At 38.0% G+C, this 124,695-nt stretch overlaps 6 protein-coding genes across 29 annotated transcripts; 3 read left to right on the plus strand and 3 right to left on the minus strand.

Moving 5' to 3' along the window:
- Positions 1-12,000: 12,000 nt before the first annotated feature.
- On the minus strand, positions 12,001-48,359 carry LOC127442317 (apoptotic chromatin condensation inducer in the nucleus-like). Of its 2 annotated transcripts, XM_051700242.1 has the most exons (19): positions 48,192-48,359; positions 47,124-47,189; positions 45,866-45,977; positions 40,016-40,077; positions 38,287-39,782; positions 36,549-38,130; positions 34,070-34,228; positions 33,742-33,833; positions 28,673-28,733; positions 25,114-25,159; positions 24,823-24,971; positions 24,249-24,389; positions 23,939-24,122; positions 23,380-23,525; positions 23,144-23,251; positions 22,878-22,985; positions 22,280-22,595; positions 22,087-22,187; positions 12,002-13,082 (listed from the first exon to the last, which is right to left on the minus strand). In XM_051700242.1, the coding sequence occupies exons 1-19, from the start codon at positions 48,327-48,329 to the stop codon at positions 12,780-12,782; spliced, it is 5,370 nt and encodes a 1,789-aa protein (XP_051556202.1). In that variant the 5' UTR covers positions 48,330-48,359; the 3' UTR covers positions 12,002-12,779. The 2 variants fall into 2 exon arrangements, with proteins under 2 accessions (XP_051556201.1, XP_051556202.1); XM_051700241.1 differs by having other exon boundaries at positions 12,001-13,082; positions 36,549-39,782.
- Positions 48,360-48,575: 216 nt separating this feature from the next.
- On the plus strand, positions 48,576-52,720 carry c6h14orf119 (chromosome 6 C14orf119 homolog). Its single transcript, XM_051700293.1, has 3 exons — positions 48,576-49,076; positions 49,453-49,871; positions 52,344-52,720. Exons 2-3 carry the CDS (start codon positions 49,455-49,457, stop codon positions 52,515-52,517), a joined length of 591 nt encoding a protein of 196 aa, XP_051556253.1. The 5' UTR covers positions 48,576-49,076; positions 49,453-49,454; the 3' UTR covers positions 52,518-52,720.
- Positions 52,721-53,460: 740 nt separating this feature from the next.
- si:ch211-14a17.10 (putative leucine-rich repeat-containing protein DDB_G0290503) lies at positions 53,461-84,557 on the minus strand. 3 transcript variants are annotated; one of them, XM_051700248.1, is made up of 41 exons: positions 84,391-84,548; positions 84,249-84,314; positions 83,431-83,514; positions 83,254-83,343; positions 81,097-81,153; positions 80,510-80,575; positions 80,259-80,345; positions 80,009-80,098; positions 79,751-79,837; positions 79,573-79,650; positions 79,356-79,445; positions 79,170-79,232; positions 71,418-71,480; positions 71,173-71,232; positions 69,388-69,465; positions 69,152-69,238; positions 68,971-69,048; positions 68,770-68,832; positions 68,018-68,107; positions 67,782-67,871; positions 67,474-67,563; positions 67,210-67,299; positions 66,940-67,029; positions 65,694-65,756; positions 65,517-65,576; positions 65,359-65,418; positions 65,040-65,117; positions 64,440-64,526; positions 64,266-64,346; positions 64,097-64,165; positions 63,848-63,937; positions 62,624-62,701; positions 61,779-61,868; positions 61,419-61,508; positions 61,181-61,270; positions 57,139-57,228; positions 56,897-56,986; positions 55,910-56,056; positions 55,121-55,192; positions 54,995-55,030; positions 53,461-54,178 (listed from the first exon to the last, which is right to left on the minus strand). In XM_051700248.1, exons 1-41 carry the CDS (start codon positions 84,524-84,526, stop codon positions 53,625-53,627), a joined length of 3,798 nt encoding a protein of 1,265 aa, XP_051556208.1. In that variant the 5' UTR covers positions 84,527-84,548; the 3' UTR covers positions 53,461-53,624. The 3 variants fall into 3 exon arrangements, 2 of the variants coding, with proteins under 2 accessions (XP_051556208.1, XP_051556206.1); XM_051700246.1 differs by having other exon boundaries at positions 69,152-69,241; XR_007897471.1 differs by lacking the exons at positions 53,461-54,178; positions 54,995-55,030; positions 55,121-55,192; positions 55,910-56,056 and adding an exon at positions 57,428-57,474 and having other exon boundaries at positions 56,901-56,986; positions 69,152-69,241; positions 84,391-84,557.
- Positions 84,558-93,534: 8,977 nt separating this feature from the next.
- dhrs1 (dehydrogenase/reductase (SDR family) member 1) lies at positions 93,535-102,033 on the plus strand. Of its 4 annotated transcripts, none has more exons than XM_051700259.1 (9): positions 93,535-93,681; positions 94,442-94,585; positions 94,754-94,897; positions 97,922-98,001; positions 99,167-99,299; positions 100,141-100,284; positions 100,401-100,470; positions 101,218-101,298; positions 101,416-102,033. In XM_051700259.1, the coding sequence occupies exons 2-9, from the start codon at positions 94,442-94,444 to the stop codon at positions 101,550-101,552; spliced, it is 933 nt and encodes a 310-aa protein (XP_051556219.1). In that variant the 5' UTR covers positions 93,535-93,681; the 3' UTR covers positions 101,553-102,033. The 4 variants fall into 4 exon arrangements, with proteins under 4 accessions (XP_051556219.1, XP_051556220.1, XP_051556221.1 ...); XM_051700260.1 differs by having other exon boundaries at positions 93,602-93,727; XM_051700261.1 differs by lacking the exon at positions 93,535-93,681 and adding an exon at positions 93,885-94,030 and having other exon boundaries at positions 94,754-94,870.
- A 1,819-nt stretch (positions 102,034-103,852) lies between these two features.
- LOC127442324 (zinc fingers and homeoboxes protein 1-like) lies at positions 103,853-111,864 on the plus strand. The gene is made up of 2 exons (XM_051700253.1): positions 103,853-104,059; positions 108,634-111,864. The coding sequence occupies exon 2, from the start codon at positions 108,663-108,665 to the stop codon at positions 110,619-110,621; it is 1,959 nt and encodes a 652-aa protein (XP_051556213.1). The 5' UTR covers positions 103,853-104,059; positions 108,634-108,662; the 3' UTR covers positions 110,622-111,864.
- A 5,122-nt stretch (positions 111,865-116,986) lies between these two features.
- On the minus strand, positions 116,987-123,177 carry LOC127442330 (zona pellucida sperm-binding protein 3-like). 18 transcript variants are annotated; one of them, XM_051700279.1, is made up of 11 exons: positions 122,659-123,177; positions 122,297-122,542; positions 121,820-122,211; positions 121,653-121,741; positions 118,602-121,539; positions 118,427-118,518; positions 117,957-118,137; positions 117,773-117,878; positions 117,615-117,703; positions 117,451-117,542; positions 117,004-117,264 (listed from the first exon to the last, which is right to left on the minus strand). In XM_051700279.1, the coding sequence occupies exons 5-11, from the start codon at positions 118,691-118,693 to the stop codon at positions 117,212-117,214; spliced, it is 705 nt and encodes a 234-aa protein (XP_051556239.1). In that variant the 5' UTR covers positions 118,694-121,539; positions 121,653-121,741; positions 121,820-122,211; positions 122,297-122,542; positions 122,659-123,177; the 3' UTR covers positions 117,004-117,211. The 18 variants fall into 18 exon arrangements, with proteins under 18 accessions (XP_051556225.1, XP_051556239.1, XP_051556224.1 ...); XM_051700264.1 differs by having other exon boundaries at positions 117,451-118,137; positions 118,602-121,136; positions 121,241-121,310; positions 121,448-121,539; XM_051700268.1 differs by having other exon boundaries at positions 117,451-118,137; positions 118,602-121,136; positions 121,241-121,357; positions 121,448-121,539.
- Between the last annotated feature and the right edge of the window lie 1,518 nt (positions 123,178-124,695).

Raw genomic sequence — 124,695 nt, forward strand, 5'->3', positions numbered from 1 at the left:
TAAGAATCAGAACTCACATTAGGGGATCTCATCCAATGTCACAAATAATGACCACACAATAAGACAAACTTCCTGCAAGACAGCCTCTTCATATGCTTATTTCTTTTGCATAGACATGCATTTCTCTCTTGTGCTTTTTGTCCATGCTTTCTCTTCCCTCTTGCTGGCACTTGGAAACACTTGGCCATATAAGTGGGATGGAAAATGCAGGCTAGGTCCAAGGATTAAGTGAAACCAGGAATGATTATATTTCTGCAAACCCTTTGGCACAGTTCGTAAGGAAACATATCTCAGTTGTAATGCGTGTGTCCTTGAGAATAATTACACTTCCAGATACTGATTTGAAGCACAATCATTCTCAATTCTATTTGTGAGTTGGTATTTACTCAAATGAAGATAGATGCGGTATTAGGAATGTATTCTGCAAAAAAAATCTCTTGTTAATCTTGTTTTCATGTTTCAATTGATCATGGTATAAATATTGGGGGGGGGGGGTGCTCTTCCTTCCTCCCCACCCCCCATATTAAATCTATGTATGTTAAAAACAGGAAAAAAACAATTTGGCAATGAGGTAAAATGAGACAAAGCTTATCTTTTTGCAGTGAATTTGCTGTTTGGAAAAAGAGTCTTTGCTTAATAGTTAATGTTTTGGCTCTCAGGGGCGAGTCCCAAGGCTTTGGGGAAGCAGGGGGGATGGACATATGGAGGCCAACGATGAAGGAGAATTCCATTAACAACATCTGGAATCCAAACTGCTTCAATAGCAGCACACTGTAGGCCAGAGAAAGGCAAACAGGGCTTATTTGGGTGCACGCTGTTAATGTAATATTAATGAAAGTTCCTAAATTGCATTGGCACTGGATGCTCTGCAAAAACACTGTTCTTTTCAGATTAACAATATAAAACTTTTTCTGATCAGACATCTGTTGAAACGTATGTGAAGTGTGATCTAACAAGATATCCAAGAACCTGAACAGACCTTCAATGTGGCTTAAAGTGATAGTTAAGCCAAATATAAAAATTCTGTCATAATTTACTCACTCTTGTGTTGTTCCAAACCTGTATAACTTTCTTCCATGGAACACAAAAGGAGAATGTTAGTACAGTCCCCATTTATTGTATATGCATTTACAGGAGTTTCTTTAAAACATCACCTTTTGGGTTACAGAAAGTCATACAGGTTTGGAACATCATGAGGGTGAGTAAATGATGACAATTTCTATTTTTGGGTGAAATGTCCATTTACATATCAGCCATTTGGGATTTGTAGCTCCTAAAGGCTATGCTTAGTATATTTTTCAGTCCAACCATATCCCCCTACACAAGTATTTCATATTTTTCACCCTGTGCATGTTTTAAGCAAGTTTAAACTTTTCCCAGCTGATTCTGCAGTATGAAAAACAAACTCAGCACTTTCTGTGCTGCCCAAAATTCCCTCAATTTCTCTCCCTCTCACTTCTCCAGGCAAGTAGATTTAAGTTTACTCAGTTTTTGCACAGTGACTTTAACTCACTTAACTGAAAACATTAATCAGCACCACAAACATTTCAAGTCTCTCTCTCAAAACACATCTTGCCCCATTTCATCTCTTTTTTGAAGTATATGAAGAGACTTGCATGCTTTTTGTTATCCATTTTACCTCCACTGCTGTGCTTGCTTGGGTTAAGTCAGTCTCATGCTATTTAACACCTACTTTACAAAGGTTCCACATATTTAATCAGCAAGACAATACCTGTCTTTCCCAGACCAAAGAGGAAAAGAACAGGCTTTAAAGTGTCAAATAAAGAGATTCAAGGAATGTTTGAAAGAAAAGCCACCTTTAAAGGATTTCCTGCCAATTACTTTTGTTTGCTAGCTAGCAATAAGCACGAGCATGCTAGCATTGTGCTAATCAAAATCTTTTCCTTCAGTGGATTAAGGCTCAGAAAACATAAAACTTTTCATGAAGTTGTTAAAATAAGCACGATGCATCATAAAATCTAATTTAGACCACAATGTAACTGATGATCATTTTTAGCCATTTAGCTAACCATTTTGAGGAATTAGCTGGTCAACAGTAAACTAACTATAAACCAGATATTGTACATTTCTAAATTAAGAGAAAGGATTATATGTATAAATAGAAATTAGAAATGTTTTGAAAAGAAAATTGTGGTAGTGACTTCGTTATAATCATTTCTTTAACACAAGATAATCGAGATTTCATAGCAAATTTGCCAAAATGAGCTTTGCGGCAAATTGTCCATTGTTGCCAAAGGTTTGCCAAAGGTTCACCACTACTGGCGAAGAGCTGCAAACTTCTGGCAAACATTTGTGGTGAATCAAAAGTTCATTTGCATGTGAAAATAACAAATGGCAAATTTGCTGCATATTTCCGGCAAGTTTGCACTAGTTTCGATATTTTTATAAGGGAGTACATGCACACATGACACACCTAAATGGAAACATAGTTTTTCTATGATCAGGCCTATACAGGATGCAATTCCAAATCACTGATGCAAAGTCAAACTTAAGTCTTAATGTGGGTTACACATAGTTTTAGTTTCAAGCCACAAATCTACCAACAGATCAGACTCCGAAAATTTCTAACACCCACTAAACAGCTAGCTACAATGTGAGCAAACAATTCATGCTCTCTAGTGTATATACATTTCCGAAAAAATGTAAACGATAGACGATGAACAGATACTTCAAACTTTGTAAACATTTTGCATTTGCTTTAGTATGTGCACAATGTGTAACTACAGTTGTGTTTTTGTGAAGGCTATATTGTTCCAATTTCCTCAGAACACACACAAAAAAAAAAACATTTGATAATTCCAGCTTACACATCATATAGTGAGTGTGTGCCCTTAATAATCAAAGACATACATTAAGGGGTATGTAAACCTTTACATGAGACTATGCACATTCTGTTACATGCTGGTATAGGATAAATCTATGTAGGAAATGCTGAATATGCTGGAAATGCACATAAACTAGAGGCACCTGCACAAATGTGTTGAGCTATGGGAAACATACCATCTACATTTAAGACAGCTGGGTGTGGTATGAGCAGAAGTGTGTTTTTTTTCCACAATGCCAGATTAGGCATTGTGAAAAAACACAGGTTGAAGGGAGTAAAACAATCAACAAGTCTAAACTCATAGCTTTGGTTCTTTTCCCTCCTTTTTAAAGGTAAACATTTCCAAAGTGCGCAGGAAAGGGCTCCCCACCAGGAGCTGCTGAATCAGTATTTTAACCTCCTCCCTCTGCCTCATCAAAACCAGCTACCCTCACTCTGACCCAGTCACATCCTCCAGGAAATGACCCTGCTTCAAATCGGGCCTGCAATAAGTCACTGCACTTTTTCTACACCTTATAACTGTAATGAATATACTGCCACAACAAAAGCATGAGATATAGGTTCCCCTGGTCTCAGTCTTGAATATTTCCTTTTCCCAGTGGTCCCTCTGTTCTCGTGAATTTGTGTTGCATTAGATTCTTTCACCCCTCCTCCAACTTACAACACTAAACCTCATATGGTTCTCATATATAAATCCATGTCATCATCACAAAGTCTAACTCCAAGTAAAAAAAAAACCCATGGAAAACAATTGAAAACAAAATGGTGCACAAGAACAAATACTACATATTTTTTTTTAACCAAAGCTTTCATAAAATGTCTAACTATCAGGAATCTAATCACATATTCTGGGGGATTCAAACTGGGGGAACTTTATGTAAAATTTTAATAACTGGTCATTGAAAAATCCCTAGTGATCAACCTTTATTCTGAATTCTGTTTGTTTTAATGTCTGTGGTGGTAATGGCCTTGCTAAAAGGCAGTGGTTTACAGCTTTTGTGTGATAAAAAAGAACAGCCAGATGTAACTCTTTGCATGAAGAATCAAAGTTTTTACAGCTTGAACTAAGTGGGTTTGGGGTAGCAAGAGAAAAAATGGGGTTAGAGTTCTGAGAAGCCACATCAGAGGTGGGCTTTGAAAAAGGAGCTGGGAGTCTTGTGGTCAGTTTCTCTGACTGCTGGACACAAAAGGCAATGTGGTGGGATGGAGGAGGGAAGGGCTTGTCTGTTGAAGATTGCTTACTGGGGTCAAAATCGGTTTACATTGCTCATTCATCAGCAGTTATCACACAGAACTGACAGGATGTGGTATGGTAGCCTGATCTGAGGGCAGGGGGAGTATGATGATCTTACACTTCTGAATTCCACATGTACAAGTGGTTTTATTTGTTCTGTAGGTCTCTCACTGCACCCTTAAAGGAATATTCCAAGTCCAAAAACAAGTTAAAGGAATAGTTCAACCAAAAATGAAAATGCTCTTATCATTTACTCACCTTCATTCCATCCCAGATGTGTATGACTTTTTTTCTTCTACAGAACACAAAGATTTTTAGAAGAATATTTCAGCTCTGTAGGTCCATACAATGCAAATTAATGGGTACCAAAATTGATAAAGGCATATAAATTCATAAAGGCAGCATAACAGTAATCCACAAGACTCCAGTGGTTTAATCAATTTCTTCAGAAGCGATATAATAGATGTGGGTGAAACAGATCAACATTTAAGTCTTTTTTTTACCATTAAATTCTCCTCCCTGCCCAGTAGGTGGTGATATGCACATGTATATATGCGAATGTGAAATCGCAAAAAACAAGAACACCTATCATATCACTTCTAAAGATATGGATTTATCTACTTATGGATTACTTTTATGCTCCCTTTATGTAAAATTTGAGCTTCAAAATGTTGGTATTCATTTACTTGCATTGTATTGACCTACAGAGCTGAAATATTCTTCTAAAAATTTGCGTTTATGTTCAGCAGAAGAAAGTCATACATATCTGGGAAGGAATGAGGGTAAGTAAATAATGAGAGAAATTTCATGTTTGGGAGAACTATCCCTCAATTGACAACATCTAGGGCATGCTGTAAATTACCACAGACAAAAATTTGCACTCAATTCCTAAGTTTGAAAAGACTTACAAAATATGTTCTCACTAGAGCTCTGCATGGACACCCATAACCCGAACCCTACCTGAGACCGTGTGACCTGACCTGATCGGTACAGTCAAATCTGAATCCTGATCCAAAATCACTCTCACTCTCTTTATAAAGTTTTTGTTACTTTTGTCTGTTTGTCATGTTCTTTGTCACTCTTTCCCAATCAGTTTCACCAGGGATGAACTGCTGAATATTCGGCAGAGCATACCTGATAATTTCTTGCCGGTGTTTGATTATTCAGATGTTTTATTAGACATTTTATTTGGAGGTGCAGCGGTGCTCTACAAGCGATCCAAAAGACGCACGCGAGGGAAGCGAGCTGGCGCGCTTGTGAAGCTTAGTCAACGCCGCTTTAGGATTCTGCTGCAGTATTCATCTGCCGAATGTCCGCTCCCTCGCCAACAAAATAGACAAACTACTTCTGGTCACTCAAACAAATAATGACTTTAACTCCACTGCTCTGTGTTTCATGGAAACCTTGCTGAGGGAAGCCATTCCGGACAGTGTGCTGCATCTGCCAGGCTTCCAGCTGTTCAGAGCAGATCGCATCGTGGAGTTATCAGGGAAAACATGAGGCGGTGGAACATGCTTTTACATCAACGAACGTTGGTGTACAGATGTAACAATGTTGAAGATGTGCTGTCCTAATTTAGAGGCCCTCTTCCTCAACTGTAAGCCTTTCTACTGGCCACGGGAATTTTCCTCGTTCATTCTGCTGAGTGTTTACATCCCGCCACAAGCATGCGTGAATGCAGCGTTGCAACAGCTGTCTGATCACATCACAGACATGGAGCAACAACACCCGGACTCTCATCATTATTCTGGGAGATTTTAATAAAGCAAACCTCACCATTGAACTGCCAAAATATAAACACCACATCACATGCCCCACCAGAGAAAGAAATATATTGGACCACTGCTACACCACTGTAAAGCAGTGTTTCCCAACCTTTTTTCTGCCATGGAACACTTTATATGACTAAAAAATTCTACGGCATGCCACTATCCCACATAGGCTAACCATCATCAGTATTTTTCCTTTTCAAGAACTTGTCCATGTTTTCTGGCCGTCTTAGTACCGTGTTTACTTGTAATGTTTGAAATTCGGCTTATAAAAAGAAAAAAAAAATATCACATAGGTAGGCTACGCTGTGTGAGGTCACAGGTGGCAAAGGCGCTAAATGGGTAATGAAAAAACCAATTTGCTTTTCTAATTTGCAGATTTGTTCTTGCAATGCTACAACAAATTACAGGGATGCAAACTCATGAGGGGTGAAAAAGGTAAGACAATCACTGGACCACGAAAAATGTTTCTGGGGATATTTTGTTTTTAAAGAATAAGCTAAAAGCACCAGTTCCAGCTATTTTAGTGATTCAAGTTTACAATTGTGCAGAATTAACTGCAAAATAAAGAGTATTTTGGTGAAGCTTGCTTCTGTTTTACAAATTTGTTCAATTTTATTAACTGATTAGTTCAGTGAACCCTTCTGAAAATGTCACTAGGTGGTGACAAATGAGCGTCTTATGTGCTATGAGTGAGTCAGTGAATCATTTTGAGTCGTTCATAACCAAAATCTACCAAGAGACTTTACAGTGTTTAAGCATTAAAAGAACAATGCAGATCTATAGTCTTCCTTCAGTCTGAGCATTATTTTTCATCCAAAAAGGCAACAATAACAGTCTAATAATAGTGAGTTTCAATAACATCCTTACCTTCTCCTTTATTAAAACTTGCATGGCTACAAATCTACTGACTTCAGTATAAGAATTATAAACACAAATCAGATCTACGGTATCATTTTCCTACAGTAGCCTATTTAAACTGCTGAGCATGGCTTTTATCAGAAAAGACCACAATAATAATTTTGAGTTTCAATAATGTTCTTTTGTCATTGTAAAGCACATTTCACGAGTTGAGTCGAGGCGTCAACGCTCCGTTCAATGCCAGCGTCAAGCGCCGCATTGCCCTCCATATGACAAGAGTTGCAGAAAGTGTCACAGAGGGACGATTTTACGAGTTTACCATGTAAAAAAGCAGGAGGTGTGCACAATAAACATTGAAAACATGTATTTGGAAGAGAGAAAAAAAAGCTTGCAGTTGCTTTGAAAGCAGAAAGTAATAAAAGGACTCGTTTATGTTTAGGTCTAAGCGTTTTCTTGGTGAATTTAAATTAGTTCAATAACTGGGGTCTCTGATATTCGTAAAAAATAAGTTCATATTTCATTAAAAGGAATTATGAGACATTCAATGTCTCTTCACAAATTTGGACAGTTTTTAAATATTTCTTGTTGCTTAGTACTCTCAAAGACATTATTGGTGAAGCAAAAAACGTGTGCGTGAAAAACACTTTGGTGTAAAGTGGCGTCACTTCATAGACCAGTGTATTCTGCAGTGCTGACACGAGTCATGTGAAAGACCCTTAACGTGTATAAATATCAGTCACTTTTGCACATCAATCATTGCTCTTCATAAATCACAAAAGTGGCAGATTATGGTTTCAAAACGGCAAATTTCTCCAAAAGGTGAGGAGTTTGGATCCCTGAATTTTTTTTCCATGCATTTATTAATTTTTTGGAATTTGATCATTTTCCACGGCACACCTGACAATCTTTCCGTGGCACAGTGGTTGGGAAACACTGCTGTAAAGGATGCATATCGCTCTGTCCCACATGCAGCTTTAGGACTCTCTGATCACTGTCTGGTTCATCTTCTCCCGACCTACAAGCAGAAACTATAATCAGCTAAGCATGTAGTAAGGACTGTAAAGTGATGGACCAATGAAGCAGAGCTGGAACTACAAGCCTGCTTTGACTGTACTGATTGGAGAGTTTGAGGCTGCGGCCACAGACCTAAACAAGCTCACAGATACCATGACATCATATAGCAGTTTCTGTGAGTATATGTGCATCCCTACTAGGACATTTATATAATTAATACAACTCAGATAGCTTAGTCATGCCAAAGAGAATGCTTACAGAAGTGGGGATAAAACATTGTACAACCAGGCTAGGAACACACTAAGGAAATCAGAGTGGCTAAAAGAAGCTACTCTTAAAAGCTGAAAAACCCGTTTTCAGCCAACGATCCTGCATCTGTGTGGAAAGGTCTAAAAAGCATCACCAAGTACAAGACACCTCTCCCTCGCTCTGTAGAGAGTCAACTAATGGCTGATGAACTGAATGTGTTTTACTGCAGATTTGAAAAGCCCAGTCTTACAGCCCTCCCCCGCTCTGATCTTCACTTCACACACACACCAACACCTCCTGGAACCCCCCTCCTGCTACTCAGTCTGCACTTATGATCTGTGAGGAAGATGTGTGCCAGGTCTTTCAGAAACAGAAGTCTAGGAAAGCTTCAGGCCCAGACGGTGTTTCACCTGCCTGCCTGAATTTCTGTGCTGACCAACTGGACACCATCTTCACACAGATCTTCAATAGATCTCTGGACCTGTGTGAAGTTCCCTGCTGCAAACGCTCCACCATCATTCCGGTCCCCAAAAAAACCCAAAATCACAGAACTTAATGACTACAGACCTGTCGCTCTCACGTCTGTGGTCATGAAGTCGTTTGAGAGGCTGGTTTTGGCCTACCTGAAGGACATCTGTCAAAATTCATAGCAGTATAGTAACAGTAAACATGTTTTAAGAAGACACCACAACACCTCAGCACACAAGAACAATAGGAACAAATCCTGGCTTACTGTTTATTGTTAACTGTTACCCGTCAAGCACTGAATCTTTGCTGGGTGAAGAATAATTTGGAATCAATTGTAACAGTTGCTGTAAAATCAGGATTAGAATAGACTGACGAGAAAGTGTCCAATCATGAGTTGCCACGTCACTATAGCCATTCCATCAGAACAGGTCTCTCACCTGAACGGTTAGCTAACCATGCTACATTTACACATTTTGGCAGACTTTTATCCAGAGTGACTTAGTGCATTTAAGGTATAAACTGTATCAGTTTGTGTGCTCCTTAGTAATCAAACCCATGATCTTGCCGTTGCTAGCGCCATGCTCCACCAGTTGAGCTACAGGAACTCTTAAAGAAATCCAGGCCGGGAACTGTGCTGAAATGGGAATGCTACTGGAATAGTTACTGACCGTGCTCAGAATCATTTGGCCCGATGGTGAAAAAAAGTTTTCTTGTTGACACATGCACTAAAAAAAGATAAAAGCAACACAGTGAATGAAACAGGTGTCTCAAGATGCGTTTTTAAAAACTGATGTAATTTTTTATTTGACACGTCAAAAAATTTGCAGTGATCCTTTGCGAGATGCTGAAAAAACAGTGAGACGCAGCGCAACGGTCAAAAATGTCCATCCAGCGTGTGCTTGCACAGAAAATTTTTTTAAAAACAGTGCAGATGCATGCAAAAACACATTTGGTGTGAACATCATTTAAGTCATCTGTTTGTGCATGCGAGCATAATTATAGTAAACAATAAAAATTATTTACAAATCCATCCGGAAGTTATACTTGAAAAACTGACACAAACAGCCCGAATCTCAACATATTTCGGGTCCATTCGGGGTCAGGTCAAGTAGCAGACCTCTAGTTTACAATAATGTACTAACAATGGAAGTCAATAGAGCAAGGCATTCTGGAGGGTTTAAAATCAGAAAAGAGCAGCTTGTAATTTTGTTAAAGCATCTATATTAATTCCATACAAAAATGTGTATTATTTGAGCTGCAAAACGGTCTACCTTTTACCATGAAAACAGCCTGTAAACTGTCCACTCCTGGTATATCCTTGCACATATAATGCAAACGTTTAAGGGTTTACAGGTTTTACATGTTCATGACAATTGAAAAATGATAACATTTTGCACGTTACCAAGCAATTTTATCACACTGGTTTCATGTAGGCCTGTAACATGGATAGTATGTAAATCTTATGGCTATACTTCTGAAATGGTATATTAACTGCAGTTTATCCCAGTACAATTCCTTGTCCAATAGACTTTCATTGTATACTCATTACTGTTAACGATTTTTGCTTATTTTCACATTGAAAGGTTAGCGCCTGTAATTTTCTGCTGTAATCGACAGCATTCCACAGGTGTGGTCAACAGAGCTTAACTTTTATTGAACCTGGAAGATTCCTTTAGGACTGTATCCCACATGCGCTATACACGGTCCGACTGCCATGTGGTTTGTGGATATACCATTTAGTGCTGCGCTGCCAACTAAACCAACATCTAAAGTACCCTTATGTCGGCCTAAAAAGCAACTCTGATTCTGAACTTCCGAAAAGAATGATGCAACATGTGCTCCCTAATCCCTGAGTCTCCAAACTGTCTGACACACACACCCCTATGAACTCTCTTCAAAAATCAACTCTGGGTAATGGATTGTAAGTTGGGTACTTAAACAGTTAGAAAGAAAGAGTGATTTTTCACCAAGTACTGTAACAAATGCAACAGACTGCTAACTCAAGACAAGCAATGCTTTGGAATGAATCCAGTGAGTGAGCTTCCAGGAAGAAACTGTGGGTCATATGATCAGTGCTGGGCTGTGTGGGCATAGAACAGTTGACCCAGTTCAGCTGCCCTACACATAGTGTTGCATCAGGCCAGAAAAATGCTCCCCTCAGCCACCAGGGCGCTAATTACAGAGGACCTCTGCTAAGCTGGACAGGAAGGACGTCAAAGCCCGAATATGGTGATGAAGGGAAAGAGGCAAGAGAGAAGGGAGTATGGGTGATAATGTAGAGAGGAAATGGTCATTTAGCAGCCAACAATGCATAAAAATAGAAGACATGTGGGAGTGAGATGCAGACAGGGTGTGAACATTTTCTGGGGCATTATATTTACCTGCTTGTGTGCAATACGTAACCAGACAACAATAGTTTTGAGATAATTGAGTCTGGAGCTGTAACAAATTACCTACCTCTTCACACAACCAATCATGAACTGCAGGAGGTTAACAGCGTGGAATGCAATCAGCCTATAAAGAAAGGCAAAAAAAGACATCAGCAAGGTTTTACTGCTTGAAATTTGATGAGGCAAAGTTTTTGAGCTTTTTGAACCTTCATATGAACTGAAAAAGCAGGTCTGGGAAAAAGAGAAGCATGTCATTAGACTTAAAAACGTAGGTTTGTGGAAAGTCTGCCTCCTTGCGGTATAAGAATAATTATCCTCAATTTGACTGCCTTGTAGTGCTCAAATCAATTGCATTAATAGTTCATGCTCTTCATGCGCAGAATATAACCCACTGCTGTTCTGCCTGCAGTAGTAAGTGTATAAAAACAAAAAATATTATTTACATATTAAGAAAATGTTGCAATAAAACGAGGACTTGGTTACATCTGAAACCTGTTGGGAGTCTTTAAGACCCTAAATCATTAAAGCTGGACTGGAAGCAACAAAGCTGCACATCTCACTATGTTCACTAACAACAGACCAAACTGCATTAATCTCAAGTCTAGACCTCAGCAACTACTGAATTTATGGTTTTTCAGTGGAAATACTGTATATTGGTATAAAAACTGACTTTGTATTGGCTATTTTAGAATATCAAAACAATTAATGCAATTTTACTACCTATACATGTTGTTAGAAACAAAACATGATTTAAATTAGCAGGCCAAAAGGCCAGAAATCTTTAAAATGGGAGAATTTATTGTTTTAGGTTTTCAACAGAAATGGTAAAAACTGACTTTGAATCGGCTATTTTTGAATTGCAAAATTTTATACACCATTTTGCAGCAGTGCATACGTCGTTAGAAACAAAATGTGGTTTAAATTAGCATGCCAGAGGCTAAAAATATCATGAAGAGACTTTCTTTGAAGAGAATTTTTACGGGCTATTTTGGAATAACAAAATTGTATACATAATTTTACAACGCAACAAATGCTTAGAAACCAGAAAAATTACAAACAGGCTTTGATGTAACAGAAGTTTTTTTTAAATATAGAGGTCTTACAAATAGCTCACACTTCCCTCCCCCCAATCTTCAACTCAAGAATGATCTGTCTCTCCTATCACCGACCTCCAACAAGAACTGAGAAAGAACCCTTGTTTTCAGTTCTTAGATGTAACTTTATTATTTGTACATTCAGCACTTACAGGAGTAAAAATAAAAAAACAACAAAACATGTCAGCTTTTATGCTAAAACAATAAAAAAAAAAAAAACAACAACATTAAAATCAACGTGAAAAGGTTAAATATGCATCCCACTCTCCATGGCAACGGCAAAGGGGTGGTAAAAGGCAGACAATATGGAATCAAAAAAAGGATACAAAGGAATGTGAGGGCAACAAAAGGGAAAAATCATGATAAGGTCAAGATCTAGACAAGAGCCACACCAAAGCCTTCAGAGCATCTCTTTTTAGAAGTCAGCTTCACTCTTCCATGTGTTAACACTACACTGAAGGAGAAAGAGGACTTCACCAAACCTGCCTCAAAAAAACATGACAGAAGGCAGAGGCTTTGGGATAGGGCTCTGAAACAGATCTCAGAGGAACAAGGAGCCCTGCCTACCATCAGCTGGTGAAGTTTCAAAGGAGACAACGTCTTGCCGTCCGGCTCACTTCTACCAGAAGTCCATTAACACTGAGAAGGGAAAATGAACACCAGGAGTCTTAAAGCCCAGTCAAGAGACAACGAGACAAGAGTCTACATGGAGACACAGCACCACTGTGGTCCCAATGTATATTGAGTGTTTGTGTGTTTTTATAGAGTCTGAGTTCATCCTCAGAAAGGTAGGCATAGAGCTGTTACAGCACATACAAGAAAAGAACAGTCGCAAACTGGACAGTTCCAAACTCTTTAGCGTCGTCGGTCTCTGGGTGGAGGGTCACTGCGGCTGTGCGATCTCCTGCTCCCACTTGCACTGTTTCCAACAGGCCTGCGATAAGTCTCCTTTCGTTTACCTCCCTCTCGTTCCCTCTCTCTACCTCTGTCTCGTTCTCTGTCTCGCTCCCTCTCATTCTCTCCTCCGGCACCACCACTGGTCTTCATTCGCTCCCTGCGTTCCTCTTCACGTTTCTTATCCTCCTCTTCCTCCATCTCCTTCCTCCTTTTCTCACGTTCTCTCATGCGCTCGGCACGAGCTGCTACTCTCTGTGCAGCCTGCAATACAAAGTACAGTGGGTATTGAGTACCGTTGGCATATCATCATAAATATAAAGGAATATTCTGGGTTCAATACAAGTTAAGCTCAATTGACAGCATTTGTGGCATAATGTTGATTACCACAAAAAATCATTTTGAACCCTCCCTGCTTTTCTTTAAGAAAATCAAAGTTACACTGAGGCACTTACAATGGAAGTAAATGGCGCCCTTTGGAGGGTTTAAAAAGCAAAAGTGAAGCTTTTAATTTTATAAAAGAAATTGCATTCATTCTTCTATTAAAAAATGTCAACGGTTGTGTTAGGGTTTATGGCATTACATCCGCATGGCAACAAAGTTGTAAAATTGGATATAAATTACACAAAAGTTTACGAAGCTATTTTATTACACTAAAATCATGTTAACATGCATATTGTTTATGTCTTGTGGCTCCACTGACTTCCATTGCAAGGCTCCAGACTAAAAAAATAACTTAGGAACCACTGGCTTCTAAACTGAAACATTAAGGAGCCAAATGGCTGTTTTTAGTCGCCAAATCACAGAATTGCTCAATTTAGATTGCTGTTCAGAAACAAGATAGAAAGCAGAAGAAAAGACAGCTGATAACCCATTAATCGGAGGTTTAATAGTATACAGCATATAGTTGAGAACATAAGTTTGCATTTCCTTTGTCTCATAAATGTTCACACCCCTTTCATAATTTATACAAAGAGAAAATATTTTATTTAATACTACTCTTCGCAATCTACATTACAGATATTTACATATAGTGCATATAGTAGTTTTTTTGTCTCCTTGAGCATCAATGAACATTTGTACCTTGTGTAATAGTTGTGAACAAGTCAATTATCCTAAGTGTCAAAAGCTTGATCTCAAATATATATACAGTTGTGCTCAAAAGTTTGCATACCCTTGGAGAATTGGTAATATATGTACCACTTTTAAAGAAAACATGAGTGAGCAGGCAAAACATTTCTTTTATTTCTTATGGGATTCATATTTAACTGTAGGTTATAACAGAATGGCACAATCATAAAACAAAACATGGCAACAATGAAAAAAATGAAATGACCCCTGTTCAAAAGTCTGCATACCCTTAGTTCTTAATACTGTGTATTGCCCACTTTAGCATCAATGACAGTGTGCAGTCTTTTGTAATAGTTGTCTATGAGGCCCCAAATTCTTGCAGATGGTATAGCTGCCCATTCGTCTTGGCAAAATGCCTCCAGGTCATGCAAAGTCTTTGGTCATTTTGCATGAACCACACGTTTGAGATCTCCCCAGAGTGGCTCGATGATATTAAGGTCAGGAGACTGTGATGGCCACTCCAGAACCTTCACCTTTTTCTGCTGTAACCACTGGAGGGACAACTTGGCCTTGTGCTTAGGGTCATTGTCATGCTGGAATGTCCAAGAGCGTCCCATTCGCAGCTTTCGTGCAGAAGAATGCAAATTGTTTGCCAGTATTTTCTGATAACATGTTGCATTCATCTCATCAATTTTCACAAGATTCCCTGTGCCTTTAGAGCTCACACCCCCCCAAAACATCAGTAAGCCACCACCATGCTTCACAGTGGGGATGGTATTCTTTTCACTACAGGCCTTGTTGACCCCTCTCCAAACATAGCGCTTATGGTTGTGACCATAAAGCTCTATTTTGGTCTCGTCAGTCCAAATTACAGTGTGCCAGAAGCTGTGAGGCGTGTCAAGGTGTTGTCAGGCATATTGTAACCGGGCGTTTTTGTGGCATTGATGCAGTAAAGACTTCTTTCTGGCAACTCGACCATGCAGCTCTTTTTTGTTCAAGTATTGTCGTACTGTGCTCCTTGAAACAACCACACCATCTTTTTCCAGAGCAGCCTGTATTTCTCCTGAGGTTACCTGTGGGTTTTTCTTTGTATCCCGAACAATTCTTCTGGCAGTTGTGGCTGAAATCTTTCTTGGTCTACCTGACCTTGGCTTGGGATCAAGAGATCCCCGAATTTTCCACTTCTTAATAAGTGATTGAACAGTACTGACTGGCATTTTCAAGGCTTTGGATATGTTTTTATATCCTTTTCCATCTTTATAAAGTCCCATTACCTTGTTACGCAGGTCTTTTGACAGTTCTTTTCTGCTCCCCATGGCTCAGTATCTAGCCTGCTCAGTGCATCCACGTGAGAGCTAACAAACTCATTGACTACTTCGACACTAATTGCAAATTAAAAAGCCACAGGTGTGGGAAATGAACCTTTAATTGCCATTTAAACCTGTGTGTGTCACCTTGTGTGTCTGTAACCAGGCCAAACATTCAAGGGTATGTAAACTTTTGATCAGGGCCATTTCTGTTATTATGATTTAAAAAAGGAGCCAAACAACTATGTGATAATAAATGGCTTCATATGATCACTATCCTTAAATAAAAGACAGTTTTTCTGCATGATCAGTCATATTTTCAAAATCAATGCTAAAATTTCTGCCAGGGTATGCAAACTTTTGAGCACAATATATTATATTATTGTTTTACAATATATACCTTATTCACGCTAGCGCCATCTTTGATTATTTAATTGGAATGACGAGGCTGTGAGGGATAGACCTACCATCTCTTCAATGGGCTGTACTGCAGTTTATAGTGTCTTTGGATCATTCTGAGGACAAAACATTGATAAAATATCTGTCAAAGAACATTCTGTATTGTTGACAATCTGAGTTGTGGAAAATCAGATGTGATCTAGGAGCTTCACACAGCTCGTGCCATTGACTGCAAGTCTGTCCTTTACAGCCTCGTTGTCATTCCCATTAAAAATCAAAGATGGCGCTAGCATGAATAAGGCCTATTGCCTTAATCTTTTACCAGATGGCCCAGACACAGAGACTCCAAAAGTGCAAATTGAACAAAATCCTAGATGCAGTTTATTGTGCTACTCCAATCCCAATTAATAATTACCAGGAGAAAAAAAGTGGTACACAATAAAGAAGCCTGAAATACACATGGGACTCTTATTTTGAAATGTCTGCACTCCCAGTTGTGAGGACACTGATGGCTGATTCGCTAAGAAAGTGAATCTAATTCAAACTGCTAACCTGAGCTCCTGAGTTTAAACCCTCAGTTCTTTTCGGGTGATTCATGAAAAAGATCCGGTTCAAAAGAATCATTTAGTCACGACTTTCTCGCACTGGGTTTGTTGTTGTGTGCGGTGCAGCAAGCTTGAATCGACTATAAAACACGAAATTTCACAATTTGACATATTTGGGATAAAATTAATGATTAAAACATAAAAGGCTGAGATTTCATTAAACAAATATATGGTTTGCATGAGCTGTAATTCAACAGTAAGCAGGGTTTCTCTTGCATAGAGAATTATGAGGCGGCCACCTCCTTCAAATTTCGTGCACCATCCGACTGTGGATGAAACTCAAGCAGGCAGTTACGTGCAGATAGAGACCCCAAGTGGTGCTGTGACTTTTTCCCTGATAACAGCAGAAAGAAATACTAAATTTTTGGTCATACAGATAAGAGACATCATTTGAAACTATAAAGGGTTTACTTTTATTTGTGTACACCAGAGCATGTGAGCGGCGCGGTGATAATTTCACCTGAGCGGAGAGCGCCTTTTTGAATATTCCGCTCTGCTCGCTCAGGCTGCTCTTTCAACCCAGAATGCACTTTGTGATATGCTGGTTTTGGAATCTGCGAAAGGAAGTAATAGGCCTGAGGTTATGGAGCTCTAACATTGTTTTAGTGAAGTTGCAAACCTTATAGCCTAAATAAATGCAAAGTATAAATCAAAGTTAAGAACGAGGAAATCGAAAGGGAGTGTGGAGAGACCGTGAGAATTAGCAAATATTCCTTAATCTTACACTTTACATTTCTAGAGAGCACGAGGATGTGCTACGTAAACATGGTAGTGCAGCAAAAGGCGAGCTAGTAGGCTACACTACTATTTGATAATAAATAGATAGATAAGTAATGTACACTATATGGCCAAATGTTTGTGGACACCATATGTGCTTGATGAACATTTGATTTCAAAACCTTAGGCATCAATTTCCCCCTTTGCTGTAATAACAGCTTCCACTCTTTGGGGAAGGATTTCCACTATACTGTATGTCGTAACATGGCTGCAAGGATTTGCTCTCATTCAGACACAAGGCTATCAGTGAGGTCAGGAACTGATGTTGGTCGATGGGGCCTGACTTGGTTGTTGTTCCAGTTCACCCCAAAAGTGATCAGTGGGGTACAGGACTGGGCTATGTGCAGGCCAGTCAATTTCTTCCACACCAGACATAGTAAACCATTTCTTTATGGACCTCACTTTGTTCACAGGGGCATTGTCATGCTGGAACAGAAAAGGGCTATCCCCAAACAGTTGCCACAAATTTGGAAGCACACAAAGCCCAAGCCATTACATAAAGAAACATTAAGATTTTTCTTTACTGGATTTAATGGAGTAACGAATTTCGTTAATTAGAAGGGGGTGTCCACAAACTTTTGGCCATATAGTGTATCTTGTTTTGAAATCATGTCAGTGCAGCTGCCAGCTAGATGCAAGCCCAGTTCTGCAGGGTTGCAAACGTTAGAGTACCCTCAACTGAATATGTAAGCTTAATAATACTGTATATTGGCAAAGCATGTTTCCTTGAAACCCAGCGAACACACACAGAAAAAGCCCTGCATCAAAACTAATAAACATGTATGATCTTGCAGATCAGTGTGTACTAATTTGCAGGTGGAGCATTCTGCTTTCATGGCTCTATTGTACAATTGAACATTTGATTGGTAAAGATTTCCGCTCTCGCATAGAGAATTTCATAGCGGAATTCTCTAACTTAATCGACCTTCTGTTACTTTCAATTTCTGCTTTGGGATAAAGAGGCACATAACTGCTGGTCAGTTTCCCAAAGCCAAATCCACACCTTAACGATAAGTGAAACGTAAATTCAATTTTTTTTCGTAAATTCAAAATTAGAAAAAAAAAACTTATCTTGGGGGCCTGGGTAGCTCAGTGGTAAAATACGCTGGCTACCAACCCTGAAGTTCACTAGCTCACTAGTTCAAATCCCAGGTCGTGCTGAGTGACTCCAGCCAGGTCTCCTAAGCAACCAAACTGGCCCGGTTGCTAAGGAGGGTAGAATCACATGGGTAAACTCCTCATGGTCACTATAATGTGGTTCGTTCTCGGTGGGGGCACGTAGTGAGTCGAGCATGGTTGCCAGGTGATAAGATGCGCGGGTTGATGGTCTCAGACCCGGAGGCAATTGGGATTTGTCCTCCGCCACCCGGACTGAGGCGAATCACTACGCGACCACGAGGACTTAAAAAGCACATTGGGTATTGGGCATTCCAAATTAAAAAACAAAAAAAAAACAGAAACTTCTTAAATGAAGGCAGTGTAATTTGTGAATAATTTTTATTTGCTTTAGGATCATTAAACATGATTTCATCTAATATATATTTGGACAAGATCTCACTTAATGCAAGACAAATATTTTTTTATTTGTTAAATCCATGGTTAAACCTTGCTGTACATATAAACTGCATACACAAGACATGATCGTTTGATGCATATAAAGTACAGATTTACTTTATAATGCTTTAAATATATTGAGGAAAAACAGTGGGGGCACATGCTATCTACTAATATAATAATTATTATATAAATAACCACAGTCCTTTAGATTGCATATGATTCGTACTTATAAAATTGTAGGGAATATTAATAAAGCAACAACAATGAAAGAGAAAAACAATCACTGCTCTTTTCTGGTTAACTTAATAAAACCTTTAAACCTGAACACAATTAGGATGATAAATTGCTCATTTTAATTTACAGACCCAAAGTCTGATAGCATTAAATCAGAAACCTATTAATGTATCAAATCTACAGTATAATCATTCCATGGAGACAACTGAAGAACAATTATGAATTTCACTTTTACCTGCAATATTTTTCCTGGTACCAGTCCATGTTCTCATTATTGCCACAAACGACTCGAACAAACTTTAAAGATAAAAAGATTGTGTTTTTCTGGGTTGGTTGTGTCTCTCAGGTCCAGTTTACACTGAAAAGCGCAAATTTGCGCGTATGAGAGTTTCCGTGCCAATGCACATATGTTTTATCACTTACAGAGGCGTGTTTGATGACTTGTTTAAAGTAAATAAAGGTAATTTAGAACTGAAATTTTTTAAGGCAATATTTGAAGATGTTCAATGACATGTGAGAGAGAAATATTTGACTGATTACAAATGATAAGGAAGGTCTGGTAGACCCAATTATCTAACAGCTGTTGTAAACCAGTCCAAAATAAACAGTGAGATTTTATATACTAAGACACAATACAATCACATAATTTCAGATGTGTACATTACTAATCATTTGATAATTTAATAAATGTTAGCCTAGAGTCTATATTTCACCCAGAGGGGACCTCAGCCCTTGTGGGCAAAAGGGCAGTTGCTTGGGGCACAGAAGCTACCCCGTGTACGTGCTTGGAACCAAGTATACTACAGAGAAATTTAAAGTCGGACCGGGATTTGAGCGAATGCTTTTTTACCGGTGAGCGTGAGCGGTACCTGAGCGGAGCGTCCGCTTGGGCCGCGAGCAGCTGAGCGGAGTGCACACGCATGGAGCGGAGGGTCTTCATTTGTAAATGCCACAATAAACCAGAAACATAATTACATAGAATAAGTAACAAATATTAAGATCCAGCACTGTTTCAGTTGTGTGTATGGTAAATCAAGACCTGGCAATCTAAGCAATCAGTCCAATCCAACCTGTAAATCAGTGGCCGATTGGTCTCTACACATCGTGCCTTCCCACCATACCCACCCACATACCTGAGATCTGAGATGATCTTATTATCGGTTTAAGAGGTTAATCAAGTTTGCTGTTTGTTAACTATAAATGAACACATTAGCTGTTATGTTGTAATTTAATGTTGAACAGGTTAACTTTTTTAATTAAATATGCTACAAGTTGATAACTGTCATTTTCTTCAATCATCTAATTATTAGAACACCTAAAATATGTTGCTTGTAAATGTTTGCTTCAGCCAGTGGAAGGCATGGTACAAGTGTATGTGCACATGATCAGGATGGTACCACCTCTGCCTCATTTTGAGCCAGGAAAAACCCTGGTAAGTGAATGTGTGAAGTCATTGCTTAAACACCAACCACATCATTAACATCGTGCAATCTGTGTGTATAAATGACAAAGATGTCACTTTATTCACTGTGACACGCAACACATCAGGGTTCCCACTCTTTTCAAGGCACATTTCCCAGGACATTTTATGCGCCCAGCAAGTGTAATATTTAAGCAAAAAAACATGTGTCCATTTAAATTGAGCTTTTATTTTGGCGTTTCTGTTTGTTTTTGACTGTAGTTTCTCACCTCCCAATAAGCAGTTTGCTCCATGGCCCAGCGTGATTATTAATCCCCGTAAAGCTGTGATTCAGTTTAATAAATACACAGTCTGCATGTGCCATGCACTTCAGAGTACTCTGTCTCTGTCATCTAACACACAAACGAGTGCACATGATGATCATGTTGAGGTGTTTCACTGAATGAGCAGACAGCTCTACACATTCATTCTGAAGCACGCAACACTTGCAGATTATTTATTCAATTAAATCAGAGACTATTTTGGTTTAATTATCACACTAGGACATATCACAATTTTAATTTGATTCATTGTACATTCAAACATTAATTTTCCTCCAAATATGTCATATTCTACAACATTCTGCGTTTTATTGCTAATGCCATTTATATGACTAGATATACACTACATGTGGTGACCGCAGTATAAGCGGACTCCGATCGTTGAATTACTGAAAATTAATTCACATCCCTGGGGACTAGTTTTCCCTGAGGAGGTCAGGGAAATTCATTCTTCACAGATGTACTTTGTGATTTTAATCACGTCTGAATCTGACAAGTCTGTGTTTTTCTCTCACAACCTCTGTAAAAATTAGAGCAAATTGACTACTGTTTTTCAGCTAACTCACGGGTCCTCTGAGAAACCTAATCCCATCCGAATGCGAATGTCTGTTATTGCTGATATTGAATTCTCAATGCATCTCCTCATGTATTTTGACCTGCATGAAATCACAGACGTCATTTGATAATAACTAAAACATTGTTTAGAAAACTAGTCGCGTCCGAATACAGGGCTTTTGACTCCTATTCCGAGTCCCGATCATTATTTGTACATGTTGCTAGCAACACAGTCAAACAGTTTTATTCTACTAAAATATTATCCAGGACAAATAATTATTTTCCAGGACATTTAGGTATTTTTCTAATTTTCCATGACTGGAAAACTGCATTGCAAAATTGTTGAAATGTATGTTGAAAAGTAATTTTTCTATGAATTAATTTGATTTGATGAATTTGTCTTCTTTAATCATAAAATGTAATAAAACGGAAAACACGGAATTTGGGAATAAATAAAATAAAACTGATTTCATAGGGCCTTATGTAAGTAACAGTAACAATTTTAGTTGTAATGTGGTAATTAATGTCACAAATGCTGTCAGGTGTTGTTAACTTGTATTAAACATGGAACATTCTGTAGTAGTAGTAGTAAGGCTGTCAATCGATTAATCATTTTAATAGAACAAATAACAGGACATGCTTATTAATAAATCACAATTAATTGCTCGTCAATATTTGTTTAGAGTTCCCAAAATGAAGATAATTTCAGATATTTGAAAAGGCTATTCAGGCAGACAAGTAAACCATTAAGTAGCCATTACAAAAAGTGTATTTAGAGGTCAATAATTGTTTTTTTGCATATTAATGAACATGACCCTATTAAAAGGCCTACAGCCCACAGCACTCCTTTTTGCAATTGAGATGTTAATCTTTCCAAGGTAGACCTGGGCTGTTCATATGGATGCTGTTCTTACATTCTTTCTGCGCTATTTTTAATGCATTTTTTAAATATTAATAATTATACTAAATTAATGAGTTAAATTGACAGCCTAAATAATAAATACTACATAAAAATAAATGTACCTGTTCCTCAGTTAGGGGGAGCCAGTATATGCATGGTGCCGCTTTAGTTTTGCGGAACAGGTCATCCAGCAATTTAGCAGGTGGCTCTTCAGGTCCTTTTTCTATAAAGAAATATATATATTTTTTAAATTCTAGGTAAATCCAACAAATAAAGAGTTATTGAAGACTTGAGAACACTTCTAATTTTTCTCACCCTTCTTGTCAGGCTTTCTCTCTTTGCTCTTCCCTCTGTCCTTGCGTCGCCTCTCACGATCTCGGGAACGTGATCGTCTGGCCCCAGCCTCCCGTTCCTCTCCAGGTTTACTGAAATCTCTCACCTTATCCCGGTCCCATTCCCTTTCTGCCCGTGCTCTCTCCCTCCTTTCCATTTCCCTTTCACGTTCTGCCCACTGATCACGCTCTGGAAGAAGAGGCGGGGGGACCGCACGCCCAGGTCCAGCGGCTGCTGCCCCACGGACCTCCTCTACTGGCTTTTCTCCTGCTGGACCCAGACCCCTGTGGAAGTCCAACTTAGGGGACACAACCAAGAATAAAAGGGGATTAGTTTCATTCAAAGACAAGAATTGAAAAAATGTCTAGAAACAGTTGGGAGGTAGCAGCTGGTAAAATGCTTGTTTGTTTGTTTTAATGCAATGCCAGCTTTATGGCGAAACCCTTTTTTAAATATAAAAATAGGTAAAAATTACTATATTATGTTTAAGATTCATTTTTAATATAAACTCAAACTGATTCTGGACCAATTGGTAAAAAGTAACCACTGAGACCAAGTGTATAACATCCAAATGCATTACCTCCTCTTGTGTGCAGAAGTCAACACTGAGGAACTTAGGGTTACTCTGAGGCCATTTAACTCCATGCAGAGCTGTCCGTGTGGCCATCGCCTCCTCTGCGCTGGAGTACTGAGAGGAGAAGCATAGAAAATAAACAGAGGAAGCAAGTGAAGAGAGGGTTAAGAACAAGCTGATCAAATCTTCACTTCAGCACCAAAGCAGGTCAGTATGTCTCTGCAAATTCATAAAGACAGAAGCAGTGATGCAGGGAAACGGAGGAGACTTACTGTGACGTAGCAATGAGATTTAATCTTGTCGATCCAGAAACTTTCATCTACTACAGTCCCTGTGCGGTTCAGTAGCTCCTTCAACTGCCCCAGGGTAAATGGTCTCACCTTCAAATACATCACATAACACATCTGATGTTCTCTTCCAAAAACAAAAAGTATTTTCACCAGGTGAACTTACAATACCTATGTGTGGCATTTTTGGTTTATTAGAACATTTCCTAAATGATGCTTACTAGGTTGCAGACATGGATAATGTTAGACAGCTTGCTGCGAGGTGGAGAGGGTTGCTTGGCTGTGCGGACAGGGTCATCAATGGTGATACTCACTCCAGACTTCTGCTGGCTGATGGAACGCCGGATCAGTGTGTCACTAGGAGTCACTTTAGTTAGGAAAAAAAAGGAAGAGAAAAGGATGAGAAAAGGTCGATATTTCAGAGTGTCCCAAGCAGATTGCCAATATCTTTTGACCAATCCACGACTACTTTTGTCATCTGTAATAGACAAGGATTTTAAAAATTATATACATAGTTTACACAGAGTACAATTATTAATGCAATCAGAGAACACAGAATATTTTAGAACTGAGCATAACTAGAAAAATCTATTCACTTCAGAAATTTCTTTCACTTTATGATTTTTTCAATTTCCATGACTTTACCAGGCTTTCACATGACCGAGGGTACCCTGTCTAGGGAGGAAATTTTTTGTTTTTTAGATTTTCCCCATCCATGACTTCCATTCATTTCACAATATAACATAAATAATCTGATTTTGTTCCTATCAGAACTTTCACCTGTCTTCATATCAACATCATGCCCTGGGGAGGATGGCTCTGTCTCCATGGAAATCTGAATGGAGCCTTCCATTTTTTCCTCCTGGCCAAGTCGATCCCGCCCTTCACTTCTTTCCGCCTCATCCTCAGGTTCACTTCTTTTTGATTCTTTCTGTCCATTCTCTTGCGTATCAGAAGGAACAACCTGTTAAGGGGGGGAAAAAAAGTTTATTCCAACACGTTAACAAACACCATAGTTTACTATTGTTAAGCAGCAAAATTTCACTATACTTTCAGGCAAACTTAGTTTCTCAAATAAAGAAACATGCACCTGTGTCACTGTCCGCCTGATTTTCAGGTCTTGGTCACCCCTCTCTCCTCCTCCCTCTTCCCCAGAGAGATGCATCTCTTCTGGGTGCAGGTCTAGCACTGCCTCCTGGCCCAAGCTAGGCTTGATGTCTGGAATTAAAGACTGCACAGAGCAAGGGATGAATTACAATACTGTTCATTAAAGTAAGACAGCAATGGACTTTACAGAAACATTTCTTGTGGCCAATCCCACACAACTGATAACTAAAAACTCGTAACACAATTTAAAAAAAGGAATAGTGCACCCAAAACTGAAAATTCAATCATCATTTATGCTCCCTCATGTTGTTAAACCTGACTTTCTTTCAGACTATGTCTTTCTGCTCTCATACACACAAAAACAGCAGAATGACGGCCTCAGTCCCCTTTCACTTTCATTGAGTGAAAAAAAAAAAAAAAAAAGAGAGACAATGAAAGTGAATGGTGACTGAAACTGACATGCCCAACAATCATGTGGGTTTGGAACAAAATGAGTAAATGATCATTTTTGAGTGAACTATCCCTTTAACTAATCTTTCACTTTACATTTCTCTGACCTTCAAAGAGTCTGTGGTGATACTGATGGAGGGTTTCTTGGCAGTGACAGCTGTACTAGCGCCCCATCTCCTCTTCCTGCCAGCACCAGCACCACCTGCATTCTCTGCTTCACCCTCCAAACCAACCACTCCGGGAGATGATTTGCTGCCTGAAGATAGAGGATGACCATGAAGAGACTTTTGATTGAAAAGTTGTTATAAGGCAGTGCATGTAAAAATGCTGTAAAAGCATTTACAATGATAGATCTGTCAATTAATCATAATAAAAAGGGAAGAAGTGATGACACTTACTGCCGAGCAAGATTTTTCGGGCAGAGAAGACCTTTGGCGTGGTGCTCTGAAAGATAACAAACACACCCAAGCCAGGGGGGGAAAGTGAGATTGGTAAATAAAGCAAGCAGCACAGGGTTAACACAGTGGGGACAAAAGTGTGTGTGCATGTATGAGGGAGAGAATAAAAACTGGAAGACAAACAGATACACAGAGAAAGATTATCTATTAGGAAAGACCACCTCTTCAGGGTACTAATTAGTTTATGCATATACTGTGCATGTTAATGTGGCTCATTGCTCTGGCATAACAATTTTACCCATTTTATTATCTGGAATCAAATGTCATCTTCCCTGAAAATGCGGTCTGTCCTCTTCTAAATAAATATAATTTCTTAAAGGCCATACTGCAGTCCTAATAACTCACACTTAGGATTCTCTCAGGTGGAAATACCCTTTGAGAGCAGTTACTGTAATGAGGAATTCAAGAGACAGTAGTGTAAAACTGAAAGGGAGAAATGCTTAACTTTTTTACTTCACAACTGCATTGGCCTTATGGATAAACATACATTTATTCTTTATCATGTAGTCCAAATCTCCATTTTAGGGTTACCAGGGGCACTTGGCAAAACATTTGCATTGTCTAGGTAAAACTTGTAAAGTAGAAAATGGAGAGTGACTACTTATTCCCCGGTACCATTGACACATGTTCTTCACTGGGTTGGGAATGGACCAATCGCACGTCTGCATGTACTGTATCTAGGCAACAGTTCAATCAAAAGCTGGGAAGTTTGGGTAGAGATCTGACAGCAGGTTGGCGGAAGAGCTCTTATGTGGAACAAAGTGGGTGGCGTTTGAGAGGCCTTGAGTGTCATTTTTTTAAATGTCCATCGTATTGACATGCAACTGAAAGGTGGAAGGAGTCTTTCAGCAAATTAATTTTATCTTTCAGAAGACATCATCCACTTAGTATTGAATGAGTCAATTCACTCACATGTCTGCTTTATTTGTAAAGATTTCCATGTTGAGAGCAAAATCTTTTCGATCATCAGGAAGTCTGAAACAACTCAACTGAGAAGTCACAATGCAGCACGAGGGACAAAACTGAAAGTCCATTTTCCAGAGCATCAGCCAAAATCTGAATTGGGTTTGATGGCAATAATCCACAGAAAGTGAGAAACTTGCTCAAATGTCAAATCCATTAAGTCCACTAATCATGGCTCAAAATGTCCTTCAGGATCAATATACAAGAACACCCATCATAATATTTTTGCAGGAAGCAGGTGATGCAGCCATAGCTCAGGAGAATCAGAAGTCCCTTGATTTTGAGCAACTGGAACAATCGCTGGAAAACACACTCAAGGACCCCTCTCCAAATTTCCATAAGGGTTGTTCAGGTGATTTTTTTTTTTTTTTTTTAAAGCAGTACTGAGTGTTCTTTTATATGCAACAGGTTTCTGACAATCTTCTCCTCCACCCTGCTGTCTCAATCAAAATTGATTGAGACTGCTTTCTCAAAGTCACCTTTGGTGATAGACTTCACCCGTATTACAGACTTTCGTTATCAGTCCAATCGTCCAATCAACAGGTGCTCCTAGACAACTCCACTGTGGCCATTGTTGCATGGTGTGTTCCACTGCAGAGCAGAGTCAAGGGCCTATCAGGGATAGCCATGGCGCTTGAGGATAGTGGTACAGACGCTGCAGTAGAGGTAGTAGTAGCGGTATGCAGGTACCAATAAGGGCAATGGAAGAGGCATGAGCACCTTTACAACAAAGCAATCAAGGGGGTTTTAAACATCATCCAAAGTGAGAGAGTGCCCCCTGCTGCTTCTGTCTAGGACAGTATCTATTCTAAATGACCAAATCAAGCAGCTGAGCTTGTGATAATTAGGCTTTAACTACAAGCAATTTAATATGACTAATAATAGAACCATAGAGAACTAAAGTTAAAGGAATATTCTGGGTTCATCTCAAGTTAAGCTCAGTTGACAGCATTTGTGGCATGATGTAAATAAAAAAAATAAAAAAAATGTAAATTATAATTGACATCCCTCTTTTAAAAAAAAAAACTAAGGTGGAAATAAATCAAGCAAGAGAGTGCTTTGCCACTCTCAGACAGAAAAATCACGTCAGGACATGTTAAAATTATTCAAATTAAAACTCATGCACAGTATCAAATACATAATACTGTATATGATAGTCCTAACTGTAGAGAGCACATCAATATGAAGACAAAGACAAATCCCGGACCAAGACAGAGGTCATTGTATTTGGCAACAAAGGCAAAATGTCCAAGTTGAACACATACCTTGATTCCAGGGGTCTAAAGACAAAAAATCAAGTCAGGAATCTTGGTGCCAATTTGAAGTCAGATCTTAGTTTCAGTAGTCACATCAATGCAGTAACTAAATCAGCCTACTATCACCTCAAAAATATAGTGAGAATGAGATGTTTAGTATCCAGTCAAGACTTAGAGAAACTTGTACATGCATTCATCACCAGTGGGGTGTATTACTACAATGAACTTCTCACCACCCTTCCCAAAAAGACCATTAGACACCTGCAGCTCATTCAGAATGCTGCTGCCAGGATTCTCACCAGAACCAAAAAATCTAAGCATATTACTCCAGTCCTCATGTCTTTACATTGGCTTCCAGTTACAATGAGAATTGATTTTAAAGTACTATTACTCATTTATAAATCACTCAATGGCTTAGGACCTAAATACACTGCAGATATTCTTGTTGAATATAAACCAGTCAGACCTCTCAAATCATTAGGATCATGTCAGATCATGTGAGGGTTCACTCAAAACAAGGTGAGACTGCGTTTAACTATTATGCCACCCGAGGCTGGAACCAGCTTCCAGAAGAGGTCAGGTGTGCTCCAACAGTAGTCACATTCAAGTCTAGACTGAAAACACATCTGTTTAGCGGTGCATTTATTCACTGAGCTGCACTATTGATTGTTCCGTGTCATTTTATTTCTGTATTCTTTTTTTTTCTTTTTCTTTATTCATTGTATTTTTATTTTTTCTTATTTTATATTCTTAATTTGTTTTTACATTTATACATTTTTATGCATCTTATATTTTCTTTATCATTTTTATGTAAAGCACTTTGAATTGCCATTGTGTATGAAATGTGCTATATAAATAAACTTGCCTTGCCTCACCCAGATTTATTTTTTTATAGAAAAGGAGGGAAAGTCTAAATACATTTTTGTGGTAAACAACATTATGCCACAAATGCTGTCAATTAAGCTTAACTTGTATTGAACCCAAAATATCCCTTTAAACTTATCAAGTTGGTATGCCTGCATGTGCCTATAATATCTCTAGACTGACAGAGCAAACCTGGAAAAAGAGAGGACTTAATGAGCTTGACGAAATGTAAATAAATGTAAGCTAAATATTAATTTCTTTGAAACTGCTATGCTTTGAGAGAGATCAAAAAGTCAGTAGGGGATGAGTGACATCCATTTGTAAATAAGGTGCCTCTTTATGTGGAGGATGCCTACAGCCCCCTTTCCTGGAGAACGGTAGATTTGGGTTGTCCCAGCACTTCTCTGTGCTCTTACCTCCTCACTGCTCTCTGGAACCTTCTCAGGCTCGGCCATGACAGCTTCCTTCACCTCAGTACTAAGAAACATGAAAAAGACAGGAGAAAAGAAGAGAGGGGAGTATGTAAAAATTATCAGTCATATTTGCTATAACAACAGTAAAAAGCTGGTTTAGCACCAACAGATTTTGTTAAATGATGGACAAATATACAGTATATTAAGACAAAATTATATGTGGAACTGAACTCAATATTATGCATCTTAGTGGAAAACTAATCTGGTAAAGTCAGATTCATGGTGAACTCTAGATGGCAGGGGCAGAATAGACCATGATCCTTAATTTATGAACCAAAAAATGTGTTTGGTTAATAGCTCTGAAATTCAAAACAGACTTATCAATCTATATCTGATCTATACCAGCAACATTACCTGCCAATTTCTACACAAGTATCATACAAAAACAAACACCAGTTTAAGCAGTATTAAACACAAACACATCTATGCAATATCTATAACCTTGCGACTGCAGTTTCACATTAACCTCCAAATTAATGCTCCAGGCTACACGCGGAATAAATGATGCACTGATCATCCCTCAGAGTTCAGTGACACGCGAGGCGTTCTTTCATCTCCTTTCACAGCGTTCAAGTGACGGCTAAAACGAGCAAAAACAGGCATCGATTCAAATAAAGTGCGCAATGATTCTAACATATCGTTACCACAAAAAGAGACGCAAGACAAAACACGCTACGCCGCATTGTTGGATGTGAATAAAGAGGCGCTGAGCAGTATCTCTGTTCTCCTCCCTCACCCGCACGCAGCATGATGCACAGTGCGATCACGCATCAATCAGAGCCTCTCTAATGACTGGAAACGAACGGGATTTCGCTTATTCATTTAACACATTTCGTTTAAAACTAATCGGCCACCTTGAGACCCGGGTTATTGGCCAAATGAACCGCGCAGCACTGCCATGTTTGGATGAGAGAAAGGGAGGTACGCGATACTTACAGCAAGAGGACCCCATTATCACCGGCTGAGAGGCAGCCGCACTCATTGCCTGTCCGTAAATCTTCCGCGCTCTTATAATTAACTGCAAAATTGTTATTTGTTACAAGACGTATTTAACTGACACCATGGTTCCCATGGTCATAAAATGACGGGGGAATTGTGATTTTCAGGCTTGGTAAAGTCATGAAAATGACTAAAATCTCTTTTTTTCCCCTAAAGTGAATATTTTTAATAATTATAAAAAATAATTATTAAAATCATTAACAGAACACAATGCATGATGACAAATAGCAATTCTTATAATATATAATTATAATATTTTAATATTAAATGACTATATAATAATATATATTAGTATTATATAGTATTATAGTTAATATATAAAAATATAGAATTTTTTTTTCTACCCAATTTGGAACGCCCAATTCCCAGTGCGCTCTAAGTCCTCGTGGTGGCGTAGTGATTCGCCTCAATCCGGGTGGCGGAGGACGGATCTCAGTTGCCTCCACATCTGAGACCGTCAACCCAGGCATCTCATCACGTGGCTTGTTGAGCCTGTTACCAGAGACGTAGCACATGTGGAGGCCCACACTATTCTCCAGGGCATCCACGCATAACTCACCACGCGCCCCACTGAGAGCATTATAGCAACCATGAGGAGGTTACCCCAAGTGACTCTACCCTCCCTAGCAACTGGGCCAATTTGGTTGCTTAGGAGACTTGGCTGGATTCACTCAGCATGCCCTGTATTCGAACTTGCGACTCCGGGGTTGGTAGTAAAAATATATTATAATTAACTAATTTTATCAATATATATTTAATATATTTAAATTTCTCTAGTCAATATATATTTTTTTCTAGTTATGCTCAGCTCTAAAATATTTCATCATTTAGAAACTGCTTTTTAATATATTTAAATTTCTCTAGTCAATATATATTTTTTCTAGTTATGCTCAGCTCTAAAATATTTCATCAGATAGAAACTGCTTTTTGCAAGTGCAATTTCGATAAAATTATATATATATATTATATATATATATAAAAATAAAAAATTCAATAAGTACAAAAAACTGGAAAAGTCAAGGAAATTCATTGGACAAAAGGTGTGGGAACACTAACACTTGGATGGTGAAATTTTGGCATGAATTATTGCAACTGGACAAGGAAAATGTGATTTTGGTTTGAACGGACCTTTCAGTGAATGAAAACTTCACTGAAACTTCACAAATCGATTTTTGCATGCATATTTTATTGTGAAATGCATGATCATTTGTATTCGTCAAGAAACTGCATTCTGTATACTACTAAAAACACAGACTTCCATTGCAAAAACACTCGCATAGAAAGACATGGCTTTTCAAATGCATTTACATTTTAAACTGGGACACATTTTCCTCTACTGAGCAAATGAGATTTGGGAGGATCCCCACTACTATTGCAATTATGCTATTAAACAATCTTTAGTTTCTTTATTTACCCCCAAAAGCATGCAGTTCATATGATGAATTTCAGCTATATGCTGCTTGTGGTTCGCTCTTGTTGAGGCGCGTGGTGAGTTGTGCGTGGATGCCGCGGTGGATGGCGTGAAGCCTCCACACTTGCTATGTCTCCGCGGTAACGCGCTCAACAAGCCATGTGATGAGCGGATTGACGGTCTCAGATGCGGAGGCAACTGAGATTCGTCCTCAGCCACCCGGATTGAGGCGAGTCACTATGCCACCACGAGGACTTAGAGCGCATTGGGAATTGGGCATTCCAAATTGGGGCGAAAAAGGGGAGAAAAAAAAAACAAAAAAAACTTCACAACCAAGAAAAACAGTTTGTCAATATAAATGTAACAAACACCTCTGTTGCCTTTCATATATTTATTTTATGATTAGCATCCTGCTGAACAAACTTCAAATTGGTTTTAGAATGAAAGCATATGCTTTAGGTATATGAAGACAAAACTGTCCTTTACTTATTGATTCTTCCCTTCCACTCAAACATAGACTAAAGAATGTGAAAGATGTATTAGTCATTACATCAAGGTTATGTTTCGAATTTAATTTAGTTTTTATTTCTACTTCATTTTCAATTTGTCAATTTAATTTAAAATTATCCCTATCTAAAAAAATGAAAGTCTATACTGAGATTTCTTTCTGAATAATTTTTTTCTATCTGCCGATTGATTTGTGAAAATACAGTACATACAAATTAGTCAACACAGTAGTAATTAGCACTCGCTAAGAAGCTACATCTCACGATTTGACTGAAAATGCTACATCCAAAAACACTGGAAAAGCCCACAAATAATATAAGGGTCATGTCATCAAGGACATTATTTTCTAGTTAATTTGCGGGAAACCGCACAATTCAGGGCTGTTCTGTGTGCTGCTCGTGTACCTAAATCCCTGATGTGTCTGTGTGCATCTCGCAGCAGCTGCCACAGAAGATAAATAAAAATAAAATAATAAATGATATTTGCTTGAGCAGCCACCGCGTTGGTCTGCAATCAGTCTGAAATCTTTAAATACCAACCAAAGAATTTAACTGAGCTCTTCTTTAACCACAAAACATGGAGAATAATAATGTTGAGTCATAAATTTAACAGAATTGTCCTTCAAAAGTGTCAGATGTAGGCTAAAAAAAGAGGTGCATAAGATACCCGGTGGTTTACAATAAAAATAAAATAAACATTTCAAATAAAACATCATAACCAAATAAATTAATCTCGTAACATGAAGTTTAGCTTCATACATTATAATTAACTGCCCAAAATATCCTAATATTTTATTGTGCATGGTTGAATATTGTGAATGGTGGACAAATGCTGTAAAATAATGTATTTTAAGCAGCTCGTCGGTGCTTTGAAAATAGTCAATCAATAATAAACAGGTTAGTTTACTTTATATCCAATATTAATACTATTTTTATTTCAATATGCTGTTTTTAGTCAACTTTGAAAGACATGATGTGGGTGACTTGAAGTTCTTGATTTTAAGTTTTTATCCACAATAAAACCGCAATGCAAGCACCGTCTTGGCTGCACAAACACCACACGCAATTTTACCAGTTGTCAGGTCCCGTGTTGTGTGAAACTGCCTTGTTTAGTTTGTATTACATTGGATACATACCAGTCTTTATGTTTTCGTCATGCCAGCCACCTCGGTAGTCTATGTTATACATTAGTCTCTGTAGTAACATACAAGCGTATTGGTTGACTAATGAGTGTGCCTGTGCACGTGCGTATGTGTGTGTGAGTCCGAGTCCAAACTCGAGTTCCACAACTCTAAAATCCTCTTTATATTTTTGTGGGTGTTTGGCACAAACGTCCGCAGATGGTGCATGTATTATACAGCGCTTTTTTTGTGTGTGTTTCCAGCAGGCTACTTTTTCGGTACAATGTTACTCCAAGTAGTGCAGATTTAATCGCTGATCTGCTCCTGAACAGTCACTTCCAAACAATGTCAGTTTAGCACTGACATGGCTCAATGAGAAACCAAAATATTTCACCAGCCTCACATAGTATATCATGAACACAACTGAAATACACTATATGGCCAAAAGTTTGTGGACACCTGACCATCAACATTCATATGTGCTTTCTGAACATTTAATTTCAAAACAATAGGGATTAATCCCACTCTTTGATGCTATAACATCTTCCACTCTTCAGGAAAGGCTTTCCACTTGATGTTGGAATACAGCTGCATGGATTTGCTCCGATTTAGACACAGGAGCATCACTGAGGTCAGACACTGATATTTGGTGATGGACCCTGGCTCGCAGTTGGCACATAATTCTTTAGAATGCCACTGTATGTTGTGGCATTAAGATTAGTCTGGAATCAATGAAAAAGCCAAACATGTTAATTAAAAGGGGGTCTCCACAAAATTTTGGCCATGTAGTCTACCTCACTCTTATCCAACCTCAAAATGATCATAAAATATTTTTATCTCTGCCAATAGCTGGATATCTCTCCACTGTAAACTGCCATAGTAATGCAAGTTAATTAAAAAAAAAAGTTATTCATGCACTCCTTCATTGCTGGTGCATCGGAGCAGACCGTGATAAAGAAGTAGCCCAAGACAGACCTCATAGTGTCTTTGTTAGTGTCATCTTCCTCAATATCTTCTTTTCTTCCTCTCTTTTCTTTCTTCCCATCCTGTAGTTCAAGGCAGGGCTCCTGAAGTTGTAAAGGGAAAGTGCAGTGTATAAATATAGTTATGAATAAAGTTTGGTTATCGTGTTAAAGCAAAAGCAAGTTCCACAGACACAGACTGAGTCTAGTAGAGGATGCTAAAAAAAACATCCGTTCTCTGTTCCAAATCTGGTTATCTGCCTACTGAGGCACAATTTTAAGGAATAGTCTCAATGCGAAGGCTGTTCCAAAAGATAGGCAAAAGTTGGTTGATAACTGACCTTGGTTTGGATGGCATCCTCATTGTTAATTTCTTTTTCCTCCTGCTCCGTGAAGCCTAGTTTTTTGCGCTGGGATATAGCAGATTTTCCAGTCACAACCACAGTTTGGCCAACTTTTTCAGTGCGCTGAGACGAGTTATCCTTCTGGATTTCTTTAGACTGAGGAAGATGGAAAGTAAACTTTTAAGCTCTTCTTTGTTTGTATGAGCATGCATGTGAGTTTTCTTTTTTGTTTTTCATTCAATTTGTAGTTAGACCAACCCACAAGAAATTAGGGTGTCATGCAATTCAAACTGAAAAAGAGTTAAACAATTTAGATTTAGTATGATCAATGATGATTATAATCAACAATAGCTGAAATGCTATCGTCTATTTAAAATACAGTGCATCCAGAAAGTATTCACAGCATTCACTGTTTCCACATTTTATGTTACAGCCTTATTCCAAAATGGATTAAATTAATTCTTTTCCTCAGAATTCTACAAACAATACCCCATAATGACAATGTGAAAGAAGTTTGTTTGAAATTTTTGCAAATGTATTAAAAAAATAAATAAATAAATAAATTAAATAAAAAATCACATGTACTTAAGTATTCACAGCCTTTGCCATGACACTCAAAATTGAGCTCAGGTGCATCCTGTTTCCATTGATCATCCTTGAGATGTTTCTACAATTGATTGGAGTCCACCTGTGGTAAATTCGGTTGATTGGACATGATTTGGAAAGGCACACACCTGTCTATATAAGGTCCCACAGTTAACAGTGCATGTCAGAGCACAAACCAAGCCATGAAGTCCAAGGAATTGTCTGTAGACCTCCGAGACAGGACTGTATGGAGGCACAGATCTGGGGAAGGGTACAGAAAAATTTCTGATACATTGAAGGTCCCAATGAGCACATTGGCCTCCATCATCTGTAAATGGAAGAAGTTTGGAACCACCAGGAATCTTCCTAGAGCTGGCCGCCTAGCCAAACTGAGCGATTGGGGGAGAAGGGCCTTAGTCAGGGAGGTGACCAAGAACCCGATGGTCACTCTGACAGAGCTCCAGCATTTCTCTGTGGAGAGAGGAGAACCTTCCAGAAGAACAACCATCTCTGCAGCACTCCACCAATCAGGCCTGTATGGTAGAGTGGCCAGACGGAAGCCACTCCTCAGTAAAAGGCACATGACTGCCCGCCTGGAGGACTCTCAGACCATGAGAAACAAAATTCTCTGGTCTGATGAAACAAAGATTGAACTCTTTGGCCTGAATGGCAAGCATCATGTCTGGAGGAAACCAGGCACCGCTCATCACCTGGCCATTACCATCCCTACAGCAAAGCATGGTGGTGGCAGCATCATGCTGTGGGAATCTTTTTCAGCAGCAGGAACTGGGAGACTAGTCAGGATCGAGGGAAAGATGAATGCAGCAATGTACAGAGACATCCTTGATGAAAACCTGCTCCAGAGCGCTCTGGACCTCAGACTGGGGCGAAGGTTCATCTTCCAACAGGACAACGACCCTAAGCACACAGCCAAGATAACAAAGGAGTGGCTACGGGACAACTCTGTGAATGTCCTTGAGTGGCCCAGCCAGAGCCCAGATTTGAACCCAATTGAACATCTCTGGAGAGATCTGAAAATGGCTGTGCACCGACGCTCCCCATCCAACCTGATGGAGCTTGAGAAGTCCTGCAAAGAAGAATGGCAGAAACTGCCCAAAAATAGGTGTGCCAAGCTTGTAGCATCATACTCAAAGACTTAAGGCTGTAATTGGTGCCAAAGGCGCTTCAACAAAGTACTGAGCAAAGGCTGTGAATACTTATGTACATGTGATTTTTTTTATTTATTTTTAATAAATTTGCAAAGATTTCAAACAAACTTCTTTCACGTTGTCATTATGGGGTATTGTTTGTAGAATTTTGAGGAAAATAATGAATTTAATCCATTTTGGAATAAGGCTGTAACATAACAAAATGTGGAAAAAGTGAAGCGCTGTGAATACTTTCCTGATGCACTGTAGTGAAAATGGCGCATGCTTAAGAAGTTTCCAGTGAAATGATAGGAGGAAAAAAATCTCATTCATCATACTTCTTGAATTTAGTTTTTTACCCACTATTGTAGTACATTGGGCCAACATACAGATGAATGTAAATAAACATGCAGAAGTAAAAAAAAAAAAAAAAGGAAAAACTCTGAAGAGCCAAAGACACCAAAGTTTATTCAGCTCTTTGCCAGCTCTCTAATACTCATTTGTGTTTGAGAGTTTTCCAATTTGCTCAACTTCTGCCACTTTTATTTAAACACAAAGCTTACTTTATTTTTTATTTTATTTTTTTATGAGGAGCACTCAAATATAGATTTAGGCCTTTCCCAATTGATGCCTGATGGTTTCGATGCTCATACAGTTATGTGCAATGTTTCAGAAGTGTTTGAAGAGCAAAAGAGAGAGCGCGAGTGAGACATGAAAAGACGAGGAACCTTTGAACCACTCACCCTCCTACCACCTGAAGTGGAACAGGTTTTCTCCTGAGAGGAAGATGATGAACTGGAGGATCGTGAGGAGGATGAAGACCCAGAGTCCGAGTCAGAGGAGGAGGAATCACTGGAGGAGGATGATGATTTTCTTCCTCTCTTCTCTACCTCCTTATCCCTTTCTCTTTTCTTCTCCTTTGGTGGGAATGAAGGAGGTTTACCCTGATCCTCAACTCTTCTGAGCGTCTGACATTTAGTGTCTTGGCTTGCCGCATTATACTTTGGAACTTTGCAAGACTCTGAAACCACTGTCTTCTCTTCCTCTTGATCTTGGGCAGCCAACTTTGGAGTCTTGCTCTCTAGCTCTTGGGGTGCTGAAACAAGAACTCCTTGCCTCACAGTCGGTGGTGATTTTTGAGGGGCCTGAGCAATATCATCTTTCACTGGTTTCCCAGGCTTAGATGCTAATGTAATGGAAGGGCCTTGTGAAGTGGGGCTGTCTGAGAAGATACAAGGTCTCTTCAGCACAGAAGTTGGAGAGGATGGGAGAGGAGTATCTCTGAGGAACCGGGACTTCTTGGAGGATGATTGAGGGGATAATAGCATTGGTGGCTTTTGTGGGACAGGCTCTGTAGATCGAGCATCTTTGCTGACACTTTGCGATTCCTCTGCCTTATTCTCATTAGGTTTCTCTGATGATGGACTCTCGAGAGGATGGGCAATTGAATGGGAGAGACCACGCTTCCATGGAGGAAGACGGCTCTCCCTTTCTTTCTCTCGTTCCTCCTCTTTGTCATGTTTCAAAGCCTTTTCTTTTTCCTCCTGCACTCTTTGTTGTTCCAAAAGTCTTTTCTTCTCCCCAAGGGCTCTCTGCTTCTCTTCTATCAAAGCCTTCTCTTTCTCTTCTCTCTCTTTTTCCAACACTCGTTTCTTCTCCTCTTCTGCTTTCTTTTGGGCTTCTCTCTCATGCTCTTGAGCTTGTTCTCTCTGCAACCTCTCTTGTTCTAAAGCTTTCTCCTTCTCAAGTCTGTCGCTCTCCTGCCTCTCCTTCTCCTGTCTCTCACGTTTTAGAGCAATTTCTCTTTCTTGTCTTTCCTTTTCCAAAGCCTTTTCTCTTTCCAGCCTCTCTTGTTCCTTGGCCTTCTCCATTTCTTGTCGTTTTCGCTCCAAAGCAGCTTCCCTCTCCAGTCTCTCCTTCTCTAAAGCTTGCTCTCTTTCTTGCCTTTCTTTCTCCAATCTTTCTCTCTCCAAAGCTTGCTCTCTTTCCTGCCTTTCTTTCTCCAGTCTTTCTCTCTCCAAAGCTTGCTCTCTTTCTTGCCTTTCTTTCTCCAATCTTTCTCTCTCCAATACGTGCTCTCTTTCCTTCTTTTCTTTCTCTAATCTTTCTCTCTCCAAAGCTTGCTCTCTTTCCTTTTCTTTCTCCAATCTTTCTCTCTCCAAAGCGTGCTCTCTTTCTTGCTTTTCTTTCTCCAAAGCTTTCTCTCTTTCTTGCCTTTCTTTTTCCAATCTTTCTTCCTCCAAAGCTTTCTCTCTTTCTTGCCTTTCTTTTTCCAATCTTTCTTTCTCCAAAGCTTCCTCTCTTTCTAGTCTTTCTTTCTCCTGCCTTTCCCTCTCTAAAGCTTGCTCTCTTTCTAGCCTTTCTTTCTCTTGCCTCTCTCTCTCCAGTCTTTCTTTCTCCTGCCTTTCCCTCTCTAAAGCTTGCTCTCTTTCTAGCCTTTCTTTCTCTTGCCTCTCTCTCTCCAGTCTTTCTTTCTCCTGCCTTTCCCTCTCTAAAGCTTGCTCTCTTTCTAGCCTTTCTTTCTCTTGCCTCTCTCTCTCCAGTCTTTCTTTCTCTAAAGCTTGCTCTCTTTCTAGCCTTTCTTTCTCTTGCCTCTCTCTCTCCAGTCTTTCTCTCTCTAAAGCTTGCTCTCTTTCTTTTTCCAGTCTCTCTCTCTCTAAAGCTTGCTCTCTTTCTAGTCTGTCTTTCTCCAGCCTCTCTTTTTCCAGTCTCTCTCTCTCTAAAGCTTGCTCTCTTTCTAGTCTTTCTTTCTCCTGCCTCTCTTTCTCCAATCTCTCCCTCTCCAAAGCTTGCTCTCTTTCTTGCCTCTCTCTCTCCAATCTCTCCTTGTCTTGCCTTTCTCGTTCCAGAGCTTGTTCTCTCTCCAGTCTTTCTCGCTCTAATTCTCTCTCCCTTTCCAAAGCTTTTTCTCTCTCCAGTCTCTCTTGTTCCAAAGCCTTCTCCCTTTCTTCCCTTTCTCGCTGCAAAGCCCTCTCTCTCTCTTCTCTCTCCCTCTCCAGAGCTTCTTCGCTTTCCCGTCTTTCCTGTACTTGTGCTTTTTGTTCTTCCAAAGCCTTCTCTCTTTCCTTTCTCTCCTTTTCAAGGGCTTTCAGCCTCTCTTGCTCCCTTTGTCTTTCCCTCTTTTCTTGCTCCTGCTTCGTGGCATCACTCTCCTCCATCACTGCTGTCCTGACAACACTAACAGGAGCCTGACAGTGTGGAAAAGCACCCTTAATGCCCTGTTTGGAGATTACAGAGCCAGGGTAGGTCATAACTGTTGCTACATTAGCTGTGTGGGTAACTGCAGAAACACTTGCCTCTTGGTGGCCTCTCCCTGCTTGTCCATCTACTCCCTCCCTTTCACGCTTGACTGTCCCAGAAAATGCTCCTTCAGACTCCATTTTTCGTGCCAGTAAGGTTAGAGGGCCTGGCTTGCGTCCTGTGGAATCACCAGCTGGTTCAGGGCTACTGCTACGACTGTCACTACTCGAACTACCAGAGCTGGAAGAGCTAGACATGCGCTGCCTAGATGGGGGCTCACCCGGACTTGGAGGGCTCTGTTTAGGGGTGTCTGGGAGGGGGAAAGAGAGTTCAGGTGGAGGGGATGGGGGAGGAGTGGGCTGTCTGAGCTGCTGTGATAGTAAGGGTATGTGTTGGGGGGGTGGCTGCTGCTGTTGCTGTGAGCCACCAGATCTTTCCCTCACCGGTTGGCTTTTTAGCAGTTCTGCATGGCAACTCCGTGCATTCATGTTCCACTCCTCATCCTCGTCATCATTGTCGTCCACGCCATCACTGTCATCATCACTATCGACTGGTACATGGCTTGAGGTTGGCCCTCTTTCACCAACAACCCTCACTGACAAAGATGCTATTCCGGCAGGCGGGGCAGGTGCAGAGTGGGATGGCTGCCCTAGCATCTCTTTCTCTTTTCTAAGCTCATCACCCTCACTTGCTGTAGTGAGATGTTTGTGTTGGTCAACTAAGGAAGGTTCAGCATCCTAGAAGTGAGAAAAATGTGTTAGACTAGGAAGGTAAAATTAAGGCCCAAAAAAGTTACACAATCCTAAGCATGCAACAAATGACGCTAACTAAAATAATTAAGGCTTAAGAAGTAACACTTTGCCTTACCCTGTGCAGGTACAAACAAGATACATATCTTCCAACCACTCATGGTTTACCCGAAATCTGTACAAAACTATGTAAGCAAAGGATTAGTACTTATGTTTCTAACCTGGTTAGGGGCAGGAGAGATTGTGCTGTCATTCGCCTCTGTATGGTCCTCCTGATCTGTTCCTAAGAAAGGCAAAAGTAGCCAAAATAATCACAAAATACAATCTTAACCATTTATGGTCTAAATGGGACCTATTGTACAAATTACAAGCAGACCAACTTTATTTAATGCTTAAATTGGTGGTATAATGAACAATTACATAATTAACTATAACATTACATAATTAACTAAAAACATTATTTCACTCAAATGAACTAGAATTTATCTTGCAAAAAAAATACAAATACATAAATATATACACACACACACATATATATATATATATATATATATATATATATATATATATATATATATATATATATATATATATATATATATATATATATATACACACACACACACACGGAAATTTTAATGTAGGCTTATTTTTAACCAACTGATGTTTCAAGGAAATATAAATGTGCATTTAATTTTATTTGCTTAAATCTCTTGTTCTTATGCAAAAACTCTTTCTACAATAAATAAATAAGCGTTAACACATTAACAAAGGTTCCCATATGTACATGTCATTTTGAATGTCCATGGGTTACCTAGCTTTAGAGTTGGAGAACTAACTACTATTTTTGGTAATGAAGAGTTTTTAGTTTATCCAAGATAAATCATCTGTTGATTAAATCTCATTTGAAAATCACTTCGGTATAAAACACACAAAAAAACAAAACAAAAAAAAAACACTTGAAAATCACTTTCCTGTAAAAAAAAAAAAACACACTAGTAGTGTGATTGTTTTTTTAATACGTTTTTTAGTAAGTGGTTTCAGCTAGTTGGTGAAGGGGATCAAGTCGTGGCATTTGGAAAATGCTAATCTAAGATGCCCAAACAGACCACAATTTCACCTGGTATTAAGATTTTTTTTGGTGATCCTATCACAAGTGGTCAGCACTAAATATAGGTGGAAATGGGGTCTAAAACATTTTGTGATCGAATCACTGAAACCAAAAACGGAGGTAGTCAAAAAAGAATGTGACCACATCGCATTTGAGATCAGTCCTGAATTAATTCTGGAAAGCAGCAAAGCACCACCCTACATCTGTCAATCAACCGCTGCGCTAAAAACAAGAGTTTAAACTTTGCCGGTTATGTGCGGCTTTAAAAGGAAAAAACCGTCCAATTAGAAAACTTGAAAAAGCGAATACATTTACAAGTACGAGAATTTCACAGAAATTTTTCAGTGTCTGATTTCGACATGCAGAGACACAGATAAAAAGCACACACATCTGAGGTTGCAAAAGGTTGCGTTTGTGCTTAAATCAAATTTCAGTTGCAACTGGGAGAAAAAGTGTGCCATTTTTTCATGCTTTCTTTGTCTTTGACACTTTTTTGCAGTTTATTATGATGCAGAAACACAGTGACATTGATGATAGATGTACAGTATATCGGCATGAAATCAGAGACCTCCCCTCGAAATTACAGGAGATGCATTTGTGACGCATGGTAATACCAGATAGAAACAGGAATGCATTTCGGATGAACACACGTGATCGATTCACCGAAAACACATCTTAATACCTGGTGGAAACTAGGGGTGGGAAAAAAAAATATTGATTTTGTTATAAATCCAAATTCAAAATATTGGAGAGTTGTCTGCCCCGCCCCAGACTCTAAGCTCATTCGGGTTGCCAGAATGTTGACATGCAAATTAGCCAACTCAGCATCTGTTTTAATTTCTGGGCTTTAAGCTGTCTCCATCTTCCAAAGGCATCTCCAATATTTATCCTTGTTTTACTACACCTCTGGTCATGGTGGTATTTAGATGTATGGCGAGGCTTTTTTGGTCAGGTGGAATCCGTTATCTCTGATCCAGTTCGTTTGCTGGCTTCCATGGTTACAGCACGCAGTGTTGTTTACCTGCAAACTTGTTCAAATATGGCAACCCGGCGGTGGGCGGGATCACACAGGCCAAAACATAAACAGAAATTTCGGCCCGGAATGGAAACTTCAAGTAGAATACACTGGCTGTAGCACTGTTATGAGAGAAGCCAGTATTTCAACTTAGCATGTTTCCCAATTCTCTAATGACATATTATGGTAATTTTATGATTTAGTACAGTAAAAATATTACATATAACACCTTTAAGGAAAAAATACATATTTAGCTTAAAATGCTAACTCAGTGATAGAGGAATTTGAGCCAAGTTCTTCTTGAACAGGTTTTCTCTCCGAGAAGTTCCGCCTCTTCACATTTTAACGTTAAGTCCTTTAATTCACTGCTGCTACAGCCATCAAAGCACTTTTTGTTCACTGTCTGACATCAAATCCTCTGCTGTGGGTAATGTTCCTGTTATTATGCATAAGCCATAGGTTTATTTGTAAGGTGCTGTGGAGAGTATTTTTCAGGAGTCATTCTGCATATTAAGTCTGATACTGCCTTCTTTCCCATTTTAACCCTGTTACAGATAGTTTTGTGCAATAAAGAAGTTATAGTTATTTTGCCTATTTATTTGTTGAATATCCATCAGTTCCATTGTTAAAGGGCTGAGCTTAGGGCTGTCACGATTAACAAATTTGGCTGACGATTAGTTGTCAAACAAATAATTGCGATAATGATGATTAATTGTCAGTTTTAGGGCTCTCACGATTATGATGATTAATTGTCAGTTTTAGGGCTTTCACGATTATGACCATTAATTGTCATACAAATTGCCACGCTTTTGTCATAGGTGTATGTGTGCTTCATAAACCTTGAGAAGTCATTCATTCATATTTAACTTTTACATAATTTCCTTTAAGGCTTTACATATCAAATCAAAATATTTCAAAATACTGAAAATATCTGTTCTCTACTTGGTCAATTTACAATGGTACATTTTGCATTTATACTGTTGTTATTGGAACCCAGCCAACCTGAATAGCTGTTATATTATTTTACAGTGCATTCAGAAAGTATTCAGACCCCTTCACATTCACAAAAATGCTTTAAATTATTTTTTTCACATCAATCTACACTCCATACCCCATAATGACAGCAAAAACCAGATGTTTTATAACTTTGCAAATTTATTAAAAAGAAAAAAACTTAAATATCCCACTGACATAAGTATTCAGACCCTTAACTCAGTACTTATGGGGATTTTCCACTGCACGGTATGGCTGGACTCGACTCTGCTCGCTTTTTGGGGGTTTTCCACTGTGGATAGTACCTGGGACTTTTTTTTAAGTACCACCTCGGTCCAGGTTCCAAGCGAGCCAAGCCGATACTAAATGTGACATCAAAACCCTGCAGCTCACTGACTGGTCAGAGAGAAGAGTCACTACCAGTGTCACTGGATTTGCAACACGGGACATCAACCCGCTAGTTTTAAATTTAGCAACAGCGGTAGCAGTATCATTTGTTCACGCGACTTTCGAATCGTAAAAAGAAATGGCTGTGTGCAAAACAATGCCGTGGTCAATAAACGAGGTGCAGACGTTCCTCTGGTTAGTAGCCGAGGTGAGGATCCAACGAGAGCTGGATGGGGCGACGCAAAGAGGCGGCGCAACTATGACGATCAGCCTATAATCCCACCCACGTTGAGGCTGCACTAAACTGCAGTGGAAAAGCAAGCTCAGAAAAGTAAAATGAGTCGAGTCGAACCATAACGTGCAGTGGAAATGTGCCAATTAGTTGAAGCACCTTTGGCAGCGATTACAATCTTTTTGGGTATGATGCGACAAGCTTTGCACACCTGGATTTGGGGATTTTCTGCCATTCTTCTCTGCAGATCCTCTCAAGCTCTGTCAGGTTGGATGGGGACTGTTGGTGGACAGCCATTTTCAGGTCTCTTCAGAGATGTTCGATTGGATTTGAGTCCGGCTCTGGCTGGGCCACTCAAGGATATTCACAGAGTTGTCCCTTAGCCACTCTAGCATTGTCTTGGCTGTGTGCTTGGGATCATTGTCCTGTTGGAAGGTGAACATTCAACCCTGACCAGTCCCCCAATTCCTGCTGCTGAAAAACATCCCCACAGCATGATGCTACCACCACCATGACTCACCGCTGGTACGGTATTGCGCAAGTGATGGGCGGTGCCTGGTTTCCTCCAGACATGACTTTTGAAACTAAGGCCAAACAGTTCAATCTTCTTTTCATCAGACCAGAGAATCTTGTTTCTCACAGTCTGAGAGTCCTTTAGGTGCTTTTTTGCAACAAGGCGAGGCTTCCATCTGGACACTCTGCCATAAAGCCCAGATTGGTGGAGTGTTGCAGTGATGGTTGTCCTTCTGCAAGTTTCTCCCATCTCTAAACATGATCTCTGGAGCTCAACCAAGGCCCTTCTGTCCCGATTGCTCAGTTTGGCCTGGCGGCCAGCTCTAGGAAGAGTCCTGGTTGTTCCAAACTTCTTCCATTTAAGAATTACGGAGGCCACTGTGCTGTTGGGAACCTTCAATGCAGGCAGTTCCTTTGAACTTGGTTTTTGCTCTGATATGCATTTTCAGCTGTGAGACCTTATATAGACAGGTGTGTGCCTTTCCAAATCATGTCCAATAAATTGAATTTGCCACAGGTGGACTCCAATCAAGGTGTAGCAACTTCTCAAAGATGATCCAGAGAAATGGGATGCACCTGAGCTAAATTTCAAGCGTCATAGCAAAGGGTCTGAATACTTATGTCAATGTGATATTTCAGTTTTTTTTATGAAATTTGCAAAGTTATCAAAAAACTGGTTTTTGCTTTGTCATTATGGGGTATGGAGTGTAGATTGATGTGGGAAAAAAATCATAATTTAAAGCATTTTAGCATAAGGCTGCAACATAAAAATGTGAAAAGAATTAAGGGGTCTGAATACTTTCTGAATGCACTGTATATTAAAGTATGCAATAGTAAAATATTCATATCCAAAATTCTTCACTTTAATGCATTACTTTAGGGCTCTCTGATTAAACCCACAAGCCCTTAAATCACATGAAGAAAGACCTTTGAGATTGTGTTGCTTCATTCTATCATCTCAGGCATGACACAGGGCTGCTCTGTGTTCCTGCATGTCATTAACTCTCCGTTTATGAACCCACAACGACAAATAACATTTGCCATTACACAATTGTTAAATGAAAGTGAAACCAGAGCGCTTTGCTTTCACTAAAATCCTTGTTTATGTTTTCGCAGAAATCTGGAGCAAACCTCCGCAGATGGTGCACACATCACAGCGCTTCAAGTCTGGTTCAGAAGCGGTTAATCTTCACTTGTTCTTAAGGTGTGATGGTTGAGTTCAATTGAATGACACACTGAAACACGTAGTTCCTTCCTTTATTTGGACAGTAAAATGGGACTGGAACTTAGTGCAAAATAATTGCGGTTATCTCAAATAACTGCAGTTCTCTCACATAACTGCGGTTAGATCAAATAACCGCGATCAGACGATTAATTAATAATTGCAACAAGCCTAGCTGAGCTAAATGTCTATATATCCTTTTGAAACGTGTCTTTTAGGGGTCACATGGACTGCAGCCTAATTTTAGATGGATTTTTACATTTTACAGTTTTAACACGACTAGTCAACTAATAGATCAAACAAGGCATCGACTAGTCGATTATGAAAATTGGTAGTTTTGCACATGCCAAACTTTTACCTGCAAATTCTGCATTACAGAGTGAAAGAAATGTCAAGTCAGACAACTGTTTTCAGTAAACATTAGATTTCTAAGAAAAAAGGTGTTAACAGCTAAATACTGTAGATTGTAACATCAAATCACAATACAGAATCGCAATGTAGTATTGAATCGGCTATTAAATATTGATGTAATATCGAATCGGGAGGTCTGTGGCAATTCCCAGACCTAGTGGAAACAGGTCCATACTTCTGTACTCACCATCAGTTTCTGCAGCCTCTCGTGCTTCTCTCTCCAAGCGTTGCCTGAGAAGCTCTTGCTGTTTGGCCAGGTACTGTTTAATAAAGCTGTTCTGACTCATCTCCTCCCCAATCTAAACAAGTACACATGCAAGGCAAAATGGTATGGTTGTTTTAGTGCAGGAAAGCTATGCTTATAAGTAGTGTTGTCACAGTCCCAGCGACAGTACCGACGGTACCGTCAGTAGTCGGTACCGATACCAGTGAAGTTTCACAGTTCTCGATACCACAGCAAAAATATGCTAATATGATAATATGCTATTGTAATATTTCCAGAACATTTTTTAAAGTTTAATTTAATTTCATCATCAAAATGGTGTCTAATCAATAAATATTTTAAACTTTTAACATGTGAAAATAGAACTTTACAACATGTCATTGTATTTTTTATTTTTTTTGCCAAACTTTTATTTGTATTATGTCTTGCTTGTGATATTTTGATTAACTATTATTATTATTACTACAGTGAACATTACATTTTACTATACAGTTGTAATATATTTGTATTCAATTTTCAGGCACGTAGATTTGTGCTTTTATTATGACGTGTGTTTTTTTGCCAGAAGCTTCACTTTTCCTGGAAAATAGTTCGGGTCACGGCGCAGTGTGATCATTGAAGACTTTTAAGTCACGTCTTTACACTGGCCTTTGAGTCTGACAAATAAAATGTAGGACACAGTTTTGAAGTGTTTGTATGTTTTACATTTTATTACTGTTAAGCACATTTAAAGCACAGATGCAGTGATTTTAATTATATGAATATTGCTTGGTTCACAATGGATAAGTGCTCTGCTCTGTCATCAGATACGTGAATGATTCTCAATGTCTGTGGAGTTTTTAGTGGATGAGCGGTCAGATTTATTTAAAGTACGCAGCTCTTCCACAGTGCGATTGCAGCCTTCAGCGGTTTAATAAATCACAGTGGGACATGTCACAATTTTAATTTGATTGTCCATTTCAGTGTACAAAGAGTAACAGAGCACACATTCAGAATAAGCCTGTGAGCATTTTAAAGCTGTCATGTGTCAGGCATACATACAGCTGGTACCTGATAGAGTCGGTGCTCGCTACTACCGGTACTGCGGAAACACTGGTATCGTTACAACTTTTTTATTTTAGTATCGACTTAGTACCGAAGTACCGGTATTTTGACAACACTACTCACAAGAACAAATAGTAGCATGCTAACTTCTACTATAAAACTTTACGATTCAGCTCACCCGGGAGTTAGGTTGCAGGCCAATGTGAGGTGTGGAGGTTCTCTGAAGGTTCTCCAACATGAGAGCCTATTGCACATGCAAAATGAAAGACACATTTCATTAACTGTACTAAATGTTGCACTTACATTTACTCATTTAGCACTTGCTTTTATCCAAAGCAGATGAGAGTAACACACTTTAGCAAAGGATTGCCACTGAAACATGTCAAAACCTCTAAGTCTTGAACTGGATAACATGCGCAGTGTTGCATTATATGCAGTAAGCTGCGAGCTCTTCAACATGACTTTAAGTTGTTTAATTAGAGGCAACGAGAGAAAGCAACAAGAGACGAGAGATGTTTTCATTCATGAATATTTCAGATAGAGTAACTGCAAAATAAATAATGTTCTTTCTACATCTGTTTAAATAACTCCATTTAAGTATGTGTAACAAATAGTAGCGTGACGACCCTAATCAGAAAAGTGAGACAGACAGACAGTTGTTTACATCTGCTCGGCAAAAGTAACTAGGTAGCGGCGGCGCCCAAACACATCAATCAATCAAATCCTCCCACCGAAGCAAAGCGACTTCAGTGTTTATTTTAAAAAGCACTAGACATTCAAGAGACCAGTTTCGACAACATGTATATAATCTCTCTCTCAAAAACAAACAAACAAACAAAAAAAACTATTATTTAAAAGACTTGTTGGTAAGCGCGTCCCCGTCTCATGACCCCCACCCCCAAGCACCTTATGCACTAACAAAGCGCGACCCCGCCGACAACTTAAAAAAACCTCACAGTTCATAGCCATCCTGAGACATGTAAACACAACCACATCATCCCGAATCCGCTGCGACGCTAGTCCCCACACAGAACACAGGTAAAACAAAGATGCACAGAAATTAAATGGAGCTTTTGCACGTATCTAACACATACAGAGACAAGTCATAGCGGGGGTACACGATGACACATTACAAACTGCACGAGAACCCCAGCTAGTGCGCGCTAGCGCGAGACCACCAACGCTCGGCCTCCGAATCACGGCCCTCCGACTCCGCGCGGCCGAGAAATCACCAGCTCCCACTTACCCCCTTGAGCCTCTTGATGAGAGCATTCTTCTGGCCGCTTTTCGGAAGCCCTCTCTCTTCCAGCGCCGCTTTCAAATCCGCCACCCGGAGCGAATGGAGCGGCCTCCCGTCCAGCGTAACGTCCTCGAGGTCCGCCATCTTGATTCCCCTCGCTCGTTCTGTAGCTCGCGCGGACCGCAACGCCTTCGCCAATGACGTCAGCGCGCCACACTCGATTCCGGAAGAGGCGGAGTCGATGCAGAGAACAGAAGTTGTTTGATGTTTTTCGAAGTAAAAGGCCAATAAACATATGTTATATGTCTAAAGCATCTTGCTCATAATGTTGGTGTTCAGATTTGGATTGCTTCCTGTAATTTGACAACATTAAACCAATACATAGGCAAACAAGTACGCTTTTAAGCCAGTTTAATATTCAAACTGTAGGCTAATACTATCCGCGTACACTATTGTTTTGATAAATAAGATACATATTGTGTTATTTTGTTTTTTTAAAGTAATGGCAAATTGACTGAAATCTCTTGCCCTTCAATCATGTCGTAGGTTCAGTCTTATTATATGAGAAATCGTTTGCCGCAATTTACACAATCTTAGACGAATCATTAAATTAACAGATTATTAATAAGAATAAATGGAATTTCGGATTTTATAATATTTTGGGTTTGCCACGGGTCCAGGGCATAGCCTTGTATAATCTATTCAAGCAACATATACAAAGCCCCCCCACTGTCAGACAGCAGATGCAATCGGTTTAATGAACAGCGAGTAGCTCCGTTTGCATTTCCCTGCTTAGCTCAGTCGATATCCATTTCCCCACCTGTTTACCGACGCTGAAACTAACAACATGCTTTTTTTCGACGGAAGGTGACAAATCTAACTGCGACGAGGGTAACATTTTATTTCTGGTCATATTCTGATGCATGTAACCTATAAAAGGGAGGTTGCCCGTTGTGTTTTGGTCAGCTAGCAATCTAACGTTAGCGAGCCCATTGTAAGGAAGTGTTGCGCAAGGGAATACAACCATGCAGTTCAATTACAAGTGTTAAGATGGAAAAACGGCATCATTTTATTAAGTCTTTTTACAGGTGTAATGATATGTGTCAATATGTATAAAATGTGGCTTGCTGGATGTCATACGATGTTTAGTTTACGTATAAAGTTTTGTATAGTAAACAAAAATTCAACAAGTCTCTTTAAAGATTATAGATGTGATTATTATCAGCATGAAATTGTCGGCTAAATGTTCCTTTTCTGTCTTTATTAGAAATGGCTTGGTTCCATCAGGCTTTCCAAGGCTCAAGCCAACCAGATGCCTCAATGATGCCCCAAATGGCGGAAGATCCATCCCAAACACAAGTCTCCAACTACACAGCTACACAGTTAGGAATGTCTGATAGACATGGTTGGTCAAACCTTCCTCCAGTCCCCATCACAAACTTTCCCTCTGCCTCAGGGGGCATGGTCCCCCAACGTTTGGACGAACTGTCCTGCACATCCCTCAACATGGGGGCAAGAGTAGACCCCATGCCATTGTCGTATGTGACACTTCAGGAGCAGCGATGTGCACTCAGTTGGTTTTTGGGATGGAATCCTGCTCAGAAGGAGCGCTTTCTTGAAGATTTGATCTCAAAGGCTGTGCCTGGAAAGGTCTCCAGTTTATTGGATCAGCTCAACACATTACAGGTGACTTTGACAAAAGATGCTTTGCAGGTCGATCTGTATGTCAAGGGTCTTATGAAGTGGAGTTTTGTGAGTATAAGTGTGCTTGAATAATTCTAAATGTGGACTACAGTTAACCTTTCGGAGATATACACATTTAAAATGTATGGGAAAACGAAGCAAAGATATTCATTTGAGTATCTAACATTGACCCTTCCCCCAACACCTGCCATCAGCTAGCAATGGCAAGTAGCAAATCATGGTTCAAGCCTGTGACTTAAAGGAATATTCCGGGTTCAGTACAAGTTAAGCACAATCAACAGCATTTGTGGCTTAATATTGATTACCACAAAAATAAATGTTGACCTGTCCCTTCCTTTTCTTAAAGGTGCATTCAGTAATTTTTGTCCTCATTAAAAAAAGTTTTAACTCCTAAACACATTAATTGTATTTTTGCAATATATGTAGGAAATCATGAATACTTACATTGTAATGAAGACTCCAGTCATATCACTAACCTTGTATAAGGTGTTTTATTCTACATGGAGGGGGTCCGCACATGGGGCTGACATTTTAGAATCACATGACCAGCCGAATACTACTCGCTTAATCTCAGTAACCGTCATGTTATTTGACATTTTCACTCATTGATTAAAGTAATCATGGCTGACTGTGAATACTACATTTCTGCAGTGGCATCTGAAACTGAAAACTGTTGATTTTGACACGAAGACAAAAGTTACCGAGTGCACCTTTAAAAAAAATAGCACAAATCTGGGTTACAGTAAGGCATTTACAATGGAAGTGAATGCGGCCAATCCATAAATGATACTGTTTCAAAAATAAAACCACGAGACATAAACAAAATGCGTGTGTTAACATGATTGTAGTGTGATTAAAAATCACTTACTAAACTTTTCTGTATTATTCTGATAGCAGAGATTATTTAGCAAAGATGGGTCACTTCTATTTAAACAGTCCACAGATGTAGAGAGGAAGTCCCGCCTTAAAATTAAAAGAGCCAATCACCTTTTAAATACAGACATCACCTGTCAAACAACTCTAGAACACGCTCATTAGCTATACAAGCCAGGGATTTTTTTTTTTAGCATAATATGAGGTAAAGAATCTCAATTTATGATATTGTCAGATTTTATTGCTGATTTAAAATATGTCCTCTGATCGTAATCTTGACCAACCATTTTTGAGATTTTGGTCTTTCTCCATTGAAGTAGACTGGAGCTGCACTGTCATGACAGGAATAGCCTCCCGAGAGCGTTCCAAAGATGGCCAACAGTGGACTGACTTGCTAGAAAGACTTTGGTTATAGACAATTTAACAACTTCATTGCCATGATGATGTAATTTCAACAGGCCCTTAATGACTGTAAAAATTACAATATAAGCAACTTTACAGCTCGAATAATATATGAGTTTTACCAGAGGAATTAATGTAAGTGCTTTTATAAAATTATAAACTTCACATTTATGTCTTTAAACCCTAAAAACATTAGCCCCATTCACTTCCATAGTGCCTCACTGTAACCTCGATTTGTGCTTTTTTTTAAAGAAAAGGAGGGACAAGTCAAAATTAATTTTTGTGGTAATCAACATTATGCCACAAATGCTGTCGACTGAGCTTAACTTGTATTGAACCCGGAATATTCCTTTACACCAAAGCCTATTGGCTATGTTTATATGCTCTTTTATATGTCCTGCCCCAACGTCCTGTTGCAAGTTTCACTTATGTCAACACAGAAAACTTCACTCATCAAGCATTTCATGGAGTCTTTAACATGGGCTCCATTGATTTGTTAATGAAGTCTGTAAATGTAATTTATTTTTGTCTGTTTGTAATGGAATAAATTAAAGGAATATTCCGGTTTCAATACAAGTTTAGCTCAATCGACAGCATTTGTGGCATAATGTTGATTACCACAAAAAACAAAAACAAAAAAAAAACATTTTGACTCGTTTTCTTTGCTTTTCTTAAAAAAAAAAAAAAAAAAAAAAAAGTCAAAATCAAGGTTAAAGTGAGTCACGTACAATGGAAGTGTACTTTTTTTTTTCTTTTAAAACTTATTTGAGCTATTGTTTAAATCATTGTTTTTATGTTATTTTAGGGTTTACAGCATTAAATGGCAGCTAAGTTGTAAAATTGGAATTAACTTTATACAGAAATCATGAAATCAATAAAATGTTACCACGTTTATTGTTTACATCTTGTGGCTATACTTTCGAAACATTTTATTTTAACTGTTTTTATTGGACCCATTCACTTTCATAGTAAGTGCCTCACTGTAACCTTGAATTTTGCTGCTGCTTTTTTTTTTTTTTTTTTTTAAGTCAAAAAAATTATTTAGTAATCTACATTTTGCCACAAATGCTGTCGATTGGACTTAACTTGTCTTGAACCTGGAATATTACTTTAAGTATTGTAGGTAATCTTTCCTCACACACTATCACAACTTTTACTCATATTTTCTCTCTGCTTAAGGTGAATGATCGCCCACCTAACATTTTTGAATGCCAGTTAAGGCTGTGGACACAGTGGTTCGAGTCATGGAGTGAAGAGGAAAGAAATGCCTTTTTAAACAGCTTAGAGGAGAAGGACCCTGTCTTTGTTGCTTACTTCTATAGTCGGGTTGCTGGAACAGCAGGCAGAGATTAGAAAAGGGCCACTCTTCAGAATTAATTGAAACCCAGTCTTCTATGGGCTGTTATACTGGTGTAGGCTGTAGGCTATTTGAAAATCTATGCACCCTAAGACTTTCTTCTTTAGTTCAAGGAGGAAATGTTGACACTTCAAGGAATATTCAGGGTCCAATATAAGTTATGATCAATCGACAGCATTTGTGGCATAACGTTGATTACTTGACTTGTCCCTGCTTTTCTTTAAAAAAAAAAAAAAAAGCAAAAATCTGGGATACAGTGAACAAATCACAAAAGTGAATGGGGACAATCCATAAAGGTTAAAATACTTACTGTTTCAGAAGTATAGTCACAAGACAAACAAAATTAGTTAACACGATTGTAGTGTAATAAAATCACTTACTAACCTTTTCTGTGTAAAGTCATAGCCAATTTTACAACATCGTTGCCATGACAACATAACAATATAAACCCTAAAATGACCATATTAACGACGATTTAAAAAAACTTTACAGCTCAAATAATACATGAGTGTTAACAAAAGAATTAAAGAAAGTGCTTTTATTAAATTATAAGTTTAACATTTCTGCCTTTAAACCCTCCAAAAAATTGGCCCCATTCGCTTCCATTGTAAGTGCCTCACTGTAACCTCGATTTTTGCTTATAAAGAAAAGAAGGGACAAGTAGAAAGTATTGTTTGTGGTATTTAACATTATGCCACAAATGCTTTCAATTGAGCTTAACTTGTGTTAAACCCTGAATATTATAATATCTAAATTGAAAGCAAATTCTTAAACTCTTGTCATTGGAGAAAAAAAATTTGGAGAGTATTTTTGTGTTCTAAGATGAAAATAAAAATGTAAATGTTTTCCACTCTTTATTTGTGGTTTCTTCTCTTGGATTTACCAGTTGAAGTTGACTAATATGAATTTTGAAAAAGACACAAAAAGTTAAAATAAATGTTGATGTTAATCAAATATGGCTGCTTTATTAAAATAAAAGAGTCAAAGACATTCAAGCATACAATGAGGAGTAGTCACTCAAGCCAATTATCAAAGAAGATAATTTTGTCCCCTTTTTTTGTTTGTTTTGCATATTACAACAACAGACTCTTAATACATGGAAATCATTCCTGGAGCCACTTGGTGGATTGGACTTCTTTAAAGATCAAAGGAGGGTCATTAATATTAGAGTCACTGCACGTCTCAATAAATGGATGGAGTTTTCCCTGAAACTCATTACCACTGAACTTATAGATTACCTGCCTCCTTTCCGCATCATAAAAGGTTATCACTTTCCTGTTAAAATCCACCAAGACCCCAATAACAGATGTATCCGGTAAATTAAGTACAACTGGATTATCAGCAATAGCAATATGTTGTCCATCTCTTCTCCTGAGAAGAACCCAATACCCAGCTCGAGGGCCATATGTTAGAATGCCCTTTCTTTGAGCTGATTCTTTGGCCACTCCCACAACATAACAGTTTCTTCCAGCCACCCTTATTTCCCAGTACTGCTTTCCAGAGTCATATCCATTTTTTCCCAGAGCTGCAATGGCTATGTCATACCGCTCAGGGTTGTTGGGTACATTCTGAGGAAGTACAGAGGTTCGTGCCTCTCTATCATCTTGAGACAGGATGAGTCTGCGGTGTGCTGTGTTTTGGTCTAGCCTGGGCCAATCTGACAAAGTGAAAAGACATATCAGTTAAGTTGCCATTTTTTTACAGGCCATACTGCCATAAAAATGTAAAACGCAGTAGCTACTACACAGCAGAACTGTAACTGAGGAATAAAAAAATAGTTTCATTGTTACTTTGCTTTAGTGTGGGTTGTTTAGAGCGTATGTTACACCACTCCTTGTCTCTCTTCACTGGCTGCCGGTTGATGCACGTATCAAATTCAAGGCTCTGATGCTGGCATACAGAACAGTCACTGGGTCTGCTCCAGCATACCTAAAATCAATTCTGTAGAGCTACGTGCCCACTAGAAACCTGTGGTCGGCTAAGGAACGTCGCCTTGTTGTACCAACACAAAGAGGCACCAAAACACTTTCCCAGACTTTCGGCTTCATCATACCACGTTGGTGGAATGACCTTCCCAACTCCATCCGTGAAGCTGACTCACTTTCTGACTTCAAAAAACAGCTAAAAACACATCTTTTCCATGGGGGCTTAACCAGTCACTGGTTGAATGCTACTATTCTGATGCTAGTGAAACATTGTAATGTGGCACTTTTCGTACCACTGTCTCCTTAAGATGATTTGCTTATGTTTTCCTCTTTATGCCAAATGAATAAATGTAAATGTATAAATGTTCTCACACTCCATTTCCTCTGAATCAGAGGATAGTTGAGCCAAACCCCACCTGTCACAGGTCTCATTATAGTCTAAGAGACCGATTTCAGTCATAATTTTGAAATAATGTGTAGTTACTTTGTGTTGCTTATGCTTTTTGTTTGCTCTGTGAATTATAATCAGATTGAGATCACTAACTTACCAGTCTTGGGAGTTTCATTTATTTGTTTTATTTGTTCTGAAAGAGAGAAAAAAAAAAAAAGGTTAATGAACAGAAAATATTATTGGCAAACAATTATTTTTATCTTAGATAAAACAAATATCTCACCTTCAAGAATCTTCACCTTTTCAGTAGCTTCTTTCACTTGTTGATCAAGTTTCTTATTCTCATTGATTACATCTATAAATATTGTGCAAATATTAAAATATGTCAGTTTAAAATGGGCAAAAAAGGAGTCCTTCTACACTGCAAACACTAATGTTCAAAATAGGAGAGTAAATGTTAAAATTAAGTGTTATGTCATGCGTCTTTGTGCAAGATGAATTTAAAGGGGGACTTGTTAGTGTTTAATGTTTTGTTGTGTTATTTAGAAGATATTCTATGTTGGAGTTTTGGGGGTTACCATTACGGTGAATAGTGGAGTTTGAGCTTACATTGAAGACAGGTACAAGTTAAGAATGTTGTATTTTGCTTTACTCATTGAACAATTGCTATGCTAATCAAAGCATAGTGTCCAATCAGCATGCATTCAGCATGCTAGCATTAATTGTACTAATATATTCTAGCTAGTACTAGCTAGGTTTCCTCTAAGTAATTATGTTGAGATTACTTGTTAATTTTAAGTTTAGCCATTTTAAATTTAGAGTTAAATTTAAAGTTAAGTGCCATCAAAATGTATGAGTTAACTTACTCAATATTTCAAGTTAAGAGAAATTAACATACATGTGTAGTACAAAATTAAAATCGGAAAGTTTTATTAACTTAAAAAATGTATGTAACTGATTGGTTCAAATTTTTTGAGTTCTGCTAACTTATTAGGGTTTACAGTGCAGAGACCATGTATGAGTTATGTGCATCGTTCATTGACTGTACCATAGATTTTTGCAACCCACTGACCTTTGTATTTATTTTTCTCTTTTTCAAGCTCAGCCTTTGTCTTATCACTTTCTTTTTCCAATGCAGAAATGGCTTCATCCTTCTCCTTGAGTTTGCGGTCCTGGTTCGCAAGCTCTTGTTTTTGTTTTTCAAACTTCTCCTTTAAGTCTGAAAAAGCGGACAAAAACAATCAGTTGAAAGACTCAATGTATTGTGAGGCATAGAACATTTTCAAATAAACAGATTAAAAAAAAAAAAAAGTAGTCAAACTGATTCTACCACATTATAATGGGCTAAATGTGATGGTTAAAACTACAAAACTCATCAAGACTAGCTGATTGGGCAATTAAAATGTTTTATTTTATGGTTTTGGAAAAAGCACATGTCTTTAATTTTCTCATCGTTTACCCAGATGTGTATGAAGATTTTTAGAAGAATATCTCAGCTTTGTAGGTCCATAAAATGCAAGTGAATGGTGACCAGAACTCCAAAAGCTCCAAAAAGGAGATAAAGTTATCATAAACGTAATCCACAAGGCTTCAGTGGTTTAATCAATGTAACCTGAAGCGATCCAGTTGGTTTTGGGTGAGAACAGACCAAAATATAAATCCTTTTTCACTGTCCATCTTGACAGCAGTCTTCTTGATGATCATGATTTCAAGCACGTCCAATAGCGCCATCTAGCACTCTGCGTATGCATCAAGCACTAGGAAGTGTAATTGAGCTTGAAATCATGATCTTGCCTAGAGACTGCAATGACAAGATGTAAAGTGAAAAATTAGTTATATTTTGGTCTGTTCTCACCCAAAACCAGCTGGATCACTTCAGAGTCATATGGATTACTTTTATGCTGACTGTATCTCCTTTTTGGAGTTCTGGTCACCATATACTTGCATTGTAAAGACCTACAGAGCTGAGATATTCTTCTAAAAATCTTTGTCTGGGTCTAGCAGATGAAAAAGTTTTTGGGTGAACTATCTCTTTAATTTTTTGACAGTATGATCATACCGGAGATTTCTTTCTGTGTTTTCTCCTGCAAATTATTTTTCTCCTCTGTGATTTTCTTCAGGTCTTCGTTCAGTTTATTCTGCTTGTTGACTAAAGTAAAAGGGCAAACAATTACTAATTACTAATTACTGATAATGCATAGGTGACTATTAAACCAAACATTTTAAAGTATGAATTTTTGTGTTAGATTATCTGGCAAAAAAGGGGAAGTTATCTCCATTTATAACTTGATATTTCCTTACTCAAGGCATTATTTTCATCATTTTTCTCCTTTAGTTGTGCTTCCTTGTTGACAAGTTGCTGGTCCTTTGTTTTCAGTTGTGTCTCTAGTTCTGAGGCAAAAAAAATAAAAAAATTACAAGATAACAACATGAATCTCATCAAGTGCAAAAACTGCAGCAAGATAAAAAAAAATTCATGTGTATAGATTGACAGTTCAGTATTGAAACAATTCATCTGAACAGAAGCCCTTTGTGTCAAGTACATTATATTGTTTACTGACTGTACAAAAGGGTTTTCCTTCCTACTGACCATTGCTTTTTTCATATGCTTGTTTCAAACTTGACACTTCTATCAATCTAGTCAGACAATGAGAATAAGATAAGACTGAATAAGACATAGGAAATCTAAAAGATACTTTATGGTCAGGCCTATTTACCATTACTAGATTTCTGGCCTATGAATTTGAAAGATATCGCACAAAAATCATTTTTATATTCATAGAAATACTGTACATGTAGTTAAAAAAAAATAAAAATAAAAATAAAAATACTATAGACATTTCCATTACTTTTCAGAATTTGACATTTCCAGTCCTGGGGCCTCATGTATAAATGTTGCATACGCACAAAAATGTCCGTACGCCGCTTCTCACGCTCACGATGAGATTTATAAAAAAGTAAACTTGACGTGAAAATGTGCGCACCGCCACGCAATTGTGTAAATTGGCAACTCTAGCTGGACAAATAATGAACTGAAAAGACTGATTATAACTGTATTTTTTTTAGAATAAAAAAGTATGTAGTTAAGCACTTGAATCAGAAGTAATCGTTGTCAAGCCAATGGTAGGCTATTTTAATTTTATGTAAGTCATTGAAAAGGCATTCAAATATAAGCTGTAAAAATCAAATATTGGTTTTGGATCCACTGCGTTTGGAGGACTTTCCCATGTCATCATTGAGAAGGAACATGCAGTAACTTAAAATGACAGTGAAGATTTCTTAGTTTGTGATATTTTCTGTTCCCAAAGGCAACAGTGTTGGCCAAAAATATTGGCACCCGTGGTAAATATGAGCAAAGAAGGCTGTGAAAAAAAAATCAGCGTTGTTTATCCTTTTGATCTTTCATTTAAAAAAATCACAAAAATCGAACCTTTAATTGAAGTAAAACAATTAAAACAGAGGAAATATCTCATTATTAAATACATATTTTTCTCCAAAACGCATTGGCCATAATTGTTGGCACCCTTTTATTCAATACTTTTTGCAACCTCCCTTTGCCAAAATAACAGCTCTGAGTCATCTCTTATAATGCCTAATGAGGTTGGAGAACACCTAGCAAGTGATCTGAGACCATTCCTCCACACAGAATCTCTCCAGATCCTTCAAATTCAGAGGTCCACACTGGTGGTCTCTCCTCTTCAGATCACCCCACAGGTTTTCTATGGGGTTCAGGCCAGGGGACTGGGATGGCCATGGCAGAACCTTGATTTTGTGGCCATGGCAGAACCTTGATTTTGTGGTCAGTGAACCATTTTTGTGTTGATATTTTGTGTGTTTTGGATCATTGTCCTGTTGGAAGATCCAGCCAGGGCCCATTGTAAGCTTTCTGGCAGAGGCAGCCAGGGTTTTATTTTTTATCTGTTGGTATTTGATAGAGTCAGTGATGCCTTGTATCCGAACAAGATGTCCAGGACCTCTGGCAGAAAAACAGCCCCACAGCATTAACGATCCAGCACCACATTAACCGTGGGCATTGGGTACTACTTCATCTCTGTGTGTATCAAACCCATCTCTGGTGTTTGCTGCCAAAAAGCTCTTTTTTTTTGTGGGTTTCATCTGACCATAGAACCTGGTCGCATTTGAAGTTCCAGTAGCATCTGGCAAACTGAAGATGCTTGAGTTTGTTGTTGGATGAGAGCAGATTCCTACAATTCTCCAGCTGTGATACTTGGAGATTCTTTGGCCACTTGAACCATCCTCCTCACTGTGCGTGGAGACAATATAGACGCACGTCCTTTTCCAGACCGATTCTTAAGATCTCCAGTTGAGGGGGCCTGGGTAGCTCAGCGAGTAAATACGCTGACTACCACCCCTGGAGTTCGAGTCCAGGGCGTGCTGAGTGACTCCAGCCAGGTCTCCTAAGCAACCAAATTGGCCCGATTGATAGGGAGGGTAGAGTCACATGGGGTAACCTCCTCATGGTCGCCATAATGTGGTTTGCTCTCGGTGGGGTGCATGGTGAGTTGTACGTGGATGCCGCGGAGAATAGCGTGAACCCTCCACATGCGCTATGTCTCCGTGGTAACGTGCTTAGAGCGCATTGGGAATTGGGCATTCCAAATTGGGGAGAAAAGGGGAGGAAAAAAATCACAACAACAAAAAAAGGTCTCCAGTTGATTGGAACTTGTTAATTACTGCCCTGATGTTGGAAATGGGCATTTTCAATGCTTTGGCTATTTTCTTATAGCCACTTCCCATTTTGTGAAGCTCAACAACCTTTTGCCGCACATCAGAACTATATTGTTTAGTCTAACCCACTGTGATTGATGATTATGGGAATTTGGCCTGTGTGTTACCTCATATTTATACCCCTGTGAAACAGGAAGTCATGGCTGAACAATTTCATTTTCCAAGTCACCCAGGAGCACTAAAAATTTAAAATATGAATGGGAATATACTTCAGATATATTGTACTCATAAGAATTTCTAGGGGTGCCAATAATTGTGGCCAACATGTTTTGGAGAAAAATATTTATATAAAAATGAGATATTTCTCCTCTTTCAATTCTTTTACTTCAATGAAAGGTTAGATTATTTTGAATTTTTTTGAATGAAAGATCAAAAGGATAAACAATGCAGATTTTTTCACAGCCTTCTTTGCTCATATTTACCAAGGGTGCCAATATTTTTGGCCACAACTGTATACCAGAAATCATGTACTGAGATAAGAACAGCATTTGAATAAAAATGATCTGTGATGCACACTTGACTCTGACTGACGTGAAATGGCTTGGTAAAACAGACAGTATAAGACAGGCACTGCTGGCCACATTTAGTAGTCGAACAGACCATTGGAGAGGCGTGTATTGTACAGCTGCAAACAGGTACAACAATGCATGTAAAATGCGCATCAAATGTGTTGCTTGCTCCACTTCATCCCGACCCTCATCACAATGAAACCCCTGTTCTAGTCTAATAAAAACATCGTGAAAAATACATTTGCCGTTCAGCTGTTTAAAAAAATAAATAAAAAATACCAGTCAAATATAAAATCGTAGTAATCCAATGATATCAGACAATGCTGCAAAGACTTTTAATAAATTTTGTTTTGTTTCCAGTATTAAATATTTAACTTCTCAATAAAAACACCCTTAAAACGGTTTCTGAGATGCAAAATTGCTTAGGTTAGATTTATGTTTGCAACAATAAAAACATTTTGCCAAGGGATATTCAACATACATTCTCTAAAAACAAGTTTATATCTTATTAAATAATGTTTTTCCATGGTGCAGCATCTAACCTTTGGGCATATGTGACATTTACAGACTATATTATCTCTTATAATACAGTTTCTCGTACCGTTAAATGCAGTAATCACGTGTATGGATGGTGAAATGCATATGGTAATTGTATGCAGATGAGGAAATGCATAGTAAAAACAGGCGTTGTACACTCCATATATGGTTATTTTGGGGAGGAGATGGGTGGAGAATGAATCACGTGCATGTACGCACAATCTTCCACTAGCTGGGATTTATTAAGGGAACTATGCGCAGGTTCTGGCATATGTACGGTTTTATAAATCTGAATTTGTTTTGTGCGTATACGCAAAATCTGACTTTTGTGTTTACGCACACTTTTAGGAAGAAATCTAAGCAGAATTTTATACATGAGGCCCCTGGAAATTATAATAATAATAATAATAATAAAAATCCCTGATATTTCCAGGTTTTCCATGACCATGGGAATACTGCCTGGAAATGTCAACTGGATTATGAACTTGATCATAGACAGTGAATTCAAGCAAACAACAGTGTTTGGTGTTTTGACAGTGTGGTCTTACCAGAGATTTTTTCCTGTGCTTTGTTTAGTGACTGATTTTTCTCCTCTGTTATTTTTTTAAGGTCATCACTTAGATCATTCAGCTTCTTGACTAAAACAAATGACATAAAACTGAAATTCTTGGAATGCATAAGAAACTATACAATATTAAATCAAACATAAATGGTTGGTTTATTTTGCAATGTTTATGTTGGATTTTCTGTCAGTTGTCTCCATTCATAACTAGATGTTTTTCTTACTCAAGGCAGCATTTTCAGCATTTGTCTCCTGCAGTTCATCTTGAGTGTTAGCAAGTTGCTTGTTCTTCAGTTTAAGCTGTTTCTCTAGAGCTGAGAAAAAAAGGCAAAATAAGATCTATTAGCATCAATCTATCATTAAATCTATGCATCAAGTGTGTAATGTGATCATAATTTTTTTTTTTTAATGTGCAATAAATATGATTGACAATTAGAATTTTCGCCCAGTTTTAAGTCCTCCGTGATGATATGTGAACAGAATGGCCTTTCACAGGCAGCAGCATTTGCAATTCTAGGGCAAACAAAAAACTTACATAGACAACTCAATTACTGGTTAAAAGCACATCGGGAGTTAAAACTTACATTCAATCGTACTGTCTGATTCTTGTTGCAGCTTTGTCAATTTTTGTTTGATTTCTATAGCCTCCTTCTCTAGTTGTTTTATCTTTTCCTCTGTCAATGAATAAAGAAAGAGCATATTCAGAAGATGCAACTCAAAGACTAACTGAGGACAAAATGTAAATGTCTGTGCATAGTACATATAAAAATATATTTTAGCCTATTTTTAAGATGTTTTACATTTCAATTTTATAACAAATTTCCGTCAAATTGAATTGTATAATCTTTAAACATTATAACAGAATAAACAGAATAAAACATTATTTAATTTTGTGAAAGATTATTTAATTCAATTTGATGGAAATTTGCTATGAAAGTGAAATGCGTAAATCTTAAAATATTTTTTTAGTGTAATTAAATCTTGTGCTGAATTAATAAAATATGGCATTCAGGATTCAATGCAATACAAGTGTAAAATTACTTTCACAAAATAAACTTTCACTTTCTATTTACTGAATTTTGACTGAATTTTAAAATGCAACTGTAAATTCTGTGCCATTAGCGTCACAAAATGGAATTGTAAGACGTTTCCAGAACACTCCCCCTGTTTTCCATTGGTTGGCCAAACAGATAGTCCCGCCCCAAACTCACACAATTGGTTGAGCCAATGTTGCTGTGTCGGGCCGTTTGGGATGCTCAAACAAACAGAGCAATGTTTTGAAAGTGCCACAGAGCGTATACATCTCTTTTGGGGGAGATCAAGCAACCAATGACTTAGTTATAGTAGTCTCGGCATATCAAGCTTGGATAGAAGAAAGTAATTTAATATCACAAAATGACACACTTCACTTTTAAGCAATGCTACTTACGCAGCTGAGCTGACTGTTCACAGTTAGCCTTCAAAACCAAAATCTCATTTTGCTTCTTCCCTATTTCCTTCTTTAGACCTGACAAAAAATTTGATAAAAATCATGTGTAAAAAATCATCTTTGTACTTTTAATCAACTGAATAATCAGCATTCTTCAGATTGTTCAGAGACACAATTAAAAGGATAGTTCATCCCAGATCTGTATGACTTTCTTTCTACTGCTGAAGATTTTTAGAAAAAAATTTCAGCTCTGTTGGGCCTTACAATGCAAGTAAATGGTGATCAGACCTTTATAGCTCCAAAAATCACATAAAGGAATTATATAAGTAATCCATTCGACTCCAGTGGTTAAATCCATATATTCAGAAGCGATATGATGGGAGTGGGTGAGAAACAGATAAATATTTAAGTCCTTTTTTACTCTAAATCATCTTTCAGATGTAAAAGTGAAACTAAACAGGCACCACATGTGACTTTCAGATGTAAAAGTAAAAGTGAAGATTTAAGGGGCAGTCACGCTAGGCTTTGAGCACGCACATTTTTTTCGTACAACCAGGACCAGGATATGATGTCATGCGGGAGGACTTATGGTGTAAGTAAATAATAGATAAAAAAAACCAAATAATATTATATTAAAAATGTTAAAATATATTGTCAACTCACTTTCCTGCAACAATAAAACATGCAGCTTTAAAATATGTATTCTTTGTATTGAGCCAAGAGGTCAGTGTGTGACGTTTCCATCTTTTATAGGTCATGCATCCTCTCGTCGTCCAAATTCACGATTCAGAGTTCACCAAGCTTGAACTTTGGTTCACCATGTTGTAAGAAATTTCTTCGTACAAGCTTATATTTCCGGTCTCCCATGTTCAGATGCGTTTGAATGGAAGTGTGACTGCCCCTTTAGAGTAAAAGGACTTAAATTTTGATCTGCTTTTCACCAACACCTATTATATCACTTCTAAAGATATGGATTTAACAACTGGAGTTATAAGGATTATTTTTATGTTTTTTTAAAGTAATTTTTGGAGCTACAAATGTCTGGTCACCATTCACTTGCATTGTAGGACCAACAGAGCTGAAATATTCTTCTAAATATCTTTGTTTGTGTTCTGCAGAAGAAAAAAGTCATACACATCTGGGATGGCATGAGGGTGAGTAAATGATGAGAGAATTTTCATTTTTGGGTGAACTATCCCTTTAATAAATTTAAGACTGACACACCATTGATTTCTAAAGCGTATTCCTCTTGCATTTTCACTTGTGCTTTTTTTAGTCTGGCCATTGATTCCTTTATAGAGATCATCTTCAAGGCTGTAAAAATTCACAAGAAAAAGAGATGACAGATAAGATAACACACAACTAACTTTCTCTGTTAGTAAACCTTGATCAATTTGAAATAAGGTTTTATTTTTATTTTTTTTCAGTACTTTCGTGTGCGCAGGTTCTTTGAATGGTCAAATGGAAACTCACTTAGTTCAAGTCCCTGCTCTCCAGAGTTTTTCAGCTCAGTCAATAAATTATTCAATTCTACTTCCAGTACTAAAAGAAGAGTAGAATGTCATCAATTGTGAACCAATGGATATGATGTTTGTGTAAAGGAGGACACTAAGAGAGTACATATGGATAAGTTTAAACTCACTGAGAATCTTTGCTAAATTCTTTTCCGTTGGATCATCTTGTAGTTTCCATATCTCAGTTAGCAATTTAAATACATCCAGAACTGTAACAAATCAAAGTGAAGGTGAGCAACAGTCTCTCTTTGCAATAATACAGAAGAAGGAAAATGGTTTCAGCAAAATGGTGCTGCACTCACTTTTGGCTGAAACTGATCCCTCAGCTTTCAATTTCTTGTTTGCCTCCTCCAGTTCTTGTTTCTTTTTTTCTAGTTCTTTCCTTAGTTCTGAGAAGCAGATAAACAGGAATGGACAAAAGCATCCAAAAATGTTTACTACTTGATCATCGTTTACTACTTGCATTGTTTCCTCCCTTGGATTAAACTCTTTTGATGGTGTTATTCTCAGTTGTAAGAGACTTTATCATCAATAAAGTAAAAAGCAAATATGTGGATGTATATCACTACAAATTTTTGAGATATTATGAATACCATACAGTCAACTGTTGGTGGGGGACTGAAAATTCTATTTCTGAATAACATTTTCTTTTCGTTTTGAGATATTTACGGTTGCATTCACAAAAATTATAATTATGGAAAGCCTTACCCCTGCAGCTTTATGTGCCCTTTTCAATATGTGGTTTACTCAATAAAATAACTGTGTTTGTTCAAATTTGATTTAAGTCAAATGTCATGTCATATGATAATATCAGCTCCAGTATACAGCCCAATTACAAATCACCCACTATGGTACTCTCAGAAAAAAGTCACGACTCAGTGTCAGAATTAATAGACATGCACCTTCACTATTTGATTCTCCTGTTGAAATTTGCTTGTCCAGGGCCTCCACTTCATCAATTAGAGTTTTAATGATAAAAACTGGAGAGAGAAAAAAACACATTAGAAAGAAAGAATACTTGACAATAAAAAGTGAAAAACTTACCAGGTTTAATACGAGATTGTTTTAGAGAAAGATGTTTTTCATTATATTTTCATGGTGTTAATTATATTGATTTCTATTTTCTGTAAAGCTGCTTTGAATGATGTGTAACAAAATTGACTTGACTTGATTTTGATTAATGTTGTCATTAATTCAGTTACAAACCAACATCTCACTCACCTTTCTGAAGGATGTTACTGCTCAGTTTAGAAACTGTATTGTTATATTCAGCCTTCATGTCTGTAACACACAGCCAGCAAATATCCTGTTTACACAGGCGTCCTGATGTTAGGAGTAAAGACTTCTATGAGGAGAATAATCTCCTTTTAATAACTTACTATCATATTTCTGCTGGAGTTCAGTGCATTTTGAAGTTTCTATGAGATCTTGCTTCAACTCTAGAGAGTAAAACAGAGGGGCATACAATTACAGATAGGAAATTGTTCTTTAGAGTGATGACTTAAAATGCTCTTAATTGCTGAAGTTCACATGTTGTATAACTAAATGTTTTTTACTTCTGTTCTCGTCCCGAATTTTGGCATTTTCCTCCTCCTTCTTCATGAGGTTGTCATGAAGTTCTAGAAAGAACCACTGCATTTTAGTTTTATTCAGCATATTAGATGGATGGATGTATCAGATAGATGAATGAATGGATCAGATAGATGGATTGATAAGATTTATGTATGTATAGATGGATGGATGAATGAATGATGGATGGATGGGTGGGAGGATGGATGGATGGATGGATCAGATGGATGGATGATGAATGAATGGATCAGATGATGGATGGATGGATTGGTGGGAGGATGGATGTATGTATGGATGGATCAGATGGATGGATGAATTAATTGAACAGAAGGATGGATCAGATGGATGGATGAATGGGATGGATGTATCAGATGGATGGATGGATGGATGAATGAATGGACAGATGGATGGGGAGGATGGGTGAATGGATGGATTGGATGGATAAGATGTATAGGTGGGAGGATGAATGAATGGATGGATGAGATGGATGATGGATGGATGGATGGATGGATGGATGGATTTATTAGATGGATGGGTGGGAGGATGGATGGATGGATGGATTTATTAGATGGATGGGTGGGAGGATGGATGGATGGATGGATAAGATGGATGGAAGGAAAAGATGTATGGGTGGGAAGATGTATGTATGGATCAATGGATCAGATGCATGGATGCATGAATTAATGGATGGATGGATGGATCAAATGGATGGATGTATGGATGGATCAGATGGATGGATGGATTATGGATCAGATGAATGGATGGATGGATGGATGAATAAAATAGATAGATCAGATGGATGGGTGGGAGGATAGATGGTTGTATGGATGGATGAGCGGATGGATGAGATGGATATATGGATGGATCAGATGGATGGATGAGTGGATGGATGAATGGATGGATCATATGGATGGATCAAATTGATGGATGGATGAATGGATCAGAGGGATGGATCGATGGATGGATAAGATGAATAGATCAGATGGATAGGTGGGAGGATGGATGGATGGGTGGGAGGATGGATAGATGGATGAGTGGATGGATTAAATGGATGATGGATGAGTAGTGGATGGATGAATGGTGGATCATATTGATGGATGGTTGGATCATATGGATGGTTAAGATTGATGGATGGATGGATGAATGGAGAGATGGATCAGACAGATGAATGAATGAATGAATGAATGAGTGGATAGATGGATCAAAGGGATGAATGGATGGAATTAAACTCACGAGCTATTCTGGCATTTACAAGCGCTTCGTTTTCTTGGATCTGCTGTTTCATGACTCTAATCTCGTCTATGAGATTGTTAATCTTCATAACTATGGGGACATCAGATTAGAGTGTTATACAGCAATGATATAAAGTTCTGAGTCATTGAGAGAAAAATCCAAAAATGCATGTTTTATCCTCTTATATTTATCATTTTAAGCAACCAGACATCATCCTCAGTTTTCTGACTGGGTAAATGTATTTAAATATCTCAGAACTTCTCTACTCACGTTGTGATGCTATTTTGGCATCCTTCTCATTTAGTTCTTTAGTTGCGTCATTAAATGCCTGATTACTTTTTTTTAGTTGTTCTTCAAGATCTGTGACAGAGAAAAAAATGCACTGTTTAAATGAATAATTCAGCAAGAGGTAAAAATAAATACATTGACTATATGACTCAAAAAACCCTGGAGACTGAAAATGTTTCAAAATAATTACAGTAGACAAATTCTCTCAGGTGCTTATGTAATAGATAATACAAATGTGTGTGGAACCTTTAATGTTCTGTTTTGCAGTCTCTTGAACTTTGTCTATTTGCATTTTCAGCGCTGACAATTCTTTCTTCAGAACAGCAATCTCTGTCTCTGCAGTCAAAGCAATTTTTGAACAGTTTAGATTCCCACTGAATTGCTGTTATGCGCTCATTAGTTATAACTATTTTAAAGTGCAGTCATGAATTTTTTCCATCATTAAAATGGTTTTCCCCTAAAAAAATGAATAGTACTTTTGAAAAATATGTTTACAATTTCATGAATGAGGCATTAAAAACGAAAAGATGATTGAAGAAAACATTGTCACTCACGAAGTTGACTGACGTCACTGGTTGCAGCTGCCAGCTCTTTGTTTTTTTCACGCAACATATCCTCCTTGTTGCTTAGTTTCTTTTGAAGCTCTGTCAGAAATCAGTGTTATTATAGCAAAGATCCAGCCCGAATGGTTACAATCTCTTCATGTGTAACACTCGTATTTATTAGATAAAACGAATATTAAGAAATGTTTGGCCACTGTTTTAAGCTCTTAAATGTAATTTATACCAACCAATTTTCTGCAGCTCAGCCTGGTCGGACACAGTTTTCAGCATTTGCCTTATCCAGGTTACATCAGATTGGAGGGCCATGAATTTTAGCACTGAGAAAAGAGGACAACATGAAACATAGAATGTAATAAAAATAATTTATAAATAAATAAAAAACTTTGTGTAGCACCTCTCATACTTCAAATACTGCTCAAAGTGACACTGATATTATAGATATCAAAATACACTATTAGAGATATTGAAAAATATCAGATCCATCAAAGACAGTGACTGTGGCTAAATAATATCTCTTGTTCTGCCTATATTAAAAATAAATAAGTATGTGAACAAATGATTTATTTATTTAGTTAGTGTTGTTCTCGTATTGTATTTTACAGGGGTGCAAACTCATGAGAGGTGAAAAAGGTGAGAAAGTCATAGCAGGTATTCTAGATATATATTTTCAGTTGATTTTTTAGTTGTTTTTAAAGCAGCTTTTTTTGTTGCATTTAAAGCTTTTAAAGTGTTTAAGCTTAAAGTAACCATTTCGAGTGACTTTAACAAGGAAAATATAGAAAATGTTACCAAAAATTTAGGCAAATTAGATGAAAAAAAGTGACTTTTGCTTAAAGGTGAGTGGTTTGCATCACATGTTTTAAATGGCTATTAAAAAAAAACTGTGCAAAAAGGAGTAAAAATTGTATGGTATGAAGGTGAATACAACTGCAGATAAGATCAGCCTTGTGTCCAAAAAGCACCATATTTCTCCACTCACTCAATTTTGCAGGATTATTGTCATTTAATTTTGTAATCAAGTCCAGCAAATTCTTCTGCAGATCTGAACAAAAACAAAAACAAAAAACAATCAGAAGCAGGTTTCAACATCAGTGTAGAAAGTGAACTGAAATCTTACTGTACCATCTTTGTCCCCATTTGTATAACTAAATGCTGCATGTCTCATGTAATAACTACTCACCCATGATTTGATTTAAGTTATTAGGATCATCACTCTGTAGCTTCCAAATGTTCTCTATTTGTGATATTACCTGTAAAGCTGACAAGCAAAGACAAAGACAAAGACATGCATGCTTAGTTGTGGGTTAATAGACTAACCTTACGGCATAGATATTAAAACTAAGAAAGTAAACTGGTCATACTTTTTTCAGAGTTAGCATCACTTTTTTTAAGCTCCTCCTTTTTAACCTTCAGGTCCTTGAGTTTGTCATCCAGTGCTCGCTTCAAATCTACTATAAATGCATTAAAATAATATAGTTCATAACATAATTCATGAAAACCAAAAGAAAACTTTAACTCATTTTGTTATCCGAAGACCTCTGTTGATGCTGATTACTGGTCACATTGTGTAAATTAATAAAAGGTCAGAAACACTCACAGTCATTATTAGATGAAGATGCTTCAATTTGTTTCGTTATTTTGTCTATTTCAAAGCCCAGCACAATAATCTGGAGAACTGTGAAAAAAAGAAAAAAAAATTGACGTAGAATAAAGTATATCAATTTGTGCTGAAACTAATGGATGTAAATATACAGGTGCATCTCAATAAATTAGAATGTCGTGGAAAAGTTCATTTATTTCAGTAATTCAACTCAAATTGTGAAACTCGTGTATTAAATAAATTCAATGCACACAGACTGAAGTAGTTTAAGTCTTTGGTTCTTTTAATTGTGATGATTTTGGCTCACATTTAACAAAAACCCACCAATTCACAATCTCAAAAAATTAGAATACATCATAAGACCAATAAAAAAAACATTTTTAGTGAATTGTTGGCCTTCTGGAAAGTATGTTCATTTACTGTATATGTACTCAATACTTGGTAGGGGCTCCTTTTGCTTTAATTACTGCCTCATTTCAGCGTGGCATGGAGGTGATCAGTTTGTGGCACTGCTGAGGTGGTATGGAAGCCCAGGTTTCTTTGACAGTGGCCTTCAGCTCATCTGCATTTTTTGGTCTCTTGTTTCTCATTTTCCTCTTGACAATACCCCATAGATTCTCTATGGGGTTCAGGTCTGGTGAGTTTGCTGGCCAGTCAAGCACACCAACACCATGGTCATTTAACCAACTTTTGGTGCTTTTGGCAGTGTGGGCAGGTGCCAAATCCTGCTGGAAAATGAAATCAGCATCTTTAAAAAGCTGGTCAGCAGAAGGAAGCATGAAGTGCTCCAAAATTTCTTGGTAAACGGGTGCAGTGACTTTGGTTTTCAAAAAACACAATGGACCAACACCAGCAAATGACATTGCACCCCAAATCATCACAGACTGTGGAAACTTAACAATGTACTTCAAGCAACTTGGGCTATGAGCTTCTCCACCCTTCCTCCAGACTCTAGGACCTTGGTTTCCAAATGAAATACAAAACTTGCTCTCATCTGAAAAGAGGACTTTGGACCACTGGGCAACAGTCCAGTTCTTCTTCTCCTTAGCCCAGGTAAGACACCTCTGATGTTGTCTGTGGTTCAGGAGTGGCTTAACAAGAGGAATACGACAACTGTAGCCATATTCCTTGACATGTCTGTGTGTGGTGGCTCTTGATGCCTTGACCCCAGCCTCAGTCCATTCCATGTGAAGTTCACCCAAATTCTTGAATCGATTTTGCTGGACAATCATAAGGCTGTGGTTCTCTTGGCTGGTTGTGCATCTTTTTCTTCCACACTTTTTCCTTCCACTCAACTTTCTGTTAACATGCTTGGATACAGCACTCTGTGAACAGCCAGCTTCTTTGGCAATGAATGTTTGTGGCTTACCCTCCTTGTGAAGGGTGTCAATGATTGTCTTCTGGACAACTGTCAGATCAGCAGTCTTCCCCATGATTGTGTAGCCTAGTGAACCAAACTGAGAGACCATTTTGAAGGCTCAGGAAACCTTTGCAGGTGTTTTGAGTTGATTAGCTGATTGGCATGTCACCATATTCTAATTTTTTGAGATAGTGAATTGGTGGGTTTTTGTTAAATGTGAGCCAAAATCATCACAATTAAAAGAACCAAAGACTTAAACTACTTCAGTCTGTGTGCACTGAATTTATTTAATACACGAGTTTCACAATTTGAGTTGAATTACTGAAATAAATGAACTTTTCCATGACATTCTAATTTATTGAGATGCACCTGTATATATTAGATACATGCAGAATTTTGTGTATTATTTAACTTCAATTCACCTTTCTTTGAGTTTGAACCTGACAGTTCATTTATTTGATTCTTCAGTTCAGCTTCTGTGTCTGCAAAACAAACAAACAAACAAAAAAATTATTTTACAGATGTATCTGCCCATAATATATAATAACTCCATTCAAATCTCTCCTGATGCATTCAGGTCATGTAAACAAAATATTCATATGGCTACTGCAAAACAGTTGATCAGGTTCATCCCTCGCTTGAAAATAAGGAGAGCAAAATTTCTCACGTATGTAGGTGTTCATCATGTCTTCACATTCTTCTTTTCGGTCAGCCAGTTGTATGCTTAAATCTGGGTGTAGAAAAGAGTACATATCACGCAGAAGCTCCACTATAAATAAGATACTTAATCCGGTTATCAGATCCTTCTACAGATTTGTGCTAAAGTTTTTTAAGATTTTTTACTGATAAAGTTGCTCTCATAAGATATAGTATCTCACCATCAGGGAGTGCTGTAGTTGAATTTAAAACCACTTCACATTGTTTTAGTTGTTTTGAGCCAGTATCTCTAATACATTTAAAATACATTATTTTACAGTTGAAAAAGACGTCTCCTTGCGATGTTCTCCCGTTGCAACTTTTTAAAGAGGTTGTGGACACTATTTGTCCTAGTATTTTATCTATTATAAATAGTAGTCTAGCATATGCCGCTGTTCCAGTAGTTTTTAAACATGCAGTTGTTGAGCCTGTTTTAAAAAAACCTAGTTTGGATCCACGGAATTTTCAGAATTTCAGGCCCATTTCAAAATTACCTTTTATAAATAAAATCTTAGGGAAGGTAGTTAACATTCAGCTAGTTTCTTTTTTGACTAAATAAAATATATGATATATTGATCCATTTCAGTCTGGTTTCAGGGCTAAACACAGTACAGAGTCGGCTCTTTTAAGAGTTACAAATTATATCTTGTTAAGTACTGATTCAGGAGAATGTGTGGCACTAATGTTATTGGATTTGAGTGCAGCCTTTGACACTATAGACCATACTATTTTGATAAAACGTCTTAGGGATTATGTAGGTATTAAGGGCTTGACCCTTAAGTGGTTTTCTTCATACTTGCAGGATAGAACTTATTCGGTCAGGATTGGGAACTGTTCTTCATCATCTGTCACTAGTTCTTGCGGGGTTCCACAAGGTTCAATCCTTGGTCCAATTTTATTCTCATCATATATGTTGCCTCTGGGGTTAATTAAAAAAAAAAAAAATGGAATCTTTTATCATTTGTTTATGCTGATGACCTACAACTGTACCTACCCTTAAAACATGATGATTATTCTTCTATTACTCTTTTTTTATAATTGTTTGGCTGAGGTCAAAGTTTGATTGGTGAATAAGTTTTTCCAATTAAATGAGGATAAGACAGAGTTGATTGCTTTTTGGTCAAAATCAACATGATAAGAATACAACAGACAGCTTTGGTTAACTGTCTGGTAACATGCACTCTCATTTGAAGAATCTAGGAGTTATTTTTGACTCTGAGCTTTGATTTGATCATCAGATAAATGCTGTTGTGAAAACCAGTTTTTTTTTTCAGTTAAGATGTATTTCTTAGCTAAAATCTATCCTCTCTGTCAGAGATTTGGAAAAAGTTATGCATGCTTTTATTTCTACCCATTTGGACTATTATTTCTCGCCTCCAGCTTGTGCAGAATGCTGCAGCAAGGCTTTTTTTGCGATTAACATTTTTTATTGATTCAACTATTAAATATAAATAGCAGAACACACATATACAGAATCAATATACAACCCCCACCACCCCAATACCCCACCCGACCCCCAACAACACCCCAGTGGTCACACAACCTTAGACACACAACTAAAATAAATCAATCAATCAAAAATAATTAAATAAATAAAACAATCACACACATAAAACCCCTACACCTCTCTCTCTCCACTGTCCCTCCCCTAGAGCCCTCCAAAATGACAGATATCTGCCCCACTTCTTCACAAACATGTCCAGACTCCCCAGTCTTCTGGATACCCCCTCCTCAAGAGCTGCCACTCTGGCCACCTCTGAACATCACTCCTGAAACGGGGGTGCTCCATCCGACTTCCAACTCCTCAAAGTGATCTGTCTGGCGATCATAACACTAGTTACTCTCCAAATTAATGACTGCCCCATCTCCCAAGATACAGAGTCTGGGGCAAAATAAAACTTGAGAGGCCAAAACCTTGCACATAAAACTCTGAATCCTCATCCAAAATTCTTGCATCTTAACACATTCCCAAAAGACATGGTTTGTGTCTCCATCTTCTGATTGACATCGCCAGCAGGTGGGTGTGTCTTTAAGACCAAGCCTATGCAATCTAGAGGGGGTCCAATAGACTCTATGTAAAATCTTAAATTGCATGAGGCGAACCCTTGCGTCTCTGGATGCAGATTTGACATTTTTTAGAATCCCAGCCCACTGTCCCTCCTCCAATATCAAATTTAGATCTTTCTCCCATAATCTCTTAAGAGAAGTTGAAGTTCCAACTCCCAGACTCTGAATTAGTAGGAAGTAATACACCGATGCCTCATGACCTTTTCCAAAAGCAGTAATCACCACTCCCAGAGTATCTGCCGATTTAGGAGGGTGTAAATCATTCACAAAAATAGTACAGAGCAGGTGGTGCAGCTGTAAATACTTATAGAACTGAGATCTAGGAATCCCAAAAAGTTTAACCAAATTTTGAAAGGAACACTCCATTCTCATATAGGTCACCAAGTGTAGTAACCCCCCTCCCAATCCACTCTGACCAGCAAAAAGGGGACTTGTTGATGCATAGTTTGGGGTTCAGCCATATGCTTGAGGCAACATTTAAAAAAATGGTCTGGACACCTTTGTTCATACCGAGTTCAAGTGTGAGATAATGGGATGTAACTTAGCTTCTCTGATTAATTTGATAGAAAGGCTCTGCAGTGGCAGGAATAGGGGCAAGAACTTCCTGTTCTATACAGAACCAGGGAGGGGCTCTCTCAGGTGGAAGCGACCAATGAGCCAAATGTCTGAGACCGAATGCATAATAATAAAATAAAATCTTGGGTAGGCCTAGCCCACCTTTGTCAATTGGCCTATGTAACTTATTGAAATGTAATTTGGGACACTTACCATTCCAAATGAAAGACTTTGCTATGCTATCAAATTGCTTGAAATAAGAGATGGGGACATCTACAGGGAAAGACTGCAGTAAGTAATTGAATTTTGGAATACAATTCATTTTAATAACATTAACCTTCACAATCATAGATAAATGTAATGAAGCCCACCTGCCCACATCGCTCGAAAACCGTTTTATTAAGGGGTAAAAATTAACTCTAACTAAATCACACAAATTTGCTGGAAATAAAATACCCAAATACTTAATGCCCTGTTTGGGCCACTGGAAAGCACCCAGCTGGAAAGCGTTTCTGGGCAGTACACTGTCAGAGCCAAAGCTTCGGATTTAGACCAATTGACTCTATATCCTGAAAACTTAGAAAAGGAATGAATAATTCTGTGGAGGCAAAGCATAGATCTACTGGGGTCAGAGACAAATAATAAAATATCATCTGCGTAAAGCAAGAGTTTATGCACCATACCTCCCGCCACCACCCCTGGAAAATCCTCCTCCTTTCTTATCGCTGTTGCTAATGGTTCCAGGGCAAGACAGAACAATAATGGGGAAAGAGGGCAACCCTGCCAGGTGCCCCTATTCAAAGTAAAATAATCTAAAATTAATCCATTTGTTTGTACTGCCACTACTAGGTGTCTATAAAATAACTTAATCCATCCAATAAACGTACTCCCGGACCCATATATTTCCAAAACCATAAAAAGATAATCCCATTCTACCATCTCAAATGCCTTTTCGGCGTCAAGTGAGATGGCAGCGACCAGAGATTATTCATTCGCTACTGACCACATGATATTGATGAGACACCTAATGTTATCAGAAGAGCTGCAGCACCCCACCTGATCTATATGTATAAGAGATTTCATAACTTTACTTAATCGATTAGCCAGAATTTTTGAAATTTTTTTTTACATCTAACTGGATCAGGGAAATTGGACGGTAACTTTTACACTCGCTTGGATCTTTGTCCTTTTTAAGAATCAGACTGATCCGGACTTGTGTCATGGTTGACGGAAGCTTTCCATTCTTTAATGATTCAGTATAAACTTCTAGCAAAAGTGGAGCCAGTTCTGTAGCATAAGATTTGAAAAACTCAGCAGTAAAACCGTCAGGCCCCGGAGACTTGCCTGTAGGTAAGGCCTTAATAACCTCGCCAAGCTCCTCCAAGGTTATCTCAGAATCAAGAGAATTGTTTTGCTCAGTCATCAGTTTAGGGAGATCTAATGGTTCCACAAAGTTTTGAATATCTTCATCAGTAGACGAAGACATGGAACTATAGAGATCAAAGTAGAATTCTTTAAAAGCATTATTAATATCAATGGCCGTGGTAAATATTTCACCACCAGCAGATTTCACTGAGGGAATGGTAGAAAAAGACTCTCTTTGCATTATATATCTAGCCAAACGTTTTCCTGCTTTGTCACCCGACTCAAAGTATGACTGTCTTGCCCTGAATAACCAAAACTCCACTTTATGCGACAAAATAGTATTATATCTGTATTTCAATCAAGTCAATTCTCTGAGGCCATCGGATGACATACAGCGTTTCAGCTCTGCCTCTGCATTTTTAATATTTCCTTCCAACTCCACGAGTTCTCGTGCTTTGGATTTTTTGATGAATGAGGCATACTGTATGATCCGACCCCTAAGAACCACCTTAAGTGCCTCCCAAGCCACGCCCACAGTGGATACTGAGGACCTACTGGTCTCCATATAAACATTGATTTCAGTCTTTAACATTAGTTGGAATTCAGGATTTTGCAAAAGGGACACATTAAGGTGCCAACTATATGATTTCTTTTTATATGGGGCACCACCTCTAAACACACCAGGGTATAATCTTAGACTAAGATATTTCCAATTGAGCAATCCACAACAGATGAAATGAGGGACTTGGATATAAAAAAAAAATAAATCTATTCTAGAATAATTCTTATGGACTGATGAAAAAAATGTATAATCTCTACCAGATGGGTTCAAAAGTCTCCAAATATCTGTAAGACCAAGATTTTTACACATCCTGTGAAGTGTCAATGTTGCTCTAGGGGGTTTACACACTTCACTGTGATCAAGGACTGAATCCATCAAAAGATTAAAGTCTCCTCCCAATATTATATCATGAGGGGTGCCAGCGACTTGCAACATCCCTTCAAGATCTATAAAAAAGCCCTGATCAGTGTTAGGCGCATAATATTAGCCAAAATCAACCTTTGCCCCTGAATTTCAGCTAAAACAATAATGACTCTTCCTAATTTATCTTTAATCTGTTTGAGACATTTGAATTGTAGATGTTTATTTACCAATATAATGACTCCCTTGCTCTTAAACATGTCCACCCCATATCTTCCCACATTTTTCCGCTTCCTGCGGGGAAAGATGTGTTTCTTGAAGAAACACTATATCATATTTCTTACGTTTAAGAAAAGTAATAACCTTCCTTCTTTTTATGGGGTGCCCCAACTCATTTACATTCCATGTGGAGAGAGATAGTACACTCATATTAACAACTGACATATTGATATAATAAAAATAAATAAACTGTGTGTCAATAACAAAATTATTCAGACCACATTCCCCATTAGTGAAACAATCAATCCCCGAACTTCCCCCCGAACAAAACAAACAGAAAAAAGAAAAACGTGCGCATTAACCCTGCGCACAAGAGCGCAAACTCAAAAGGTCCATGAACACCCACGAGCCCCCATGACAACTTTGCCATCGGATTGCTCAATTTTGCCTCACAAAATCACATAACAGAAAATACTTTGTAAAATAACCCCCAGCCAAAAGGAAGAATGAACACAGAACATGTAGATTAATTCACAGAACTGTTTTAAAGGTGTGATCCTCCACAAAACAAATTTCAGCTGATATAAAACCATTCAGTTTCACGGATAGACAAACAAATGTTCAGTGAGCCAGCTATTATGAGTTCAGCGGATGACGTAATCATTCCAGTGTCCCATAAACAGCACAAGCTCCAGCCACAATGCAGAGTCAACACAAAAAGAAAGAAACAAAGAAACAAAACCGACATCCCGGTTCCCCGGATGGTCAAGTCAATTCACTTGGAGGCCACATAAAAGTATATACCATGACTTACTCAATCCGTCAACTTTATAAAAGACATCCTTTGTGTGAGCATGTAGATATTTTGCGGTCATCCGTAGTGTCCAACTGGCCGGGAACTTCCTTGCAAAAGTAATCTTCCGTCAATGCATAAGCTTCTTTAAGGAAAGTGTTATTCACAAAACAAGCTCCAGCCGCTAGGCGGAGCCAACGCAAAAAGAAACCAAAATGACGCCCAGCTTCCTCAAAAGTCAGAGTTAGTACAGCGAGTCAGACCCATTCATATGAGAAACATCCAATGGTTTACTCACCCATTGATTCAATAAAAGACATTGCCTGATTGGGACATGTAAATACTTTGCGACCGTTCTTCGTTTCTATTCTCAATTTGGCCAGAAACGTTAGAGCAAAAGTGATCTTTCACTGTTGTAAGAGTTTCTTACATTCCTTGAACTGATCGTGTTTCTCTCTTGTCGAACTCGCAAAGTCTGGGAACAAGAAAATATTATGTTTCTTCCAAGAAATCTTCCCTTTGCTCCTCGCCTGACGCAACACGAGATCTTTATCGGATGACCTCAGAAATTTGGCCAGAATCGATTGGGGCCTATCTCCCTCAACTGATCTCCAAGCAGGGACTCTGTGAGCTCGCTCGATTTCCAGCTTGTGGCCTGTTATGTCGAGCAGACTCGGGAAGAGCTCGTCTAGGAATTTCACCATATCTCTGCCCTCCTCGTGCTCAGGAATTACAACAATTCTGACGTTATTCCTGCGGCTTCTATTCTCAAGATCTTAAAGCTTTTCAAGAATACGTTCCAGACCAACTTTGGTCAGGGGCGGATTAGCGGTTAATTCCCTCTCTGAGGACTCCAAATAATCGATTTGTTTCTCAGCATCTGACACTCTTGTAACTAACTCAGAGAACTGTATTTGAGAGAAACTGGCCTAAAGTCTTATTTATTTGCTTTGGCCTTTGCGAGTGGTATTTATTATGGTGTACAAGGCAAATTTGTATCTTTGAAACTGCTTTTATTTCCAAGGTTTTTATTTGTATGTCTTTGTATAAGTATTTTAGTTGTCATGGTATGTATTGTGTTTGATGTTTAAATGGGAATCTCTGTACAGCACTTTGGTCCATTCTTGTGGTTTTACATTTACATTTATGCATTTGGCAGACGCTTTTATCCAAAGCAACTTACAGTGCATTTATTACAGGGACAACACCCCCAGGGCAACCTGGAGTTAAGTGCCTTGCTCAAGGACACAATGGTGGTGGCTGTGGGGATCAAACCAACAACCTTCTGATTACCAGTTATGTGCTTTAGCCCACTACGCCACCACCACTACATTTTGAAAGTGCTCTATAAATAAAAGTTGAGTTGAGAAAGAAATGCTTCCTGTATGTTTCAGTTGGGTGGACAGGGCAAATGTCAACTGCCATGACTTACTGCAGTTACTGAGATAATGTTTGTCCTGTTTTTACATTGCTTTTTATAGCAAGAATTCCAGGAATATCTTACATAAATTATTATTATTTTTGTTTTTACCTTTTATAATATAATTACAGGAATCTTTATTTTAGATCAATGCTACTAAGGAACAGTGCAAAATACATGTTTTGTCATTGACCTTTATAGCAGAAAAAGTCAGTAGGCTAAATTTTTGAAACTTATGATACACCTCAAAAGCACATTGGTAATACTCAATTTGTTTGATGGTGACATATCAGAAAATTTAAAGTGCCTATAGGTATTTAATTATATCAGCATGGACATTTGCTATAGTTGGAGGCCATTTATGAAGATTTGTTTCTCTTACATCTGTTGTTCGCCTGCAGATAAGAACTCCTTTCCAGCTCCTTTTCAAGTTGTTTCTGGAGATCTGAGAAGGTATAACCCAAAATCACATAAACATCACATTTCTAATCAAGCTTCTCATTAAAGCCTGGTTAAGAAAGTTATTATAAAAAAAAAAAAAAAAGCTGTAATTAAAAACCATACTCACCAGTTATTTGAAATTCAAGCGCTTTAATTTGTGCATTTGCAGTAGTTAATGCCTCTATAAATTCAAACTGGAGTCTAAGAATTCTAGAAACTAAAAGTACAAAAAAATTATAATACATCTATAATACTGAAGATGCAAAAATAGCCTTGTTTTTGTTTAGTTTGTTTTAGATTAGTAACAATATTCATTAGATATTTGTTAAAAGCAAGAAACTTACTCAGCTCATCTTTTCCCTTCAATTTGTCAATTTTGGACATTATTTCCTTACTTTTCATATCATATTCTTTCGTCTGTCCTGCAAGATACCAATTAGTGACAAGATGAAGGATGTATTCACACATTTAAATAAAAAATTTAGAATTACTAATAAGTAAATATTAGACTTATTCCAGTACCATTAAGTTGGACAAGTGTTTGTTTAAGAGCTGATAATATTGCATTCAGGTCCATTATTTCTTTCTCTGTTGCTGTGATTTGTTTATCTGTGAATTCAAAATAGGAAGTGAAAAGGCTATGCTGCAGTTATCGGGTGCCTCTTATTTGTCACATAACAAGTGTAACAAGAGAAATGCTATTCAGAGTGGAGCTAGAATTAAAGACACTGTTGCAAAAAAATTATGAGATGATGAGAATAGTGATAAACTTAAACATACTGATTTTTTCTATGCCTACTCTTGCCTGTTCCCTCTCCTCTTTTAGATTTGATAGGACACTATTTTTGTGCTCAAGTCTGGATGTAGTTCCTGTCAAACACATATCACATTTGTATCACTGATAAGTGAAAAAGAGAAAAAATTATAACACACATATGACATTATCCCAACTTTACAGCTACATTGGGGGACTGTGTTTCAGTCTCCTGGTCTGAATATTTTTTGTGAACATAAAAGAATAAACACTCACCTTCAATCTGTGCTTGTGTCGTATATTTATCAGATTCATGTGCCAATATTTCCATTGCTTTAATTTGCAATGCAACAATCTGTAACACTAAAACAAATACCAAATATTCTTTTATTGTCTTTTATTGCACAATGACTTTGACTATACAAAGTTATATTGAAACGCCACAATGGCCCAATTATCCTCAATCAGAAAATGTCTTTCTCATGCACTTCTAAAAGCTGCACTGCTCTCATTCACATCAAACTCACCCTCGTTTAATATGCCACCTTGTTCCCCTGGTTGTTTTATCTTGAATTCCAGGTAGTTCTTTAAATCTGTAGAATAGATACAAATAAATAGACAACACGTGCTGTAACATGAATACATTATTAATTATTGTATATTCATTGATAAACACAGTTGGGCAGTGTTGGGCTACCGGCCGCCAAGAGCCGGAGGAACTGCTGCTGTCCGGCAAGAAGGGGAGGAGCAGTTCCATCCGCCAGGGGTCGGAGGGCTCACTGCCATCTGCCTGAATCAGGCTGGGGAGGAGTGTAACGAGGTGGAGGGCATGGCCCGGGCCGTGTGGGTGCACGAGCGGCGCTGAATCAGATGATCAGCGGGAGAGCGAGATACAGGGAGGCCGGACATGCCAGTTGGGGAGAGAGAGAGACACACTTGGCCACGCTGCATGTGCGTGTGTTTGTTTTTGTTTGTTTTATGTTGAGTTTCTCATTAAACTTTATGCTGACTGTTCAGCCGGTTCCCGCCTCCTCCTTGCCCATCCTTTAACTGCTACAATCATATAAATCAAAATTGGAAAATCCTTGCAAGCCTTACTTTGTCACATACATACCAGTTAGAGGGGATGATGTTGCCTTGTTGCTTTCCAAAGCCTGAGCTATCTCTGATCCTACATCAAAAAAGAACAATTATTGTAAAGTGACAAAAATTCTGCTATTATTTAGTCACCCTCATGTCATTCCAAACCTGAATGACTTTTCCTTCCTCTGTGGAAAAAAAAAAGACATGTTATGCAGAATGCTAAGGACTAACAACCTCAGTCACCATTCACTTTGATTGCATCTTTTTTTTTTCATACAATGACTGAATGGTGACTGAGGCTGTCAGTCCTTAACATTTTGCCTTACGTCTCATTCCGTGTTCTACTGAAGAAAGAAAGTCATACATGAGGTAAAAATCATACATTGAGTAAACAATGACAGAATTTAAATTTTTGTGTGAACTGTACTTTTAAAAGAATATTCCGGGTTCAATACAAGTTAAGCTCAATCTACAGCATTTGTGACATAATGTTGATTATCACAAAAAATTATTTAGACTCGTCCCTCCTTTTCTTTAAAAAAAAAAAAAAGAAGCAAAAATCGAGGCTACGATGTGGCACTTACAATAGAAGTGAATGAGGCCCATTTTTGGAGGGTTTTATTTGAGCTGTAAAGTTGTTTAAATCGTAATTTTTACAGTCGTTTTAGAGTTTATTGAAATTACATCGTCATGGCAACTAAATTGTAAAATTAGCTATAACTTTACAATTTTATCACACTAAAATCACGTTAACGCACATTGTTTATATACTGACTTGTGGCTATACTTTTGAAAATGAGTGATTATTTTAAAGTTTACAAATTGGCCCCATTCACTTCCATTGTACACTGTAAAAAATAAATGTATTTTTTACAGAGAAAATACTGTATAATTTAACATTCATTCCCCAATGAGTATTTCTGTAACTGCTGATCTCCTGGGATTTTCACACACAACAGTCTCTAGAATTTACTCCGTATGGTGCCAAAAACAAAAAACATCCAGTGAGAAGCAGTTCTGTGGATGGAAATGCCTTGTTGATGAGAGAGGTCAACAGAGAATGGACAGACTGGTTCAAACTGACAAAGTCTATGGTAACTCAGATAATCGCTCTGTACAATTGTGGTGAGAAGATTAGCATCTCAGAATGCTATTCTGAGATGGGGGTTGGCACTGTCTTGGCAGCACGAGGGGGACCTACACAATACTAGGCAGGTGGTTTTAATATTGTGGCTGATTAATTTATTTTTGACATTTAATCATATATTTACTAAATGTTCATCCAGGCTGAGGAAATAATGTCAGCAGCACACTCTATCAGCAATCTACGGCTTGCAGAAATTAACATTGCACATATGGAGATAGGGTGAATAGACGTCCCAATAACAGGGACAGTCCTGATTTTACATGCCGTGTCTTAGCTATTAGAATTTTATGGCCACTCAGAACTCTTTTTTTAATTACATTTATCAATGGGACACGAATACACAGGTACTACAAAATCATACAATGTTATTAAAAATAATAATAATATGTAATAGACCAACAAACTTGCAGAGCAACCCCAACTCTCAACTAATTCTGGCTGATATAATTAAGGCAGTACTAAAGACGGGGCTGGTTCACCAATCAGATAAAAGGGGCGTTTCAGTGCGTTCACATGTGCATATCAAATATTCATGCCATAAATAAATTTTCCAAACAATGAAAGAAATACGAAAATTGAGCAATTTCCCCCTCTCTCTTTATTCCTTTTTAAACAGAAAATGAAATAGTCAACAGAAAATGAGTTTGTATCTGCTTATTTTATTCATCTGTGAATTCATTCTGAAAAAACTGCATTTTTCGTTTTTCCATTTTTGGGTTTAAAAAGTAAAAAAGAATGGACGCAAAAGTACACGGACCCTGTGCTGACATGCATTTTTTACGTCCTTTTTTACAGTGTGCCTTATTGTAACCCAGATATTTGTGGTAATCAACATTATGCCACAAATGCTTTTGATTGAGCTTAACTTGTATTGAACCTGGAATATTACATTAAGAGGAGTGAGGCAGTATGCTGGGCAGAAGTGTTACAGAATGAAACTACTGTGCATGACCTTAAAACTGATGCTCTGGTCAAGAATTGAGCAATTAAAAATTCAGTGTAATTGTGGTATTGCTCCATGCACAGGGGTTTATCACTAACCTGCATGCTTGAAAATGTCAACATTTCTTTTTAATTGTGTCTTCATTTCCTCTAGATCTTTTTCTACATCCTTCTGGTGCTTTTCCAGCCCTGTTGAATTTTAAATAGCAAACAATGAATATACACAGAATATTTACAGAAGGCTTTCAAGTTAATAAGAAGAGTGTTGGAACACACTTGTGATCTTTGTGCTGTCTTTCTCAGTGTATACTTTAACTTCCAGCTCCTTTAGGTCAATGATCTTCTGAAAAATGTCTAACACTGCATGGATGGAACACAACGGTAAATCACACAAGGGTATGATAGAAACTGTCAACCATTGGTAATATAAAAAATCTGTTTGAATCAGCATGGATTATGTCTGTTTGCAAATACTTAACAATACTTTACAAAAAGACCAGACTTGGCAGATGACAGATGTACATAAAGCCTACATCACTAGCAACATGGTTTCTATTAACTAAATCTAAAAAGGCCCCAAAAAGTATTTGGATACTTAAGCCACACATTTAAAAATGTATGAATGTCATAATATTAGGTAACAAATATCAAAGCAAGTGGTATCTGCAAACAAATGATGCCAGAACTTTTTTCAGAACTAATTTAACTTTTCTTACTATTTTTTTATTTTCATTTACTTTTAACCAACTGGTCTCAATGTCATTTTACTTATAAAGTCAGTTACCGTCTAGTTAACCTTGGTGTGCTAGCAGAGTAACCACATGTGTGGTTCATCACATTAACTATGGATATGTTCCATTAATTGTCCAAATAAATGTTGTCTTAATTTTGAACATATTGTTTTATTATATAAAACCAAAAATATTTTGTGAAATGTTGGCTTAAAAAAAGTATGCTGTCTTTCTTTTTGATATGTTATCTAATAAAATGACATATGTACATTTTTTAAGTGTGGCTCGAGTGTCCAAATGTTTTTTGGAGCCACTGTATTTCTGTATGAATTTGCATGTCCATTAATATAATTTTCCACATACCATCCTTGGCTGGACTAGTGGATGTTCCAAGTTGTTTAAATAGATCATCCAGCTGGTTTTTAAGGTCTGTAAATATTGTGATGAATATTAGATATTCATTTGATTGAGTTAATTTTTCAGATCACTTTAAGATTTCACTCACCATCAATATTATCCTGTGCTAATTTATAAGTATCCTTGCATTTAATCTTGATCTTATCAAGGTCATTCTGGAGGCCTAGAGAAGTAAAGGTAGATCTCATCATTGCTGCTAAACATGATTCAATAAAAATCTTCATAAGATAAGGATAAACTTTTCTTGTCTAGGCATGTTTACCCTAGTGATAATAGAAATTACTTGATAGTGTTTTCATGCGAGTATCTAATTTGAGTCTAAGTTGGTTGTCAAAAATAAACTCTATTTGGTATTTGTTGGTGCAGCCTCTTTTCCTTACAGCTATACAGCTCAATAAAACAATAGATAAATCCATGCTTCCTAATTAAGATCTAGATTGGTCCAAATTTGCTGCTTCAAAGAATAAAAAAACACAACTTCTATGTCTATTATCTTTACTTGGCCCTGGTCAGCATGGTTTGGCCCTAAATAAGAAAAATAAATAACAAATATATTACTAAAATAATTGCTATATTCCACATACCTGCACAGTCCTTAGTTGTTGACGGAAAGATAATAAAAAAGGTGAAAATGTGTCAACATGTCACATAAGTACATTTGATTAATACATGTAAAATTAATCTTCAAGCTTCCAAAGCAGCCCTACCTCTCCAGCTCTTCTTTTTCTTGATAAAAGATTCCTGAGTGCCTAAAATATGTGGGGTGGGGTGGGGGTACACTTTAGACTAAAGTTTTAGTGGCCTTGTTCATACAATAAGCAAAATATAAAAAGCAATTGTATATTTATTTAAGTATAGACCATATTTGAAACTTTTATCTGGAAAAGAACATGTCTGCATGTTGTATATAGAACCCACCGAAAAGGGAGCATCATTTTCATTACTCAAAAATGAGACTGCATCCACAGGACCTAAATCACAATCAAAATATCAAACCACTCTCCAGGTTTGTAATCATTCTTTCTATTATCAGATAGAGAGAGAGAGAGAAACAAAAGCTCTGTCTTACCACATTTAGCCTGTGTGAACAGGTAGATTGACACAAAGAAAGAGCAAAACAGAAGATTCTCTATCCACCCCATCACTGTGTGACAGCAAACTAACAGTAACAGTGCAACGCCTGACCTTTCTGCCTTTTATATGAAGACCACACCAGTCAGTTATTGCATAATTCTCACATTCACTGGGCAATTTTACCTTTCACACATCTCTCAAAGTGTTCTAATAACTAATTTTATAATTTAATATATTGTAGTCCATGGGAACAGAAGCCAATTACTGTTCCAGTCAAGATTTATTTTCAAGATCTAAAGATTTTTAATCATTCTGACTAAAATCAGATTTCTCTAAACAGAAACAGTTCACCCAAAAATGAAAATTGTCTCATCATTTACTCACCCTCATGCCATCCCAGATGTGTATGACCTTCTTTCTTCTGCAGAACACAGAAGATTGTTAAAAGAATATCTCAGCTCTGTAGGTCCATTCAATGCAAGTGAATGGTGACCAGACCTTTCAAGCTCCAAAAATCTTATAAAGGCAGCATAAATGTAATCCATACGACTCCAGTGGTTAAGTCTTTGTCTTCAGAAGCGATATAATAGGTGTGGGTGAGAAAGAGATCAATATTTAAGTAATTTTTTACTATAAATCTCCACTTTCACTTGAAAGGATTCATATCTCTTTATTTGAAAATTAAATTGAAAAGTGAAAGTGGAGATTTATAATTAACAAGGATTGAAATAATGATCAGTTTCTCACCCAAAGTTATTGCATCACTTCTGAAGACATATATTAAACCGCTCAAGTCATATGGATTACTTTTTTGCTGCCTTTATGTCATTTTTAGAGCTTCAAAGGTCTGGGAACCATTCACTTGCATTGAATGGACCAAAGTAATACTCAACTGGGATGGCATGAAAGTGAGTAAATGATTAAAGAAATTTCATTTTTGGGTGAACTTTCCCTTTAAGGGTCTGTGTGTGGTTGTTCATCCAGTGTAAGTATATGTGTGGTGTAAATTTTTGGCATAAAATGCATTGGTTTTTCTACGTTTACACATCTCATCCACACTGGAACAGCGTTTTCCTACACCGAAAGCAGAGATTTTTGGAAAACGGTGACATTAGGAAACTGAAAACTAAGTCTTCGAATTAATAATCTAATCATTGTTCATTCATTTTGTATTTTATTTATTGTTTCATTTACCTCTGGTACAGGACAAAAAAGCAGATTTATTACAGAGACAGATTATCTATCAAGATTAACTATTCCAATGATGATAATTCATGGGTTGTCCCTTGTGGAGCTTCAATGTAAAACCTTTCAGCCCACATCTTTAACTGCTACACCACACCACAGCAATTTATTTTTCTCAGTCTCCTGATGGATAGTCTAATATTGATGAATATAATCTGAAACAAACAGCTGCCATTTCCCACTTTAAGCCTTGGCCATTTGAGAACAAATCTAAAGTATTAGCCAAGCACCTTTTGAGCACCAAAAATGACATTCATTGCAATAATTGCCCAAGAGGAAACTATGTGTATAAGGCACACCCAGCCATGAGCTTAGTGATAACATGGTGGTTTTGTATGTGGCAAATGTCAATGACATTACCATTTTTAACTGAATTGCAAATTCATCAACAGTTAACAGAAAATGTGTTTCCAAAAATGGAAGAAAACTGAAATGCAGAACTTTGGCTCAAAGTGGCCAATGTCTGAAAATGTTGCAATCAGATCAAATATGACTTCAAATTTTACTTTATTTGGTACCAAAGGTAACTGGAGGATTCACTATTTGGTTTTATTACTGAAAAACCTCAAATCTCAGTTGCCTCCACATCTGAGATCGTCAATCCACGCATCTTATCACGTGGCTTGTTGAGCGTTACCGTGGAGACGTAGCGCGTGTGGAGGCCCACGCTATTCTCCACGGCATCCACGCACAACTCACCACGCGCCCCACTGAGAGCGAGAACCACACATTAAAGCGACCACAAGGAGGTTACCACATGTGACTCTACCCTCCCTAGCAACCGGGCCAATTTGGTTGCTTAGGAGACCTGGCTGGAGTCACTCAGCACTCCCTGGATTTGAACATGCGACTCCAGGGGTGGTAGTCAGCGTCAGTACTGGCTGTGCTACCCAGGCTCCCTGGTTTTATTACTGTTGAAAATTGTTGATGTATTGGAATGTTGACATGCCATTTGGATCATGCAAGTCGCCAATGGTGTATAAGCCTAAATTGTAGATATATTACTTCCCTGCTATACCCACAACTATTATATCGCTTCTGAAGACATAAATTTAACCACTTATATGCTGCCTTTATGTGATTTTTGGAGCTTGAAAGGTCTGGTCATTCAACATTCACTTGCATTGTATGGACCTACAGACTGAAATATTCTTCTAAAAATCTTAATTTGTGTTCTGCAGAAGAAAATCATACACATCTGGGATAGCATGAGGGTGAGTAAAGATGAGAGATTTTTGGTTGTTCTATCCCTTTAATTAGCTTAACCAGCAAGACTTCCTTGGTCAACCAGCTTCACCAAAAAAAAAAAAAAAAAAAATGTTTTGCTAGTGACAAACATGACTAGGGTGCACACCAGCTAGACCTGCACTAAACCAGCACAAACCAGCCAAAGGGTTTACGGGATTCTGTAAATTATTTGTTTGTAGTTTGGCTGAAAAACTATTAATAAAAATGCTTCTTTATAGAAGTTCCAGGGAGCTATTTGTCCTTCTCGCAGTTCAAAACAAAGTGAGCTTACAAAATAGCAGCTTCAATTTCTATTGATCAGAGCCAGAGGATAAAAAGCTAACCTAGTCAGTTAAGACAGAGTAACTGTAACACTGTATCAAAGTACAATTCAACAGCAGAGGAGTTTTTAGTTGTCTTCATTGTAGACAAACTTTCACTCTATGACCTTTTCTTGGAAGAAATATGAAGCATGCTGACCTGGTTGAGGAAGTCTACTCAGCAAACCGGAAAAGAGTTCTTAAAGGAATACCTCACACAAAAATGTAAATTCTCTCATCATTTACTTACCCTTATGCCATCCTGGATGTCTATGACTTTATTTCTACAGCAGGACACAAAATAAGATCTTCAGAAGAATATCTCAACTCTTTTGGTCCATACAACACAAGTGAATGGGTGCCAACATTTTGAAGCTCCAACAAATCACATAAGTCAGCATAAAAGTAATCCATAAGACTCCAGAGGTTAAATCAATGTGTTCAGAAGTGATGTGATAGGTGTGGGTGAGAAACAGATCAATATTTAAGTCCATTTTTACTATAAATTCTTCTCCCTGCTCAGTCAATCTCCACTTTCACAGATGTCCACATTCTTCTTCTTTTGTTTTTGGTGATTCACATTATTTATGCATACGCCCCCTACTGGGCAGGGAGAAGAATTTCTAGCAAAAATGGATTTAAATATCAATCTGTTTCTCACCCACACTGATCATTCTACTTCTGGATTAAACCACTGGAGTCATATAGATTACTTTTATGCTGCCTTTATGTGCTTTTTGGTGCGTAAAATATGTGGCACCCATTCACCCATGCATTGTGTGGACCTACTGAGCTGAGATATTCTTCTAAAAATCTTAATTTGTGTTCTGCAGAAGAAAGAAAGTCAAACACATCTGGGATGGCATGAGGGTGAGTTAATGAGAGAATTTACATTTTGGGGTGAACTATTCCTTTAAGTCAAACTTAAGTCTAATGGACTGATACAGTCAAGGTCACATCACAAAGTACAAGCTCACTAGTAGATGAACAAACAATTAAATGAATGACCAATGTCATGGGGGAAAAACATGAACATTATGATATTTTAATATAATGTTGGAACTCAATGGTCTGTTATCGAATTGTCCTTTGATGCAGTGTTATAGTTCTGCATCTAAATTTAAGCTTGTTATTTTCTGACTCTGATCAATTTAGCTCACTTTGTTTTGAACTGCACTGTAAAAATTTATATTATGTTTTTTTTTGAGTCACAGATAGGCTTCTACGAAATGTGAATTACTTTCATCTACATAAAAACACATGTTAGACCAACAATTTTCCCCCAAATATTGTCCCAACTAGCCTAACAGAGTTGTCTGAACACACAATTTCATGTTAAACAATTTAGCTGATTTGCAAGTACTCAGCATGCATTGCAACATGAATAAATTATGTGGTTAGTGTGATAGGCTATTTTTTTTTTTATTTTAGTTTTATTTTTTTTTATTTTTTTTTGCTGTTTATTGACTTTATTTTTGCTGTTATTGTTGTTTTCTGTTGTCTGTTAGTCAGTTATTGTGTGGTAACGTTAGGAGTTCATCTTTTAACTTAATGAGGTTTGTTGATTGTCACCATTGTTGAGGTTTGTGTGTTAAGGGTTGAGGTCTATTGTGTGTCTTTATCAAACAATTGTGCAAACTGCCTTTCCTTGCAAGACATACCTCTCTTCAGAGGCAAAGACTGCAGTAAACTTCATGTAAAAAATACATGAATATGACAAATGGTGACAAAATGAAAGTTGTCATGCAAATTGATAGTTGGCTGAACACCCCAAAGAAATTGAGGCTTTTTGACAAAAAAAAAAGTAACACTCGTATTGTTCGGGGTCAAAAACAACCCGCCATAGGAAATGAATAGGAAAGACTACAACACAGAGCAAATTTTTTTTATTTGTCAAATAGAAATCAATAAATGCAGAAAACAGTCACACATAAATGAAGGGGTGAGACTATAAAACATCCACAATGCAACACATACACACACACACATTTGTTTTTGTATCACAGTGGGGGCTTTCCATTTACTTCTATTGTTTTTATACTGAGCTAATTATATTTTCTATCCCCTATCCCTACCCCTACCCCAACCCTTACAGAAAACATTTTGCATTTTTATATAATTAAAACATTATTTTGTATGTTTATTACACTGTTTTCCTCGTGGGGACCGTTGGCTGGTCCCCACAATGTAGCTGATTTCCACAAACACACAGGTTTGTTTGACTATATTAATGAGGACATCTCATATAATTCCACTGATTTCATATCAGGCTAGTGATATATTCTATTTCCCAACTCTACCCCTAAACCTAACCATCACACAAATATGTGCACAACACTAGATTTGAACATCATCTGACCCTTTTAGGAGCTTTTTTCTTTTCTTTTCTTTTTTTTTTTTTACTAATGAGGACATTTTACCCTCAAATGCGTAGACAAACCTGTCCACACATACCAAACATACCACACAGGAGTAAGTCTGAGTCTGGTCCCTGTGTGACAAAGTTTATGCTAGAATTTTGATATTTGATGTTTGAAATAAATAACAGGTAACAAAATTATGAATCTGTCTTTTCTTTGTAACACAGTCAGATTTGACTGTGGCAGCATGGTCAGGTGTGACAGCATACTGGAGCATCATTGCAAAATCCAACACTTCAACAGGTTTAAAAAAAAAAATGCTACAGTTTGACAAATAATAGTTTTTTTTTATAATGTCTAAATATACAGTACTGTGCAAATGTTTTAGGCACTTGTGAAAAATGTTGCATAGTAAGGATTTCTTAAAAAATGCCATAAATAGTTTTAATTTATCAATTAATGTCATACTAAGTCCAGTAAACATAAAAAAAAAATAAAAAAAAAGCTAAATCAATATTTGGTGTGACCACCTTTGCCTTCAAAACAGCATTAATTCTCCTAGGTAAACCTGGACACAGATTTTCTTGGTTGTTGGCAGACAGGGGGCTCTATTTCTGTGAGTGCCCAAGCGCAGCACTACGCGCTAGGACTATGCACAACGTCTTATCCAATTTTCGTGAGAGCACTAATTCTGCGTGCCAGCCCAAAGCACAAGTGGGCGTGGGAGGGAGTGTTTGCACTACTGTGAGCATATGCACGCAAACTGTGAATGTATTGTATGTTAATGTAGTGGCGCAAAGCGTAATTCGTGATTTTCCAGAAAAATATGTCATTGCCCCAAGACATTTCAATACCACCTCTTATCTCAGGGCAAAGTCCAAATTCAGTTCCTATATTTGCAGATTGGAGATTGCACCAGCAAGTGGTAACAAAGTTCATGTCCAAATCTGAAAGCAGAGAATATCAAATTGTCACTTCAGTCGCTTTTGATGCAATTTGTTGAAAAATTATGAGATTGTGTTAAACTTTTTAGAGGTCATGGATTATTTTTTCAATTATTATTATTATTTTTATTGTTATGTTTAAATGAATTTTTATTCTTGTATATTTACAATTGTATTTATGATTTAATTTGGACTAGTAATTTTCCACCTGTTGTTGAGAGGTAAAGAAAATGTTTGGATTTGATTTGGTAGAAATCACATTTTCTATGCGTATAAAAGGAGCGTGTCACTGTCATGGAAATATGCCTGACATTCACCAGGGACGCAGTTAATGCACAAAAGAAAGTAATTTTTCAACTCTTCTTATTCTTTGCATAGAGTCCATTTACACTACCAACTTTGAATGTGCTCTCCTTGTATATATCACTGTTGCTTGAAGAAATGGACTATATAATATGACGCAGACGGTAGAATAACCGGAGAAGACCCTCCGAATTAAAATGCAATTGACCCAGCACATTTGCGCATTGCGCATGCGATTATGCCAAACCCACTTATGCCTTGACATCCTTGCACGAAAATTCCAAAACTTCATGGCCATTCCCACTGACTTTGCGCTTATGAATTTAAACATTGTTCCAAAATTCTTGGAGAGTTCTTCATGTAATCCCAGACCGACTCAATGTTTAGTGGGGGCTCTGTGTGAGCCATGCCATCTGTTGCAGTGCTCCCTGTTCTTCTATTCTGATCTATTTGCAAAAGGAATGTTTGAGAGTCTACAGGTTATTTTTCCTATTGACACACTAAAAATAAGATATAAATAACAATCTTAAGACAAATGTTTCTTATGTGCCTAAGACTTTTGTACAGTACTGTATATCTAATTCATAACTTGTGATAGTATCTAGAAATTAAGTTTGTTACAACATTGGCTTATAGAAATCAGCCAATGCATGGAGCACTGAAGCCATCTACTGGACATAGTTGTCATTTCATGTAATTATTATTTTAATTCCAGCAGATGCCACCAGAGACCCCCAATGCATGGCATATTTTGATGTTTTGGCAATCTTTCAATTTACTGAAATGAAGGTTTTTATTGAAGTGGTGATAACATAAAATGTGCTTATTTTATATGAAAATTAATGGTGTAATTTAGTAATTTAGAGCTAAATAAGGTCTAAAAACCATAACCCATCAAATTAAAATATAACATGTATTTCGGGTCATTTTTGACCCGTGAACAACTTAACTGTGACTCACAAACTATTCACAACGGTAAAGGGGTAAAATAATATTTGTTTATACTGGACTTAAACATGCACACAACAGACACTGGTATCTGTGTGAGGCAACAAACAGGATTTCGGTTGGATACCTCGGTTGCAAACTATGGTGCTTATCCATATCATGGCATCAAAGCAGACAGAGTGGGGGTCATCTGGATCATAAAGCAGGACACATTTTATTTTACAATGTTGACACATAGATTTCTTCAAGGTCATGTTCATTAAGTTTTGTATATCTTATTTGCTGCAAGGACAGACAAAATCAAAAGTCCAAGCTCTGCCAGGTAACTGAAGTTACTGTGCATAGACTGTGCCTCCTTAAGTGATATTCTAGGGCCGTGTTTTCAAGTTGTAGTTATGTATGGGTTAAAAAGCCAATTGACAATTGCCCACATACATAGTGTGGTGTAGGAGTAAAAAGTGGAAGCAGATTATGTGGCAACATTTATTGCTTGAATGGTGTGTGTGTGTGTGTGTGTGTGTGGGGGGGGGGGGGGGGGGGGGCAGGTTTAAGTGGTTTACGAGGACTTTTTTTAGGTTACAAACTGGTAATTACAAGGGTATTATGCTACAAATGTGGTATATGAGGACATTTCTAGTGTCCCCATAATTCAAATCGCTTAAAAAAAAAACATATTAAACTATGTTTTTATTGAAAATGTAAAAATGCAGTAAGTTTTTTGTGAGAGTGAGGTTTAGGGGTAGGGTTAGGGTTAGGGGATAGAATCTATAGTTCGTACAGTATAAAAATCATTATGTCTATGGAGAGTCCTCGTAATGATAGCTGCACCAATGTGTGTGTGTGTGTGTGTGTGTGTGTGTAAAATGCAGATTCATCACTCATAGCTCATAGTGGGGACATTTTATTCCAAGAGACAGCTGCACATTTTAAGATGGCAGAAAAAGTAATTTTATGACAGGTATGCAAGACATAACCCATATCTCCCAGTGAAACACAATGTTGCAGTAAGAGGTCTTTATTTTCTATTTAATTTGATTGTAATAAAAGTTTTATTATAACAAAGGCAAATTGCTTTAAAAGAAGCATGGGATTTGATGGCGTTGAAGTAAACTACGATTATAAGAGCATTTTTTACATATGCAAAAAGGATTACCTTCATATTAGACACATTACGGGAATCTGAGGATCGCCACCAAACAGGAATGTCTTATCTGTAAGTTAGATAAACGTAGCAGTTCACTCAAGACTCCTGAAAGGTTCATGTGCGACAAATAACGTTATCGGAGATTTAACAGCAGCGTGATCAGGTATTTCATCCACTCATCCTGTTGCGCTTACAAAAAATGTAGACTAATAATGGATCGGTGATCAGGAGGAGTCATGCTTGTCTAGTATATTTGTCATTATTATCTGCGCAGTGCGCATACGAGGCTACTACAGCTAACTTTTAACGCGTCAGAGACCAACTGACGATGTCAAACGTGTGGCATTAGTTGCATATTATAGTTAATGTTTGCATGTGCACGACGTTTTGGTGAATTTCTGTAATTTTCCAAGATACTTATGCCTCACTGTTGCATAACTTTCATTTCAGGCGAATTCAAATGTGGTATAGTAGAAGGATGCAATGCATATATTTGACCAGAGGGTTGCGGGCTTTAGACTTGCCGTTATTCTCTGACACTTACTGACATTATTCTCTGTGTACTGTATGTCAGATGGCACTATCAGGATGGGTTTGTGTGGTGACTGGTGCTTCCAGAGGAATTGGAAGAGGCATTGCTCTTCAGTTATCTGAGGCTGGTGCCACTGTGTACATCACTGGTCGACAGGAAAAAACTCTGAAGCAGACAGCCGCTGAGGTTTGGAGCTGACAACTGGTTTCTTCAACAATTAACAATAATACAGGGATATGTATAATAATATTTGTACTTTGCTGTACTTTGGATCATTAGATGTAAATATCTGGAAACTTTTGTCTAAGATTTTGATGTGTGTGTTACAAACTCCTTTCATTGTCTTGATGACAGGTGACACAGAGAGGAGGCAAGTGTCTGCCAGTGGTCTGTGACTCATCCAAAGAGAACGAAATCAAGGAACTGTTTGAACGTGTCCAGCGTGAGCAAAATGGAAGGCTTGACATCTTGGTGAATAATGCTTATGCTGGTGTACAGGTCTGTTAAAGTTTACAAAAGGAACAAACATGTGGCAGTTCCTACTTTTTTATACAAATATATAGTGTATATATTTTAGTGCTGTCAGTCGATTCAGATTTTTCGTAGTTAATTGTAATTAATTGCAAATTTTGAAAGTGCTGAAATTTGACTAAATATACTTCTTTTCCTGTCCGAATGCATTTATTTCCTTCTTAGGAAAGGAAACAAACCAATATGTAACAATATAATGCTTTATTACAATTTTCTAAACAAAACCTTCCACAATATAAACATAGAAATGCACTAAAATAGCCCCAATTCAAGTAACATTAAACGTTTCCCAAAGTCTAAAGCCGGTCGCACACCGGGCGGCTAGGACACGGCACAGGTATCAAACACAGGGCACGTCGGTGCGGTTCAGGTGGCAGACAGTACACACAAAAGTTACCAAGGTTTTTTCCTTCTTCAAGAAAGAACAAGGCTAGAGTAAATAATCTATGTCCTTAGATAATGATTTGAGTCGAATTTAATAGAAAATATGCGAGTTGCGCCCCCTGGTGCGGCAGAAATTTTAGCAGCCTCCGGGGTCGCAGAGGTTTGCGTACATTCATAGAGAAGTTATTTCGAATTTTAGAACACACCATGTCGTCCACCAGATGCATCCGGTGTGTGACCCCCTTAAGTGGGATTTTGATTAATTGAAATAACTAGTCCCCACATAGGTTGTATATTCATTGCAGTGGGCATTAAATCTCTTAAACTTTCATCCTCCACAACATTAATCTGCCGTTAGACTGTGGATATCCGCTTTGTTACAGCAATTGTGAAGCCACATTCATGATTTGCGTCAGGACGTCAGCGCCAGCATCAAGCGCCGCTTTGACAAAAACGTCTCATTCTGTATTTCGGTGATAGTTAAGACTTGGAGTGCTTCTGTGGTAATTAAAATACGCCTTACTTAGGCTGAAAAATACTTGATGTCTGTCACAAGTTCCGTCTTGGCTTGTTTTGTACAACAAATAGTGTTATCCCCATCACTTTATCACTGACACCGAATCACTGCTGTGTGACAGTGTAATGACTGGGGGAACACATCGCAAAAGTTCCGCTCTTCCAACCAATGTTTATGATGGTTTATGCTGTATTAGCGGTAAATGTGTTAATCGTGATTAAGAAAAATGAACGTGTTAATTAATTAATTGCATGCGTTAACACGTTAATTTTGACAGCTCTAATATATATATATATATATATATACATACAGTTGTGCTCAAAAGTTTGCATACCCTTGGAGAATTGGTAATATATGTACCATTTTTAATGAAAACATGAGTGAGCAGGCAAAACACATTTCTTTTATTTCTTATGGGATTCATATTCAACTGTAGGTTATAACAGAATGGCACAATCATAAAACAAAACATGGCAACAATGAAAAAAATTAAATGACCCCTGTTCAAAAGTCTGCATACCCTTAGTTCTTAATACTGTGTATTGCCCCCTTTAGCATCAATGACTGCGTGCAGTCTTTTGTAATAGTTGTCTATGAGGCCCCAAATTCTTGCAGGTGGTATAGCTGCCCATTCGTCTTGGCAAAATGCCTCCAGGTCATGCAAAGTCTTTGGTTCTGGATATTAAGTTCAGGAGACTGTGATGGCCACTCCAGAACCTTCATCTTTTTCTGCTGTAACCACTGGAGGGTCACCTTGGCCTTGTGCTAATGGTCATTGTCTTGCTGGAAAGTCCAAGAGCATCCCATGCGCAGCTTTCGTGCAGAAGAATGCAAATTGTCTGCCAGTATTTTCTGATAATATGCTGCATTCATCTTGCTATCAATTTTCACAAGATTCCCGTGCCTTTAGAGCTCACACACCCCCAAAACATCAGTGAGCCACCACCATGCTTTACAGTGGAGATGGTATTCTTTTCACTATAGGCCTTGTTGACCCCTCTCCAAACATAGTGCTTATGGTTTTGACCATAAAGCTCTATTTTGGTCTCGTCACTCCAAATTACAGTGTGCCAGAAGCTGTGAGGCGTATCAAGGTGTTGTCAGGCATATTGTAACCGGGATTTTTTGTGGCATTGATGCAGTAAAGACTTCTTTCTGGCAACTCGACCATGCAGCTCATTTTTGTTCAAGTATCGTCGTATTGTGCTCCTTCAAACAACCACACCGTCTTTTTCCAGAGCAGCCTGAATTTCTCCTGAGGTTACCTGTGGGTTTTTCTTTGTATCCCAAACAATTCTTCTGGCAGTTGTGGCTGAAATCTTTCTTGATCAACCCGACCTTGGCTTGGTATCAAGAGATCCCTGAATTTTCTACTTTTTAAAAGTGATTGAACAGTACCAGCTGACATTTTCAAGGCTTTGGATATCTTTTTATATCCTTTTCCATGTTTATAAAGTTCCATTACCTTGTTACACAGGTCTTTTGACAGTTCTTTTCTGCTCCCCATGGCTCAGTATCTAGCCTGCTCAGTGCATCCACGTGAGAGCTAACAAACTCATTGACTATTTATACACAGACACTAATTGCAATTTAAAAAGCCACAGGTGTGGGAAATTAACCTTTAATTGACATTTAAACCTGTGTGTGTCACCTTGTGTGTCTGTAACAAAGCCAAACTTTCAAGGGTATGTAAACTTTTGATCAGGGGCATTTGGGTGATTTCTGTTATCATTATGATTTAAAAAGGAGCTAAACAACTATGTGATAATAAATGGCTTCATATGTTCACTATCCTTAAGTAAAAGATCATTTGCATGATCAGTCATATTTTCAAAATCAATGCCAAAATTTCACAATTTCTGCCAGGGTATGCAAACTTTTGAGCACAAATGTATGTATATATATATATATATATATATATATATATATATATATATATATATATATATATATATATACACATATACACACACACACACACATTTTTAAAAATTATTTTTCATATTTATTTATTTTTATGTTTTGTGAGTTAGTTTGTTCTCTTCATTGTTTCATTACATTTACTCTTGTGTTTATCTCTGTGTGCGTAGGCTATTTTTGAAAACATGGGAAAGAAGTTCTGGGAGGTGGATCCAGGTATTTGGGATACCATCAACAACACAGGACTCAGGTAGTGTACTGATTGAGTGGTGAACAAGACGTTTCAATATTAATGGAAGAATAAATGAACGTGTGTCTGTGTTTGTATAAATGAACCTTTCTCTAATAAATCTGCACAAATTTGATAATTACTCAAGAGGTATCCTTAATTATAATGACACCTGACCACAATGGGTATGTTTCCATTCAAGTTCCGACTTTTTTTGTATGCACAAATCGGAATATCGCACAACAGTAATATGCGAATAAAGCACCATTTCCATCCCATGTGTTTCAGGGAACAAAACCGTCACTACTGGGTAATTTACTGCAAAATAGAAATAAAATGGAAGTTAAAGCCACTGTGGTTCTTTTAATAAATGTAATAAACGCTCTAACGAACTTCACATTTGCTAGCGTTCAGCAGCAGATGCCTTATGTCTGGGAATGAAAGCGTGTCAGACAGTTCTGGGAGGTAAAAGAAACTAATCATTTTGATGATGGGGCATTAGCTCCGGCATTTCAGAATAACCAGAGCAATATTTCAGATGATATTCACTGATTGATGATATTCTCTGAGCGAATTATGATATCATTTGGCTTTCTGAGGCAGTCACACAACTTTTTTGATGCACATCTATATTGCTAAATGAATTCTAGGAATTTATTCAGTTTGCATCGTAGTTTATGCGTATGTCTTTTTATCGAATAAAAAATGTATCCACCTCAAGAGAGAGAGGTTTTATGCACATTTTGGAGATTTTATTCACATCTTGGTGTTTACATCCAGCATTTTTTAAATTCACATCAAAATATGTAGATGGAAACCCAGCTGTGTCTATACTTGTTTGATGTTGTTTATCTGTGGGTAAGAACTGATGTGCAGCTGTCAGTGTAAAGTTGTAATGACTGCACTTTATAGTAGAAAAATGGTGTATCAGACACCAGCTTGACAAAGATTCTAATTTTATTTGCACTGACAGTTGCAAATCTATTCACACCACCGGTTTTCTAAATCTGATGAGTATTTGTAATCCTATGAGTCTTATGAAACAGCGTTTGAATAGGTTTGAATTGTTGGGGATTCACAGATTATTTTTTAAAACATTTTTACTCAAGATTAAACAATGCTGAACAACTGGAAATCTTCATAAATGATAAAGCCATATATAAAGTCATTGTCACTGTTTTCACAGGGGGCACTATTTCTGCTCAGTGTATGGTGCAAGAATGATGGTGGCTCAGGGCAAAGGCTTGATTGTGTTCATATCGTCCATGGGTGGTTTGCGCTATCTTTTTAATGTAGCCTATGGGGTCGGCAAGGCTGCGGTGAGTCAATGCAAAAAACATCACAACTAAACTACTGATTGTTTTCCCCTTTTTCACCCAATTTGGAATGCCCAATTCCCAATGCGCTTTTAAGTCCTCGTGGTTGCGTAGTGATTCGCCTCAATCCGTGTGGTGGAGGAAGAATCCCAGCTGCCTCCACGTCTGAGACTGTCAATCCGCACATCTTATCACGTGGCTTGTTTAGCACGTTGCCACAGCGCGTGTTGAGGCTTCACGCCATCCACCGCGACATCCACGCCCAATTCACCACACACACCACCGAGAACAAACCACATTATAGCGACCACGAGTTACCCCATGTGACTGCACCCTCCCTAGCAACCGGGCCAATTTGGTTGCTTAGGAGACCTGGCTGGAGTCACTCAGTACGCCCTGGGATTTGAACTAGCAAACTCCAGGGGTGGTAGCCAGCATCTTTACCAATGAGCTACCCAGCCCATCTGATATTGTTATTTCAATGGCGGATACCAATATCTAGAGAGCGGGGTAGCTTCTGTTAATCGGCTAAGTGGACATGGTTAAATCTCAAAATGGCCAAATATTGGTCATTTTATCATCCTAGGTGATATATCTTTCACTATCATTAATCAAAACATTCTACAGTATATATCTTTTAGTATATGATACATCAGTGTATCCCTCATTATTTTAGTTAACTTTTGTTCTGTGATCCAAACCTTGCAGTGTTGCTTATCTATTTCAAATTGTCAACAAAAAATTTACTCTTCTCTTTTACATTAAATGTTTAATTTTCTGTTTGTAGAGCATCTCTCCTTTATTCTTAATGCATACATACTCTTGCTTTTCTTTGGTTCTTCAGTGTGACAGATTGGCAGCGGATACAGCAATAGAGCTGAACAAGAGAGGTGTAGCTTCTATAAGTCTTTGGCCAGGGGCAGTTCAGACTGAGTTAGTTTCTCAGTTTCTATCTCAGGATGAGGCAACTTCAGGTTTTGACCCCAAAGTAAGCCATTCTTTTTGTCTCAGCCCTTACTTACCAAGTGCATGAAAAGCAGGTATGATTGTAATATAGCTAAATATATCTTGATAAATATTTATTTACAGTTTGTCTTTTTTCAGTTCAAGGAAGTTTTCCAGAATGGCGAGACGACGGAGCTTAGTGGGAGATGCATAGTTGAGCTGGCCAAAGGTTGGATTTTTTTAAAGGAATATTCCGGGTTTAATACAAGTTAAGCTCAATCGACAGCATTTTTGGCATGATGTTGATTATCATAAAAATTTATTTTGATTCGTCCCTCCTTTAAAAAAAAAAAAAGCAGCAGCAAAAATGTGGGATACAATGAGGCACTTACAATGAAAGTGAATTAAACCAACGTTTGGTAGGTTTAAAGGTAGAATTGGAAAGTTTAGATTTTTATAAAAGCACTTACATTAATTCTTCTGTTAATACTTGTGTATTATTTGAGCTGTAAAGTTGTTTAAAATGTCATTTTTACAGTCATTTTATGGTTAATGTCGTTACTTCATGACAATGAAGTTAGTAAACGGTTTTATCACAGTTAAACATGTTAACAGGCGTATTTGTGGCTTTACTTTTTAAACAGCGAGTATTTTAACATTTACCAACTGGCCCCATTCACTTCCATTGAAGTACCTCGATCACTGTGACTCAGATTTTTTTTTTTTTTTTAAAAGGAGGGACAAGTCAAAATTAACTTTTGTGGTAATCAGCATTATGCCACAAATGGTGTCGATTGAGCTTAACTTGTATTGAACCCGGAATATTTCTTTAAGATTGAGTAATTAAGTAATGTTAATAAATTAAAGTAGTTTTGGGGCAAATTTGTGAACATTGATTCCAAATCAAATTAAAGTAAATTGTTTGGACACTCTGTGTTTGCTGAGGTGTCACTTTCTGTTTCTCATTGATAAACAGATCAAAACCTCATGTCAATGACTGGGAAAGTGTTGATGACCTGTGACCTGGCACGACGTTATGGATTAAAGGATGTGGATGGTACAGTGATAGATGTTTATGCATTTTGTGGATATATAGATGTAGATGTACCTTTATGAAACATTACAAAATTAAAACCTTCACACTTTGTCTTTGATATACTCCTTTTCTTTCCAGGTCGCAGTGTAGTGGACTTCACCTCTCTGAAGTTCATTCTTTCCCAGGTACCCTATGTGTCCTGGCTATCCATAATCACTCCCTCATTCATTAGAGTGCCTCGCTTCATGCTGAGTCTTGCCAGTGGCAAATTCTGACATGCTTCAGTGCAGAGACGATGCCTAAGGAAGATTTTTGTCTCTCTTTTTTGTAATCATGTCATACTCAATATGCAGGTATTAAGGAGAGGGGCCATATTGCATACTGGATGAGGTTTCTTAAAAAAGGTTTCAGAAACAAGGCTATAGTTTTATTTAACACATCTACAGTTCATGTGTCCTGTAATTTTAAGCATTTTTCACTAAAGGTATTCCATGTAATATCAGTCTTTACAATTTGCATGATACAGTATGCTACCAAAAATGAGTAAATGACAGTTAGGTCTAATATGCAGTTAGAAGAGTTTTAGGGTAGTTGCTGAGCACGTTAATGAGCACATTTATGTTTACAACCAATTCCATTGTTTTCCAAAAATGTACAATTCCTTATAATACATACTGGCTTTAATTTGAAAAGGAATATCTGAATTTATAGTTACTAAAATGAGTTATTTCAATAAATATTGACATTTATAACGCAGTCTTTTTGTTGTCTTTTTCATGGATTGATATATCACTCTTCAGTTGTGGATTACATTTTTTTTTTGCTGCTTTCTTAAATGAATAGTTCACAGAAATATGAAAATTCTCTCATCATTTACTCACCCTCATACCATTCCAGATGTGTATGACTTTCTTTCTTCTGCAGAACACAAACGAAGATTTTTAGATGAATGTGTCATCTCTGTAGGTCCATACAATGCAAGTGAATAGGGTCTAACATTTTCAAACTCAAAAAAGCACATAAAGGCTACATGAAATAAATTCATATGACTCCAGTGGTTTAATCCATGTCTTCTGAAGTGATCCAATTGGTTTTTGGTGAAAACAGACCAAAATGTAACTTCTTTTCACCCTACATCTTGCCATTGCAGTCTCTAGGCACGATCATGATTTCAAGCTTGATTGCACTTCCTAGTGCTTGACGCATGTGCAAAGCTTTAGCAGAAATGGGCCACTTCTATTAAAATGAATAGGAGAAATTAGAATGGCCAGTGGTTAATGGATGTGGAAAGGAAGTCCCGCCTAACAGGTAAAAGAGCCAATTACCTTTTAGATTCAGACATCGCCTGTCAATCAACTCGAGAAAGTGCATGTGCATTAGCTAAACAACCTGGGAAATTTTTTTTTTTTTTTTTTTCATAATCTGAGGTAAAGAAGCACAATTTATGATTCCAGTGTTGTCAGATTTTATTGCTGATTTAAAATCTTTTCTTTGATCGTAATCTTGACCAACCATTTTGGAGATTTCAGTGTTCCCCCTGTCAAGTAGATAAGAGCTGCACTTTCATGACTGGAAATTTCTTCCCGAGGGCATTCCAAATATGGCCGCCAGTGGACTGATTTGCTAGAAAAACTTTCACTGTGTCCAAATATCCATACTTCACTTCTAAATAGTATGTCAAAAACAGTATGCCAATGGAGTAGTATGTCTGAATCCACAGTGTTCATGAAGCAGTAAGCGAGAAATATCTGGATGATCTACTATTTCCGGCGAGATTTAAAGTGTGGATCGACTGGACACTTAACGATTCCATAATCCAACGGGAGCTGAGAGACATCACATTCAAAACACTGGATTTAAAGGAACAGCGGTGAAACACGAGGCGAATGGCTCTTCTCAACTGTAATTGCTATTCTAAAATAATTGTTCCTTGTGCTTAAATGGTGCTTTTTATCAAAACCAAAGCAGATAATTTTCGCAGTTGCTGTTACGTCATATATTTGGGTCACGAGACAATGCCCACGTCCTCGGATCACTTCATACTACTCACATGCATACCTACAAGAACCTAATGTTTTGCCAGCACATAAGTGCATTCTTTATCAAATACAGTATATACTGTGACAGTACGCGGTTTTGGACACAGCTTTTGGCTCTAGATGGCGCTATAGTAGGTGTAGTTGAGCTTGAAATCATGATCGCCAAGGAGAGACTGCTGATGTCTGTTCTCACCCAAAACCGATTAGATCGCTTCAGAAGACATGGATTAAACCAGTGGAGTCTTCTGGATTACTTTTATGGTGCCTTTATGTGCTTTTTGGAGCTTCAAAGTTTCGTCACCATTCACTTGCATCGCATGGACCTACAGAGCTGAGATATTCTTCTAAAAAACTTTTTTTTGTGTTCTGCAGAAGAAAGAAAGTCATACACATCTGGGATATATAAATATTTGCATTCTTACCTGGAGACTGCTACAAATTATGTTGTACAATTCTCATGGTAATCACATCACAGATGGGAAGTGCATTCATGGGGCCAAGTTTCAGCAGCGCTCCTCCTCCCATCCCTTTCTTTTCCGGATTGGATCTACACAGCCACGGCACAGTCATTGCATGAGAAAGAGGGGGCTGGTCAGCGAGTTTCCTGATCCTCTCTCTCAGTCTAGCCTCGGTCTGACCGGACAGGCGAAAAACACTTAGGGATTTAGAACAAAAGCGACAACGGACAACACGGAGCAGCTGAAGTGGCTTATCCACTCGCAACATTGTGGGATATTGAAGCGGTGAGTTGTTTGAAATGTTTCCAGTGGATTGATGTACAGTTTAAACCCGTAAAGTTTTTAAAAGCGATTAAAATGTCTTTCGAAACTCGAGCCGAGATGGAATTAATGCTTCTGAATCTCGTTATTAGGTCCAAAAGGCCACATAAGATGTCAGACGTTGTTGTTTTGCTTCGTATCGCTTGTTTACATTTTTGAAATACTTAGTTTGATGAAGATTAAACGGAAAATGTGCGTTTTATTGGGACAATGGTGTGACCATTTAACACCCCGGGTTTGTTTGTATGTGTTACTTAAGTTAATGCGCCTGTGCAGGTCACGCGCCACAAAAAAGCGAATTTAAATGGTGGTGTATGTTCATACTGTTATGGATAACCCATTGTTTATTAAAGCATTCATGTAATTAAATCTCTTACTCCTGCTTAGTGTTTTTTGTTGGATGTACACCGACAGTTGTGATCTCACATATCCTACGACCTGCGTCAAAAGTTCTCCAGATAAGCTGATTATAGTAGGCCATGGACAAACATCGTGACGCAATTTCCAAAAAAATATCTAGCCGAGTTTATTATGCGTAATGGAGTTTTTACTTTTATTAAGTGTCTATTTCATAGAGTGTAAAAGAAAAAGTCTACATACTATAAAGTCCATATGTATACCAAGAAGTCTAACCAAGTTTATGGAGTGACAATGGCGGGGTTGTGTTTCAATACAACACATTACACAATGCATAATAATAGTTCAATTTAATTAAGATAAAGTATATTTAATGTTGGGATGCTGCGGTGTGAGTTTTTGACTGTTAGATTGCCGTCTGAGAAAAAAATAGCGGTTAACCTGTTTTACAGTTATATGAACATTTTCATATTATGCAACAGCACTGATGCAAAAATGCATATCATATAACAATGGTCTAAACGTCTAAGTGGACGTATTTCTGGGGGATATGTGAACGCTAAGGGAAGCCATATAATAAGAAAACTGATTAAACACACACACACACACACACACACACACACAAAGGAGGTAATAGCTCCTAACTAAGGCACAACACCGCTTATGCGCATCCCGAGCTCAGTGATGTGCTAATGTAACCAGTGCTTCAAAAGTGCGTAAATGGAGGATTTTTGTGGGTGCGCAGCATGTAGTTCATGGCATTAAACTGTTTTTTCTTCTGCATCAGTTTATTAAAGCAATCCGTTGTTCTGTCAGACACCCCAACATAAAGAATCAGCAACAGACTTTAAATACTGTCCACAACACCTTAAAAATAAACCTTTGGACTATGCATAATAACGGGAACATTGCTTACAGCAGGCAATTTATAGTCCGATCATGACTCAAATTGACATTTATTGTTGAATGCGGTGAATTTGTACAGAAGCAATGCTTTAAAACGATTTAAGACGCAACTTTTCAAAGTTTACTCGCTGATAGGAACTACACGCAATGCATCACGTGCTGTCAACACGCTTAAACATTACAAAAAGTGGCATCTCTAATTCATCACTTTAAAATCAACACAGCTACAAATATTAAACTTTCTAGTTTGTTGTTGAACGATTAGTGGAGCATCCTGTCCCAAGGATGTTTCTTTCTATGACTTCTGTCTGCTTGTTTACATCCGTCGTCTTCAGTTAGTCATTTGAATGCTGCCAAGCAGCCATTTTAAGTCGCTTTTTTAATTTTATGGATATGAGTCTGGTAGATCGAATTCCTCTGTTATATTTTGGAATTCGTGTATTTAAGCTTCAGTTTCACGTACAGTTCCAAACACCTGGCCATTAAAGCATCTCTGCCACCATCCGTAACCATAGCATCAGCTCCAGTACACACACAGAGTTTTCCCATTTAGGCTTACAAAATCTTACGAAAAACACTTATATATTTATACATTATGTATAATATTTTTGCCACGTGTAAATAAAGCATTTCATGGTTTTTAACTGTGGATTCTAAATTCTTATGGTTAAATTAACTGTGATATTTTTAATCGCTGTTAATAGTAAAACTGTATAATCTCATCCCAAATTCAATGCATACTCTTTTTTTTTTTTTTCAATTCCCATTCCCAGTGCGCTCTAAGTCCTCATGGTGGCGTAGTGAATCGCCTCAATCCGGGTGGTGGAGGACGAATCTCAGTTGCCTCCGCATCTGAGACAGTCAATCCACGCATCTTATCATGTAGCTTGAGCACGTTACCGCGGAGACATAGCGTGTGTGGAGGCTTCACTCTATTCTCTGCGGCATCCATGCACAACTCGCCACGCGCCCCAACGAGAGCGAGAACCACATTATAGTGACCACAAGGAGGTTACCCCATGTGACTCTACCCTCCCTAGCAACTGGGCCAATTTGGTTGCTTAGGAGACCTGGCTGGAGTCACTCAGCACGCCCTGGATTCGAACTTGCGACTTCAGGAGTGGTAGTCAGCGTCTTTACTTGCTGAGCTACCCAGTCCCCCATTCAATGCATACTCTTAAATATTTATACACTGTATCTTATCAAACATTCAGAAGAAGCATTAGGGTTAACGTTTCAGAAAAAATGTGCCCTTTCAGAAAATTACAATACTTACATGCTCATCTGAAATGCCTGTCTGCTTTCCTCACCATGAAAAACAACTGATCAGTTCTGTGGACGCCTCTAACATCTTCACTGACTCCACATCTGACTCGTGTGATATATTTCATGTTTTCTTGATTCATACGAAAGTTTGTGTGGGTAACAGACCTACAGACAGAAATTGCACACGTTGTCAACCACTGACTGTCTTGTGAGTTTTATTCCTGCAGGGGGCACTTGACGCCCTGAACACCCAATCCTCCATTCATCCCCATTTAAATCTAAGAATGCTTTTATCCATTTGGAGACATTTTACACTGGATAGTTATTTTTAATAAAAACTGATAATTGCAAGGATTTATACCTGTGAATGAAAATCCACCTCCAGCATTAACTATTAAAAGCATTTAAAAAAATCCTCATCCAGTAATAATAAACAACTGTGAGTTCATGCATCCTGGCCAGCACTGAGAAAAGTAACAGGTACCACATGACACCGCCAAATCGTACAACGGAGGGGGGACTTCTGTTTTTTGTCTCAATATGACACTCACAGCCACGCAATTTCAATGTATCTCATATGAAATCATTTTCAGCGTTGCTAAAAATATATAAACAAGGATAGATGCATGATTTGGGGGGGGGGGGGGGGTTGGTGAGTTCGCCTCCAACTTGTTTTGTAGCTGACTGGCCAGCTCTTGCATGTAGTGGTAAATTGTCCAATACTGGCAAATCTTTTCCAAGCAGGATTGCCTAACACTGTGCTCACATAGGTATGTGTCACTACATACACTATTACCATGGTTTATTTCTAATGTTCATAGTTCTGTGTGGTTTTAGATTCAGCGTTCCTCTCAAATAAGCTAAAACTCAAGGTACTGTGTCACTAATTTACAAATGGGTGACTACTGGTAGTTAAGGACAGCTCATGACAAATCCTGAAAATGAAAGAGAAATTATGACATCAGTCAATGGTGTAATCAGTTCCGAAAATTAAATGCTTTGTAGACTGTGCTATGCAAAATGTGAAACTGACAAACAAATCAGCTTGAAGAACTGCAATAATCGTTGTTATTTTTATTTAACAGAGACAGGCTCCTACTGTCTCTTCGCCATCTGTTGGAAATTTAACCGGACTACAGGGTTAGACAAACGGGGGAAGTGAACCATTACATGCACTGGAAAGGGGCTGTGAAGGGCAGTCCCCCTCTTTTGCTAAAGCTTGCCATAGTGGGGGTTGGGTATGCGCTGGTGTAGATTATACGACGGGCTTTAATAAAAGGCTAATGTGCGGAAGAGAAAAGGCAGGGGGTAGGGGTGACATCTGTCCTTCTTTCAACTTTAGAGAGGAAAGTCCATGGACTGTTGATTTGGCCGTAAAGTAGCAGTTTACTGACTTTAAGAGTTGAATGCCGTCTCTCAAATTCCACATTCACTGTGAGTTTTTGGTCCATTTTGTGGTAGCCAAGTATAATGTCACAGATTCCTGGGGTTAATTCTACTACCAATTGCTAATGATCTGAACAAATTCTATTGTAGATTTGATCAACTGAAGACTGACCAGAACCCCACCCATTAAACCCCCCTCCCCACAACACCATCCAAATGGCCAACAAACAGCAATAGCCCACCACCCCCCAGCATTCCAAGCTCTTTGCCTGTTGCAAGTCTGGCAGACAAACAACGAGCAGGATATTAACACGCTGTTCAGAAGGCAAAAAATCATCCGAGAGATGGCCTGGCACATAGTGCATGTGCTTCAATCCATTGCACGTTGGAGTTCGAATTCGACTCGTGCCATTTCCCATTGGTCCCCTCTCTTTCATTTCCTAAGCAATCTTACTTTGCCAATAAACTTCCAACTTCAACTGTTGTACACAGACACACCTCGAAAACACCCCAAAAAAAAAAAAAAGAAAAAGCCCAATAATTTGTTCTTCATGAAAAACCTACTTTTTTTTTTATTAGGAAATATTATAAGTTTGACTCAGTTGTGTTTCTCTTCCTGACAGTCTGCAGCAATAGAGGTGTGACATCTCTGATGGCGGCGTGCAGTAACAATGACCTTAAGGTTATCTCTCCAAGAGGGGTGCCGTCAAAGAGACTAGATGGAAACCTCACTAATCCGCGGCAGCCAAAGTCACCCCACCGCCGCAACTCCACTGGAAAGGAACACGTGAGCAGGCCGCGAGAAAGCAATGGCAGTGCTGCAGTTAGCTTCAGCACTAATCATAACTCTGTAGTATGTCTTCCTCTGGTATCTGAAGGACTGAAGCTAGTGTGGACCCAGTCAGATCAAACACGTGAGCTTGATTCTATCCCTGAACTGGTACAGGCCTTCAACGTCTTCCCCTACCCAACACCTCAAGAAGTCAGCACCCTGGCCCGTGTCTGTGCTCTTCCACTGGATAAAATCAAAGTCTGGTTTATGGTGCAGCGCATCAAGTATGGAATAAGTTGGGCATCAGAGGACATAGAAGAGACGCGACTTAAGCTGGCCAGGCCTTTGCAAATGAGTGAGACTGAACACAAAGACAGTAAGGCAAAGAAGAAAAATGGATTTGATGATTTTAAGGAAGCAGAGAGGAAGCATCATGTAGAAGATCTAGTGCACAGTCCACATTTGCCTCACAAAAAACATAAAAATGAAAGCAAAGAACCAGCAAAGCTCTCTCCTGCTGCTTCCCATTTCCGATCATCTCTCCCCCCGCCTCAGGATTCATACTATTACCGCCATCCAGTGGAAATGGCAGAAACGCCTCAAGCAGCTAGCTCGCCAACTTCTACGGAGTCTCCTGTTGGATCAGACCAGCCTAGGCATGGCCGCTACAAAAAGACCAAAGCACAGTTAGCTGCTTTGCGTAAGAGTTTTCTGCAGGAGAACTGGCCTGATGAGATGGAGCTCCAACGCCTTCAAGAGGAGACGGGCCTAACTCGTAATGATATTCGAAAATGGTTTAGTGACAGTCGGTACCAGCTACGAAATGGTAGGTGGATCTCAGCCTCGACGTCCATCCCTACTACTCGAGAAAAAAATGAATCTATGTCCATTCCATTTTCTCAGACTGAGGAGGTTCAGCCTCTTTCCTTCACCACTAAAAAGCTGAAAACTACACAGCACACTGATGGCGAAGGCAAGAATAAGGCTCATGCGAAAGGGGCACGAAAAAATCAGTCAAGAGACTCTGAGTTTTTCCAGAAATTCCTGTCTAACACTCTTGAGGCGTTTGAAGACGGAGCATCAGGATTGGATGAGGAAAAATGTTTAGAAGATGGTGAGATTCTGAATAATGATGAAGTTGGATGTGAACTGGACAGTGATGGACATTGTGGGACACCTCCAGAGCCAGTTGTACCCACTTCTCCTTCTCTATATGTCACCCCATCTAAAAAACAGTCACGGTCATTGAAATCTGCACGCTCTGTCAAAGCAAACACCTTGGCCAACTGTCCACACCTTTCGGACCACGCTTCGCCTTCTTCAGTATTAACAGCAGCTGGGCGACAAAGGAAAACAAAGGAGCAGCTGGCAGTCCTAAAGGAATACTTCCAGCGCTGCCCATGGCCAAAGAGTGAAGTGTACACGGAGCTAGTGGAAGTAACATCTTTGCCTCGTGCTGATATTATCCAGTGGTTTGGGGACACGCGCTATGCTGTAAAAAATGGCCATGTGCGCTGGGTGGATGCTAATGCACGTGACAAAGTGCTTGCAGAGATTGTGTTGCAAAGTGAAGGCAGTGGCTCCAGTGGAACCCCAGGAAGAGAAGGCAGCAAAAAACGCAAGTCACAAGGTAATAGTACACCAAAGACACAGAAGTCAGCACCAGATTCTACAGACATTAGTCCTCTGGAGCTGTATCATCGGCAGACGGGTCCATTGCAAGAGAAAGACCTCGACAGTCTTTGCCGAAAGTCAAAAATGAGCTACCAACAGGTGCGAGATTGGTTTGCTGCTAAGGATGATAATACACTGGACACGGAGCTCTATGTTATTGACTGATAGTTTATAGGGAAAATCTTTGTTTGTAATCATGTAGTTGTCTGTTAAACTGCTGTGACTTAAAATCTTCAGGGGTTGGAGAAAAGGCAAGACTCTTTTAGAGGCACAGAATAAATTAACTCACTTTCATGCAATTCCTTCTCTACTATGTTAAAAAGCAGGCTAAATTTGATCAGCTACAAAGGCAGTATTAAAAATGCAGATGATGTTCTTAAATTTATTTTTGTTGTTTACAAACTACTTGACTACATTCACCACCAAATATTGTTATTGCGCTGTACACTGGCTGTTTCTCCACTTCTTACATTTTTGTTGTTGTAATATTGTCAAATCTTCTAGAGCCTTAATTGCTGCTTCTTAGAACTGACGTAATGCTCAGTTGCAGAAACTTTGTTTGGTCCTTCATTAAGTACTATAGATTTAGTTGTCTGGACCAGTTACTAAAGAGAGTACATTTTTAGTGTTTTAATTAATATGCGATCCACATGGCCCTGTGTAACAATTTCCCTCTCAAACTGATTAACCTTAGTAAGTTTACATTATACTTTTCCCTCCAATTATTTTTGCGTAACATTCCGCACTTAAAGTTTCTTTTTAATGGATGCATTTATCTAATCTTGCTACTTCATTGTAAAGGAACATTTTAGTTTGAATACCTCCCTGCTCAACTGCAAATGTGCTCCGCATTCAACAGTGAAAGCTATAGTTTTTGTAAAACCATGTGCCTTATAGTCTGTAAAGGGATAAGAATTTGTGCATTAAAAAAATCGTAACAGATTATGTTTCACTTAGTTGGATACTGTCAAAATAACCTTTTGTAACATTATCAATGATATCTTATTAAAGGGATAGTTCACCCAAAAATGAAAAGTCTGTCATCATTTACTCACTCCATGTAACACAAACGGAGATGTTAAACTGAATTTTAGCCTCATTTCGTTCATTTTCATCATAAGGAAAAAAGATGTAATCAAAGTAAATGGTGACTGAGTCTAATTTTCTGTTTAACATCTTTTGTGTTCCAATGCAAGAAAGTCAGTCAAATGGTTTGAAACAACTTTAGGATGAGTAAATTATGCCAGAATTTTCATTTTTGGGTGAACTATACCTTGAATTGTTAGAAAAGAATGGGGTATTTAACTTCTTGGACTGTAAATCCTTTTCATAAATCCAAAGTATTGAATGAGCTCTAAAGCATTTTGCGTGATTTGTAGAATAATAAAATAAAATCTCTGTTGTCTCAGTTTTGTGATTAACTCTACTGATAAAGAAGGGAGCAATATACACCCGTCTAAGTATCCAATGAATGAATAATGAGGAGTTACTTATTAAGAAAATGTTCCTCTTCCTCATTTAATTCAGAATGTATCTTAAGTTCTATTTGGTTACTTGTTTTGTAATAAACTGGAGAAAATACACATTTATTTTGGACATCCTTACAGTTGTGCCATACAAAAGGGGCCCAATCATAAATGATATATATATATATATATACACACACACACACACACACACACACCCCGATCAGCCACAACATTAAAACCACCTGCCTAATATTGCGTAGGTTCCCCTTGTGCCGCTAAAACAGCGCCAACCCTTTCTCACCACAATTTAACAGAGTGGTTATCTGAGTTACCGTAGACTTTGTAAGTTCGAACCAGTCTGGCCATTCTCTGTTGACCTCTCTTATCAACAAGGCATTTCTGTCCACAGAACAGAACAGGGCATTAGAAAGCCACAGTATGATTCATACTGCCTTTAATTTGCACCTCTTTTAATTACAGAAAGTGAACTAATAGGAACATGACACTTTTTTTTTTTTTTTTCAAATTAAATAATGCCAATATAATTTTACCCATTGAAAAGATGATGCAATAGACTACCATCTATTGGGTGATGTGTGACCCTTTGGTGTTGTAGTGATTGTAAAGTGGCTTTCTAATGCCCTGTATTAAACAGCTACAAATGACTATTGGACATTTCTTGGTCATGTGACTGGAGTGTAGGTATAGCCAAAAGCTGGAACCGAAAGTTTGGGGTTGTATGTTGGGACCTAAAAATCATGAGCAGGGAAGATAAACAGTCAAATTACTTTGACTGCCTAAACAAACTACAAAATATTTTTTTTTATTTTTATAAATGCATAAAACATGTTACCTTGTGGGGGTGTTAACTGAGCTGGGTGTCCCTTAAGATAAGAGAACATGATAAGCATATAATGTCTTAAAACAAATTAGAGTGATTGTTATGCACCTTGAATAACACCATGGTTACTTTATAAAAGCAAATAATATCTGAGAGATATGATAAACTACGGTGGCGCAATGCTGCTACGTACAACATCTTTTCTCATAATAACGAGATGTCATAAAAATTACATCTTTTCTTGTAATAAAGGGATATTATGTCAAAACAACATCAACAAAAATTTTCACTCCAAAAAATAATTTTAAGATTTCAATTTAATAACAAAATTCAATCAAACTGATGAGTAATTTTTAATAAAATGAAATAAAAAAATAAATCCCCAGTGTCCAAGAGCATGTTGACAACTGCCCAAAAAGGAGTGTCAACAGTATAAAATTAGAGCTGTCGGAATTAACACGTTAATCGCATGCGAATAAGTTACAAAAATTAACGCATTAATCTTTCTTAATCGCGATTAACGCATTTACCATTAATCCAGCATAAACCAGCATAACCACTTGTTGGGAGGGCGGAACCTTTGTAATGTGTCCGCCCAGAGTCATTACACTGACGCACACACCACAACAGTCGCTTCCCTCTTCCCAATGCTCTGATGCAAATTATGAACACAGCTTCGGGATTGCTGTAGGAAAGTGTATAGTTACAGTATACCGGCAGATTAATATTGTGGAGGATGAGAGATTTAATGCCCATTGCAATGAATACTCAACCTATGGGGACTAATTCTTTCAATAAGTCAACCTCCCAATTAGACTTAGAAAATGTTTTAATGTTACTTGAATAAGTGCTATTTTAGTGCATTTCTATCTTTATACTGTGGAAGTCTTTGTTTGTAAAATGTTAATAAAAAATTATATTGTTACATATTGTTTTGTAATAAGATGGAAATAAATGCATTTTGACAGGAAAATAAGTATATACTGTATTGTGTCAAATTTCAGCATTTTCAAAATCTGTGATTAATGACGCTTAACAAAATGTTTTGTTTTTTTTATTAATTGCAATTAAACATTTTAATCGTCTGACAGCCCTATTTAAAATGCTTATCATTATTAATTTCATGATTCTAGACATTTTGCGAGTTTCCGTTATAGGCCTACATCATGATTTTGAATAATATCAGCATTTAAATAAAGTTATAATATTTTTATAAAACTTATTTTTAATAATTTGTAGTCATCTTGAGGCCCCCTTGTAAGTTTGCTGAGGGCCCCAAGTAGGCCCCGGCCCCCTGGTTGAAAACTGCTGATTTATATAAAATTTAATATAAAATAAATTCTCATCCTTTTTGCAAACACTCCAAAAAGTCTTGGCCTGCAGTTTAGACTTACACGGTTAAGAAAACATAGGCATTGTCCAGCTTAATTTTATTTTAATTTTTTCTCTGAAACATCGCGATTCTGGAGAAAAATCCAAAAATCTATGCTGACTTTAAAAAATGATACAAAATAGAACAATTTTACGTGTAGGATTAATTTACCGCTGATTAGCCTACATTGTACTGTAAGCAATATGTGGTAATAAGTGATATGTAGCCTAAGTTAACTGTCTGATGCTTAAAACATCTCGCTAAAATGACCGAATATTTTGTGTTTATGACATACAGTATCTCGTTATAATGAGAAAAGATGTAGTTTTGTTTTACATAATATGTTGTTATTATGTGAAAAGATATAATGTTTACCAGATAATATCTCGTTATTACGAGAAAAGAGGTCGTTTTAACTAGATAAAATCTTGTTATTTCGAGAAAAATGTAGTTTTACAGTAAAAAAAATAAAAAACAAGTACAAGTACAGATCATAAAACTGCTTCAGGAGGCTTGTAGAGTGGGCACTATGCATGACGGTTGCATCACTTAATGTGCTTCCCTTCTTACCCTGACGCAGCCATCGTTTTGGAATAGTGTAAATCTGGACTCATCAGACCACATGACCTTTTTCCATTGCTCCACAGCCCAATCTTTATTCTCCCTAGCAAACTGAAGTCGTTTTTTCTGATTAGCCTCACTAACAAGTGGCTTTCTTGTGGCCACATAGCTGTTTAGTCCCTATCCTGTAAATTCTCGTCACATTGGAAATGCTCTTACTTTTACTATTATACATAGCCGTGAGTTCTACTGTCAATTTTTTACGATGTGACTTCAAGTATTTTAGCGATCACGATCATTCAAGATTTTTTCTTCAAAGCTGATGGTTCACCACTATCCTTCCAGGTTTTAGTAATGTGTTGGACAGTTCTTAACCCAAATCAAGTGTTTTCAGCAATCTCCTTAGTTGTTTTCTTTGCTTGATGCAGGCCAATAATTTGCCCCTTCTGAAACACAGCAACATCTTTTCCACAACTATGGGATACGTCTTCCAACATGGTTGTTAAAGAAATGAGAAGCTACACACCGCATCAGTTAGGGTTAAAAGAATTGTTGCCAGCCGAAACATATTAATCACTGCAATAATGATCCAATCATAGGCCCTTAAGTATCTACTCCAAACAGCGACTTTTTTTTTTTTTGGCCAGGCAGTGTAATTCAGGCATCTCCCATTGCTTCTCTCAGGTTTTGCACAAACGCAGCACCTGTGAAAGGTAACTGAGATTCATCCTCCACCACCAGGATTGAGGGGAGTCACTACGTCACCACAAGAACTTAGAGTGCATTGTGAAGTGGGCATTCCAAATTGGGGAGAATAAAATTAAAATTAAATTAGCAATCGGGAACAATTTCACCATGACACCATCTGACCAACTTAAATACAGGACAAAACGTTTCCCATATTGATTCAATACAGAACACATAATTTTATCTTTAAATATAAATATGGGACGATCCCATATTTAATGGGACAAGTGGCAACCCTACTAATGGCTAACCTTCCGCGGCTTGTTTTAAGCAAATTAATTTGTTAGATACCATGCATTTTTAAATTATATATGTCATGAATGAGTGATGCAAGTATATTCATTTGTTTATTCAGTGGTACAACAGAAAGAGCTTTGGCTATCATTCATTGTGTATTTGTTCAAGTTTGGCTTCTTCTGTATTTTGTTTCCCACTCAAATGCGTGACATGTTGTTGTAACCAATGCCTGTCTTGGAGGTACAAGCTTCCCAAGTTCACTAGAAGGCAGCAACACCCTCCCCTGGTTGTGTCCTAACTGGTGCTGATCAAGCCTTTGCATGGGACTTCTGTCTTTGAATTACCATTTTTATCTTTCATTCACCTGAAGCTCTAACAGTTTATTTATATTTTTTTGTGCAGTCAGAGGTTTCTTGGGATGTACAACTCAAGTAGTGTATTGCGATTCAAAACATGACTACTCTCTCGTTTCTTATACATCTGTAGTGGAGTTGCACAACAGCTCAAGCCTCGTGGTAAGCAAATACCATGATGTGCTGTGTGTGTTTGTGGGCTTGTTACTGATTAATGTTTGTCAGTTAAATCATCGTTCAGGTCTCAAAGTCTTAGGAAAATCTGGACAGTATTGAGATCACGTTTCAAATTTCCCAGGTAGGAAGCTCTGGTGGAAAGCAGCATGGTAGAAAGGGGGTGTGTATATGTGGCTGTAACCTAAAGCCTATTGGCCATTTAAATAAAATGGGATGCATCATTCGACATGTCCCGCACCCACTTCCTGTTTCAGTAGGAAATGGGTCACACCACCACCTCAAACTGCACTCGAAATTTCTGATAGTATATAAAAGGTCATTTTGACTCCACTTGTGTATAGGCCTGACTCTGGGTCAGTATAATAGTACAGGAAGCAAATGGAGCTTTCAAAGCAGCATAAGAGAAAACATCTCATTTCAAATTCATATTTGGACTGGCCAGCCTGGTATTAATGAAAAGGCATAGGCTAGATGACAAAGCCATGCAATTCATTTCATAATGAAGTCACTCATTTATCATTGCTAAATATTGAGCCACTAGCATGCAAACTATTGAGGTTTTGTAATAAATGTTTGTGAGCCCCTCAAAAGCATTCTATACAACTACATGACAATAGACACTAGCATCTGGGGAAAATAAACTCCAGCTCCGGTGTGTTGAAGTGTGAAGGCCACAAAGCTATCCAATGGCAATTTACTTTAGCATCATAACATTCTCAGTCAGGCATCAATTCACATTAAAATGTGTAAAAATTAGTTTGACCACATTCCCTGCATGTAATAAACAAGTCACTTTATTATAAAGTTTATTCATCCCATGAAACAGAACCGATTAGCAGGCATAGGTAGAACAGGATCTCCAAAATCAAATCCAGTGGCTTGGAGGCACCAATCTTTAAAAATAATTCAACATGAAATGATTTGCAGAAGAGAAAAATTATATACACATTTAATAAAATGACAAACCTTGATCCATTATGTGAAGCATAATCCAGCCCTCAGTTTCCAATAATAACCAATGGCCCAAGCACAGAATTCAACATTAAGGAATCTGTAGATAAAGTCAGTTTACACCATTAAGATTTCAGTGCATTACTGAATTTTACAGAATACACTAACTTCACCTGGACCCAAATACAAATGTAAAGCAAAACAAATTTCACTTTGCCTTTTATCCGAGAGTATTACCATCAGTTGTTTTGAATAAAGCAAAATGAGGAACATCTAATTAATTCACCAGCTGTTATTCCTCTTTTCTTTCTTCCTCGACATTTAGTGTCACAGCAGCTGCAGAGAGAACTCTGGGAAGGATCATCAAGTAGCAGCCATCTGCAAAAAGAAACAGGACCATTCATTATGGTTACAAAGGGCAGGAAAATATTCAAACTTCTATGATTATACCTGGAGCTGGACTTGTCATATTGACAAGCTTTCTTGCCACCATCCAGGTCTCTTGGATCCCATGCCACAAGCTTGCAATGAATGTAGACCTTAGGATGGCATAATATTAAATAAAATGCAACACCAACACAAAAGACAACTAAATTCAGTGAACTCACATCCTCGCCGATGGCAAACTTGAAGGCTTGAAGATTTAGCCTGATCTCCGACAATTGGCTTCTTGGCAGAAACACTGAGCTGGTCTTTTTGCTATCTACCAGACACCTAAAGATAAAAATCAGATAATTCAGAAAGGCAGCCAGACTTGAAGTGGAAAAGAGCACTACTAGCCTCTGAACATACCCTTTATTGGTGATGAGTGGGTAAATATGAGAATCTGGACCAATCTCTGGTGTTGTAGATGCCACACATTCTTCCAAGAGCAGCATTAATGGCTGATGGGACTGCTGGTCTACTGAGGCAGCGATTGGGATCATTGAGCCCAGTGAAAAGGTTGTGGAAGTGGCCACACCACTAAAATCATCTACAATCAGTTGAATTACAAAGATGTTCAGAGGAATGCTGCCATGCAAAGCCAAAATGCAATAACTTTAATGCTAAAACTGAGAAATGGCTTCAGTGTTTGTTAATTGTTCAGCTAAATGTGGATTATAATATAGTCTGTTTTCTCCATGATCCAACAGGTTTGTCTCACTATGCTCAAAATAAGTCCATTCCAGTCATTACTGAATTCTAACAATGTTTAGATACTTGATTCTACCATTGCAGGGTAGAATAGTCAAGAATGCAAAAGGTTTCAATTGCACCCATACCTTTCATGAGCGCCATATGAAAGGCCAAATCTCCCTGGCCATGTGTTTGAAAGAGCAGAGGATCATACAAAGGAGGTGCCCAGTTTTCTGGCCTTGGAGCAACAACATGCCAGATTAAAAATAGAGCAGATACAAACCCTTGGGTCTTAAGACTTTTCATAGACAAAGATGTCACCTTTCATAAGCACAGGAGACAGGATAATAAACCGGTGTAGTTTTCAATGAAGTGGTAGAAGTGATCTCGGTCTGAAAAACAATCTGATCCATTGTCACCTAAGAATGGGAAGAAACATGGCAAAATGTCCACTAGGCCACAAGTTCATCACAGAAACAGGAAAGAGCAGTAGAAAAAGGCAAAAAGCTAAATCCAATACAATGATGCTTCCTTTGATATTAACAGTAATCATATCAGTTGATATTACAGGGATGGTAAGTCGTACAGAGAACATACTACATGCCAAAAATAAAATAAAAAATAAAACCCATTATCCCAAGTGCAACCCATTTTCATCCACACCACTGAAGCAAACACATACAAGCAGCATTGTCACATGATACACATTACTTTTCTCAGTGCTAATAAGGGGGGACCAATCAGTCATTTGTGATTATTGGATAAGAAAGTTATCTTTTGAGAAAGCAGGGGAAGACTGATTTATGTCACAAGTGCCAATCCTTGGAAGTAATCAAAACACAGTACAAATGTCTCAGTAAGATATATCATCCCAAGATTTCAATACAGCCCAATGGAGGACAGTTTGCATTCCCTTGAAGAGCCATTGGTCTCATTCTCAAACAGTATTTGCCACACAACAGTTCACACGCACAAGAGCAACGTAACACTTCTGAACACAGAAGTCAGTCAAATGGCAAAATAAGTTATTCAACAGATCTCCAAACTCACCAGCCTCCTAATACCACAGGCCCCAAATTCAGCATTAAACACAGCCTCCGAGCCACTGGGTTTCACAGAAATTTGGGATGGAGGACAATCACCCAGCCGAAGAAATGATGGGTCCACTTGCGAGTTTGCTTCAGCCCATCGCACAGACACAGAATTTTTTCCACAATCCACATTGATCGCTGAAGAGAAGTGAATTTGGAAACTGAATTAAGAAACACTGAGCACAATATTGAGCAATAGTGTGCAATGTTAATACTACAAGCTTGGTGTTAAAATGCTTCATCTAGTTGCAAGTCATATCCAATTACCTGCTTCCACCACTAAGAAAACAGCCAGATTTAAAAAAACTAATATCAAAAAGGAAGGCATTCTGACAATATACTGTTGGTTAATTCAAGGACATACTTATGCACTTTGATAGCTAAGCTTATTAAAGGATTCGCTTCTGAACTGAAGTGTCTTGATGAGCTTAATGGCCATCAGCTGCTATTGGTGTGGCTCTGATCACTGTGGCATTCATTGCTCATTCAAAGTTGCATTCAGTACTTTTTTCCTCATTAAAAGAGTTTAACTCTTAAAGACATGAATAGTAATTTTGCAGTATATGTAGGAAATTGTGACCACTCACATTAAAATGAAGACTCCAGTCATGTCAGTAAACTTATATTTATTCTACATGGAGAGGGTCCACACATGGGGGCTGCCATGTTAGAATCACATGGCCAGCCGAATACTAGCGTAACTGTCCTGTTATTTGGCACTATCACTCATTGATTAAAGTAATCATGGCTGACTGTGAATACTAAATTTCTACAATGGCATCTGAAACTGAAAACTATTGATTTTAAATTATGCTGCATCCAAGCCACTAGGTGTCAGTGTAAGTCCAAGATGACACAAAGACAAAACTTACTGAGTGCACCTTTAAAGTTGCATGTAATGCAATGCTTCCAAATTTAAAATTAAAAACTTTGGGGAAACAATGACAGATTTAACTAACAAACAGTGGGTTAGTTTATGCTGTTTGCATTGATCGGAATTGTCTGTGAACTTGTCCAACTGCTAAGCAATATTGAAAGTGAAAGGGTTACTACAACATAAATTAAAGCCAGCCCACTCATACTTAAAGGGAAAGTTCATCCCAAAATAAAAAATTTTAAAAAAGATTTACTCATCTTTATGCATTCTAAAGCAATATGACTGACTTTCTTCTGTGGAACACAAATGGAGATGTTAGCCAGAAAGGCAGCCTCAGTCACCATTCAATTTCAATGCATTTTTTTTTTTTTTTTTTAATCTTATTTTTTTCTAACAATGAAATTAAATACTGAATGAAGCTAACACTCTGCTTAATATCTAATTTTGTATTCCACAGAGAAAAGAACTGGTGTGGCACCTACTAGCAGTAGTTCTCAATCCTGGTCCTTTACAGTTTTAAACTCACACCCAGTTAATGTCTTGGAGCCTTTACTAATAAGATGATTTGTTTAAGCAGGTTTGTTAAGTAAGGGAGAGCGGGTGCTGTGCTGGGGTACATAAAGTGAAAAAAAGATCAGAACAGGAGCAAACAGTTTAAAATAATAGACTCAGAGATGTTTCAGTCTTTTATTGGGCAATAAGAAAAGGTGTTAAAGATGCAGCGGACTCCTTATGACTCCCTCCAACTGGGAATACAGCACCTGATAGGAGGATTATTTTACTGCACACATGGGTCATTCATCTCTAAAGAATACAATGTATAGATTAACCACCACTGCCATGGACCTGTCAGCTACTATCAGCTCCACCACCAAACCACCATTCAGTCTATCAACAAGGAAAAAAGCAAAAACATGAAAAATACACTGAAATGTAACTCAAAAATATGCTAAATAATATATGATTATAATAATGGGATTGTGGGAACAAACCTATGCTTCCAGTAAAAGGCTTGCACATTGGGGTAACATCATGGTCAATTTTCAGTAATTATCACAGATCCTAAAATGGAGTTTAGAACCAGCCATTGATGTGTGGTGGTCCAAAAACTTTGCATGTGAATTTAAACCCATGTTATAAATTTGCAGTGATTAACATTATTACTATTACTATAGTGGACAATATATGTCACGATTTACCGGGATCTGTGCTCCTCTTTGCATGGCATGTACAAGTGGAATCACAACATTGACAAAGAGCATTCTGGGATGTGTCATCTAAAAGCTCCCACCTGTTAATAAAGCACCATTATAGGATGTTTTCCCATAATACACATGTCAACGTAGATTAGTGTGCTATAGAAATGTATTTTAAGCACAGATTATTTAAATAAAATAATCTTACTCTCTCATGTCTTTATTATAATTGCAGGCCTTCCTCAATTCATTAAAATCGTCAGGGTCCCAAGCGATTAATTTGCAATGGATGTACACCTGCAAAGATGGCAAAGTTAAATCAATGCTTCGAATTTGATAATAACTGGCCAAATTCATATGAAGAGGTTCCCTCACCTCTTGTCCCAAAGCAAATCTGAAAGCTTGAAGGTGAAGCAAGACTGAGTTGGACTGGTACCTTGGTTAAAACCTGGAGAAACTGTTCTTACCATCCACAAGACACCTATGATGGATTCACATTGTTTTACAGTCAACTATGGAAACATGGCCACTAAATACCATCAGAAAAGGAAAATAGTCATTGGAAATATTCAATCACAATTTACACCCTTTATTGGTGATGAGTGTGTATGTAAGGGTGTCTGGATAGACCTCCAGTGTTGTGAAGGCTACACATTCTTCTAGGAGCAGCACCAATGGCTGATGGGCTTGCTGTTCCACCCCAGCCCAAATAGGAACAAAAGAACCTAGAGGAAAGACATTGGACTCTGCAAGGCCACTGAAATCATCTGGAGGGATTACAAAAATGTGCGTGTTATTGTTAGAATGAGAATCAAAGAGTACACTTCAACCATTCACATTGTGGCTACTTACAATTGAGAATTGCCATGTGAAAGGCCAGTTCTCCCTGATCTTGTATTACATCGTTAGAATAGCTCTGGAATGGAGGGGTCCAACCCTCTGGCCTGAAGACAGATTTGAGTTTGTTTTTCCATGAGCAATTATGGGACTGAATTGGGATTGAGTGTCCTGGAGAAGTCTGGGTGTGACCTGTCAAACACACATCTAACAGGATCGGTGAAAGAGCTTGTTCTCGTATACCAAGTTTTTCCATATTGCCTGATTTAGAGGGAGAAAAAAGAAACACCTTTTCATCTCTACATATTCAGGATTCAGCAATTATTACAATCACGAATTGTAATAATCACTTACTGTTTGTCTGAACCCACACTTACCAATTAGATAGTAAAAGCCTGCAACTGCTCCATCATCTGTGACATTTGAGAACAGTGAAGGAAAACAGCTACCCAGGAAAAGACGAACGGGATTCACAGTCATGGATTTATCCACTTTCCACAGAATGTTCACACTCAACTTCGATATCTATATACAATAATAAAAAAAAAAAAAAGAATAAAAAAAAAAAGTGAAAATGTAATTTATGTGCTCAGAACTAAAGAATCTTAGAATAAATATATTAGTTAACTAGTAAGGAATTTATAATACACAATTGTTTTGTTCTCGAGTTAGAATAATAAAAACACAACTTTTTTACCATCTTCAGGTATCCCAAGTGCTGTGGCAACTTTAAAAATAAAAATAAAAAAACATTGCCACAGGTAATTCATGATCAGATAACTACTAGTGCAGACCTTGGTGAGGTGCAAACCAAATGCTCTAGTATGCACAGCGGTCTCATGTTACTTCCCCTCAGGGGCGTAGATTCCAGGGGTGATGAGGGAGAGGTAACCCCCCCCCCCCCCCCATAATCAAAACAACCCCCCCAGTATTTATACCATGATTATTGGAAACAAGTAAATGCTTCACGCTGCAACCCCCCCAATATTCAAGCCAAATCTACGCCCTTGCTCCCCCTAATCAGTGATTCAACAATTGGCACCTGGCAAAGGAGGAAAAAGAAAAGAAATTGCATTATGTGCTACTAATTTGAAGGTATGCTCACAGTTACATTTGCTTTATTATTATTATTATTTCTGAATGCATCTGCAATTGTGTATGTGATTTTGGGAAAATTTTATTCAGATTTGTTTTATTTTATTATACGTTACAAGACACGCAAAAGAGGAACCATCATTGACGAGTACGAAAGAAACTGGACAATTGTATTTTTTTCTGGATACACTAGAGGAAGTTGCTGTAGAAGGTAGCCGGAAGGTAGTGTAAGGCGCAAATCACTATTACAAAAATATATATATATATATGTACAGTTGAAGTCAGAAGTTTACATACAGTTAGGTTGAAGTCATTAAAACTAATTTTTTTAACCACTCCACAGATTTCGTATTAGCAAACTATAGTTTTGGCAAGTCGTTTAGGACATCTACTTTGTAATTTTTCCAACAATTGTTTACAGACAGATTATTTCACTTTCAATTGACTATATCACAATTCCAGTGTGTCAGAAGTTTACATACACTAAGTTAACTGTGCCTTTAAGCAGCTTGGAAAATTCCAGAAAATGATGTCAAGCCTAATTTAGCTTCTGATAGGCTAATTGGAGTCAATTGGAGGTGAACCTGTGGATGTATTTTAAGGCCTACATTCAAACTTAGTGCCTCTTTGCTTGACATCATGGAAAATCAAAAGAAATCAGCCAAGACCTCATAAAAATAATTGTGGACCTCCACAAGTCTGGTTCATCCTTGGGAGCAATTTCCAAATGCCTGAAGGTACCACGTTCATCTGTACAAACAATAGTACGCAAGTATAAACACCATGGGATCACGCAGCCATCATACCACTCAGGAAGGAGATGCATTCTACTTTAGATTAACATAGTTTAGTGCGAAAAGTGCAAATCAATCCCAGAACAACAGCAAAGGAACTTGTGAAGATGCTGGAGGAAACAGGTAGACAAGTATCTATATCCACAGTAAAACGAGTCCCATATCGACATAACCCGAAAGGCTGCTCAGCAAGGAAGAAGCCAAAACTGCCATAATAAAGCCAGTCTACTGTTTGCAAGTGCACATGGGGAGAAAGATCTTACTTTTTGGAGAAATGTCCTCTGGTCTAATGAAACACAAATGTAACAGTTTGGCCATATTAACCATCATTATGTGGAGGAAAAAGGGTGAGGCTTACAAGCCTAAGAACACCATCCCAACCATGGGAGTGGCAGCATCATGTTGTGGGGTGCTTTCTGTCAATTGTTTGAATGCAATACCTGATATGGGATGTACAGTGTATGTATATATATATATATATATGCTTTATTGTATTGTGTTTGTATGAAAGAGAAATAAAACATA

The sequence above is a fragment of the Myxocyprinus asiaticus genome, chromosome 6 (assembly GCF_019703515.2).
Source record: "Myxocyprinus asiaticus isolate MX2 ecotype Aquarium Trade chromosome 6, UBuf_Myxa_2, whole genome shotgun sequence".
Lineage (NCBI taxonomy): Eukaryota > Metazoa > Chordata > Actinopteri > Cypriniformes > Catostomidae > Myxocyprinus > Myxocyprinus asiaticus.

Coding starts and splice junctions, on each gene's coding strand:
- LOC127442330 (XM_051700265.1), bottom strand. CDS start 118,693: ATGGATCAGATTGTTTTTCAGACCGAGATCACTTCTACCACTTCATTG. Junction 118,519..118,601: donor GTCTCCTGTGCTTATGAAAG/GTGACATCTTTG, acceptor TGTTGCTCCAAG/GCCAGAAAACTGGGCACCTC. Junction 117,265..117,450: donor GAAAAGAGGAATAACAGCTG/GTGAATTAATTA, acceptor CTTTATCTACAG/ATTCCTTAATGTTGAATTCT.
- LOC127442324 (XM_051700253.1), top strand. CDS start 108,663: ATGGCGGCGTGCAGTAACAATGACCTTAAGGTTATCTCTCCAAGAGGG.
- si:ch211-14a17.10 (XM_051700246.1), bottom strand. CDS start 84,526: ATGAAGATTTTTATTGAATCATGTTTAGCAGCAATGATGAGATCTACC. Junction 65,757..66,939: donor TGTAAATGCCAGAATAGCTC/GTGAGTTTAATT, acceptor GGTTCTTTCTAG/AACTTCATGACAACCTCATG. Junction 61,869..62,623: donor TGAACAGTCAGCTCAGCTGC/GTAAGTAGCATT, acceptor ATTCATTGACAG/AGGAAAAGATAAAACAACTA.
- c6h14orf119 (XM_051700293.1), top strand. CDS start 49,455: ATGGCTTGGTTCCATCAGGCTTTCCAAGGCTCAAGCCAACCAGATGCC. Junction 49,872..52,343: donor ATCAGCTCAACACATTACAG/GTGACTTTGACA, acceptor TCTCTGCTTAAG/GTGAATGATCGCCCACCTAA.
- LOC127442317 (XM_051700241.1), bottom strand. CDS start 48,329: ATGGCGGACCTCGAGGACGTTACGCTGGACGGGAGGCCGCTCCATTCG. Junction 45,978..47,123: donor GCCTGCAACCTAACTCCCGG/GTGAGCTGAATC, acceptor GTACTTGTTTAG/ATTGGGGAGGAGATGAGTCA. Junction 13,083..22,086: donor TCCCCCTAACTGAGGAACAG/GTACATTTATTT, acceptor TTTGTATTGCAG/GCTGCACAGAGAGTAGCAGC.
- dhrs1 (XM_051700259.1), top strand. CDS start 94,442: ATGGCACTATCAGGATGGGTTTGTGTGGTGACTGGTGCTTCCAGAGGA. Junction 94,586..94,753: donor TGAAGCAGACAGCCGCTGAG/GTTTGGAGCTGA, acceptor TCTTGATGACAG/GTGACACAGAGAGGAGGCAA. Junction 94,898..97,921: donor ATGCTTATGCTGGTGTACAG/GTCTGTTAAAGT, acceptor CTGTGTGCGTAG/GCTATTTTTGAAAACATGGG.